The sequence below is a fragment of the Nelumbo nucifera genome, chromosome 6 (assembly GCF_055504915.1).
Source record: "Nelumbo nucifera cultivar China Antique chromosome 6, China Antique-T2T, whole genome shotgun sequence".
Classification (NCBI taxonomy): domain Eukaryota; kingdom Viridiplantae; phylum Streptophyta; class Magnoliopsida; order Proteales; family Nelumbonaceae; genus Nelumbo; species Nelumbo nucifera.
Window position 1 is genome coordinate 26,155,540 of NC_142654.1, and position 103,090 is coordinate 26,258,629.

General features: G+C 37.9%; 3 protein-coding genes, 1 long non-coding RNA gene, 2 other non-coding genes and 1 pseudogene across 17 annotated transcripts; 4 read left to right on the top strand and 3 right to left on the bottom strand.

Moving 5' to 3' along the window:
* The first annotated feature begins 19,387 nt into the window (after positions 1-19,387).
* Positions 19,388-30,403, top strand: LOC104598625 (F-box/kelch-repeat protein SKIP30). Of its 8 annotated transcripts, none has more exons than XM_010260785.3 (3): positions 19,388-19,526; positions 22,103-22,161; positions 29,075-30,403. In XM_010260785.3, exon 3 carries the CDS (start codon positions 29,146-29,148, stop codon positions 30,187-30,189), a length of 1,044 nt encoding a protein of 347 aa, XP_010259087.1. In that variant the 5' UTR covers positions 19,388-19,526; positions 22,103-22,161; positions 29,075-29,145; the 3' UTR covers positions 30,190-30,403. The 8 variants fall into 8 exon arrangements, with proteins under 8 accessions (XP_010259087.1, XP_088745392.1, XP_010259093.1 ...); XM_088889264.1 differs by lacking the exon at positions 19,388-19,526 and adding an exon at positions 20,741-21,108 and having other exon boundaries at positions 22,091-22,161; XM_010260787.3 differs by lacking the exon at positions 19,388-19,526 and adding an exon at positions 20,741-21,108.
* Positions 30,404-30,834: 431 nt separating this feature from the next.
* On the bottom strand, positions 30,835-36,908 carry LOC104598624 (nuclease). Its single transcript, XM_010260783.3, has 3 exons — positions 36,099-36,908; positions 34,960-35,104; positions 30,835-32,385 (listed from the first exon to the last, which is right to left on the bottom strand). Exons 2-3 carry the CDS (start codon positions 35,102-35,104, stop codon positions 31,352-31,354), a joined length of 1,179 nt encoding a protein of 392 aa, XP_010259085.2. The 5' UTR covers positions 36,099-36,908; the 3' UTR covers positions 30,835-31,351.
* A 143-nt stretch (positions 36,909-37,051) lies between these two features.
* LOC104598623 (uncharacterized) lies at positions 37,052-41,655 on the top strand. Of its 4 annotated transcripts, none has more exons than XR_016077119.1 (8): positions 37,052-38,113; positions 38,245-38,310; positions 38,423-38,489; positions 38,583-38,618; positions 38,699-38,973; positions 39,645-39,792; positions 39,899-40,030; positions 41,459-41,655. It is a non-coding gene; the product is annotated as an uncharacterized LOC104598623 (long non-coding RNA). The 4 variants fall into 4 exon arrangements; XR_016077118.1 differs by having other exon boundaries at positions 37,059-37,779; positions 37,925-38,113; positions 38,583-38,973; XR_016077116.1 differs by having other exon boundaries at positions 37,059-38,113; positions 38,583-38,973.
* Positions 41,656-50,267: 8,612 nt separating this feature from the next.
* On the bottom strand, positions 50,268-52,656 carry LOC104598622 (aspartyl protease family protein At5g10770-like). Of its 2 annotated transcripts, none has more exons than XM_088889234.1 (2): positions 52,350-52,656; positions 50,268-51,863 (listed from the first exon to the last, which is right to left on the bottom strand). In XM_088889234.1, exons 1-2 carry the CDS (start codon positions 52,495-52,497, stop codon positions 50,605-50,607), a joined length of 1,407 nt encoding a protein of 468 aa, XP_088745360.1. In that variant the 5' UTR covers positions 52,498-52,656; the 3' UTR covers positions 50,268-50,604. The 2 variants fall into 2 exon arrangements, with proteins under 2 accessions (XP_088745360.1, XP_010259084.1); XM_010260782.3 differs by having other exon boundaries at positions 50,268-51,869; positions 52,350-52,610.
* Positions 52,657-73,947: 21,291 nt separating this feature from the next.
* LOC104598619 (peptidyl-prolyl cis-trans isomerase CYP28, chloroplastic pseudogene) lies at positions 73,948-75,168 on the bottom strand (annotated as a pseudogene).
* Positions 75,169-98,449: 23,281 nt separating this feature from the next.
* On the top strand, positions 98,450-98,645 carry LOC148790692 (U2 spliceosomal RNA). The gene has a single exon (XR_016078018.1). It is a non-coding gene; the product is annotated as a U2 spliceosomal RNA (small nuclear RNA).
* Positions 98,646-99,602: 957 nt separating this feature from the next.
* On the top strand, positions 99,603-99,762 carry LOC148790693 (U1 spliceosomal RNA). The gene has a single exon (XR_016078009.1). It is a non-coding gene; the product is annotated as a U1 spliceosomal RNA (small nuclear RNA).
* Positions 99,763-103,090: the final 3,328 nt, after the last annotated feature.

Sequence of the window (103,090 nt, forward strand, 5' to 3'; positions counted from 1 at the left end):
GATTTTGAATAAAATAAAACACAAGCTATTGTAGGGTACAAAGTCCAAATAAGAAGTTCCAACAATTATTACAAGATACAAAGTCCCTTTTTTTTGGTAAAATAGAATACAAATAAGAAGTTACTCCCCCAATGACTGGACACCGAGGCGAGTATAGCTGCCAAACCTATCATGTGGGAACCAATTTGCAAGGAGGTGAAGGAAAACCTTTCACTCATGGCAATTTGGTTGGGCTGAGTGTAGCTGGACCTTTCTAAGTCAGTGGGAACAACCTTGGTGGATGGACGAGATCAGATTTAGTCCTCGCAAGTAGGGGTGCCAATTGGACTGGATTTGGTCCAATCCGATCCAGTCCAATGTGAGTTCATTATAAATGGACCAGGTCCAATCCAATTCAATGAATGTTTTTGACCAAATTAGACTGGTCCAATTCAATGTCTGGACTGTCTAATCTATTCAAATTCATTTTGATTTATATTAGTTTCAACCTAAACCTGGTCCATTGACACATATTCTTATCTTATATCAATGGACCAAATATTGGCTTAATCCAATATAAATTTATTACGGACGGACCAAATCCAATCCAATATAATAAATATTTTGGACTGAATTGATCCATCCAATCCATCCAAATTGATTTTGGACTGGATGGGGATTCAATTCAAAACCGATCCATTGACACCCTTACTCACAAGATCGTACTTACACCATACTCACAACCTCTTACAACCGTATATTAAGAATATATACTTTTTATTCGTAAGAAAATATTCCCAATATATATAGCTACAAGTGGGTATAAGGATGGTGTAAGCACGGTCATCCTGGACTGATTCTGAGTTTCATAAATATTAAAACACCCCTTCACCTTTATAAAAGGACATTGACCTCAATTGTTGATTACATGGATGGACAAAAACCACCCTTTCACCTCATTCCACCATTATTACTTGTTGTCGTTGTATACTATTACTTTTATCAAAGTTCTATTGAAATTTCATTACTACTGACTGCCTTGAGAAAGAAGCAAGCTCTACGCCTACCTTCTCGAGTCAAAAGAAACTGGTAGTGTTTTGTACGCACATTATCTTCTTTTTAGCTTGGCAGATTAATCACCAAATATCCATTGCCGATTAGATTAGTCCTGTTAGTCATCGTATATGTATCTTCCAATCACTTTCCATCCTTTGAAATTTTGTCAAAGTAGACATCAAACTTTTGTTTACATGTTAACCTTTCATTGGGTCCAAACTTTACGCGTGGCAATATTTAGAGGATGAGCTTCAATATCCGATCCATGATGTTGATCTATCAACAAAACCATTAATTTGGCCAGGCCAAGTGACTTACCCACAAGTAGCGATTTTTGGTTTTACTTTCAAACATCTAGAATCCCACAAGTAGGGGCACAACTGTCTACCTCCCCTAAGTTAGTGGCAAAATCATTGAATAGGGGAATGGGAATGTTTAAGGATTAGAATAAAACTCAGGGGAGGTTTTCATATTTATTAAAATCCCTTGGGGGAGGTTTATGGATTTTCTCTTATAATATGGAACACCAGTCTAATATGTAGTTCATCTCTCTCTCTTTTCCTGTTGTCAAAATTATAAAAGTAGCTTTACCAGCTCAATAGTAGCTTTCTAAAACCAAGACATTTTTCTTTTATTCTTAAGGATTTGTAAATCAACTTGTTCAATAAATTTAGGCAAAATGTACTATGCATCTGCTACACCGTGTCAAAAAACGGACATGATTGATTGAATATGATAGTAATTACACCATGTTAAATATAAAATTATATTTTGTGAATATAAACCAATTAAAAGCATACTTTAATGTAATTGGTTGAAATTTGAATTTAACTTGCAGTCAATATTATATGCACACTATAATTGAATTCATAAATTCATTATTATCAACCAAATTTCTTCTCCAAAATTAGATCACTTTTAAAATGCAGAAGTGGTCTGTTTTTAACACAACTGTGTTTTTTTCTTTAGACAAAACAAAGGAGAGTGAGACAAGAAAAGAAATTTTAAGACAAAAACAAGGGCATCCAATTATGAAATACTAACACCTACCCTTGAGGTTTCCTATTGGCATACTCACCCTTTATAGTTTGGGGCTGAATTACTTGTCCCCTCTGAGTCCCTCCATTAACATCAATTTTATTTAGTGGGGAAAAGTGTTCACATGACATTGAAACTTTTCAAAAGGCCATTCTGCCCATTTGTGACAACTTCTAGTTCTTATATGAACAAATACAAATATGTAGTGTAAAATCTTGTATTTTATATTATTTTTTATGTATTTGTATTTGTACTCTTTTTTAACTGAGCCTAAGAAACAGTTATTCTTATTTTTTTTTTTTGCCATAATGTCATAGTGGAAATGAATAAATTAAAAATCCATTCAAGAAAACTAAAATGAAATGAAATGAAAACGTGATCGAGATGGTTAAATTTGTATTTTTTATCTATGGATGAGGCTATTTTCATCAATTTGATTAAAATATACATTTTAGAATAGAGTAATATTTTATTATCAAGGGTATCTTGGTATAAGTACTTACTTCTGTCTTTAATTCCATCTCTTTGGGGAACAATCCTTCCAGTAGTTTCGTGATTAAGGGAGCATGGGTTAATAGGTAATCCTAAGGGGAGGTCTTAATATTTGACGGAAACCCTAGAAAAGTATAAGTAATTTACACTTCTTTTTAATATTGATTGGCAAAAGCAGTTTCCTGATAAACAGTATATGTGACATGACTCTCATACAGAAAAAATAGATAAAAAGAAGCATGTATTAAATAGGTAAACCTATGCTGCATTGTTGTTATAAAAACATGATATGGGAAGGGCTTTGACCAATCAATACCTCTAATCTTTTTAGAATGCTCTAAAGGTTAATCCATTCAATGTCCTCAATGAATTTTGATAAATACCACATGATTGATTAATACTTTGAAACTAGTTCATTGTTTGTAAGTTTTTTATGATATCATAGCCAAACCCAATAGACCTCGGCATAAAAAAAAGGTCAATAAACCTCACGTGCATCCCTTTAGATGATGATAATAATAATAATAGATGGCTTAAATTGGAAGCAAGACATATTTTACATGTGAAGGTTTTATTTATTTATTTTTGTGGCTATGCATTTCCCACGCCAGATGATGGGTTGGATTTTGGTGGATTAAGGTCTATATATCCATGTTCTCACTAAACCAACTGCAACGCCAGATGATGGGTTGGATTTCATTCCAGTACTGTACTAGCTGTTACCCACCTCTATCAGTGAAGTCTGTGAAAAAGACGCACCACAGGACGTAACGAGACTTATGCCTTTTATGGGTTCCATGTTTTTCTTTTCCTTTTGTAGTTTTTACCTGAAACTCCTCACTTTTGTTGGGATTCTCTTAAACTTAACCTGACTTTTAGATACCTCCATGGAGTCACAAACCTTTCCTAACACATTTTATGTTGAAAGTGAACGTGATCGGATCGGCTGCCCACAAAGCGTGCCCCACAGCCCATCCCCTCTGTGCACTGGGAACATCTCCCGTGCTTATGATGGGGAGATATTCCCAATCAACAGAGGGGATAGGCGATGGGGTGCCTGTGGGGCGGCAGCCGATCCCGTCTCAAGATAAGCAGCGTCCGTAAAATTACCATAACTCTCATCAGTCGATCTTTATCCTTTAAACCCAAACACCGTAGTCATTACTTGTTTTAAGGGCCAACACCAAAGCTTAAAACTTATTTTGTCTAAGAAACAAGTGGTATTCTGAAGAATTCCGATTTAGATTCCAGTTCTAAATTCACTTGCAAATCAAACTGAACTTAAAATTGGTGTTGCTGCCAAATATGAGGCCAAGGGTAACAAAGTGATTTCACTAGTATCTGAAATTGATAGGTCCGATTAGTAAATAGGAGAAGAGCTCATGATAGAGGCCCCGGGTGTTATCTTAGAGGCGGAGACTTTGACGGTCAAGTTAGCTAAGTAATTAAAGACGGATCGGATTAGGCAAGAAACGAGAACTTAAAACTTAGTCCTTAATAACCAACAATGGTTCTTTTTCTTTTTACCTTGAGGTGAGTGCCCCTTTTATAGCTAACCTTGCCTTAAGAGTGGTTGGAAGCAGTTGATGATGTGCTGACAGGATTTTATCTAGCTAGCGCCATATAATGCGATCTTAGGCCCATCAAGTATCCCTACATCAATTGGTATTCTTTACTTTGGGGATAGTGACAATGAAGCTAGGTTCTAAACTTTCAAATGTAACAATTTAGTACTCTAAACTTGGGGAAATATACACTCAAATCCAACCGTTAGCATATCGTATATTATCCTGAACACCTAATGTCATGTTCACCTTAAAACAATTCAAAAACCCATAAAGTACTCTTCTTCAACATCTCGTCTTAGAAAATGGTTCGTTCAGCTCTCTCTCTCTCTCTCTCCTTCATCTTCTCTTAAGAAACTTGGTCCACTAACCATGTCGAACATGGTGGCAATGCCTGTTCTATTTCTAGCACTTCTATCTTGCTCTTTTTTTTTCTATCCTTTTGTTGTGCCCTACAATGCGTTTGGTGAAGCAAACTGGTGGTGCCAAAAAAACTCCATAACCAAAGAGTAAAAAGATAGTAAAAGCCAAGCCAACATGAACCATGGCGATGTAGAGAACGAGAAACACACCGGAGGGATCATTAGACAAGAAACCCTGAGGAGATTCAACAGCATGTTCATTGAAAATTTGTGACAATGGAGGGGGCTACTTTTGAGGGATGGGGGGATTGAGTTTGTGGATGGAAGAAGATCAGAACATGTCTTTCCATGAGAGAGTGGAGGAAGAGTCAGTTTTGGACTGATCAGGGAAGAAATAGAGACGACCCTTCACTCCAACCTGTATGACTGTCATAGATACAAAGCCTTTAGTCTTGTATGAGCGGTGAATGATTTATTGAAGAATAAGGAATTATGGAACCATTGAATTAAATAACTACATGAGCAGCTTGACTGGACCAAGGGGGGTCATGAGGGCCTTTTGCCAAGAAAGCCAGCAGTGCCAATGGATGCTTCAATACTCCATTGTGAGAGAAATACAAGCCAATGCACCACCACCTCCCCATCTGTTCCTCCATTTTGCATGCTCTTTTCTTCACTACTAAGAATCTTTTGCTAGACCAATTTGCCCTGTTGTGTTGTGCCTTGAATTCTTGTTGTGGCCCGCTCTATGCCTCGAACCTTTATTTATGGAGAAAAAAATCAAAGAAAATGTTTTCTAGTGGTTTGTGGTGGAAGTGTAGGGGTTTATACCTGCAACATTATAGATCGGGTCCATATTCAGCTCATGGATCGGACCCAAATGCATTATATTATGTTATTTGGGGGTTTTCTCTTTTATGTATTGTAAGAACTAGATGTATTAGCCTATTTTTAAAGGTGTAAATGAACCGGTTTTGGATTGGACCCCGTTCAATTCAAAATCAATTTGGACGGATTGGATGGACCAACAAGACATGTTGGATTGAACTAATTCGGTCCAAAATATTTATTAGATTGAATTGGACCTGGTCCATCTGTAATAAATTTATATTGGATTGGGTTGGATTAAGCCAATATCTAGTCCATTGATTGAAATAAGATAAGAACATAGGTATCAATGGACCGTGTTTGAGTTGAAACCAATCTAAATAAAAACAAATTTGAAGAGATTGGATGATCCATACATTGAATTGGGTCGACTCAAAATAGTATAAAATATTCATTGGATTGAATTGAATCTGATCCATTTTATAATGGATTCACATTGGACTGGATCAGATTGGACCAAATCCAAACCAATTGACACCCCTACCCATTAGGGTCCATGGTTTCTGAGAAAGTGAAGAGTGCTTGTAGCGTTGCACAACTTGTATTTCTATTGCTGTTGTTTATGATGGATTTCATCGGTTTCCTTGCAGATGTAATAGCTACAAACCATTGATTTCGGTCTTGGGTTTGTTCTTCCATAATCCTTCTCAACAGAGCTTCAAAACAAGATTTTTGTATTGAACAATTTTGCTACTTTCAAATACCAGCCGATATGTTTTTCTTCCCCTCCTGTTTTGTCGCTATATCTCCTGTAACTTTGTAAGACCAAAAAACCCTATAACTGTGATTGCTCCAAAGTCCTAAGTCCAAACATGACAACTTTCCTTTAGATCAGGTTCCGGCTAACCTTTGTTGACCTTTCTCGCAATCGCATACATGTTGACTCATCCAAGTCCAATCCCGTGAAGCTGCAATTGCCTTTCTAATCAATTAACATCCAAGATTCTGATTGGATTGTGATGAGATGCGACACAAAAAGAGAAGAAGATGTGATTAGATTGGAGAATGATAGATTGCCTTCTAGTTTTAGATCAGTCCCATCCAAAATGAAAATGACTAGACTATATACTGATGATGAACATTACCCCGTGGACTCTGATTTGGAGGTAGCCTTCTTCTCTAGATCGGTTGGGTGATAGGTCCAGAACTCGCATATCTGCCCTCCCTATATCCTGTATCAAATATGTTGCTGCCAAATATATAGCCGAGGGTAACAACTTAATTTTTAGTGTTCGAAGTCGACGGGTCCAATCTATTGAGAGAAAGAATATATCAGAGGCTTCAAGAGTTATCCTAGGGATAAAAATTTCGATGGTCAAGTTAGCAAAAGGTTGCAAGGAGTTGAATCAAGCAAGAGAGACTTAAAGTTTAAGTTCTAGTGTGTCTATACCTCAATGTGGGAGCCCCTTTTATAGTCGAAATTGCCTTAGAGGAGGAGTACGTAGTTGGGAGTAGGTGGCAGCAGTTGATAGTGGTTGGTGATGGATAAGGGTGTCGGCGGTATTCAATAATCCAATTTCGAATTCGATATTTGATATAATCGAATCAAATTCGGATACGAGCTAATTTGATTCGATATATATCCGAATTCAACCAATTATTTAATTCTTATATATAATATATAAAATATTTTATATAATTTATATATAATAGTTAAGTTATATAAATAATTTATATATTTATACTCTATATCAATAAAATATTTATTTTACATATTTATTAATTATCTAAAATAATTAATTAATCGAATTCGAATTCAGATATTAATTTTCAATATCCGAATCGAATTCGGATTCGAATTTTCTAATCAGATTTGAATTCAGATATTGTCTGATCCAATTCAAATTCGATCCATTTACCCCTAGTGATGGATGGTCAAAGTGTGTTCGATTGATATCACATGTCATAGGATCCGCGGGATGGCCAAGATGCATCCAATTGAGCCAAGTGTCAAGATCTGCAGGTTGGCCAGATACCCCCTACATCACTTGCCCCCCCACTCTCAAGGCCACAGCAATCGAGGTCGGTTGGCGGGTTATGTTAAGGCCTCGGCTTCGGCTGAAGAGAGTATAGTACATTCGCGTGGAGGCATCGGCCTCGACTATGAAACTCTTCTCAATGGCTCTTTGTCACCTGCTCCTCCATTCATCCTTCGCGTCAATAAAGGATCGCTCCAGGCTGAGAGCATGTAACTGTGGTCTCTACGGGCATAGGCTATCCGCGTACATTGCTCGTGCCCCGTACCAGTACTAATGTCATCAACCTTAGGCCCGTACATAGGACGGGCGCCAGGGTCGACCGATTGAGGTCATGTACAAGACGACAAGGGGGGTCCGATTTGGCACATCCTTGAGCCAGAGGCAGCGGGCGAACTGGCCCTGTCTCTTGATGTCATTTCATCTCATGAGGTCAGTGCCACGTGGAGCCCATCAATTCGGGTTATCGGGTCAGCAGGTCCGCAGCCATTGGATCAATTGGATCTGAGCTATACATTTTTCTTTAAATAGGGAGGCTGGTTGAGCAACTCTTCACCATTTGCTCAATACCTTCTGCCTTAGAGCTATTGAGGACACCTCGGCTATCAACAACCAATCTCTTAGACCTTCTTTAACTAACATCTTTAGGTAAAGAATTCCCGTCTCCAACATGTTGGCCTCAGATTCTAGTTGTAAGGCTTATAAACTTCCTGACTGGAGTACTCCTTCCAACACTCCTACTAATGATGGGAGTGACAACAATGACTCTAAGAGCTCCTCTTGGACGTCTAGTGTCCAAGTGTTAAGGGAGAGGGTTGTGCCTCACGGAGCCGAGCGTGACCAGTAGAGTGTGGACTCTATTAATGATAGTACCCATTCCACGCGATCGAGGACCGACGCCCCAGGGAATGTTCTTGGGCACCTTGATGTGGTGGATGTGGAAGAGGCCAAGGTGTGACGTTGGGAAGTTATCCCCGCTCTAACTTAGACAACACTCTTGGAAAGGGGCAAGTTAACGTGTTGGCCGGTAAGTATTTCATTCTAAGGGACTATAGGATTAGAATCCCCTGTGTGGGTGATAGGTCATGGCTTACTCCTGAAGGGGAGGTGTGCGCCCACGAGCATTACCTTCACTTTGGGTTACGATTTCCCTTGCATCCCCTCATTCACAAGATCTTGAACCACTATAACCTCACCCTTAGCCAGCTCGCTCCCAATGCTATTAGGACGATAGTGGTCATATTGGTGATGGCCCATCTTCGAGAGGTGTCAGTGACGCTGAACATATTTTGGAGTTTGTTCGCACTAAGGAAGCATCCTAACAGGGACGACTTGTGACACTTCCAAGGCTGACGGGGATGGGTGGTGGACAACCCATCATCTACCCACATCAGAAAGAAGAATTTCTTCTTTGTTAGTTACCCCCAAGGCTAGTCCTTTCGATTCGGTTAGGAGAACCCTGATACGTTGGATGAGAGAATTAAACCATACAGCAACGATGAGGAGAAGACTATGATGAATCAGCTTCAACTAGATGGGACAATTCATGTCGTACTGTTGTTGAAGGAGGAGGTCTTGGTATGGATGCTCCCATTGTCTGCCAGTTGTGAAATTGCTTGAGTTTTGTTGGCGCTCTTCTGACCCATTTGTTTCTCTTGTTTGCAGAAATGGAGGGAAATAGAAAGACGAAGTTGATGGAAGCGGCATCTAAGAAAGCTGCCAGGAAAAGAGCTATTGGGAGCATGACTTGACGTCAGCCGAAGGAGAGGGCCACCAAATAATGGGCCGAGGTCGAGGCAACCTGTAAGAAGACATAGGCGCAGAAGCGCCCTATAGAAATGGCCCAAGATCCTTAGGCCAAAAGACTTTAGCTGTGCGAGCAGCACCGACCTGAGGGGATCTCGAGTGAGTCACATTAGGCGGTTCCTCGGTCATCTAATCCCTGAGAGGATGAGTCGCTCACCACTCGATGGACCTTCCAGCCTACGTAGAGTGTCTGAGAGGGGGATTCCCTGGCATCGACTGGTAGCTAGCAGTCAACATGGTCCTTCTTGGGAACCGACAGTGTCTTCTTGGCGGTATGTGATTGACGATTTTCCTTTCTCATCTGTAGATGGTCTCTTGCTCGGTCGACCTATGCGATAAGGTCAAGGTATTGATCTAGCAGCTTTGGCAGGCATAAGAGAAAATTGAGTGCTTAAAGTAGTAGACAGCTGAGGCATGCTCCAATCGGGAGGCGGCCGAGGGCCAAGTGCGTGACGAGCATGAGCATCGCAAGAAGGCCGAGGTCAAGGTGGCGAATAAGAGACCTTTTGTGTAAAGATACTTGAGTAAATGCAACTTAAGTTTCTTGCCAAAAGATGTCCTTCCTTTTTTTTTCTTTTCTCTTCTTTCTCTTCTTTTTTGTTTTGTGTAAGGAATCGATGCCTCCCCCCGAAGAGGCAACTTTGTAAAGAAATTTGCCATCCTTTAATAAAGTAATTCTTTATTGCGAAAGTGTTCTTTACTTAGTTTTTTATAAGGATGTTCCGCATTAAAGTCTTTGAGGTCGACGCCAACACCATGAGCCACTCGATGGCAGCTATCAAAATCTTGGAACTCCTTGCCTTAGTGAAAAAGAAGGAAGATGATTGTGGACAAGGCCAACATCCTGCTCAGTGTGTCACTATACAGGGACTTTGTGGCCGAGGTCACGAGTGGTTGCCTTAGTGGAGAAGTTTTGTTTACTTAATCTGTTGTTCATCATGTTTTTTATTAAGTAATTAGCCGATGTTGGTTCTTTGGCCTCTAAAGACTTGCTTCTTTAAGGGTCTTTAAAGCCGAGACTGGGATCGTGGCCTATCTTATCAACAATTGTCGAGGTCCCGGAAGCTCTTGCCTTAGTTACAGAAGGTCAAAAAGTCAAGTAGGTGTATGACTCGCAAAGCGTCGTATGCCTTGGGGCCAACATTTGGTTCGAGTGTATAACCTCAAGGAAGGTCATATTTTATAGTCGACCGACTGAGGGGGGCCGCCATCTAGTCCATGCATATAACATTAAGAAAGGTTATATGCTACAGTCAGTCAGTCGAGGGATCTTGGCAGCTAGAGGGGACAAGAACGTCTACACAAAGAAAGACTTGATGTGAGAAGAACTTGCACTTTTCATTTAGAATTTTCCACTAAGGTATTTATAACTCTATTGATAGTACATTCAGAGATTCTTAGAGTTCTAGGTGTGAGGCACCGGTCTTCCACCCATATACTCCAGGCAAAAGGTATCGAGTCCTACTACTTGCTTGATTCTGTAGGGCCCTTCCTAGTTCAGGCCAAGTTTTCTGACACTGGGCTCAAGAACCAAGACTTTTCTAAGGAAGTGACACTCTCTAACTCGGGAGTTATAGTATCTTGCAACTCTTTATTGGTATGTTGTGACCCTGATTTGGGTTTGCTCTCGGACATCTTCCAATAGGTCGAGGTTGTTCCTTAACTCTTCATTGTTCTCGGCTTTTCGGTATGCCTCGGTTCAAAGTGTCAGTTGGCCGATCTTTGTTGGAATGGCAGCTTCTGTCCCATATGTCAAGTTGAAGGGGGTTTCACCTATGGCAATCCGAGGTGTTGTTCGGTATGCCCAAAGAATATTGTATAGATTGTCCGACCAAAGCCCCTTGGCTCTGTCTAATCTTGCCTTCAGTCCGTCTAGGATCATCCTATTGGTGACCTCGACTAATACATTAGTTTGAGGGTAGCTGACCAAGGTGTACTACTATCTTATCCCTAAGCTTCCACACCATTCTTTGAACTTGGCATCGTCAAACGATCGGTCGTTGTTAGTGAAGATCATGTATGGGATGTCAAACCGACAAATAATATTCTTCCAAAAGAAGCTCTAAATTGTCTTAGTCGTAATGGTTGCCAAGGCCTCATCTTCAACCCACTTGGTGAAGTAGTTTACTACTATAATGAGTTGTCCCCGATTCCCCGTGGCCATGGGGAAAGGTCCATACCCCATTTTGCAAAGGGCCAGGGACTGCTGAAGGTCAAGAGGGTCGTTGTAGGCCAACAGAGGATGTTGGAGTGCCTTTGGCATCGGTTACACTTTTGTACCAACTTAATAGCGTCTTTTTGGATGGTCAACCAAAAGTATCGTTGCCTAAGTGTTTTCTATAATAGGATCTTACCCCCTATATGATTGCCGCAGATCCCTTTATGAATCTCTTTGAGCACATACTCACCTTCCTCTCAGCGGAGGCATCTAAGGTAAGGCATGGTGAAGAATCTTCTATACAACTTGCCCTCGAGTATGGTGTACCGTGTTGACTACCATCCAACTCTCCTTGACTTATTCTTATCAAATGGTAGTTGTTCATGTTGCAAGTAGGCAAGAATGAGATCCATCCAACAAGGCTCAATTTGGATGGAGCACACTTGCCTCTCTTCGATGTTGGGATGTGTGAAGTTCTCGATGTGCACAATGCGGCCGAGGGTTAACCCTGAATAGCTTACAAGTTTTGATAGGGCATCGGCTCGTGTGCTCTCGGCCTATGCAGAGAAAAATGTCGGAAGTGTCCCGTTATCTCTCAACTTTACTCAAATATTTGGCCATATTTGGCATTTTGGCCTCATACTCTCCATTCACCTAGTTCACAATCAATGAAGCTAAGTATAAGGTCTTGATTGTTGGAAGCAAGGAAACCAAATTGCAGTGCATACTCCATCTCGTTATCATCTAGGGTGAGAAGTATGAGGCTGGCTTTACTTCCCTTGGCATTGGAGGATCCATCTACGAACAAAGTCCAGGTCGGAAACTACTCTTCTTCATTCTCTAGGGCTTAGTTGTGGCCATGGCTAAAGGTGCATTCAACCAAGAAGTCTACCAATGCTTGCACCTTAATTGTAGGTCTCATCTGATAGTGTAAGTCAAACTTCAACAGCTCAATAGCCCATTTGGTTAGCCGACCCGAGGTATCAGGCTCTGAGAGCACCGACTTGAGGGGTTAATTGGTTAACATTAAGATGTTGTGGGCCTGAAAGTAAGGCCTCAACTTCTTGGTTGAGATCACTAGTACAAAGGCTACTTTCTCTACTTCTAGGTATCTGGTATCGGCTTCATGGAGCACCTTGCTAATGTAATATATTGACCTCTGAACTCCCTTGTCTTCCCGAACCAACACCAAGCTGATCGCCTTGTCCCCAACTAAGAAGTACAAGAATAAAGTTTCTCTAAGAAGGGGCCTCGTGAACAATAGTGGTGATGCGAGGTAGGACTTTAACTCATCGAAAGCTTTCTGGAAATCTTCTGTCCATTGAAAATCCTTCAACTTCTTGATGGCTCAGAAGAAGGGTATGCACTAATCGACCGATTTGGACATAAATTGGCTAAGGGCCGTGACTCGACCGATGAGCCTCTAGGTTTCTTTGATTGACCGAGGGGGCTCCATGTCCAGTATGGCTTGTATCTTCTTAGGGTTGGCCTCTATGCCTCGTTGGGTGACTACAAAACCCAAGAATTTCCCCGATGTGACCCCAAAGGCACATTTAGTGGGGTTCAGCTTCATGTTGTATTTTCTCAGTACCAAAATTGTCTCACCGAGGTCCGAGGTGTGCTAGGTAGCCTTAAGACTCTTCACAACCATGTTGTCAACATAGGCTTCAATGTTTCTCCCCATCTATTCTTTGAAAATCTTGTTCACCAACCTTTGGTAAGTGGCCCCAACATTCTTCAATCCAAAAGGCATCACCTTGTAACAGTAGGTGTCATGCTCGATGGTGAATGAGGTCTTCTCCTCATCAGTCGGATGCATCTTTATTTGGTTATAGCCAAAGAAGGCATCCATGAAGCTTAGTAGCTCATACCCTATGGTGGCATCAACAAGGTGATCAATCCTCGAAAATGGAAAGTTGTCTTTGGGGTAGGCCTTGTTGAGATATGTGAAGTCAATGCAAATGTGTCACTTCCCATTAGCTTTCTTAACTATGACCACATTAGATAGCCATTTGGGGTAGTGTACCTCTCTTATGAAGTCGGCACTGAGCAAATTGTTCACTTCCTCTCCGATGGCTTTCCAACGTTCCGGTGCAAAGTTCTTCTTTTGTTGAATTGGCCTACAGTTCGGGTCCATGCTCAGCCTGTGAATAATGATCAAGGGGTCAATTCCTGACATATCAGTGGCAAACCAACCAAACACATCGATATTGGCTTTAAGGAAGCTTACCAATTCGGAAAGTGTGTCCTGAGGGAGGTGAGACCCAATTCGTACCATTTTCTCAGGCTCAGCCTCGTCTAAGAGAACCGAGATGAGGTCCTCGACCGACTGGCCTTAGCTTGATGGTTCGTCCCTAAGGTTGAGCCCCTCGAGTGGTAGGGCTTCCTTGTTCTTGCCTTTTTATGGCAAGGTGGTAATAAGAGACTACCGCCTTGAGTGTGTGAAGAGTTAGCCTCCCTATGATGGCATTGTAAGGTGATTCTATCTTCACGACCAAGAACTTAGTCATTCGAGTGACATGACGAGATTCAGTCCCTACGGTGACCGGTAGAGTTATTTTTCCTTTGGGTCCGATAGCTACCCCGGAGAAGCCGACGAGTGGCACGTTAATGGGCTATAGTTGGTCCGATGTCAGCTGCATATTCTCAAACGTCTCATAGAATAGGATGTCAACCAAAGAGGTATTGTCTATGAGGATTCTTTTCACTATGTAGTTGGTGACGGTCAATGATACAACCAATGTGTTATTGTGGGGTATAGATATACCCCCCGTAGGTCGTCTCTTGGGAAGGAAATGAGGTCTTCCAACCTCGACCTCTTTGATGCTTGGTTCTGGATGTTGTACTATTGGGTGTCTGCTTTTCGAGACGAGGTGGATGCTCTCCTGAGGCCGAGCCTCCAGCTATGACTTCAATGACTTCGACTAGGGGGCGATGATTGTAGGGTTTGGCCTGTAGTTGTTGCGAGGACAACATTGGGGCATCACCTTCAACAAAATCTTCTAAGTGCCTACAACAAATGAGGGACTCGATCTTGTTCTTAAGCTCATAGCAGTACTTGATGCCATGGTCTACAACAAATGAGGGACTCGATCTTGTTCTTAAGCTCATAGCAGTACTTGATGCCGTGGTCGGTGTCGTAGTGGTACTTGTAGTACTTCTTGGGGTTCCCCCTTTTCGGGTTCCTCTTCAACTTAATCGACCACTTCATGAATTCTTCCTTCCCTACTTGCATTAGTTTGTGCATTCGGGAGAAGTTTAGTGGCATGTACTTTTTGAAGCAAGGGGTCAGCAACTTCTTCTCTCCACCTTTGTTGGTGGGACTGTTGCCGCGGTCGTCCCTTTCCTTCCTCTTCTTGTCACTAGACCCTCGACTAGCTTCGATTTCCATTTCTTAGAGGCGTTTGTTGGCTTTGGCCTCTTCGACAATGATGTACTTATGAACCTTCTTCAAGAACTTGACTTTAGTTTTGGGCAGAGTCTTGGAAATGGACCAACAGGGGTCCAGGCTAGAGGCCACTAATGGCTACATGCATGGAGACCGAGGGTTCAAGGTCCTTGACATCGAGTTCTTCCTAGTTGAACCTCTTCATATATGCCCGAAGGCTCTCTCCGCATTTCTTCTTGACGAACATCAATGAGATGACAGTTTTTTGACACCGTTGGCTGCTCATAAAGTGACCTAGGAAAAGGTCCACGAACTATTCCCAAGAGGTGATGGAGTGTGGAGGTAGTATGGAGAACCATCAGTGTGCTACTCCCTTGAAGGTGGCTTGGAAGACCCAACACATGAGGGTGTCGGGGTATCCATGTAGGAGCATGAAGGCTTAGAATCTTTCCAGGTGGTCCTCAGGGTTTGTACTCCCATCGTAGGTCTCCAACATCGAGGCCTTGAAATTTGGCAGAAAGGGCTCGAAGAGGATAGAATCTACGAACGCCTCCATTTGGCTAGATGAGGCACAACAACTGGTGGATGCATCACCTTGGCCTCCTTTACTTGTTGAAGCTAATCTTGAAGGACGCCAATCTATGCTTGAATACCTCCGAGGCGTTGGTCGGCACAAGGTATCGTCACTTCGGCCTGGTCCTAGTTCTCTCTCACACGGGACAAGTCAGCCCCATTCCTAGAGTGCTCGGACATTGGCACGTCCTGAGCCTTTTGGGCATAGCGATCGTTGAGAAGGTTACAAAGGTCGGAAACTAGTGGGAGAGAGGTGTGGCACCGATCTCCTACCCTTGGAGGAGAGTTGTAGTGGCTCGAGCGTCCACCATCATCTCGACTGGTCGCCGCACAATGGTGTTGACGACCGAGGTTCTTGTGCTCGGTGTGGGACCCCACGGGATCGTTCCCTCTGATAGGGAGCTAAGGGGTCTTGGAACGAGCTTTGCCAGCCTATCGATTGTTGTTGCCTGACTTCGAGGGGTCAACTCTCTCCGGGCCGCCCAAGTGCTGGCTTAGTGTGGTACGGGCAGATCGTATGTTGTGTTGTCCATGCTTTCCGACGGGGTGGCCACCCTATGGGTGGTTTCCTGTCAGATGCCCTATGTTGTCCAATCACTAGGCCAAGTTGTCCAATATGTTCAAGACCAGCTTGAACTAGTCAATTGTGACTAAGTTTCGGACATCAGGGATGGGGTCTTGCTTGTCAACCATTATAGGGGACACTAGTTGATTAAATTAGGTTTGTTTTTTTCTTAAGGGGGAGTTTTGAAGACGTTCCCACAAACAGCGCCAATTGTTGTTGCCAAATATGGAGCCAAGGGAAAAACATAATTTCTAGCGTCTGAGGCCGACGAGTCCAACTTGTTGAAAGAAAGAAGATGTCAAAGGCCCCAGGAGGTATCCCAAGGGCAAAGACTCTGACGGTCAAGTTAGCAAAGGGCTACGAGGGGTCAGACCAAGCAAGAAAGGAGACTTAGAGCTTAAGTTCCAATCTGTCTTTACCTCAATGTGGGAGCCCATTTTAGTAGTCAAAGTTAGGGGTGAGCAAAAAAAAAACTGAAAATTTGAACCAACCGAAAAATCGGTTAACTGAACTAGTCGATTCGTTTCAATTAACCAATATAGAAAACCGACGGTTAATCAAACTGATGGGTATACATATATTTCTATATATTTTAGATATATTTATGTATATTATATATATTTAATATTTTTTATATATTATAAATTAACAAACATGCATTGTATATATAAATAAATATATAATATGATATATTATCTATTATTTAAAATATAATATTTTATTATATATTTATATATACATTTATAATATATTATAAAAATCAAAAAATCGATGAACCAAATTGACGGTTAATCGATTGGTTTCGATTACCGGTTTTCCAAAAAGCAATAGTACCAGTTCAGTTACAAAAATGACCCAACCAAACCGTGAGCACTCCTAGTTGAAGTTGCCTTAAAAGAGGAGTAGTTGGGAGCAGGTGGTAGCGGTTGGAAGTGATTGGTTATGGATGGCCAGGGTGCATCCGACCAACACCACATATTAGGATCCACAGGATGGTTGGGATGCATCCAGCCAATGCCACATGTCAAGATCTACAGATCGGCCAAATACCCCTACATTAAAATGTATTTTTGGATTTTTTCCTTCTCTAAAATTTAATTTTAAAAAGCAAACAATGGTTAAAGATTTAAAATTTAAGGTACTAAAATGTTACACTTGAAAGTTTTGGCCTTTAAGTGTTACCAACCCCAAAATACAAGTACTGGTACCTACTATTTTTAGGGGAAAAAGAAAGGCATAAGCCATTCTGCTATTATTGTGGTAAAATGAATGAAGAACATAAAATATAAAAATGTATGAACCGGAAATATTTTATCATAAAAAAGTTATTTAACAAGGTTGAATAGTTGGTGAAGGTTTATTTTGTAGGTGTTAGGCATCGTGGATGTTTCTAGCGAGGTGTTTCCCGGAGGAAACGATAGTGCAACACCTCACTTGAAACGGTCACAAAACAGTTTTTTGTTTGTTTGGCACTGTTGCTGCCACATAGGATAGCATGCAAGTTTTCACCCATATTCTGTTTGGTTTAAATCGTTTTCTTTGAAACTGTTTTTTTTATACAATGTATTGTATAATGTACCAGTGTAGGTTGATGATCAATCTATGAACAATATTTACCTAGCTTCAACCAAGAATCAAAATTTTGTCATGTATCAGTCTATACGGGTCGATATGCCTATAGGGGGTGTTTTGGATTAGTGAGTGGTTTAGGGGATAAACTGTCCTTTAAGTTGGTTCTTCTGAACCAGTTTCGAAAAAAAAAATAAAAAACACATAAAAACAATACGGATACAGGGAGATTATTTTATTGCATATGAATTAATCGTTAATACACATTATGAAAATAAATTCCTATAAAATCTCTTGACACCTGCAAAAAAAATACAAAAAATATGATGATAATATTTAAAAATAGACAAATTTTCACAAAACAATGGAGAGAACCATTCACATGGCAGCAAACAATACTTGAAATTAAGAAAAAACACACCCATCACTAGACGAGAATGAACTCTACCTGCGGCTGCAGTGGAGTTTCTTATATTTTTCAAAAGTTCTCTCTTCGATACTGTCACTGCTACAAATACTAATCTTAAGATAAATGCAAACAAAAAAACAAGAAAAAAAATGGATCAAGAATGAGGAGGATGGAAGAAGGGAGAGCTCCAAGCTCCAAACCTGAAGCAACGAGCAGCGGCACTCTGTTTCTTCTCCTGTTAGGGCTCATTGTTTGCTCGGTTCCATAAAACATCCAAAGAAACAATAGTGCATCACGAATTCACGATGCACTGGATAATGTTCACTAACTGCCAACTCAGCACACACATCAGAGCCACGTCACCTTGGCGTTGGGAGAAATGTTGGTCTCCTGCTTAGACCTGTTCATGGGCCGGGTAGCCCGATGGCCCGGCCCGGCCCTGCCCGCACCCCGGTCGGGCTTGGTCATGTAATTAGGCCCGCGGGCCTGACCTCGGGCCTAACACAGTAAGCCCGACTGTGTTATGGGTCGGTCTCGGGATTTGTCAAAAAAGCCCGGCCCGACTCAGTATTATATATTTTATAAAATACATAATGTGTATTTTATATATTATATAAAATATATAAATAATATAACATTTTATTGAAATATATATATTTATAATTTAATATATACATTTTTTTATATTTTTCTTTATAATTTCTCTCTCACTCTCTCTTTCTCTATTCAGCCGCTTCAGCAGTAGTATCAACATGGGCTAAATTTCGGGCTCGGGCCCAAGTTGTAGGCTCGATGGTCAAGTCGGGCTCGGGCTCGGGCTCGGGCCTTAAAAAAATCTGTTAATACAGAGTGAAAGCCCGGCCCGACCCATGAATAGGTCTACTCCTGCTCAAAAACCTTTTTCGTTTCTTCACGTTTTTAACTAAAAACGGCCTAACCAAATATGATTTTTTACCATTGGAGCCTAAATGCCTATGTGGTGCATACGTGGATGGAAACGGGCATGCAACACCATGATGCCAAACAACACCTTTGTCGTTAGTTAAATATTAATGTTGAAATTAAGGGTGAGCAAAAAAAATCAAAAAACCGAACCGACCGAAACTGAACTGAAAAATCAATTAACCGAATCGGCTAATTCGATTTTGATTCGATGTTTTCAAAAAACCGGCAGTTTCGGTTCGGTTTCAATTAACCATTTAAAAAAACCGGTGATTAACCGAACCAACTGATATATATATATATATATTTATTTATATAAATATTATATATATATTATATATGACTTTTTTATTTTTTTGAAAATCTAATTCAGGCTTTCAGCCTTTTGAAGGTAGACTGACGACTGGCAAACAGGCGAACTCAGGCTTTTTCAACCTTTCCCTTCAAAAGGCCGACAGACTGGCGACTGGTGAACAGGCGAACTCAGGCTTTTTCAGCCTTTCTCTTCAAAAGGTTGGTAGACTAGCGACTGGTGAACAGGCAAATTTAGGCTTTTTTAGCCTTTCTCTTCAAAAGGCTGGCAGACTGGCGAACAAGTGAATTCATGCGAACTCACTGCCAGAGACTCTAAGTTTTCTTTGTCACTCTCGGTCTTAGTTCTCTTCTTCCCCAACGGAGCAATGGCCTCCAACGCTCCGCCCTCCGATCCAATCATCGACAATCTCCGATGATCGAGTCACCATCACTGACGTCCGACCAGGTGACCATCTGTCTCGGTCTCTGTTCTCTCTCTCAGATTCTTCTTCTTCCCCAACGCCCTCCTCTTCTCTATTAGTCTCAGTTACTCATCTCTCTCAATCTCTCATCCAATCTCAGTCTTAGTTTTGTTCACTTTTCTTTACTCTCAATCTGCTAAAGGAAAGTTTTTTCTTTTTCATTTTTTTTTTAATTTTCAGTGCATAAAAAACCAAAAAACCGAACTGCGGTTAACCGGTTGCATCGTTTGGATTTCAGTTCGGTTAGATTTAAAAACCGAACATGTCGGTTCAATCTAAAAAATTTTCCCACAGTTCGGCCGAACTGTAAGCACCTCTAGTTGAAACTAGTTGGCTCCATTCTCATTAAGCCTATTAAGCCTATCAATGATGTTTGGAAATTTGCAACCCAATCCGACATCTAATCTTATTATCTCGAATTTGTATAATGTATTTATGTAATCATATTGAATTTGGATTTAATTCCACCTGATTTGATTAAAATCCAAATCCAATTATATTATAATATTTATTATTTTAATATAATTATATTTAAAATTATAAAATTTTAAAATTTAAAATAAAATCGATAAAATCCAAATCCAATCCGATTACAATCCTAACCAAGGGAGCCCAGGCCAAGGCCAAGGGGAGCCTTGGAGTATAATGTATTTATATAATCATATTGAATTTGGATTTAACTCCACCTGATTTAATTAAAATCCAAATCCAATTATATTATAATATTTATTAATTTTAATATAATTATATTTAAAATTATAAAATTTAAAAAATTAAAATAAAAATCGATAAAATCCAAATCCAATCCGATTACTAACCAGAAGGGGAGCCTTGGTCCCGCAGCCCCATGCCCCCAAATTACCTACTTATATCACTACTATATATCAAAGCTCTTAGCCCCCATCCTCGCTCCTCCCCTAGTTGAGTATGGGGTCGAAGGTAATTTGGGCATGCTTCATTTTGACAAATGGGGGATAAAAGCTTTACACATTTTACTCAAAAAAAAAAAACATTCATTTTCAAAAGGACGAAAGTGCCCATTTTTATTATTATTAATTTTTGAAGACACCATTTTTTATTATTATAATGGGATATGCCCTACAATTTATCTAGATGGAGTGTACCCAAATAGGTTCATCACACGACTAAATGACGAAAATAACCCTCACACACGAATATTCTCTCTTGTTTTGGGTGTAAGCACGGGTTTAGCACCTCAACTCAGCGGCCCATTACCGTTACGTGAAAATTTGGAAATCCTCTCTCCGTTCCATATTTCCATTCCATTCCTCTCCGCCTCCCTATCTATCTATTCCCAGAAGTCCAGAACATGTAAAACGCTTATGCGCATATCTTCAAACGCAATCCAACGCTACTTCTTCCTTCTTCTTCTGCTTCACCTTTAGAATGCTCGCTCTCTTTTCTTCGACCAATCTAGAACAGAAGATCTGAATCACAGAGGAAAGGAAACGCCTTCTTTAAAATATTGTTTTCTTCGTCAGTCGGCGTTCGAGGTAGAAAACCTTTCCCTCTCCCTCATTGTGAGACAGAAGAGTAAAGATTCTAGTAGGTTGCCTGTCATTCTTTGCTCAAATTTCCTCCAAATTCTCTTTTGTTTCTTACGCTTTTCTAGAATCACTGGGTACCCATTAATTTTTGTAGCGAATCTCAAGTGGGTTTTATGCCCAAAGAGCATAATTTCTGAATAGCAGTTATTTCTGTCGGAGAGAAAGAGAGAGAGAGATGAAGAGTCTTTATGCATGTGTGTACTGCGTAGTGCTGGGTGTTAGGGTTCTGCAGTTAAACCTGTTAGGTTTATGTTTTGATCTCTTCTGGCTTATGCAAGAAGCCAGAAGGCGTCTATGAATTAAAGATGTGGATCTCCGGATGTGGTTGCAGATTCTAGGTCGAATTTTGATGTGTAACGAGTTGCTTCTTTTTTTTTTTTTGTTTTTTGGGTTTCATGTAGCTCTTCTTGTGATGACCCGTGCATCTCATTTGATTTTTTTGGGTTCCATATTTGGAAATTTTTGTTTGTTCACCATGAATTTGCTTTTACTAGGTGTTTCAACATTTTCTTGGTAAGAACTAGGTCTTTCAACATGGATCAGGAAATTTATGGCACGGCTGTGCATTATGCTGTTATTTGTGGTTGGAAATCCTGTTCCACAATAGAAATGTCTTGGTTATTCTGATTTTGATTTTATCTACATCCACTTTCTTTATATTCTTTTTTCCTTTCCTTACTTTTGAAAATACCTGTTTATACAGTGGATTCTGTTAATGATGCGAGATTGAATATTCCCTATAATGGAATTGCTTTAAGAACACGTTATTTTTTGGTAGAGTGTTAATGAAGCTGATTGTTGATGTGCATGTGTCATTGGATGATTCTGCTTTTATAATGACTTGAGCATTCAATAATTTCAAATGAAAATGCAGGAATTCGTGTTCCTTTATATGCTCTTTTCTGCATAAATTCATTGTTTGATGTGATGGATTTTAGGAAATATGTTTTAAATATCTCAATCCATAATTTTTATAAAAGTGCATTTTGCAGATTGATTGGCTTTGTAAAGAATATTTTGTAGAAAGAGGGGCACTTTCAAAATCAATAAGGTTGGTTTTACGAAGCCTGATTAATTTCTTTCTTGCCTTGCTAATCTGATATGATAGGTTAAAAATCCAGATAGTTAGTCCTGCTAAGTTTATGTTCAATATCACTCCCACTAATCTCTAGTAGTTTTCTTTTGTACTTTTTCCACCATTTATAATTTTGTATACTCTACTAGTGTGAGATTTGTGTTCGAGATTACATGCTTTAGACAGTAGCTTATTTTGCAAATATGAACTCTTCCTTCAAAACTGTCCATGTTGTACAAATTCTCTTCCTATAAATTTCAGTAGTAACATGCAATTGGCACTAATTCTTTGTCCATACTACAGTTTCTATCTGACCCCCTTTTTTTCTGTATTGTATCTGGCTTCTTAGAAATCCATACAAAATTGGCCCTTTATTTAGTTGCTTTCTTTTGTCTAAACAGCATGCACTGGACAAGCCACTGTTTATTGAACTCACATTTCGTGTATCTATTTCTTTTAATCATACAAGGTTCTTTAAAAGAAACCTATTATTAAACAACATTATTCTTTTCCTTTCTTCATTACTTCATAGCTCCTTTGGATTCCCATATAACATCAGATCAATTGACAGTATTAGTGATGATTAAACTTATAGTGCAATTACTGCAGTGGTTTGTTTGGATTCTACCTGTGTCAACAATACTGGTCACTTCTCAAGGTTTAAACATATATTAACTTTGGTAGTAATCTATATTGGTCAGAAACAGCTAGGTATGGTGTTGGACACAGAATTTACACTATAATTTCAAGTATCTGACATAATATGGCATCTTTGTATAGGTATCTTGTATCATAGGTCATAATTGGATGCTGGGGATTTTATTTCTTTTCCATTGGCCGATTGATTACTAATGTCACAAATAAGGATAGGTTAATAACAATGACAATACTCTTGTATTCCTTATTTATATTCCTAGTTTATTATTTATTGATTTCCCCTTTCTCTCTTTCTTTTCTTAACTATAAGTTCTTGCTAAATTTTAGATTTAGCATACTCTTATTTTTCGCATGCCCTAAATTTATTTATTTCTTACGAATCTCTACAAGCATTTCATATGCATTGCCCTCATGTTTTTTTCCACAAGTGTGGCTGATATCTGTAACTAAGCTAAACTTTCTGAACTTTTCTTTTTCCTGTACATTAACTGAAGTGTCAAACCTTAAATTTTCACCAATTCATATGGTATTTTTTCCCCTTTCTGCTGGTTAGAGTTTTACCTCTCCCCTATATTCTTGACTGAAGGTTTGGATTTCTTTTTTTTTTCATTTCTTTGAGTGATGTCAAGGCTTTTATTAGGTGAAAAGAAAACAGTATTAGAAAAGGCCAGATTTTGGTTAAGATGGTATTTTGTATTTTAAGTTTTTGATTACCGGATACTATATTACTAATGCCATATTTTATCCTGCTATTTAAAATGTTGATTTTCTTTGCCAATTCCAGGGGCCATTGCTTGTTACAATGGTAAAATCTTAGGCTGACAAGTGTGAAATTGAGTTCAAGTCTGAGAGCGGCCCCTTTGTGTAAAAATATGCCAAACATTAGTCTGAGTCCACTTCTGGGATCAATATCAGTGATGGCCCTTCTTATTTCCTTTGCTAATCTCCTCCCACCCCCAGTTCTGATATCAGATATTTTTAGTTCTCTCAGACTTGCAGTATCTTTTTGTTTGATGCTACCATTGCATTTTTCTTTTTCCTACTGTCCACCAACACATAACATTAAATAGCACCCTTTGTTTCCTTGCATTTTTTGTTATCTTTTACCTTCTTGATGTACTTTTTTTTTATAAATAAGATGAGCTTTTATTAGACTTTACAAGCATCCCTTAGAGAGGCACGAGATGCTATCTCTCTATAAAATGCAAAGAGCAAAGAAAATTACAATGGAGCCCAAAACAATACATCCCTATTCACCCCTTGCTTAGCCAAAGCATCAGCCATCTCATTTGCAGATCTCCTCACCCATTGTATCCTGAGATTCATATTCCTAGTAAGCCACTTAAACTTCTTCATTTCATTTCTGTAGCACCAGGTTATAGAGTCCAGGTCCTTTAGACAGCCCACCACCACTTTTGAATCCCCTTCTATCACCAAATTTGCTAACTGTAACTCATTGGCAATCTGCACCCCTTGTAATGCTTCCAGCAACTCTGCTTTGAGAGAGCCACCCAAGCCCACGGGGCTGGAAAACAAGGCTATAAGTTTACCTTCTAAATCTCTCAATACCCCTCCTATACCCGAGGGGCCTGGATTTCCTTGGCTGCTCCCATCGAAATTCAGTTTAACGAAGCCTTCCATTGGAGGTGACCATTGCATCTCCACACGTTCCTTTCTTGAAGAGATTTTTGCAATTACTTCCCAATTCCTCCAAACATCACCAATGGGGAGAATTGGGAGAACAACTCCAAAGTCCTCACCCAATGGACCACCCTGACCATTGCACAATCCCTAACAGCTTCTTTGTGTCTCTCTTTACCTGAGAAGATCCTAGCATTCCTTTCTTCCCATATAGTCCACACCATAGCTGCTCTAACACATCTACACATTATTCTTCCCCTTTCTTTGGGCCACGAAAACAAAGAAGGGTTGAATAGCATATTGACCTCTGATGGTGAAGTCCACCTGCACCCAAACAAAGAGAACAATGAAATCCAAATCTCTCCAATAAAAGGACAAGAGATCAATAGGTGATAGCAACTCTCTTTATTGGATTTACACAGTATGCACCAATTAGGAGAGAGACAAGAATTAGGCATTTTCTTTTGTAACATATCTAGAGTATTAATCTTCCCATGCACTACTTCCCAACAAAAAGCTCTTACTTTGTAAGGAATGGGTCTACACCAGAATTCTTTAAAGGGAAAGGATGGAGGGTCTGAAGAGATGCACACAGTCTTAAACAAAGAGGCATAATAGAACAAACCCTTAGAATGGGGCCCAAATAAGCTTATCAGGTTTGTCAGGGTCTAAATTGACATTTTGATGTATTTGTAAAATTTCTGAACAAGCTGAAACTTCACTGTCTCTTAGGCCTCTCCGAAAGCCAAAGTCCCAATTGGGGCCCACAGGGAGTAAAGGAGGAACAATACATTTAGACACATTCATTTTTATACAGGGATACCAAATATAAGGTAGAAAAGAGATCCTTCAGCAGACTACAGCCAACCCAAGTATCCTCCCAAAATTTAACAGAAGCCCCAAAGCAAACATCATACCTGACAAACCAAAGTAGAAAAGGCAAAGTGCGATGAATGGCTTTCCACTGAGAGACCAATGTGGCAGATACTCCTGCTTCTTGTTTCAGTCTAGGTAATAGAAATTAGTGCCTCATCACATAAAACTCTGGATATTTGAGATAATAGAGTTCAATTTCTTTGTAGAGAATATGGCATATGAATTTAATAAGGTGGTGTTTGAAAACCTAGATACTTGCCACCCATGTCTAAAAATAATTGCACAAGTGGTTATCCCTCTTTTAATGTGTTTGGTTATACCTCTAAAAGGTTTAGTTATATCTGAATTTTTCTCTGATCAACAAGTGATTGAATCACCACTTATCATATTTTAGTTGTGTATATTAGTGCTTCCTTTACTCCTAGCCTTCTAAAGATTTCATAATGACAAGAATACCCTTGTACATATGTTCAAAAAGAATAAATTGCAATTGTCACTCTGGTTGAAAGTTCCAGAGTTGTCATAGTTTATACTTTCAAATGCCACCTAACTGGGTTATTGTTTTCATACTTGTTCAGCTACTGATGATATTTATAGAGTATTAGGCTAAGGCTGCATTCGGCATTCCTTATTTTAAGGACTTAATCTCTTTTTTGCAATTAAAATGCCCTTATGAACACTGAATTTTTAACTGCAAAAAGGAGATAAATCCTTAAAATAAGGAATGCCAAATGCAGCCTAAATGAAGAAGTGGCTTTGAATACAAGATTAAAAGATGTTTAACTCTAGTAATCTCTTAAAGCAGAAATCTGTTAGGGAAATATGGATGTAGGCCTTGTCATATATTTTTCCTTCTTAATAAGGAGAATTTAAAAGGGGATGTGCAAGCTGGATATCTTTCCTACAGAGAAAAAACTTTCCCACACCTGTATTTGATCAATGACTTGGCTTTTCTCCTCATCATTTAATATCAGGTGAACATCCTTATCAAAATGTACCTGGGGTTTTTGGAATTATTATTCCTTTTCAATAAAAAAGCTGGAATTCTGTGTTTGCATGAGGTTGCTTTGCCACTACTCTGGGGGCTTTTAAGTCTCTTTCCATCTTCTCATATGTTGTGTTTGGATCAGTGTTGCATAGACTCTTCTAAATGGATGATGCATCTGCGACTGACATGCATCAAATTCTGACACTATGGATTCTTGACATGTGTAACATTGAAAAGCTAATTTTCAGGATGAACACTATTGTTCATATTAAATGTTACTTAGTAACAAAGGCAACATTTTAGACCCGTTTTTTTGTGGGTATACTATGTTAGATTAAAAAAAAGCGATTTGAATAGCCCTTAGTGCATGAGCAAAATAACCATCTTTGAGAGTGTGTGGAAAAACGAATAGTAGTGCACTACAACTAACAACGATTCAAAACTTAGGCTTTAACACTAGCATGCTCTAGCTTGAGAGTTCAGAAAGGATGCACTACTTCACGGCTCTTTAGCCAGCTGTTTGGCTGCACTACTGTGCAAAGGCTTTAACACTAGACAATTAATATGTTCCTTGTTTGATCTATTTTCTTGCAAGGTGTCAATACAGCCATTTTGAAGCATGGCATGCTAGCACTCAACTTAGGTTAGGAGCTTTTTTCACATTGTTATTTTTTAGCCTTTTTTTGCAGTCTTATCCTGTGGAATTTGAATTTTGATAAAACAAGGAATTTTCATGGGCATTTTGTCCATGTTTCTCCAAGTTATGTGAAGCCTGTCTATGTATCATTAGCTCTTCTCTGATTTCATTAGTAAAAGTTATTGGTTCTGACTAAAGAAAGAAATGTTTTCCAAAAGTTTTTGTAGGAAAAGTTTAATTCATTGCTAAGATGTCGCTTTATGTCATGCAAGTTATACAAGGAGAAAATATAGGGAAATCTAGAATTAGTACATGAAAAAAATTTATGGGAAAGAGGTTGCTAGCTTTGGCCAGGTCAAAACAGATCTAAGTCTGTCTTGGATCCCTCCCCCCATTGGTTTTATAAAGCTGAACTTTGATGGCAGTAGTAGAGGAAAGCCTGGGCAATTTGGCATTGGGGGAGTTTTCAGGTATGAGAATGGGATTGTCTCAGCCATTTCTCAGGTCCAATTGGTGTAGGTGACTCCCTCAGGGCTCTGAGGTCTTTGCGGTCCTTGGAAGGTGTTCAAAGGGCAAGAGAAATGAACATTAAGGAGGCTTGTAGTTGAGGGGATTTGGAGGTGGTGGTAGGGCGGCTGAAAGAAGATTAGACTTGGTTATGAAGCTACAGTAGTGAAGAGAAAAAATTCAAGTGGCTGGCTAAGGACATGTAAATAAAGTACAGTTGAGTGAAGATATCTGCTAACTCGTTTGCTGATGGGTTAGCCAAGGAAAAGGGGTGATTAGGGAATCTCTATTCTGGGCTCAGTTGTAATCCTGGTTCTTTTCTTTTTGGGGGCTCTAGATTCTATTGGGGGAGCTAAGATAGTTTATCTCCCCTACTTTGTAATTAATTATTCTATTTGCTTAGTGAAAGTTTTGTTATTGATCAAAAGAAAAATATAGAACACATTTTCTTTTTTGCCTATCCATGTACATAGAATGGAACCAGTCAAAGAGGTTGGATTTGGTTGGGTTCTTTTGAGATACTAAAGCAACAAGAATAATGTGATATAAACTTACTGATAAAAAGTGAGATACCATGTTTGATCAGGAATGCTTACCATAGGTCAAGTAGCATTTTTTAATGTCTGTTGTATTGCTTAGGAGAACACTTCCAAGGTAAACATCTTATTGACATCTGATTGTGTTTGCTGATAAGAGGAGAAAGAGCATTAAATATAGTAGCAGTTCCAATGCTTAAATAAAATGTGATGCTCTGTATTCTTCATCTTGAATCGATTTTCTAGAACAACAACAAAAGAATTCATAGCACTACTGTTATTGTAAAAGTGGTGGCATTGGCATAACCTAATTTGCATAAGAGAAGTGAAGGACATTAGAGTAGTGACAATGGTATGTTGTGCAAGGCATAAAAGCATCCAGGAATCACTAGTATTACAAGGCAGTCTCCAGAACAATAGAAAAAGGTTCCATAGAATATGCTCTAACGGCTCAAGGTTCCCTTTATTACATAGATGGCTTTGAGGAGCTTACCAACATGAATGTTCATGTTCATGATCTTCTATGGTTCCATGTATTTATATCAGAGGCAGAGTGTTGTTATATGCATATGGAAGTTTTATAGACATGGGTTTTGGATGGAAAGAAGTTGGTAAAATAAAGTGAAAAAAAGCACGAAATTGTTTGTGGATCTGGACCTTAGATTCTAAATATTAATTTGAGTGGAAGATCTTCGTTAAGATTTTAAGTTGCTCCATTTCTTCCTTTCCATCTTTCCTTTTCTTTGATAAGCCCCTTTGCCCTTTAATTGAAATTCAAACAACCACAATTTGATTTTCTACAAAAAATGGAAATGTTTATATCTTCCACTCCAATCAAAGCATCAATTTATCCACATGAGCTAAATAGATTATATTATAGAAGGTAAAATGTTACTAATTTAATAATGAAGTTATTTATTAGTTCTTTTGAGTTGAGAGCTAGAATCCTCTTATTTCCTATCCAGAATAATTTCCTTAACAATAAGTTGTTTTTCAATATTTATTCTTTCCTATATTCTAAACTGGCTGGCATATTTGATGTTTCAGATTGTATACTCCATCATACAAGCCATCATTCTCCAATGAGAATCAATTGATTCTGTTATAGGAACCTTGTCATGTCCGGATTAATTGAAGGTCTCCCTGATGCAGTTGTTCTCCAGTGCCTTGCTCGGGTGCCTTATTACCTCCATCCTAAGTTGAAGCTTGTCTGCCGTTCATGGAGAGCCGCTCTTAGCAGTCCTGAACTCTTGAAGGCCCGGCATGAGGTTGGGGCATTGGAGGAGCTTTTGTGTGTTTCTGCATTTGAGCCAGAAAATTTGTGGCAGCTATATGATCCCCTCCGAGACCTCTGGATGACCATTCCTGTATTACCCTCAGAAATAAGGCATCTTGCACACTTCGGCGTTGTCTCTGTTGGGGGAAAACTGTTTGTGCTTGGTGGGGGAAGTGATGCTGTTGACCCATTGACAGGTGATCAGGATGGCATCTTTGCAACCGATGAGGTTTGGTCTTATGACCCCATTCTCCACCACTGGACCCGGAGAGCTTCTATGCTGGTCCCCCGTGCCATGTTTGCATGTTGTGTGCTGGAAGGAAAGATTGTAGTTGCAGGTGGTTTCACCAATTTCCGTAAGTCGATCTCCAAGGCTGAAATCTATGACCCAGAGAAGGACACTTGGGTCCCTATGCCTGATCTCCGTCTTACTCACAATTCAGCCTGCACCGGGGTGGTGATCAGCGGTAAGGTGCACGTTTTACACAAGGGGCTATCAACAGTGCAGGTTTATGAGAATTCTGAGTGCAGGTGGGCAGTCGAGGATTATGGATGGCTCCAAGGTCCAATGGCTGTGGTCCGTGGGGAGCTGTATGTATTAAGTCACGGAGTTATTTTCAAGCAGTATAAGGAGCAAAGGTTGAGGAAGGTGGTGGCATCAGCAATGGACTTCCAAAGTAGATTTGGATTTGCAATGATTGGATTGAGGGATGAGCTCTACATCGTTGGTGGGGTGATTGGACCAGGCCGTTGGAATGTGGACATCAAGCCGCTATCTGATGTGGATGCTCTAATGGTTGGGACTGAGAGGGCAACTTGGCGCAGGGTGACGCCCATGACACAATGTCATGGTTCTATACTCGGCTGTACGGTGCTGAGGATTTAGGTCTAAACTTGTCATATTGACGTACTGCAACTAATGTGCTCTTCTGGTTCTGGGTTTTAATCCTTACGGTTGGAAGATGGAGATGTAGTGGACTTTGAAGTTTGAACGTCAGCTTCTATATTGTTTATAAACGGTTCTTTAGCTTTTCTTGGTGTTGAATGGTGTATAAGAATTGAGAGATTGATATTCAATGAAGCTACAGGCCTTCATCCTACAAGTTCACTAGATTGGAGTCACTTAACCTGGTAGATTTTTCATGTTCTTTTTTTCCTGTTGCATATTCCAAATTTTCGATCTCCCTACGAACTATATCAATTGTTATTTGTGGCTTTGTGCATTATTATATATATACATAGTTCTCTAGCCTCTCTGGCGCTTAGTTGAAGAAAATAATGGTAGCCAGCAGGTAGGGTCTATGCTTGTGTTTAACGTTTTGGTAGGGAGGTCTATCACCTGAGAGAGCGAATATGGGATTGTCTTGAGAACACGGAACTAGTTTACAAGGCTCATTGAATAATGAATACGGGTCAAAAATTCGGATGAACCCCACTATGAGCTCCTGAGATCAAAACTCTACTGAAATGTGAGAGTTACTGGTGATATATCAGCGCAGGAAGAATCCATCAAAACATTCAGATCACAGCATTTGGCAAATAGCCGTGCATCAACAGCCTTTTTCTGAGAGGCGTTTTATGAAAAAACGGTGCTGCATGAGTATGCTGCTGTCTTCTCAGAAAACTTTTGTTCAGTACTATTGCTGTTGCTGTCACATAGGCATTTTTCAATGGTCTGAGAACGTTTTACAGAAAAAATGGCTGACCAAACATCAGGTGTTTTACCAAAAAACGTATTTCAGATGTGATGCCATTTTTTGAAGAAACAGCCTTGATGCCAAACAAATCAACTACATTTGCCATTTCAGAGATCGCACCGATCAATTGAAATCTAGTCCACAATGCTTCTTAGAAGCCAACTGCAAGGACTGATGACTCGTTTCTATGTTATCTAGATGCGCAAACAAGCTGATCACAGTTAAAACTGTTGCTCTCAATTTCCTCAAATGTGACAAGGAAAGAAGTTTTTGCCTTCCGATGGTGCCCAATTCGAGACTCCATCCATAACTACGATGGACTAGCACATTGATCAACTTCACAGGAGTATCCTATTTACAATGTTGTAAATGTTTAGTAAGGTTTTCTCTCATGGTCTCCCCCTGGGGGTCAACCTGTTGACAGATTTCAGCTCCATAGCCTGGGTCGTGGTGATCAGATAAAAGAACATCTGGTAGTAGTGTATCTCGACTGTCTATAACAATATTGTGAAGTAGACAACAGACCAAGATGATACTGGGTAGCTTCTGCTTGTCAGGTCTCCACATAACCTTGTGAAGTATTCTCCAAGTACCCTTCAACTGTGAGAATGCCCTTTCTGCTAGCAACCTTGCAGCCTTGTGCTTTGCATTAAAATCAACCATGGAGCTTGACAGACCATTGCTTTCATATGGGGTGATGAGCCAAGGGAGAAGAGGATAGGCAGAACCTCCTACTATGAACTCTCTAATTTCAGCTCCATCAGATAACGTTCTTACATGTCCATTCAATCGGTACATACTCTCACAGAGCTTGAAGAACCCTGAGAACTTTAAGAGCCGTGAAAGGGGCATTCCACCAGGCCAACCAGTCATAATGTCAAGAAATCTCATCTCATCATCTACAATTCCCTGTATGAACATACTATAATTATTTGCTTGGTCGCACCAATCTTCTGAGGTTTCAACTGCTGGAAGTGTCATGACTATGTGGGTTGCATCAATAGCACCACAACAGTTAGGCAATCCAAATGCTGCTAAAAACTTGGACTTGATCTCCTCCATTCTGTTGGAATCTGGCCATTTGAGATGGTGCTTAGCTCGCTCCTCCATGGCCTCAATGAATCTCCAGGTCACTTGAGACACTGTGGACTGCCCAACCCCAAAGGCCCACCCTACTGAGACTTGAGAGTCTCCAGAGGCCAACCTCCTTAGGGCAATTGCAACTTGCTTTTCAACACTAAGAAGCCTTCCCTCAATGTTGATGAGACCTGATGGGGGCCTTGAGACAAGATCTTGTCGCACAAGGGAACAGATGTAACCAAATGTCTTCCTTGATACCCTGAAGAAATATTTGAATCCTTCTATTTCATCATTGGGTGCCGAACCTGCATTTATTGAGTGAAGGATCATAACAATTATGTACTTAGATATTTATCAAAAAAAAAAACAATAATGTACTTTGACAACTCAATACTCACTTGTTTCTCAGGTTGGTTTAGTGTTAAGTGTTCCTTGGTAGAAACCAACAAATCAGTATGACTTACTAAACAAGAGTACAAAACATTCTTATTTAGAGAAGTGAAATAGCTAGGATGGAAAATTAAAGTTTCTTCCGGGAGGAATTCAAAGGATGACTGCATTTTCTTTTAACTCCAATTTCATCCTACTAGAGATATGGGATACTCCTGGTCCATGAACTAGAAAGTAAGAGAAAAACCAAAATAATTAGAATTCTGTTCTTCCAACTAGGATGTAGTGGTCCATTCACTGTACCTCTCATTTCATGTTCCTTTACACTAAACAAGCTCTCCTTCTCTGTAAGCTTCTACTGCTGTAGAACAAACCCCAAACCAAAGAAATAAATGAAAAAGATAGGTCCTACAACTAATTTCATTCTGCACAACACACGCATGTATTATTGTGTAAATTTTTTGATAGGGTCAGGAAGTTTTACTGGATAAAGGATTAGCTAAACTTGATATCTGTTTTACAGGCTGTGAGACCAATCGTTTTGTTCCACATCACTCATAAATGCAAGTGAGGGATTGGTATTGTGGGCCATATGCACCTTATGGTTGGTGTGGAGCAAAATGATTGATCCCACAGCCTGCAAAACAGCTATCAAGTTCAGCTAATATGCTCTCATTTTACTAAGTTCAGACAAAGATATACATTTTATGTGGATGATTTCATTGAATAGGGAATAATCTCCTATACTCCACTTGGTGGGAAAATAAGAAGACAATTTTTTGCTTGCACTACAGTTTTAGTGTGGTTAAGCTACACAGAATGAGGGAATGCTTAAATCACAGCTCCTTGGACCCAATGGTGACTGATTCTCCTTTCTTAAAGTAAAAGAATAATTCTATTACTACAATAAGTGTTGAGAAGGGAAAAAGCTCCTCATGCAAAGATAGAATTGCCTATTGAATATGCCCCATATACATCATTTACAATATAAGGGTAAAAAATAATGTTCTTCTGGTCATTAAATAATAACATTATGTGGGTTCAAAAATAATTGGAACTGGTGCTCTTTATGCTCACTTCTTCTTTAATCTCTTCAGTTTCTTTTCTAGTGGCTCCCACCTCTACATGCATGTTACAGCAACTGACTAAAACATTCATACAAAAAAAAAATTTAAAAATAGCAGGAATAGCTTGAAGATAGGGAAAATTGGTAATCATTGTAGGTGTAACAGTTTATATATTCCCATCTAATGGTGATGGAAATGATTGTACAACTTGCCATGCCACTTACCTCCTGACATTCTCTGTAACATCTTATTTATGCATTATCCTTCAAGTTCAAGAGGAACTCTTCTGATGAGATCAAGTAAACTCTTTTTTTTTCTATTCAAGATCAAGTAAACTCCTTAGACCTAATATAAACATATCTTTGTGTTGTTCATCAACCAATCTTTCTCCAAGGGGGTATTTGCCAATATACCAGATATTTCATCCATTATATTCTAGGGAAACATTTTTATACAGATTAATAGGACAAAACAGCCTTTAAACAAAATCAAATAAGTAGGACTAAAACAGAATATATATGCAATATAAATTTAATAATAATAGGAATGGAAATCAGGGTACAATTAGGATTAGAGACCAAGTGACTTCTTCCGTTACCCTGGTTTGATAATTCACAAGGGAAAGATTGAGGAGGATCAGAGGATGTTGCCCATAGAATTATAACATGATGGGAAAAATGAAGGAAAACTTTATAAAATGGTTAGAGGTCGGCAGTGTTCTATAAAGTTTTTTTCTTTTTTTTTTTTTGATAAATAGTGTTGTATAAAGTATTGGATAGTCAAGAAACAACATGTCTAAAAAATGAGTGTGGCAAAAATGAAAATATTGAGATAGATGAATGAGAAAACTAGAAAGGAAATAATTGGTAATGAACTTTATTGTAAAGAACCTAGGAGTAGCTCCAACCTCCAATAGGTGACAAAATGAGGGAAAGTAGAATAAGATGGTTTGGGCACGTGCAAACAAACAAGTTCATATATAGCACCAGTAAGAAGTGATCTATTATAAGTTGAATGGGGCTGGAAGAACTAGGGGAAGACCAAAAAGTCATGGTTTGAAGTAGTAAGAAATGATTTAAAGACCCATAATGAGGAATTAAGGAATAAGGGTTAAATATTCTCAAGTTTAAAGATTACATGACTCTGTTTATGAAGTCTGATCACATTAGCAGTTTGCAATCATGGATTTTGCAAAAATTCCATTTCTCAATAACAGTGAAATTAAAATTTATCATTCAAGAGAACCCATACTGCATCCTGAAAAAATCCTGAATAAGAAGCAACAAAATTAAGGTAAAAACACAACTTTAATTTGAAAATAGAAAACCCGGTAACTGTTTTCCATGGCAAGGTCTACTTGCTTGATATTAACCAGAAAAAAAAAGAATGATAAAAATGGTGAAGGTTAAGTGAGAGATGAACCTGAAGTTGAATTCTTTTGCCAAAAACTATCCCACCAATCAAATTCGGTAGGCTTGGGTTCCAGAGGAACCAAACTTATGTTTATGCATTTCTTTGAATCCATTGATTTCTTTTTGTTCTTCTTTGACTTCCTTGGAGGAGCCATCTGTGGAACAAAAGAATTTAATCTGCTTGTCATCAATATTCTTTTGAAACACATCAACCAAGTCTTATAACGAATGATGATCAAAGGAGCAAAGTGAAAAATTAAAATAGTGGAAAACAACATTGTGGGGGGAGGAGAAAACTACTCTTACCCAATTTTTGTGATAGATTAGTTTCCCTTTCTTTCACTGCTAGGAGGGCAATGATGGAGCAAATTAGAATTATCAATTACCTGTAAGGGATGTCAATGGGTGGGTTAATTGCATAACCCACCCCAGCACTGCACCCCTATTGGAATGGATTTTTGTTTGTATGCCCCTAATCAGGTCAGTGTTGGGTTCAGGTTGTGAGATGCCAATTCATGAAAGCTTTGGGCCAGGTAATGATCTACACCATCCCCAGATCACCATTCCATGAAGATTTGAAATATTTTTATATGAATTGAAATATTAAGATGTCATCTGATAACAGCTGATGAGCTGAAGTGGCTGAACTGAATGATTTATTGTTTTGCCTTTGAGCGGGAAAAATAGTTATACCATCAAATATTTTGGGGGTACAGTAATCAACCCAATATGCCAATATGCCATAATGAAACTAAAGACCACTTATTTCTTCTTCCTTAGCAATTTCTTCCCTTCCATGTCTGCATCACATTCAAACAAAGGTGATCATAACCTCCTTAATGACTTATTCATTAACGCAATAAGTCATTCAGTTCAGTCACGAGGCCACTTCAGCGGTTCTCAAACAGCTATTCATTCCAAAATAATAACACATAAGAAAGGAGCAATTCTATTTTAACTTACAAAGATTCATGTGGCCTGTTATGAATTTATTATTTATGCTGATAAGAAACAAACTGAGGGATTTTTGTTTCGACCCATACTTTTGAGGTTAGAGGTTGTCATAGTTTGCAAATAATGGCAATATAGAGCCATAAGCATCAAAGCAACAAGCTAAAAGCCTAAAACTCAATGAAAATTTGCACTTACCAAGAACACAACTATCCCTTGCTAATTTTTGTGGATTTGTTGCCTAAGGATGGAGTTAAAAGCCTGAACTTGATAATCCCAATTTCAAAACAAATAATCAGCCAGAGATCTTTGCGCAGATGTTCAATCGATCTTACATTCTAAGTTTCTTAGTGGCGTTTTCTGAAATAAAAACATGGAAAGCCAACGGAGTGTGGGCATCAACGTCTGGATCCATGACATGGCATTGAACAGTCGGCTGACTTCATCAAGAACCACGGCGGGCTGTTGACTAACTTCAATTGATCTTGAGCAGAAGAGAAACGAAAGAGTCTAAAAAAGATGGGATTGACTTGAGATTGAGGATGAAAGTGTTGATAGTGCCTTCTGGCTAAGGGAAGAACGAAAAGAGACAGAAGAGATGAGGATAGAGGTGTTCGGTACTGGCTGCCGGCTGGGCTGAGGATAGAGAAAAAGATGAGAGATGGAAGAGATGAGAATGGAGTTGTTGGTAGTAATCAAAAGGGAGCATATCACTTAACCAACAAGATGTGAAGTAGAATGGAAGATGAGAGATTGTGAAATCGGGCCATTGAAGTCTTGAAGAAGAGTAGTTGCCTCTTTCAAGTCTTACTACCCTGAGAGAAAGATAGAGAGGAAGACCTATACCGAGTTATTGTGAAATCAAACCATTACTGCTGATATGCAGAGACCGAGGTTAGAGAAGAAATGGCGAGAGAGCGCAGGCGGATCGACTGGAAACCAGAGAGAGAGGGTTTTCATTCATTTTTGGAATATATAGGCTCAGGTTTGAAGGAGTACAAATACAAATATACGGAGTGCAAAACTTGCATTCTGTATTAAACCTTACGCCCCATTCGTTTCGGTAAATAAGAGAGGGAAAAGTTTAGTTAAAGTGATTCTTATCTTATCTTATCCATATATATATATATATATGTATATTAATCTGGAATAGGTGGTTTTCTGAAACGGAATCTACTCGTGCGAGTATCGTGCAAATATTTCACGCGTGTATCGCATCAATTGCATGCTTCTTCCCAAGTTCGAAGGGAGAGTTCCTCTTCGAGAGAGCTCCTTCGCCTTTCGATTTTCGCTGCCGTTCGAGATGCTTCTTCCTAAGTTCGAAGGAGAGCTCCTTCGGGCCTGTCTCCTCTTCGCGTAGATCTGATCGATGGCTGTTCCGAAGGAGAGCCTGTCAATGAAAATGCAAAGTAACATCTCTCTCAATGGTGGTGATCGGACATGCTAGCAGTTTCACCGGCAAGCTTCAACATTACCAGCGAGACCAAGTGTTGTAGTAGCATCACCGGCTCTGATCTCTCCATCATCTTTCTTTTTTTTCTTTTTGTCTTTTTGCTCTCCCCACATCACCTCTCTCGCACTTTCTCTCTCTCCCCCTCTCTCCCTATTTGGGTTTTTTAGGTTTTCCCTTCTCTTGCTTCCGGCAGTAGCAGTAACAGTGGCAGACCTTGCCTTCTCTCTCACGATTTTCTCTCTCCCTCTCTCTCTCTCTCCCCCCCTCTCTCTCAATGGCGGTGATCGGAAGAGCTTTCCGCCTGCAAATGTGGTATATTTTTTAACATGCAAGAACGGCGAGACACCGGCGAGACCAAGTGTTGTAGCAGCATCACCGGCTCCGATCTCTCAGTCATCTTCCAATGCTTCTGCTCGAAAGAAGATGGCTACTTTCTAATTTTTTACTCTTTATTTTGTTCATATCTTTTGCTTTTTTTTTAATCTCTCCTCTTTATTTTGTTCATATCTTTTGCTTTTTTTTTTCAATCTCTCTGGAGATTGTTCACTAAATGTTTCAAATTTTGTGCCAGAAACCTATTGGAAATAAGGAAAGGGTTCTTCTTGATCTACAGCTTGATTTAGAGAAGGTTGATAGGGAAGTTGCAGTATTGGTGGCACCGAACAGCAACATCCGCAACAAGTTCAACAGCAGCAGCCGCCTCCGCCGCCGCCAGCCCAACCAAAATCTGGAAGAAATGATTTGAAGGCGGAGAAACCCGGTAAACCTACTTGAAGTTCCAATTTTTGCAATGCAGGGTGTCTGTTTTATTGACCCCACGTTATCGCATTGAGTGGCTTCCTTTTTTCTCCTTATCTTTGCTTTTTCTCATAATTTTCTTCTCTGTTTAAGTTCAATTCACCTCTTTTCCGTTGCCGATGACTATGGCGGGCTGACCAGGCGGGCTTACTTCTCTGGGTGCGAATCCGATTACCTCGTTATATTTCCCTGGATGTTTTGGTTATTTATCATTGTAACCGTAACAATAAATATTTCATAGCTAAGAAATTACCCCCATCTTCATAAGCAGATACATGCCACCACTTCAAGCTGTTGTGTCCATGGATGGGAGTTCTGGATCTTCGACGCCTGGCCAGGTATGTGTCATTTTCTTTATGTAGTGTCCACTTGGGCGATGTACCAAAAGTTCTCTAATGATCTTGTGGTGATCTGGTGTTAAAAAAATTTAGGTACCACATTTGTTTCTCTCAACAGCGGCCAAAGAGGTGCGCAACTCATTACCACATTGCTCGGAGCATCTACTGTCATCAGTAGTTTACATGGATGAATCCTTTCTGGCATGCAGTTGCTGGTTCTGCATCTTTTTATGGGGCCAAGCCATACAATCTCAATGTTGTGCCCCCGACAGAAACCACTATTCTTGGAAACCCATTGCAGAGAAGCTTACCAAGTAGGAATTTGAACTCGATTTCAGACAAGGGCCAAGTTGCTAGCACATTTTCTGGTCATACTACAAAGGATAAGAACTCTGCAGTGGCTGCACCCAACTTTGTGGATGTCCAGAGAAAGCAGCATGTGCTCCAACAAGCTCTGCAGTCTGCTTCTTCTGGAAATCTGCTGGTATGGCCCTCTCCTCTTCACTGAATAATTTACTGGTGATGGTTTAAGAAATTTACTAATTTTATTTGCTCTATATGTTAGCATGGTCCTACTTTCATCTTCCCATTTACAGGTGTAAATCGGGCTGTGCCACCTGCCGCCTGACATGATGGTCCATGGGCCATGCCGGCATGGCACGACTGAGTGGGTCGTGCTGCCCGCGGTTATTTATATTATATATAATATATAATATATTATATAAATTATAATTATATAATTGTATAATCATATATAGTATAATATATTAATAAAATAAACAATTGTTTTCAATTTTATTATACTAATTTATTTAATTGTTGTATATATAAGCAATCGTATACATCAAAATTCATATAAAATTAAAATTTTAAGTTTTTTTTTCAATTTTTTAAATAAATAGCTTTGGCCAGGTCCACAGCCCGACCTGGCCCAAGGCTTGGCCCAAGGACCAGACACTCCCTTTCTTCTTTTACTGAATGTTATTCAATTTTCTTTTGGAATCCTATGCACAAATGCAATTACTTGTATAGATTTTTAATTCTTTTGGTCATTATTCAGTTGAATGTAAAGTTTATTGCACATGAAGTATCTTGGTTAAGTTAATCACAGTTGCAACCAATTTACTTAAAATTTTCAATTTCTCTCTGGTGCAGCTTGTTTATTCTAAACTCAGTTGTCATCCCAACGCTACAATGGATTTCGCCCGATGAATGCCAAAACTTTGGTTCAAAAGATCTTTGCCCCCTTGTTGGGATTGTAAAACTATATTCCTTTTTACGTAATGGTATCCAACTATTCTATGTAAGTATGCATTGTTTTTCAAAAAGCTACTTGAGTCATTTTATAATTTATCTCGTATTTCTTTTCACTATACATGGTATGTGCACATGGCAATTTGTGTTTGTAGGGCCTATTGGTTACAATCAGAATTTGTTTTAGAATTGCATTTCAACTAATCAGTCTACAGTTTAGTCAGATTTTTATAGCTCCCCGACTTTAACCAGCCAGTAGAAATTCTTGGCTGGTTCTGGATCACAAGGTATCTGAATAGTCCATTTGTTGCCTCAATTTCTTATTATTTTAATATATGAATTTCTTGTGATTATACAATTCTATAATAGAAAGAATATCATGTAATTGGTCCTAATAGCTCAAAATTAGCATTGCAGCTAATCAATGAAAAAAAAAAAAAACAAAACAGTTTCAAAAGATTGCATCTACATTAAAAGAAAATGGATATCAAATATTTACCTAGCTTCATTACAGGGAGGCTAACCATCACAAGTCAAGGGTATATTGCTTCATAGTTGTTAGATAAGCTTAAGAAAAGGAAGAATTGTCACATACATTGTATTAATTTAGAAAAAGAATATAATAGAGTGCGTAGAGATTAATTTTATGGGTATTGGTTAAAAAGTTAGCTCTTTAGCAGATACTTATCAATCTGTTAGGTATAAATTCCCATTAAAAGAAATGGTACATGTTGTTGCATTAGAGATAAACCACATATTAAGATTGAGATGATAGTATTTTCAATGATAAGACTTAAGAGTAGGACCCAAGCAGAAATCCTCGAGTTAGTTAAGCTGGAAGCTGCACATTGGGTGAAAACTTTGGATGATTTCAAAGTCTTTTCACTAAATGATAATTTAAGAACATGGAAAGAGGTGGCACTATCGGCTATAGACAAGGCAAGGGAAGTGATGGAATGGTGGGGGGTAGGGGGGTGTCTTCAAAGATAAAGAAGGTAGAGTGGTGGCTCAATATTCAGGACCCTTGGAGCATAGTGATGAATTGACAGCTGAACTGGTTAGTCTACTGTAGGGGTTAATACCCAGATTCCTTGGGTATTTAGGTATAAATTTAGGGAGATTGTAAGTCTAACAAGAGAACTAAATGTTTCCTTTAAGTGGGTAAGAAGAACAGCAAATGGAATGGTAGATTCTCTGGCCTAACAACGGGCTGTGAGACGGCATATGTTTTTTGGAAAATCTATAATCCTTGCTGATTTGGAATGGAACTTACACCCCAGATCATGTAATTCCTAATCTTTCATTAATAAAATTCCTTTTCTACTGATAAAAAAAAAGGGATTGCATTTGCATCTACATCTCTCTATATATAGTATGGTGGGACTCATCATCATCATCATCATCTAAGCCCAACTATATGGGGTTGGCTACACGAGTCCTGTTTCACCATTCCATTCTGTATGGTGCAATATAGTATATTGGGGTCAAATAAGATTATTTGGTTTTTACCACTAACTAATTCTTTTCACTACGTTTAAATTGTTGTAGTAATGAATTTTCCATGTAAGGTAGGTAGTGATTTTTGTGGTATTTCTAAGGTGTCCTTTTTCTTTCTTTATTGTATTTGTTTAGTTATATTTTTGTATTTGCATTCTCTTCCAATCTATTTTGATTTTTTAGCATTCTGATTCTGTATGATTGGCCTTCCCTTGCAGATCTTTTGGTTTTACCCACTATACGTTTTCAGCTATGTGTTGAGCAGCATCTGGTATTGATTGTTTCTTTTATCCACTGTTTCATGCCATGTAGCAAATTTTTTGCAATTAATGTTTCTGTAATATTATCATATCACTATTTTGATATCAATCCTCACTTGTAAATATAATGCCTTTGTTCTTGATGTATTGTTTAATTGGAATATTGCTATGTTGTTGCAAGTTGTAACTCAGCTGATACATGAACCTCTTTCCAACTTGCAACCAAACTTTTAGCTACCACAGAATTGGTTATGCGCATTGGCTTATTTCTTAGCCAATGGCTAACCCGGCAAAGTTGCTCTGATATTTAAGTTGGTATTGTATTCTAGTTGCGAGCTGAAATGTTGAATGTAAATAAGCTATTGAGCAAGTAACCGCACGTACCTAAGTCTTGGGGGTTGATGCCCTTATAGGGGAGGATATAGCCCGCCCTACCCATAGCCCAAGCTTACATAGCTCTTCTTTCTTAAGAAATAAGACGAATAGGATACCCAAGTAGTAGAGAAATTCCTAGGAACATGAGAACTTTCTTCAAAAATAGTGAGATTCTCTTCAACAATACCCGTATCAGGCCAATAGATCCTTCTCTCAAAATATGTAAAAATTTAATCTGCATACTAAAAATAAGGTTGATAATTTTTCACATAATAGAAATGGATCGATTGCCGTGGGAGTGAAGAAATACTCTCATGGCCAATAGATCCTTCTCTCAAGTTTGGAATTGGACACATTCAAAATATAACAATTTCTCAACCCAATCAGACCAAGTTGCATCCTTAAACAGAACCCTGTTGTACTACATGGGGTTGGCTACATCTACATGAATCTTGTTCTGCCATGATAAAAGAAAAAATAGACTAAAAAAAAAAGAAAACAAAGAAGCTGAACTATATATTATAGGTCTTGAGTGACCACAACAGAGCACATAGGGCTTGCAAATTGATAGCAAATTATTCTGAAATAGTAACAATATACAGCATTCATGAGGGGTGGTCGAATCGTTCAACAGTTTGACCGTTTTTTATTTTTTGTCAGAATGGATTATCTAGGTTCAAACGATCAGACCGTTTAACCCAAAAACCAGACCCTAACCGGTTTGTTGTCTGGTTCGATTCTAAAAATCTAACTAAAAGCAAGAGTCATTATTTTTGTACGTAAATTAGAAAGTTATTTAAGATAGTGCTATGCAACTCGGGTTGGCCCGAATTAGCATTTTACACTATTTCAGGTTTTGGGATTGACAAAAGGCCAACCTGAGTTCACCCGAGTTGTAAGTTGCACCCCTAAGTGTTATATGATTTGACAGGATCAGATGATTGGGCCATCAAAATTGGGAACCAGCAGTTTTATCTGATTCTTAGAAATGTTGATTCATTGTTTTATAATCAATAAACCATATTATTTATTGTTCTATAGGTTAATCATCTAACAATTTGATTTTAAAAAATAATTTGAAATTGTTTATTTTTTTCTTTTTTATATTTTTAGGGGGGTTTCTACAATACAAATGTTTTTATTTTCATTTGCTTGAAATTGTAATATCAGCAAGAAAAAAAAAGGTTCTCAAAATGTATTTTTTGTTTTGAAAGACGAAAAACAACTTGTTTTTGTTCCAACAAATAATGCATGTATGTTTTGAAATCATCAAAATAATGGTTTTTTTAAAACAAAAAACAAATTTGTAGTACAAATATATGATTTATGAACATGATATAAATAACTAGATGAAAACATGTTCTTCAACCAGAAATTCAAGAACATGTTTATAGTTTTTTTTTTTTAAATACAACTAAGAATATGTTTATGGTTTTAAGAATCAAGTTTTTTTCAAACCAAATGGGTTTGATTTGTTTTTACATCTCATAATAAAAACAATTCATGTTGGAGAACACCCCCTTATTTGATCGAATTGAACTATTCTGACCATTATGGTTTTCAAAACCGGACCGGATCAGACGGTCGGACCGGTCAAGTGATCGGTTCCGTTTTACCTCAGAACCATTATTTCACCAAAAATTGTTGATTTGATCAGCAAACCGCTGACTCGGGCAATCAAACCGTTTGAACCATCCAACGGTTTGACCGCTTTTTATTTTTTTTGTCAGAACAGGCCGTCTATTCGGTTTGAACGGTCAGACTGTTCAACACAGGAACCGGACCCCTGACCAGTTCGTTGTCCAATTCGATTTTAAAAACCTTGTGTGGCATACTGTATCCTATAAAGCAGGTGTACTGGGTTGATCCATGATTAGTTCCCGCATTCTTGAATTGAAGCTTTTTGACCCCTTGAATTCTGATCTGGTTAGTTGCAGTTATTGTTGTTGTGGGTGTCCTCCTATTGGTTTATTCTTCTTCGTGTTCTTCATCTTCAAGTGGTGGATGATTTATGGTGATGATCTCTGCGTATCCTCCTTTTAATATCGAGATTTAAAGTAACGGTTTTCAATGGATATGTTCTACTCAGTTGTGTTTGAGCGGGCGAACCAGCGGTCGTAACCTCCCTCCATTGAATCGCTCTTTTCTCTCTCTGGTTAAAGCTCAATCAAAGACTATCATAAACCCTCATTGAATCTCCATTCGCCTTTTGGTTTCCGGCAAAATTCACACTCAGACCACACTACCTTTACCGTCTGTGGACGGAAAGGTTTTAGGGATGGTAATTTAAAAATAGATGTGATATTTTTAGGAATGGAGGTGGGAAGGGTATTTTTATAATTTTTGATAAATATATTAGTCACATGATATCATATATAACGGAAAGTTAACGGATGTTAATAGTAAATTAGCTAAACCATAGTAAATTAGCGTTAGTCAATTTTAAAATAGTAAGGATATACTTAATAAACTAGCTAAACCATAATGATAATTTAAGAATTTACCTTTATTTTTATTAAGATTTAAACGCCTACCCAGTATTTTTTAATTAATCGATGCACTCCTCTCCACCCTCCACTTTCTTTCTCTCGTCTGCCCTCTCGCTTCTCTCCCCTGTTCTACACTGACCATCGGCGACGGTTGCGCCATCGGAACACACACCCCATACCGGAACTCTCTCTTTCTCTCTCATTTTTCTTGTTTCATCTTCTTCCCTCTTCCTTCGAATCAGCAACCCAGCATTCCAATCGAGCCACTGCTTGCTCAAAGGAAGCCGTATCAGGCATTGGACACAACACCACAGAAGGCCGGAAATATTGCCGCAGAAGGTCGTAATTAAGTTTTGATGTGTTCTTTGGTCTTGAAGGAGTGGAAAAGCCAGACCCTAAAATCTATGAGAATGTGCCACAGAAGAGCGGAAATATTGTATTGGGAAAAGCTTTGCATATTAATTGGAGATAGCTTGCGAGAGGATTACATGCAAGCAAAGAGCATAGGAATGCATGCATTGCTGCTTCCTATACCTGATATGTGTTTTTTCTGTTATTTTTCTTTATTTCTTTGGATTACTTTTCATGAAGGTTAAACCAGTTCATTGTTGATAATCATTGTTCCTGCCAACTTTACATTTTGCGCTGAAATTGCTTATTGGGTGATGCTACCCACTTGGACAACTGTGTTTGTTTTGATAATTCAAACTACAAACGTTTGAGAGGAATGTTTTTGGTGCAGCTAGCATGTCCAATGGATTTGAGGCACATATTTTTCTGTGACAATACTAAAAGAAATAAGACCGACCACATTCCTCTTTTCGGAATGAAAATCGATTCTAGTCTATTCCAATTCTGGTTTGAACCAAATAGACAGGAGGAATAGACTTATTTCAATAGTGGTTCTGGTTCCAATGTAAACTTTAACTTCTTCCCAGCTAAAACTGATCAGAGAAATCTGAAGGGCCTTGCTTATGGCTGTTATAATGAATCTTCTTCCTAGCTTTCACCACTTATCTTGGGCTACTCTTGCCAACAATATCATTAGAATGAGATTGTAGATAAGTATCCTTTGCATTGAAAAGTTGGAGTTCTCGAGTCCATAGGATTGCAAGGAGGATATCTACATTCCAATGCATTAGCACTGAAGACAAGGAATTCTCTACTCTCAAACATTGAATCACAAGGACTAAGGAACTTTAAATATAAAATAGCTTATTCTCCCTAAGTTTATTCTACTAGAAAGCATTTCATTTTACCCTGAATAACGCCACTTTGGAGAAGATATAAGATTTAAGCACCTATATAACATACTAAAATAGCTTCTCTACCAACCGTTGCCGATTTGGAGCAAACGGTTGGAGTGCTGGATTGCCCATTCAGAGGAAGAGGGAAGAAGAGGAAATAAGAAAAATGAGAGAGAGAGAGTTCTAGTATAGAGTGTGTGTTCCGGTGGTGCAACCGTTGCCAGTGGTTGGTGTGGAATAGGGGAGAGGAATGCATCGATTCGATTAATTGTAAAAAGACTGGGCGTGTGTTCAAATCTTAGGCACCGTTTGGCGTGTCTTTTTGGATGGTCTTTTGGTTGTTTATAAGTCGGGAAGACCGAAAATCGGTCTACTCCCGCTTTGGACATGGAATAACTAGCTGCCAAAAGACGTAGCACCGAAAAGGCATGCAAAGCCCATTTTGGGCTGATTTCGGAAAGCTCTAAATGAAGCTTCCTGTGCCTTTTATTTAATCTCGCGCGAAAAGACCAAAAACAACACACAAAAAGATGCCCATCTATCAAACGATCTTCGGGCTGCCCAGATCTTAATCATAATCAATCTGTTATGATTAAGTGACGTGGTGGATTTGTATTGATTCCGTTTACGTTTAGTCAATAAACGCCACTACCTCAGCACCAGTTCAGTTTTTGGATTATTAAACGTTTATTGGATTCGAAAAGGTTGTTTGGTGAAACTGTTTATTGAAAAAACACTAAAAAACGTTTATTTATTGGTTTTCGTGAAAAGAGCCGTTGGGGGAAGCAATGGCTGGCCATTTCACGAAACGCACGATGAGGTGGATATGACGTGTAATTTGACTTGGCACACAAGGTTTTTGATCCCAGAAGAAAAACCACAGTTGAAGACACGACATTGACGCTAGCCATTGGACGCCGGTAAAAGTTCGCCGTTGATACCCCCTTATTCCCCTGTCTTTCTGCCGGCAAGTGGTTTTCCTCTGACAAATCGCGACATTTTATTCTTTGTTTTTGCAGGCTTGTAACCCGTCGGCAAGCTTCTTCATACGCCGTTAATCCATTCCCATCGCTGCTTCTTTTGCCCATTGATTGGTATGTCCGCCGTTAATCTCTTTCATTTGATAAACTGCCATTTGTATGCTACAAAGTTCAGATCTGATAGCACATTTCTTTTGCCGTTTGTTCTGTTGTTAAACAAAAATGATCCAGATCATTTGTTCTGATAACACATACAACACTTTTCTTTTGCCGTTTGTTCTCTGTTCATCGCTGCTTCTGCCGTTTGTATGCTACCCTACATTTTCTTGGAAGCAGTTTTTACTTGGGTTTGAAAATTCTTCTAAAGACAGCAAAAGGGTGTTTTTATTTCTCAAAGGTGAAGAATTTATAATTTCTGCATTTAAGGACTTGGAAGACAGAGAACTTAGTTATAGGGCACATATGTGGCAGAGTCAAATGTGAGAAAACAAAAGCTAACTTAGGTACTTCTGCATGAGTATCCAAGGAAATACAGCAGCTTCTTGACTGGGAAATGATGGACCCTAGTCTCTTCCAGAGGGAAGGGTCCTAAAGAATGATAAGCAGGGGAATCTATGGTGCTGCTTGCTTCTAAGGCATTGTAGGGTTGTTCTTTACTTATGTTGTAGCTCGGTGAATGGAGTATTAGGCAGTATAATGGTCTGCTAAACCTGGGTGCTTCCCGGATCGGCTTAACAGGGTAGTTTCTTTGCCTAGCTGATCTTTCTCTATGTTTGATCCTGAAAATCGGCCTTTAAATACAAGCACATGTAATATGGACCATTGGATTGATTAATGGATCGTATATACCAAAGTGAAGTGCCACACTGAAAACATTCATATGGCTGTTTTTTGAAATGCGCTACCAAACAGGAAAAGTGAGGAAACGTTTATTGTGTTGAGTTGTAAAGGGGCGTTTCTTGAAACACCCAAACCAAACAAAAAAAAAAACATTTAAAGTGGGCATTTATCATATAAGTGTTTTTCTGATAAACGCCCCATCCAATAAACATAAACGGAACCAAACACATATCGGTGATGTTTGGTACCGTTTACATTTATTCAGTAAACGTTTATTGATGGTGCCACATAGGCACCATCTCAGCATTTTCTCTCTCTTGCTCTTCTGCATACATCGAAAATGTAAAAAGTGAACATTGGTTTATGTGCATGCCAACCGTTTGTAGAAGTTATTTTTTGAAGCTTCCACAAACGGTCAAGCGTTTATTCATTGTTACGCTGAAGTGACGCGTGCCTAATGGCGCCCAGTTGTCACAAACGATTGCAATTATTGCATTTCTCGATTTTACCAGCATATAAAGTACAAACATTTATTCAATAAACATAAACGGTACCAAACACATACATCATGTGAACTCCCGTATTACCATATTTGATGGACGATCACAGTATTAAATCTTATTAGATGGTCAGATGAATTTCTAATCAGCTGGTTGATAACCTCCTGCTGGTCATAGCAAAGACTTGGGATCGAATCCCACCTTTACCTTGGGTGGGGGTGGTTATGGGGGAACGGGATCTTCTCCTCACACATGGGCGTCTCACGGGCACATCCACCGTGCATTAAAGACATCTCCCATGAATAATAATTTATAAGTACGAAAAATATTCCCAATGCATAGTAAAATGTACATGTGAGATCGGTGTGAGGCGCCTTGTGTGAGGAGCAGATCCGGTCTCGATTATGGGTTGGGGGATGGACTACACTGTTGTATAGCCCTTCATATATATATATATATATATAAGTCATCACTTGGGCCCGGCCCACAAAAGAGAGATTTTGAATAGGCAAGATTCTACCACACTCTACTCACAATACACTATAGCTGCCCATCGTGTATTTTGTATGTCAACTTATAAGTGAAGTGATAATGGGTGAGATGTGCCGATGCAGTTTATTGTGGGTAGAGTGTGGATAGAGTCCCATCGGCAAACAATCTGGACTGTCAATTGCAACCTAGACACATCTACTGCAGCCACGATCACAACACTCCCTTGGGGATAAGACTTTGCCTATTTGGGCTGTTTGGGATCTTTCTCTAGGAGTGCAATTTAGATGAGGCCAACCCAAGCCGAGATCAACTTAGTCTGGATTGGGCTTGCATTTTCGGTCCTCAGGATGGATCTGGGCCTAAAAGTTTGAACCTTTTTATTTTTTAGGATGGGTTCAAGCATTATCCTTTAAGTAGCCCAAGTCTGACTTTGATCTTATCTCAATCCGAGCTTAGCCCAACTATATACATGTATACTTAATTATTTATTTAATTATTAACATTAATTAATATTTTAAATTTTTATTAGTTTATATTTTATTTTGAAAAATAATTAATTATTAAATTATTTATTTATTAATTGTTTTAGTTAAACTATTTTATTAATATGTTATTAAATAATTAATAATTTATTTATGGGTCATGGATCCAATATTAAATCTTAAAAATACTATAAGGAGGGTGCTTTTTTTCTGTCAAATAAGTTTCCACTTGTTTCCCATAAAAATGGTGGGACTCTACATCTCAAGAATTTGGATCTATTATTCCACCTTTTTCCCATCCCTTCTCATGACATCCCACAAACCAAATGGAGCCTCAATTGAATCTTGGGAAGACTTGTATTTTACAAGTCACTATGCTTGTGATGTCTGACTGACTGCTCAAATTGGCATTAACCCAAAAAACATTCTCAATAAATTATTAAATTCAAATAGTAGAAAAATGGGTTAAATCAAAACTGAACTGGCCCATTTTGTTTGCAGGAATAAGTGTCTGGAATTGGAATGGGCCATTCCAGTTTCAATTATTTGGTTGGCAGAATCCTATTCCCATTCTTAGTAGAATGTCATTCCTCCATTTGAGAGAATGGTCATATTTCAACTGATTTCAATTGCTTGTCTGAACCAAACAGACTATGAGAAATTCCAATTCGGAGAGATTTTGATTCTGATTCCGGCCATAAGCCAAATTGACCCTAGTCCCTAAAACAGAGCAGGAAATTCTATTGGCAAAATTCCTCATTATATTCCATCTCATTTGGGATATCAGAAATGCCATAGCTTACAACCAGACAGCTCTAAATCCATAGCTGGTTGGCCAAGAAAGCATATACAAGTATTTATCTACACCTGAAAATAGTTCTACCGCAACTTATTGTCATTCTCACATCATTGCTTCCGCAAAATATCATCTTTTTGTTGATGGCTCCTTTCAGTCTACATCAAGACTAGAAAGAATTGGTTATACAATTAATTCGAATGATAATCGCCCAATATGTGCTGGCAGGCGGAGAGTGGATGCAGTAAACAGCAATCAAGCTGAGTGCTGTGCCTTCTTTTTTGGTCTGAAGCAGGCGGCATCATTGCAAATTATATCTTTATTTATTTTCACCCACTCAAGTAATATTGTAAATAGTTGCTATAACCAGATGAAGAGGATGAAGCATACTGATGTTGAACTCTCTTAATTTAGTGTCTGTTAATTGTATTAGTAGATATATGAATATGGCTGCTCATAAACTTGCCTATTTACTGATTGTAATTCTCCTATATTGTAATGCAAGTTTCTCTTTTCTGTCAAAAAAAAAAAAAAAACTCATCCTAATGAAACAAAGCACCACTACATACCTACTTAATTTCTTACTTTCCTTTCCAATTTTCAAATCCATTACAGTTTCAGTGTTTATGTGGCCGAACATGGCCTCTGTGGATTTGCCCACTTTCTTTTTCTTCTGGCAAGAGATTTGATATCTCCCTGTAATTCATGGATTACAAACTGGTTATTAGGCTTTTATTTTCTCCCCCAGATTCTTTACCCATCTCCCCATTTCTTTTTCTTCCTTTCTTCTTTTTTTTCTTTTCTTCTGTTTTCTTTCTTTGCATTTATTCTACTTCCTCTTCCATGCCACTTCTTTCATATTATTTTCACTTGATTAATTAATCAAATCTTCAGCTTCACTTATTAGCTGCATCCTCCAGCGCCAAATCCTAACTTTCCTCCTGTTACATCATAAACCACCTCGAACGTCTGTTGTTGCTTATTCCCAAGGATGGCCACATCGCTGGGATCGCTATTTCCAGCAAAGGCCAAGCAAACCTGAGACAAGCTTGCCACAACAAGAATCCCGGACGAGTCCACGGCGAGGCCAGTGCCGCCTCCAAAATGCAACGTGATCGTAGGTATCGTCACCGTGTTGTATCCGCTCAAGTCATAGCATGTGTCCAAGATTGAAAGCGATGAAGTAGATGGGTACTTGGACATTGCTTGCCGGAACGCTGACCGGAGTGCCGCATAGGCCGCCGGAGGCAGGCGAGTGATGACGGTGCCGGAATCTATGATGGTTCCGGAGGAAGTGAAAGCCGTTGGTGGGATTGCCAATCTCTGTCCCTTAACGCTTATGCCCAACAGTGGGACGAAATAGAAGGAGTTGCCCCGAGAATCTGTCAATAGAGATGTATACTTCACGCTGGAAGAGGAGGTGCCCACTTGGTTCCCAAATGCCAAGAACCCAGTTCCGCTGCTTGTCGACGGGAGACAGTAAGAGAACTTTTTCCCGAACTTTGTAGCAGTCTGAGACACCAGAGAAATCTGGTTCCGTCCAAGGCCGAGCAACCCGGCAGCACTGCCGAAGAGCCCACGATTGTTTTGGCCACAGCCGAATTCAAAGTTGGGGAACACATCAGAAGCGCTCAAGGTTAGTGTTTCTCGACCGTAGAATCCAACGGAGTAGGAGTTGTCTCCGTATAGGACACCATAGATGCAAGTAGAGCTGCATCTCGGGGAGTTGCCGGTGGCCAACCCGACTTGGGTGCACTCCGCCGAGCCACAGGAGATGTTGGAGTAGGTGGATGACTGGGAAGGGTCGAAGGTTGGCTCGTTTTGCTGGTAGCAGTTGACGGCACATGGCTTGCATTGAATCCAAGTGAGGTCGCTGCCGGTGTCGAAGATGAGCGTGAGATCTCGCTTTGGTGTGCCGAGCCCGACATTGACGACGAAGTTTCCGGTTCCAAGGGAGCGGCCAGACTTGGCTGGGATTTTAGCCTTAGAATCTGCTAAGGGGGACTGTTTGGAGTTGGAGATTCTGGAGTGGATGGAGCGGACTCGGAGTTCATCTTGGAGGAGGATTTGGCCAAGATTAAGATTTGTTTTCTTCCCCTGGCCTAATGGTGAACAAGGCCCATTTATGTGAACCACTTGTAACTTCCTCAGCTGATTGGAACCTGAAACTGAAATCATGGAATTGTTAACCTGAAATTATGGCCGTTCCAGGGGGTTCACTGGCAATTAGCCACATCAGCTCTTCACATGGCTCAATAATTTATTCATTTAGAAACCTGTTTGATGTGTGTATGCATGTTGGTTTATCCAGAGCCCAGAGAATTGGGGCTTCAGGTCATCATCATCTGATTTGGTCCAGGTAGGTCCTATGACTTCTCAGAACTAATTAAGGCTGTGTTTGGATTGTGGGGCAGAAGTGGTAGAGCTTCTGGAGTGCTGGGTTCTCCCCATTTTACTTGGCACATCCTGTCTTGGCTTCTGCTCCAAATTAAGCCCAATCCAAACACGTACAGCCTAATTGAATGAGCTGCCCCAGAGCCAGAGCAGCACAAAATAAAAACACTTGAAGAGGATGGCCAAGGTCTGTGGATACATTTCCACATAAAGAGCAAGAGAGAAAAACTACAAATCTTATACAAGATACTCACCTTTGGGGGATTGAGTGCAAGTTTTTGCAGGAATGAGAGAATTGGTCACAATTACATGATGATGGCTATCTGCTATCTCTCCTCCATGGGCCAAGAGAAGAGAACATGACAGGAGGAAACAGAGGAAGGAAGAAGTAGCAATGGCCATGGATGCTGCTGCACTAGTTGTTGTTGATGAAGTATGTATATAAAGAGAAAGGAATCTTCATATGTTCTATCTTTAGACAATAACAATGGAAGCAGCCCTACTTCATTTTTGCCCTCCAGATTATTTTACTCCCCATTTTGCAATATATGGGCCCCCCCAAACGAGGTATTCCACTACAGAGGAAATAAACTATAGACTTAGTTCCCTTCTTCGGTTCCAGGAGTGAACAGTATTAAGCCAACAGCACATGAGTAATGAGTTTGGTCCCCTACCACTCTGCAATTCCCCACCTCAAGAAACTCCCCATAATTTGAGTCGGGTCAATTTCCACCGCTGGAGGGGGCCACCCACGAGCACGAGTGGATACATCATGCATAGAAAGTCTCGTGAGTGAGGGAAACTATTTGTCCAATCCAATTGCCTACCCAAAATGAGGTGTGAAAGCTTTTGGCGGATTGGCTCAATATTGCATGTATTTGTTTGTGTAGCGTTGCACCTAGCAACGCCACACACTGGTGCAGCGACATTATTTCATTTAGAGTGGCTGCATTCTGCAAGCTACGTCATCTTGGGGCTGGCTTACATCAACACGATTCAGGACATGGATGATTGTTGTTAGCTCACGGGTCACGGGTCACGGGTCAGTCTCTATGTTCACTAATTTCTTAGGTTAATAATTAATTCCTTAGCGAAACTTTAATTATTATTTAATATAGGTAGTTGGTGACTTGGTGTAGGTCATTTTATCAATAATGCGTTATCTAGAATCTAGATAAGATAACCAAATGGACGATTCTTTTTATCAGAAATATCATTCTAAAGTGGGGAAATCTTATTGTTTCTCCATCATCCAAATTCACTGTATTTAATTATCACCTGCAATAATCATCCAGTGAGATTGAATTTGGCTAAAATAATCTAATCTATTAGGCAGAAGAACCCATGTATTGATTATGAATTGAAATCCCACATCCGTAAGGGTTTGAGCTAAACTTCTCCAATTTTAGCTCGAACCCATTTGTTAGGGTGAAAATTTAGGTGATTGTACCTTTCGTGTTTCAAGTTTTTCTCTTTTTTTTTTGTTTTTATAAGACTAATAATGTTGCTTATGTCTATTGCATTATTTATTTTCATATTTAACCTACTCAATACATAGAAATTCTTTAAAATATTAACAGATGTAAGAGATTGTTGTTTAGAGATAAAAGAGTTGGATACTCAAAATATCAGGGTCTATTTTTTATTAAATATTAGGTATAGGGATCAACTACCATATAAAAGATCACAAGTAGTGATTGATACCGTATTGAGTTGATTCATGTTTTGCCAACGGTCTCTAAGTTAATGCTTACACTAAAAGCCAACATTTATGTATGTTTTATATATCTTAAATTTTCTTATGGGTTTTCATTTTCTTTTTAATTTTTCTAAGACATTGATACTTGTGCTAGTCAAAAGCTGCTAGGTGGCCTACGTTGGACGGTAAAATAGTAACTTTATTGAGGAGTCAACAATGACGTGCCAAGTCAATAAAGCCGAGTCACCAATACATTGATATAGGCCGATGACCAAGCAACAACTGAGCAATAAGAGACTCAAGGGTCTATTCGTTTCCTCAGAACTCTTATTTCTTATAAGAATCTTTTAACTTTAAGAGAAAAATGATTGTTCATTTCCTCTTATCTCTTATCTCTTAAAGTGCAAAGAGTGCATACAACTTTTTGTTTTTCAGTGATACCCCCAAAAAGACTAACAAAAACTTTCATATATGGGGTCAAAATGGATATTTGATCATTTTCAGAATTTAAAACAACATTTTCTATATTTAGAGTTCAAAAGAAAAAAAAAAAGTTCACCAATACCAATATACCTCTTAATGTACATAATTATTGCACTTTCAAATGTTAGACTTGAGAATATACAATCAGACCCTTAATGTGACAACTATGATCGAAGGGCCTACGTCAATGAGAATAGCCATTATTTCTATAATCAAGGGCTCCTCATCTATAAATAGGCATGCATCCCAAATCAAGGTTGCAATTAAATTGAACTCTAATCGAATAGTTTGGGCTCAAGTTCAAATCAAATTCGAGTTTCAAGGCAAGTTCAATTAATTATTCGAATTCAAGTTTGAATAATAAAATGTTTAGCTTGAAAGCTTATGAACCTGGCTTGATTAATGTATACATACATATATACATAAATAATAGAATATAAAAATAAATTCTATAATAAATATTATAAAAATATATTTTTATATTCTATATAATATAAGAATATATTGTATATTATAATATATAAATATACATACTATATATAAAAATATATTCATTTTTGAGCTTTTGAGCTGAACTCGAGCTCATCAAATATTTACATGGTGTTTGGTTCTGGTAGTTTATTTGAAAAATGGTGTTAATTCATTGCCACATAGACGTTTATTCAAAAATACTATTTGATAAGACTATTAAATAAACATTTTCTTGATTTGTATGAGAGCCAACCATTGGTGGAAACACACCATTTTTAATGGTGCATAACTGCCAAATAAATGCTTATCAACCACTTTCTCATTTTCAAGATAAATCCAATACAAAGTGTTTATTACAGTACCAAACCAATACAAAGCGTTAACACTGTTTTAGTCAAACCGAACCAAGACATACATAAGTTGGGTTTGGCTTGGCTTAATTTCACCCCATTCTCGAATGTACTTTCTCTACACACCTACACTCACTTGTGATTCTGAGTTCATGAGTTCCTTTCTACCTCCATCACCTCAACTTACTTTTAGCGCTAAAGATTCTGCTCCCAAGGAAGAACTCCAAGGCCTCTAACCAGTTCTATGATTGTAAGCTCTATGATCTCTAGGTCATCTTTTAATATTCTCTTCCCGTTGCTGGAAGGAGTACAAATACAGATTTATATAGTTGGAATACATATAAAATAATACAAAATACATGATTTTGCATTCTATATATTTGTATTTGTACTCTCAATCTGAGCCTAAATTCAGTTTGAAAAGAATATAAATACAAATATATACAAAATAATACAAAGTATATGGTTTTACCCTATATATTAGCATATATACTCCTTCCAAACTGAGCCTTAACAGCAATTAAGTACATAGATATGAGGTGATCTATTGGAGAAAAGATTTCCTGAAATGTGAACACTCTAGTGTAGAGTGTTTACTTTAAAATAAACACCAGTTGATGTGATATTTTGTTTTATCTTCCAAACACTGGCGTGTTCACATTTTATTGGTTGTTGTTAGAAGAATGAGCACCTACAAAAAGCATTTGGACCATAAAGTCTCTACTATAGAATTTAAAAAAAAAAAAAAAGAAGAAATTGTTCAAAACTCATGATAACTTTTTATCATTTCTCTTAAATTCATCATTAACTTTTTGAAACGTTCAAAACCATGTAAGTAATTTGGCATTAAACAAAACCATGTAAGTAATTTTACCCTTTCTTATATTCGACCCAAAATCGTATTGATGGATAGTAATGTACGGATAGTCAATCCATGGGAAGCTGTTTCTTCTTCATTAGGGTTTACATGTCGTGTAACTTCATTACAGTTAATGGGTTCCTGTCAATCAGTCATACACGGTTTCTTCTAGCTTCAGCGGTGCAGCTCAGAGTCTTCTGAAATGCTGTTCTTGAATCGAAGCGGTGGGTCCGATCACGTTTTCGTCGCTTCACACGATTACGGAGTTTGTTTTCACGCCATGGTGAGTCAAAGGTTCTTTATTTTTTCGTATTTTTTCTCTGCAACGGTTTTAGTGTTTTAATCCTTGGTCTTGTTTGGATATTTTTTAGGAGGACGTAGCAATCGCAAACGGGATTCCTACATTGTTGAAGCAATCAATTATATTGCAAACTTCTGGTGTTAATTCCCGCCATCCGTACCAAGACGTCGAAAATGTGTTAATATCACCTTATATCTTGTCGAAAAGCGGGTTGACACTAGAAACGGCACCGATTAACGACGAGGGGGGGGGGACATATGGGAATTTTTCAGAGGCAAAATGGAAGTTCATCCCAAGAACATTAGAGGACGATTTTACAGCAAGTAATTACTTAATTCATCTTTCTCTAATCCAAAAACATAAAACCGACAGTCAAACACACAGGGGAATTTCAGTCAACTTTCGATCTCAGATTGCTTGTTCTTCAAATAGCGATGGTTTCTGTGGATTGCGATTTGAAGATTAGTGGAAGTTCAAACAACAAAAGCTGGTACGAGTTTCGTAGGCTGGTTAAGGACGAAAGTCGAACGACGGCTGCTACAATAGATTCTGCTCCAGGGAAGCTGATGGATGATTGGAGAAGCCTGAAGCGGTAAAGGAGTGAAGGGAGAAAATGAGGGAAGAAAATGGTTGGATTAATTTATGTTGGTGATGAGTGAGAATGGGAGAGAAGTTTTACTGCTGCAACTTGTTCGAGTTCAAAATTGAAGACGAAGAATAGTTCTTTCCATGGACATTTCAGCTCGATGGAGGTGAGGAAGAGAAGGAGAGAAACTGAGAAAAAATGAGGAATGATGATGGGGAGAGGAGAAGGGAAAGGGGAAGATGCTGATCACCGCCGCTGTTAGGGACGATGAACAGTTGGATAATTTCTATCAATGAACATTAACGGTACTCTGATGGATGGTGAGTGATGTAACCGTTTTTTGTCACGTACCATTTTTTTGTGATGTATAAATTTTTTTAGCTAAGTACCTCGTTATTTGACCCAGTGGTGACGTTCCCTGGTGATGTGCTACTTGGTGGCGAACTCCCTGGTGGAGAACTACTTGGTGGCGAGCTCCCTGGTGGAGAGCTACTTGGTGACAAACTGCTTGGTGGTGAGCTCCCTAGTGGCGAACTGCCTGATGGCAAGCTCCCTGGTGGAGAGCTACTTGATGGCGAACTGTCTGGTGGCGAGCTCCCTGGGGGCGAACTGCTTGGTGGTGAGCTCCTTGGTGGCGAACTGCCTAGTGGCGAGCTCCCTGGTGGCGAGCTACCTGATGGCGAACTGCCTGGTGGCGAATTGCCTGGTGGACTTGTCATTTGACCTACTCCTAAGCGGCCTGCAACTCAGAGGATGGTGGAGCTCTTTGGTGCAGCGCAACCCGACTACCCTCTGCATGAGATGATTTCCTCTCCTTTGTAGGCGGCGGGAGCTGAGGGACCTGCGAGAACTGAATCAGAGGACCCGGGGGTATTTTCCTGGCGGGGACTCTCCGATGCCTAAGTTAGCATTCTGATTACAGAGATCTTGGAGAGAAATGAGAGAGCTAGAGAGCAGGGGTTACCATCCTTTTTTCCCTCCCCTTGGCTTTGGAGGTCAGAGTCCTTATATAGTAGTGTCCTCGCGGGTTAGGTGGGTGAAAAGCCTTCAAACGGTAAGACTCATCATAGCCCGTCAGAACCGGGGTACGATGGTGAACTCCTCGAGGTTATCAGGCTAGCGCTTGTGTCAGGCGGCCAGGTCGGCGCCTAGGCCAGGTTGTCAGGTCGGCGCATGTGTCAGTCGGCGGGTCGGTGTCTGGGCCAGGTTGTCAGGCAGGAGTGCGATACGCCAAACTACTCTTCTGTACCGAGCTGCCCTACAAGTGGCGAGCTGCCTGGGTGAGCTATGCCGAGCTCCTTGGGCTATGCCGAGCTGCCTGGCTCCTTGGTGGTGAGCTCCTTGGAGAGCTGCGTAGCTCCTTGGCGAGCTCCTTGGTGAGCTACCGAGCTCGCGGGGTATGCCGTTATGGTTCATCGGTGGGCGTCTTATGGGTTGCTAGGTCGGCCAGGTCGGATCATGTGTCGGGCTTATCCAAGTCGGCCAGGTCGCGCAGGCCGCTTGTAGGTTGCGCGCCAGGCAGCGCGCAGGCCGCGCCAGGCCGGCCAGTTCGGTGCCCCGGCGGGACACCGACTTGGTAAGTTGTTGCATGGGTGTCACCTAGTTGTCACGAGGTGCCACGTGTCGCAATTTCACTGGAGGGCCAAATCTGCCCTCATCATTTGCCCCCCACTCCCGAGCTGAGAGTAACTCAGCGAAGGGAGTAGATTTCTTTTGGCCCGTAAGTCGACGAGCTAATAAGTGTTAATCCAATTCCTTAGGCTTTGGGAGCTGCTTGTATGTGGCGAACTGCCAGTAAGGCGAGGGGGTCTCCGCCAGTTCAGTAGTGTAGCCCTTAGGCCCTAGGGCAACTTATAGTTCACTTTTGCTGATTTTGCTCCTGTTGAAGAAGCAACTGGATATTTAGCAATAGTGTGGCTCGTAGGCTTTGGGAGTGACTCGTAGTCTACTCTTCTTTGACTTTTGCCCGTGCCGGAGAGGCGACTGGGTCTTAAGCAGTAGTGTGGCCCGTAGGCTTTGAGAGTGACTCGTAGTCTACTCTTTTTTTATTTTGCCCGTGCCGGAGAGGCGACCGGGTCTTAAGCAGTAATGTGGCCCGTAGGCTTTGGGAGTGACTTGTAGTCTACTCTTTTTTTACTTTGCCCTTGCCGGAGAGGCGACCGGGTCTTAAGCAGTAATGTGGCCCGTAGGCTTTGCCTGTGAGGTGCCGAGCTATGATTGTGCTGCATCAGATTCGTAATGCCGGTCACCCACTCCTGGTGGAGAACTGCCTGGTGGCGAACTCCCTGGGGGAGAGCTACTTGGTGACGAACTGCTTGGTGGTGAGCTCCCTGGTGGCGAACTGCCTGGTGACGAGCTCCCTAGTGGAGAGCTATTTGGTGGCGAGCTCCCTAGTGGTGAACTGCTTGGTGGTGAGCTCCCTGGTGGCGAACTGCCTGGTGGCGAGCTCCCTGGTGGACTCGTCATTTGACCTGCTCCTAGGCGGCCTGCAATTCAGAGGATGGTGGAGCTCCCTGGTGCAGCGCAACCCGACTACCCTCTGCATGTGGTGATTTCCTCACCTTTGTAGGCGGCGGGAGCTGAGGGACCTGCGAGAACTGAATCAGAGGACCCGAGGGTATTTTCCCGATGGGGACTCTTCGATGCCTAAATTAGCATTCTGATTACAGAGAGCTTGGAGAGAAATGAGAGAGCTAGAGAGCAGGGGTTACCATCCTTTTTTCCCTCCCCTTGGCTTTGGGGGTCGGAGTCCTTATATAGTAGTGTCCTCGCGGGTTAGGTGGGTGAAAAGCCTTCAAACGGTAAGACTCGTCATATCCCGTCAGAACCGGGGTACGGTGGTGAACTCCTCGAGGTTGTCAAGCTGGCGCTTGTGTCAGGCGGCCAGGTTGACGCCTGGGCCAGGTTGTCAGGTCGGCGCCTGTGTCAGTCGGCGGGTCGGTGTCTGGGCCAGGTTGTCAGGTCGGCGCCTGTGTCAGTCGGCGGGTCGGTGTCTGGGCCAGGTTGTCAGGCAGGAGATCTTCCAAAGATACGCCAAACTACTCTTCTGTACCGAGCTACCCTACAAGTGGTGAGCTGCCCGGGTGAGCTATGCCGAGCTGCTTGTGGCGAGCTTTGCCAAGCTGCCTGGCTCCTTGGTGGCGAGCTCCTTGGAGAGCTGCATAGCTCCTTGGCGAGCTCTTTGGTGAGCTACCGAGCTCCTTGGTGAGCTACCGAGCTCGCGGGGTATGCCGTTATGGTTCATCGGTGGGCGTCTTATGGGTCGCCAGGTCAGCCAGATCGGATCATGTGCCGGGCTGATCTAGGTTGGCCAGGTCACGCGCCAGGCAGCGCGCAGGCCGCGTGTAGGCCGCGTGCCAGGCCAGCCAGGTCGGCCAAGTCAGTGCCCCAGCGGGACACCGACTTAGTAAGTTGTTGCCTGGGTATCACCTAATTGTCACGAGGTGCCACGTGTCGCAATTTCACTGGAGGGCCAAATCTGCCCTCATCACTGAGTTTTGAAAAATTGTAAGTTTTAGACAATTTCTCAAAAAATAAGGAGAAAAAATGCTAATAAACAATGTGTTCATGCAACTCCCGTATGTTTTTGCCCTAAAGACAAGATGAAAGTATGAAACCCGTGAAGATACATGCATATCTAACTTTCTCTTTCTAGAATGAAAAGTAAGTATTCCACCTTATTCAGGAAGCAAAGTTTCCAAGAATTGCAATAGCATTTCTCACGAAAAAAAGAAAGCTGTAGGAACCAACCCTAGATTATATCTTTATCTGTAGCAAAGCATTTTTAGCAAAATCTTTTTCCATCAATAGAGGATTGAGAACTACCAGTAAATAGCTTCTAAAATTAAACATCCTAGAAACAATGCTGCATGGGCACAGACACCAACTTTTGAAATCTAACACATGTGGAAGAGTCTGACTTGGGAAGATAGAACAAAGAATATGTTGCAGGAAAAATGGTATCATCGTATGTATTATCTGTTCATTCTTGTCTAGTGAGTAGAGAAAACAAAAGTATTGAATACAGTTAGAATTCAAAGATTTGTAAAATGTCGGGAATCTCATGTGTGTACACAGGAACAATTTGTCCAGTTTGGAGAGTACATCTAACATTGGCTAAAAACCAAAAGAAAAAGGAAAGGAAAAGAAATCTCATGTATATTCTCTGTTTTTAGCTATGCTAGAAAATAAATGAAGTTAATGTAATCACATGATCTCAATTGGGTGCACCTACATTTCTTTTTAACTTAACAGTGAAATTTACCTAATTCCCATTTCAAGATTAAATTTTATATTATTTTTATTTATACTGTTGATTTTATATGATGCCATCATACTAGTGTTTAATGTGAATTCACACATTTTCACATTCACATTATGTGAAAGTTCACATTTTCAAGGTGTTAAATGTGAAAAATTATCAAAAAAAAAAAGTGTTTAATGTGAATGAGTGGCCTTCTGATTCAAAACGGGAGATTTCTTTTTCTTTTCTTGTTTTTTTTTTTTTTTTTGAGGGAAGGGAGAATTTTTTAAATTATCGCCTTATGAAAATTCTAAAAAACAAAACCATAGAGATTGGCAGATTGCCAGACTCCAGAGGCGTTTGTCACTACTCACTAGGCATCCTTTCATTCATTTTAGGAATTCAAATCAGCCCCCCACAATGTCCCACGGTACATCCCTGCCGTGTATTGAGAATATCTCCCGATGCTGTGGGATGTTGTGGGGGCTGATTTGGTCTCTTACTTTAAAAAGTGTGGGTTCAAATCCGTGGTAGGACAGGCTCTGTGTAGTGAATGCTAGTGGGGGGCTGCATACCAATCTTATAATATGTTCCCAGCCACAAATCGGTAATATCTCCTGTACTTACATGTTATTCACCACAATACAGGCTCTGCATAATGCACATTCATCCCCTTTCTAATGAGAGTCCAATCTCCTGCCAAAAGATAATTAAGTTCCAACACCCTTCAACACATTGATCTGACACCATACATCTCACCGTGAGATTGGGGCCCATATCCCTATTTGGGGGTCTCGTGTTTTATTGGCAGGAGATTCTATAAAATTTCTTAAACTATCCTTAAGCTTTAGGAAATTGACTAACTCTACCCCTATTATTTCACTATTATTTTAAAGTATCCCTATTGTACAATTATCTAAAACCTCCTTTATCGTTAACTTTCCATCACACTCGATCACATATGTCATCACGTGACTGATTTTTTTCAAAAATTTCAAAAATACCCTTTAGAATCTTTCTCTCATCCTCACCTCCTCCACACACGGTGGACTGTCAATGAAACCATCGGCATCGCTACAACCTTAGGCAGTGGTTCTCGCTCATCTCTAGCTCTGGTTCTCCCCCGATCTCTCTCTCTTTCCTGCTAGAAACAAAGCACTCTCTCTATCTCTCCAATTGGGGCTTGGCGCAACTATAGCTGAAGATACAACCTCGGTTTTGGCAGGTAAAATGCAAAGTATTGACATAATAACTCACCTCACCCATCTCTCCATCCAAGTATTGACACAACACCCTTCCCTGTCGATCTGTTCATGAGATGGAACCGACAAGACACAACAGGAACATACAACGCAACAGCAGCCCAATGCCTTCACAAATCTAGATGGTGTTTGGAAGTGTGGGCATTTTTGGGGGCCGATTTTCAAAAAAACGCCCATACTTGCTAGACCCGTTTTTCACAAAAAAAAAAAACCTTGATATGTTTGAGAGTGTTTCTGCCAATAGACAGTGAACAACACTATGCTATTTGGTAAAGTGATTTTTATCACCATTTTTCACGTATATGCTGATAGGTAAATGTCACATAAGATACACTGATCACCAATTAGTCAACTGTTGGGAGAAATGGTTCACCAATACATGAAATGCCAAATTTGACATTTCATGAATCGGTGAGTCCCGATTTACGAGACATGCCCATTTTTCAGCGCTTTTTCAAAAAACACCTAAACCAAACAATCATATACGGGGGCATTTGTTGAAATGCCTATATTGGATTCGACGTGACACCGTTCTTCAGAAAAATGGCTAAGCTTACAAACATCCCCCTAATTTTTGGGGGTTTCATAGCGACCCAACGGATAAAAAAAAGGGGCTTCGACTCTTTTGAATCGTTCCAATCACTCTTATAAATAGGGTCTCCTCTTTCTATTTGCAACCGACAACAACCTGATTTACAGCAGACAATAAGAAAAGATGAAGAGTCCTGGTGGCAAACAAGAAGATAAACAGGGGATCTTCTCTCTCTATGCTCCGATTTCTGGCATCAATCTCCCTCTACTAATCAGAGAGAATCAAAGAAAAAAAAACGTCAAAGAAGTTTAAGAACCTGCTCACTTTGTTGATTTGGGCGCCAAATAGCGAGGGGAGATGAATCTCTCAGCCTTCTCTCTCTCTCTCCCTCGCCCTCTCTCTCTCGCCCTCCTAGCTGAATCGGGGTGTGCCACTCCTAATTCCGTGTCTTCTAATGATAATGCAACTGTGATTGAAATCAAAAGCTTGAAGAGAAGGACACAACCGTGTGCGTGCTCATTTTGCTTGGGATCGAGAAAGAACAGATATGAAGTGACGGGATCTGTTCTTCACAAATGGGCGCCTCACAGGCATTTGAGCGGCAGTTGTTATTAGCGATAATAGTATATAAGGGCAACTTTTGGGTCTAATATAATATTTAAAAAATAAAATAAAAAAATAGATGAATTTTTTAAAAATAATATAAGATAAAATCACTGTTTATCTTTTTCTTCTTGCAATCTTGCAATCTGTTCACCAGCGCCGCCGCCTCCGACAGCGCCTCCGGCAACGTTGCCGGAGGTGGGCGGAGGCAGATGAAACGAACAACGGGAATCGGGAGTATCACACCAACAATCGCCTCCGAGATCATAATTCAGTGACATCCAACAACGGGAATCGGGACTTCATGCTTCTCATCTCAGTCTCAAAAGATCCAACCAGACGACCATTAAATCTAACTTACAGAACAGGGAATATAACTCCTGAAATCAGAGTAAATTCCATGCCAGTATCAATTTTAAGTAAAGCAAACCTAACGAATAACAGATCGATAGAACTACTGATTGAAAGGGAATGATACATCAGGATTTGAAACTTCACAGACTTCTTATTCTGAACAGGGTTTAAGCCTTGAACAGAAGAAAAAAAAAAAGAAAACTAACGCACCATGGGCAAGCAAAAGCATCATCGGAAGAGAAAACAAAAACAGATAAAAAAAGGTTGCAGAGAACTGATTGATTCTTTCTAAGAAACTTCTAACAAATATATTAATTCAGAATCGCAAATGATAAGCACAACTAAAAGAAGATAAATAACTAGTTAACTATAGATTAAGTATGTGAAATACGGTAGAGGTGGGTGTGTTAGAAACTTGACTGAAGCTGGTTCGGCAAAGAGCTTCTTCACTGGCTCCGAGAGCCAGCCCAGTGCCTATAACTCCATGGCAAGAAATTAGGAGAAGAAACGGAAATATATATAAAAAAAATGATGCAAGCAGGACTTATCTGGGCAAATTTTGGCCTGACTGAGGACGATGTACACGGGAGATTTCAGTTAGCTCAACTCCGAACTGTTTTCTCAATCAACGGTGGCGAAACGGTTTGCGATCGAAAGTTAGATGGGAAAGGACGATCCCCTTAACTGTAAATCTCCTTCGAAATGGAAAGGGAGGATGGAAAGGTCAGATTTCCGTCATTGCTAATGTTTCTGGTTAACCGGTGATGAGGACCGAGAACAGAGCTTTCGGGTTAACCAGTGATGAGGACCGGGCACAAAGCTTTCGTGGATTGTTTACAAAAAGCCTTGAACGGTGGGGTGAAGAGGAGAAATGATACAGGAAGAAAATGAAACCGAGCGATGGTTGAGATATCAGATATACGCCGGAGTTGTTTGAGAATGCTGGAATAGTACTGCCGTTGGAAGTTTGGTGTTGTCGAAGAAGGTGGTGAACAGGGCTGGTCGAAGGTAGGTGAGGAAGGAGGAGAAAAAATGGGTAGAGAGAGAAGTGGCTTTCTTGATCGTTGGAGAGATACGAATTCGTTCGCCTGGGACAAAGCATAGAGCTTGCCGGGCTGAGCCCCCGCCCCTTTTCCCTCTAAAACTCCTCACCTGAGGGTCCCTTCGCTCCACTAGCCTGGATTGGCGGATGGAAGTACCAAGGTGCGTCTGGTGGTATCGTATATAAGATCACGGCTGCATTTAGGAGTGATGTTTCCCTCTTCTTAAAGCCGGCGGTGATCTCACTTTCGAAAGATAGTCTCGACGTGGCGGTGTACACGTAGCTCCATAGCGCGGAGCTAGTCACTGGCTACAGGGCGACCGACCTACCGGACCGGAGGCGGCCGAGAATGTTATGTCAAAAAGACCAACGACGATCTTGGAGGAGAAGGAGGAGGAGGAGGAGCTAATTCGGACGGAATCGAATGATTACGAGATACACTATGAGACAAAGCCTACAGGGGAGAGCACTTAGACAATTAACTTTGAGTACAGGGAAGTCTGCTGGGAGGAATTCCTCCGGGCGTATTACGGTTTTTCACCGAGGGGGTGGATCGAAGCGATTGCAGCGAAGAATTGATCTGAAACGAAGCACTTCGTCTATGGGCATTGTAGAAAGGATAGAATATGACCCTAATCGTTCTTCTCGGATCGCTCCAGTACGATGGATCGAGGGGGTGCAGCTACGCCGCCAGAGGAAATGCAACACGATAGAAGAGTTCGCTCCGCCGCGTAAGATCCTCGAACCTACCACGACCACCATCCGCGGCCTATTTTCGTTCTCTTCCCTGCCCGGGAAGGTGGATCAAAGAAAGGTAGCTTGCTTCTCTCCTGGACTGATGGCGGCTTATGTAGTGGTCGGCAATTTCAAACCCCAATTGCGATTGTGGGACCTGTAAGTCTGTAACTGGCACCGGTGTTCAGCCTATAATCAGTCGACTCCCCCTTCGGTGTGGCCTGATTCAGCTCCCCCTCGCTATTTGGCATCATTTCTTAACGTAAGGGCAAAAATGACTGTTTGTATGTCTCTATTACGATTTAACAATGGCGATAATTTTCAGAAATAATAGGGATACTTTAGGACAATACTGAAATACTAGGGGTAGGGGTAGACATGAATTGAGTGTAAACTCTAATACTTCATAAAACAGTTAATTTGTAATCTGTTCATGTCTTCCAATACTAGTAGAGTGTGAAACTTTGAGGCAATTCATCCTCATTTTGGTCCCTAATTCACACAAAAAAGACATCCAAGGCTGTGTTTAGTTGCAATGCAAATAAATTTGTTCTGATGCAAAACTATGGCAATGCAAATGATTTGAGTGTAAATTATAACCCATTTTTGTTTCAAATTTTAGTTTATATTGTTTGATTGCATTACAATAAAGTAAATTAAGACATGAAGCAAAATAAAGTAAAACCCAAAACAAAATTAAATAAAAAATTACATTTTTTTTTTCAATTGCACTCCCATATATTTGTACTAATACAAATAAAATTGCACTCCAACCAAACACAGCCTAACAGACAATCCCAACGTCAAACTTTGTTGTCGTTCTTGAGAGGATACCTGAGGTTGCCCAGCTAAGACTACAAATGTTGGATTGCAATTTTCATCAGTCAAGGACATTGAGACAATTGGATTTCACACTCAAGACAAGCTCCAGAAGCAACCACCATGGAATTCCAATCTTCCATCTCTATTTCTTAATTTGGAACTACAACTTCACATCAAGATTGAAAGTCCTAATCCAACACTTTCATCTGGAGGACAACTTGCATTGCTATCTTTGCGTCGATGCCACCGCTATACTACCTTGAAATCCAAATAGTAAATTACACATACCTTAAAGTTCTACCTGGGGTTTCTAATAATAGACCATCTGAATTTTTAAAATTGCCAATAACCCCCAGCTGAGATGGTTAATCAGTGTCCCCTTGAATTAACAAATCAGATTTCCTGCTCACTACTCTCTTGTATTGTGAGATGTGCGGCTGTAATGTGAATTACCAGCCTTGAATTGCAGCCATACACCATCATCTTGTAGTGTGAGATGTGCGGCTGTAATGCACCGTAGGTAGGGTGAGGATAGAGAAAGTGAGTAGGAAATCTTGATTCCTGAATTAAGGGTACAAATGAGTATGTGATTTGAAGAATTTAGGGAAAATTCCTGATAAGTACTCTGTACTTTGGGCCTAATGCCACTTTGGTCTCGGAACATGCCAATTCAGTACCTGCTATTAATCAGCTATTAAGTAGTATACAAAAAGACATAAATGCCCTTTAGGTGTTATCTAATTTTCTTTATCAATCCTCCAAATGCCCAAGTTCTCTGTCAGAAACCCTTATGGGATTCAAAACTCTAAACGTTTGTAGCTCATTCGAGAAGAAAATTTTTAACTGAACAAGCTTAGTTTTGAGCTCTGTTTCATCTTTTTTAGGAAGAAGATGATGAATATTGTTTTATTTTGAAGGATAATTTTGACATTTTCAAAAGTCTTAAACCGCACATAATATACGTAATTGATGGTATGTTAACGGCAGGTATTGGATTTGTATGTTTTAAAAGTTCAGGTATTGAATTATCACATTTTAAAGTTTGGGGATCAAAGCGGCACTAAGCCCAAAGTACAGAGTACTAATTGGGAATTTTCCCAAGAATTTATACTGTTTTGGCCTTTTTGGGTCCAAGCCCAATTCAAGTTTTAAAAATTTCTCAAACATAAAGCCCACCCCTCCCTACCCTGAGATAGTCAGTGTCCCCCTGAATCAAAGGTACAAATCGAGTACTTTATTTGAAGAATTTATACTGTTTTTGGCCCAAGCCCAATACAAATTTTGAGAAATTCTCAAACATAAGCCCACCCAAGTTACACCCTCCTTACCCTACCCTAAACATGGAAACACTGGATTAAATCCTCGCAAGTGTAGGAAACCCAGATCTACCCACTTAACAATAAAAGCTCGACTTATTGGATATTGTCTATTGGCAATGCTATGTCTTTAGTTTCGACTTATTTGTTCCATATTTAATTCAAGCTGAATCGTGACCCATGTTTAGTATATTTGACTTGTTTTTTGTTTTAAGCTTGTTTATATCTATTGTATTCTCTTTGAGGAGTCAGGTCATATTCCCCCTCCCAATAATTATTGATAAATTTTCTTTCTTTAGGCTCTGTTTGGAAACAGTGCAAATACATATATCTTCTTTGCAATCAAACGTTTTTAAAGTACAAATCTGAGCTGTATACAAGTTTTGTACTGAACATATTTATATTTGCACTTTTCCCAAATCGAGCCTCAGGCTTAGTTTAGAATAATTACAAACACAAATGTGTATTACGCTTAGTTTCAACTTGCAAAGGAGTATAAATATAAATATATAGAGTGCAAATTTTGTAGTTTGTATTATTTCTATGTATTTGTAAGCCTATAGATGACCAAGTGGCTTTTTATTTATTTATTTATAATTGGGAGAGATACACTTACAATCAGTTTTTCAAAGTCGGACCGGACTGAACGGTCAGACTGGAATGACCAGTTCCTGTTTTTTCCTAAAATCGCAATTTTTGCCAAAAAATATTGATTTTGTCAGCAAACCGTTGACTCAGGCAGTTAGACCATTTGAACTGTATGAACTGTTCAAATCGTTCAATGGTTTTTACCATTTTTTTAATTTTTTTATTTTTTATTAGAATGATCAGACTGTTCGACTTAAAAACTAAACTCCTAACCAGTTTATTGTCCAATTCAATTTTAAAAACCTTGCTTACAACTCTAAAAAACAAGCCTTGGGCCATATGGAGGATATTGTTCTTCCTCGTCCATGTTCTAGATAAATCATGACCATTTTTTATCATTAGATATTACATCAGCGTAATAATGTATGAATGCTTAACCGTTGAAGAAAGCTACCTCTAATAGTTGTTGACATACACATAAATCATGACCAATTTTTATCAATGCCTATGCATATGAATTAATATGACGAAATAAATGCGGATTTGATGATGATATAATACTGTTTATCAAATAAATGAAAGCCATATCAACCACTACTTTAGTTGCTTGTTTTTGTCACTCAAATTTTCTTGTCAAACAAGACAACTTGCATTATTTTTTCCTTAGGCTTCGTTTGGAAGGAGTGTAAATGCAAAAATACACTCTGCAAAATCTCACATCTCCGGTTCAGGTGCATGCAATTGTGAACCCAATTTTACCTTTAAATTACACTCTTTTTGTTTGGCAACTGTTGGCGCAAAACAAGGTATTAATTTGGGATTGTTTGGATATTTTATAAAAACGCAAATTAATGACTCATTTTTCTACAAAAAATTACCATTTCCTTCAAAAGTATTGATCTGTCGGAACACTTATCGTACACTCAAAAGTGTTGGTGACGTCTAGGGCTGTTCATAAGAAAGCCCAACCCAACCAAACCGACCAATTCAGACCGACCCAACCCGAGTCAGCCGGGTTTTCATCAGCACCGGTCGGTTTCGGGTTGTACAAATTCATAAACCGATGGTTCGGGTCAGTTTCGGTTTTCTTGTATAAAAACCGAAACCAACCCGAACCGAATAGACTTAGTTCCTACTTAACTAAAAACTGAAATATCTGAAAATATATATCCCAATATCTATATCTAAAATATATATAGATATTTCTAAAATACATATTTCAGTTTTAAATATATTTCCAGAAAACTAAGTGGCCATGGGGGGCATGGATGAACTTAGAGCCAAAACCGACTCAATCTGAGTCAAACCGACCAGGTCGGTTTTGCTTAACACTGGGTCAGTTTCGATTTCCATCTCAGGTAACCCGATCAGGTCAAGTCGATTGAAAAAACCTCGCTAAACTGACCCAACCTGACCCGTGAACAGCCCTGTCGTCTCTCAAAAATCCAGAAAGGGAGGCAGGGAGATGGGTTTTGTTATTCTAAAAAGATGCTGACAGTAGTGGAGATGGGTTTTATGCTTTTGTAATCGTGTAGAAGAGGAGAAAGGGAGGGCAGGGAGCGCACGTAGTTGGATGCGAACAGCGAAGAATCGTCACCACTGGAGGTCGACTACAAACATCGAACTGCGAATTGTGAACAGCAAAGTTGTTTTTCACCTATTTCCCTCGATGGTCGACTGGTGGTGGTGGAAGCAAACAGCGATAGGTGGTGGATGCGAACAACAAAGAATCGTCGCCACCAGAGGTCGACTGCGAACTACGAACAGCAAAGTTGTTTTTCACCTATTTCCATCGATAGTCGACTGGTGGTGGTGGATGCGAACAGCGAGAAACAAAAGCCCTGAGCACGATGGTCGACTGTATCGTGCTGGTGGTGTATGAGGTAAACTCCTCACTTATTTCCCTCGATGAAGGAAGGGCGTAAAGTTTTACTTTGAAAAACTCAAAGTTGTTTTTCACTGCAAGATCGATGTAAATCCTGACATATTTGCAATTTTACATCGATCTTAAGGGTATTTTTACGACGTCTCCAAACGCATGCAAGTGTGAACCGGGATGCAATAATGCATTGAACCGGTATTTATACTCCTTCCAAACGCAGCCTTATAAACTGATACAAACTCGTAGACTTTGATTTATACTCCTTCTCGGCCCTTAAGTCATCCTCCAATGTTTGTCAGAGCAGCTTCTCCTCCTTCAGCAATGCGAGGGTCTCATCTCGGCAGCTCTTCGTCGAAGCCACCCGCACCTGAAGCTGTTTATTCTTCTTCTCGAGCCGAGCTGCATGCTCGAGAAGGAGGCAAATGCGGTCATTGAGGTCGACATAGTGATGCTAGACCTGCACCAAGCACACCATTAATAAAGCCAGTAGAATCTAGCAAGCAGCAAGTCAAAAAGAGATGGAAATCACCTCGGCCAAGAAGTCCATCCCCACGTCGACGATGGCAACAGGGTTCGTCTGCATCATGTCTAAGCAGTCCTCCGGAGGGACCATCCCCTTGACGAGGCCCTACCGACGCCCTCGGTATCAATGGAGTCCCCCTTGCGAATGCCCCACTTTGGGTAGTAGAGACGGTTCAGGCGCTCCTCCCCCCTTGGGGGCTCGAAAGCGAAGAGAGGAGCATATGAGGGCCTGGTGGTGGGCCCCTTCGCAGGCGGTCTCCTTGGAGTAATAGGAGCCCCCTTCCTCGGCACACCACCCTCGGCAGGCAGTCTCCTCGGAGCAGCAGGAGCCCCCTTCCTCGACATACCGTCCACAGCTAGGATGTTCTTGTGCACAGGTCTCTGCCCCCCCCCCCCCCCCCCCCCGAGGTGCCCTTTGCCTGGCCCTTCTTCTTGGCCAAGGCGCCCTCCAGTAGCAGTCTCTTGGCGTCCACAGGCATCTCTACAAGAAATTGTACCAAACAAGACGAAGAAGACGAGGACAATGAAGATGAAGGTGAGCAACTGAAACCGAGGGCTCTAGCGAAGCAAGAAACTCTTGGAAGCGAAAGCACTAGTGAACAAGTGATGGCCAAAGTCGAGGCCCCTATTTAAAGAAAATTTGACGGCCTAGATCGCGTGGGATCCAATGACTGACAAACAACTACCTTTGCTACCCGTCTGTTGACAGACACGCGTGGCCTGCCTCGGGTAGACGAAACGACGCTTGGCAAACTAAAACACCTCACCGCGACTCACTGGTTAGCCCAACCATGCTGACTCCACAAAAGCGTTGCCCGGTTTACCCACCTCTCGTCCTCCTTACAGTGATAACTCAACCACCCATCAAGGGCTCGGCCCCCAACTCACCAATTTGGGGACTCACAACCAGCGTGACCTGTATCCGGCTTCGGGAACTGTTTCCTTCATGACCCACGACACCGCATAAGGAGATCCCTCACAAAGCGACCAAGGCACCAGCTCGGGTACCCTTGCACTTCCTCCTCGGCATCCTCAACCGAAAAAGAGGCCTCGCGAGACGCACCCAGCATTCACAAGACTGGGGGGGCAACCTCCCTTTCGCCCACCTCGCACCACGGCAAACTCAGAGCCAAAGCCAAGGCCCCCCTCTACAGGTGCAGCCGAGCCAAGGCCCTGCATGAGCCTCGACCATCCTCGCAGTTCAAAGGAAAGGCATACCGACGCCACTGCAGGCCACGATGCACACAGGTCCATCGACGCCTCCTGGTACGAGACAATGCACTCCCTTCGGCTGAAGCTGAGGCCCCTCCTATCTTGAACCCCCACCCTGGCCTCAGGAGTGGGGGGCAAATGATGTAGGCGCATCCAGCTGGGCCAATGGCGAGCCTACATGCGTGAAGCGGCAAAGAATAGAGCAGAACCAATCAGGTTGCGGGTAGAGCCGATGCCAGCACCTCGCGTTGGACCAGTTAGGGCACACACTAGGCTGGGCTTGGCAGACCTCGCGGAGCCAATCGAGCCCTCGGTACGGACTGCATCCAGAACGTCCAAGGTCACCTACCCCTTAGCGACCTCAAGTATAAATAGGGAGCAACCCCCTCTAGGTAAAGGGGGAATACTCCAGCTCTCTAGCACACTCTTGAGATTACTTGCTCTCTTGTGACCTCATCTGGATGTTCGCACCTCAAACCTTGTCCACCTCGTACCCTCTTACCAATTTGACCATCGTCGAAGTCCTCACCTCGGGTCTTCACTCGAAGCCTCTAACATTCTCGTTCCCTGCAAAACCAATACCGAGATCCTCATCCACCTCGTGTACCGGACACAACGAATATCAGACCATGGACCAAGGATCTCCCTCGTCATGGACTCTACTCCTCGGCCATGCCTGTACTCGGACTTTCAATACCTTGGGTCTACTTAGACTTGGGAGTGAATTGACAATGTTGACCTCGGCCAATACGAGCATCAACAGTATCTATTTAACCTCCAAACTGCAATCTAAGGCTTATCAACTCAGCCGGGGGCATTCCATGGTTAAACTCAAACCAGTGAACTTAGAATGGAGTACTGGAGGAGGAAGAGAGAATAGATTCGAGAATATCTATGGGCGATTCTTCCCTTGGTCGTTTTTTCTATTGCAAAAAAAGAAAAATTAAAAAAAAAAAAAACGAGATAAACATATTCTAGAATATCTGAGATGAGAACGATAGGGAGTACATACCTTCGTGTATTTGTCGGAACGATCGTTGGCATCGCATTTCTCGGCAAGATCTGACAAGGGAGGAGATGGGGCAGTGTGAGTTTCGGAGGGCAGGTCGATAGAAAGAGTGAGAGACTGAGATTTGAACTCGAAAGAAGGAAATTATTTTTTTGGATGAAATAAGAAGTAACAGGACAAGCTAACGGCTATCCCATTAACTTGGCACAAGGAGCGCAAGCCGGTGAGGAGACAGATTAGAACTCGTAGGGAAGATGTTCCCAATGCACACACAATATGTGGGGAGGGTGTGGTGCATCAATATAAATTCCCTCAGAGGCGGCAACCATCAGGACTTGTGGCTCCACCAACTCATTCTAATGCAGCAATAGGGGGTGGGTGTCTCACCATCTCCATTAGGTGTGGTCAATATAAAATGTAGCGTTAGAAACTTAGTATTGGAGCCACTACATTGGGCCGCTTTTGGAATCGGATTATATTTCATCATTTTGAAATCTAGGACTGCATCTTCCACATCTTTTGGATGATAGCTTAGAGGCTTAGAGTTAAAAAACATTTTGATGCTTCTAAATCTTGGAGGGTTATAAGCGCTAATTATCACCCTCTGTATTATGACCGTGAGATAAAAATCTTTTTTCGTTACAATATTTTTTAATTCCCATATATTACATTTATAATAATTATTCCCGACCTCACGATACACGAATAATAGCGACGACAGACTTCCGAAGTCCTCCCTCTCTTCTTCCCCTCCCCCTTTCTTCTTTTATGTTCCTTGCTGCCAACAAAAATGAAACCGTCCCACTACCGCTTTGCCCTTCTCTGGAAATTCTGCTTCAAGATTGCCTGTACTTGTAATTTTGACATGAATATTTCACAAGAAGCTTCTTCGCTCATAATCATAACTAAAAAGTATGAATTACTGTTGCTGATAAAAAAGGGGGAAAACAAACTGAAGGCTAGTGCACCACACACAAGATGGTCAATATCAAATCTCCAAAATCAAATAGCCCAAGCTTCAAAACAGGACAAAGTATATGAACCATAAGCTTACAGAGTACAGAACTACAGATTAAAAAAGCCAAAGAATCCCATCCCCTGTTCAAACCAATTTTGGTAGAATAAACTTGATGACAGGGAAAGTATAACCTTTGGTTCTCAAAATGGAATGGGTCAATTGACAATGCTGTTGAGCTAAAATCCTATACATGGATTGGCTTGATGATGAATTAATTCAAAATAGCACTCATAGATAGGAAAAATGATAACAGAAGATAGCTCAGCAACTCTAAGGAAATGCACTTCAAACAAAACCAACCTTCGAGCACTGCTCCGAAGACGATGTTTGTATTATCAAGCTGCGGAGACGGCCCCGGTCCCGTTGTGATCAGAAACTCAACATTCCTGTAGTTGGGGTTAAGCTTGATCTCCTCATCGTCGTCATTTTCAGACAAACACAACGAGAGAACACCGGGTCTCAAGTGGCTGAGAAGGAAAGACTTGGAATCCACAGTCTTCGTATTCCTGACTAGACCAGACGGTGGCCTCACCTCTCCCTTGTCCCTCCGCCCCTGCCGACCGGCCATGAGAAACTGCCCCGGGAAGATTTTCTCTTTATAAGACGAACCGGAGGAGCCAGTGCACATGGCTTTAAAGTTGGAGACGGTTAAAGGGACAAGCTTGCCGTAGAGGCCGAACACGACGCGGCCCAAAGGCTCCGCTTCTTGGCAAGCGGCGAACTCATCTCCAAGGCTGAAGTCCATGTAGACCCGGTCTGTAATGGTGGTGTCAGGGACCGGGGGAAGTGGCGGTGGTGGGACGGTTTCATTTTCGTCGGCAGCAAGGGCTAGTACAGGCAATCTTGAAACCGTCCCACCACCGCTTCCACTGTCTGAAGAAGCTTCTTGTGAAACATTCAAGTCAAAACTACAAGTACAGGCAAAGCGGTGGTGGGACGGTTTCATTTTTGTCGGCAACAACGAACGGAAAACAGAGGAAATTGGGAAGAAGAAAGGGGAAGAGAGAAAGGCAAAAGGGGAAGAAGAGAGAACGGGGGAGAGAGAGGGAGTACTTCGGAAGTCCGCCGCCGCTGCAACAGCTACCGCCTGTGTTGTTCGGGTATCGCATATAAATATGGAGTAATGCCCCCTCTAATATAAGAATATTAATATATTACTTTGCTCATTGAAACCAAAGCTAAAAGGCGCAAAAGAAGAAATGGAAGGAGTTTCTTTCAAACCGGAAGGAGGAGAAGAGAAGGAGGAACTGTCTGACATCACCCTCCGGCCATTAGTTATTGCAGACGTGGATGATCTCATTGTGTGGGTTACAGACGATCGAGTGGCTCGTTTCTGCATATGCAGATGGGACACTTACACATCTAGAGAAGACGCCTTGAATTATATTGGGGATCCGCTATTCCGCATCCTTGGTTAAGAACAATTTGTTTGAAAAACCGGTCGATTGGTTCTATTTCAGTCACGTTGGGCTTCGGCAATGAAAGATGTCGTGGTGAACTTGGATATCATCTGGCCTCCGAGCATTGGGACCGAGGTATCGCTACTCAAGCTGTCAAAGATGGTTGTCTCCTCTGTGTTCCATGATTTTCCAGATTTAGAGAGACTCGAAGCTCTAGTGGATTCGGAGAATTTGAGGTCACAGAGGGTCCTAGAGAAGGTCGGATTCACCGGGGAGGGCTTTCTGAGAAAGTATCTGATTGTAAAGGGGAGCAGTCGAGATATAGTGATGTATAGTCTTCTCTCTGCTGATCTCAAAAGCTGATCATTTGTTTGATTTACAGAAGTAAATTGAAATTTGGGGTTTTCACTTTTTCTATTTCAAAGTGTATATCAGAATTATGTTTGTTTTTTAAGTGGTGGTTATTTCATTTTATATTTACTACTCTCTTTCAACATTTGTACTTTGTAGAGTGTTATTTGAAATAAGACAATTGGGCTTTTATAGTTTGTATTATTTTCAGAAAAATAAAAAATAGAAGAGCCAGTGTTTTTAAAACTAACACAGAAATAGAAACCACTTTTTCATCTAAGTAGCTGGTCTGTGGTTTATTTATTTGGGTCAAGATATCAACAATTAAATAATAAATGCTTAAATAAAATATGCACAAAAATGGAAATATATGATATTATACATTTAAGTAAAAATAAATGTGATAAATAACAATTTTTTTTATTAATTATAGAACAATATATATATATATATAAATATATATAATTAAATTCTGACCGCCGACCCACTAACCATGTCAAACTGTTCAGCGGTTATACAACTCGGTTTGTCAGGTCATTGGCTAAATCAACAGATTTTGCAACCAAACATTTTTAATCTAGTGAAATGGACATGGAACTAATGGGCCAGCTCAACCACAAAACTGAAAATACTTAAAAGAGCATGAGTGTGATTTTAGATAATTAATTTTGGTACAAATTTATCCATCTTTCTATCTATCTATCTATCTATCTATCTATCTATCTATCTATCTATCTATCTATCTATATATATATATAAAGTTGTATACTATTAGAAAGAGACCATTGGGTTTTTCAAGGCCTCTTATTTTAATGCATGTAATTATTATATTTAAAAGAGAATGAGAGAGAGAAATGTATTTATCTATTTTCTCCATTTTTTGCATTTTTTCTTAGTTTCTTTTGTTTTAAAAATATAAAACAGTAATCATTGTATATCTTCATTAGATCAATAAAGTTGCATACTATTAAAGAGAGACATTTGGATTTTCCAAGGCCTCTTATTTTAATGCATGTTATTATTGCACTTAAAATAAAGAGAGAGAGAGAGAGAGAGAGAGAGAGAGAATAGTATAATATAAATCAAGGTTTTAAAACTGAACCAGACAACGAACCAGTTAGAGGTCCGGTTCCCGGGTCGAACGGTTTGATCGTTCGAATTGAACGAATGGCTCGTTCTGACAAAAGAATTAAAAGAAAATAAAAAACGGCCAAAACCATTGGAAGGTTCAAACGGTTTGACCTCCCGGGTTAGTGGTTTGCTGACCAAATCAACGATTTTTGGCAAAATAATGATTCTTAGGTAAAACGGAACCAATCACCTGAGCAGTTCCCTATTTTTCTAGTCCAGTGCGGTTTTAAAAACAACAATATAAATCAAATAATATAAATAGATTGAGGTTAAACAATCAAAAAATTATTAATTTAGAAACCACTAAACTTTCACTAAAAATAAATATTAATAAAACTTAGTAATTATTAAAAATGAGTTTCAATTACACTTAAAAATCCAAATGCAAATAAAAATAAGAAATTTAAATATAAAAATATTAATTGATAGTTTAAATAATATTATTAGATAACTTATGAGTTGAGACCTTAATAAACGCTAATAAAAAATATTAATTAAAAGTTTTAAAATACCAACAATTAATTAAAACTCCAAAAAATTCTAAAAAACTTAAACAAAATTAAAATACTAAAAATAATTAAAAATATTGAAAATCAACAATATTTTATATCAATAAGGGTATTTACTAAAAATAATTCAAAATACAATTAATAGTATTTTATTATTAAAAAATACCATAAATTATTAAAAAATACCCGAGGCATAAATTATTGAAAATATTAAAATTTAGTTGTATTTTTATTAACTATGGCAATCACTGAGTTATTTAATTTATTTTTATGAAATAAAATGAAAATTAATTTTGTAGTAACTAATATGCAAAAATAAATTATGAAAATAAGGAAAATTGTTGAAAAATACTCGTATGCAAAACTTATTGAATAATAACAAAAAAAAATACCAAACGTTAATTAAAAATCCAAAAATTTTGAGAAACCTAAAGCTTAACTAAAATACTAAAAAATTAAAATATTAAAATATTAAATTAATTGTATTTTATTGCAAAAAAATACTGAATAATAATGAAAAATAATGTATTTTAATTAGTAATAGTAATATAATTAACAATAGTTAATTTTAAACTGTAATTAACAATAATTATAATTTCATCTATAAAAAGAAGAAAATTACATTTAATTAGTTTTAGCCAAGAAATTAGCAATATTTTTGAAAATATGATAATTTCCTGAAATTACTACATTTTAAATAAATACGGTAATTTAATAATTATAATATTTTAATAGCTAACAATATTTTAATAATTAATAATAATAAGTAGCAAATCATTTATAACTTAACTTAACCCGATTAGATCTATAAATTTGCAATTCAAGCAACTATTTTATCTTTTGAGTTAGGTCTAACTGAGATATGCACCATGCCCACACATTATTACAGGTAATCATATTCGGTGTCTAATGGATATCAAACTTTTGGAGTCCAATGATGGCTTTAGCGGATAGGGCCAAAGCTAAACAACCCATAATAAGCTCAACTAGAAGGTTATGTGCATATATGGTAGATATTATTATATAATATTTAAATAACTAGATTTATATTAATATGTATAGAAATATATGTATTTTTTTATACTAAGCTAGAATTATATAAAAATTTTAATTTGTAAAAAATCATAGTTTTATAATTAACATGGGCCTCTTTATCAATAGAAAATGTGCAAGCTCGAGCCCGAGCCCAACCAAACCATAGGGCCTAGATCTTGAGCTCGAGCCCAAAGCCTAACATGTACACAAAATGTCTAACTTTTAATACACTTATAAAAAATATAATATTAATTTTGTAATAAATTAATAAATTAATAAGCTGATTTATATTTCCTAATAGTATGTATGTATGTATGTATGTATGTATGTATGTATGTATGTATGTATGTATGTATGTATGTATGTATGTATGTATGTATGTATGTATGTATAACATAAGTACTTTTATATATATATATATATATATATATATATATAATAGTATCGGGCCGGGCTTATTTGAGAATGCCCGAACTTGAGCCTATGAGCCTAAAATTTTGTCCAAGCCTGAAAAAAAGTAAGTCAAGCCGGGCGAGGTCATTGGGCTACTTGGCCCCTGAATAGGTCTAATTGTATATATAAACAATTGTATACATCAAAAATCATATGAAATAAAAATTTAAACATATTTTTCCTTTTTTTTTTTAAATGGACCTCTCATATCTGGGCCCGGTAGTGGAGATGGGTTTTGTACTTTTGTTATCATGGAGAAGAGCCTAAGTATGATAGATACATTTGTACCAAAATTAATTAGTATATTAAACTAATCTCAAGGATATATATATGGAGTAATGCCCCCTCCAATATAAGAAGAATATTAGTATATTACTTTGCTCATTGAAACCAAAGCTAAAAGGAGCAAAAGAAGAAATGGAAGGAGCTTCTTTCAAACCGGAAGGAGGAGAAGGGAAGGAGGAACTGTCTGACATCTCCCTCCGGCCATTAGTTCTTGCAGACGTGGATGATCTCATGGTGTGGGTTACAGACGATCAAGTGGCTCGTTTCTGCAGATGGGACACTTACACATCTAGAGAAGACGCCTTGAATTATATGAGGGATGTCGCTATTCTGCATCCTTGGCTAAGAGCAATTTGCTTGAAAAACAGGCCGATTGGTTCTATTTCAGTCACGTCGGGCTTCGGCAATGAAAAATGCCGTGGTGAGCTTTCATATGCTCTGGCCTCCGAGCACTGGGGCCGAGGTCTCGCTACTCAAGCTGTCAAGATGGTTGTCTCCTCTGTGTTCCATGATTTCCCATATTTAGAGAGACTCGAAGCTCTAGTGGATTCGGAGAATTTGAGGTCACAGAGGGTCCTAGAGAAGGTCGGATTCACCAGGGAGGGTTTTCTGAGAAAGTATCTGATTGTAAAGGGGAGCAGTCGAGATATAGTGATGTATAGTCTTCTCTCTGCTGATCTCAAAAGCTGATCATTTGTTTGATTTACAGAAGTAAATTGAAATTTGGGGTTTTCACTTTTTCTATTTCAAAGTGTATATCAAAATTATGTTTGTTTTTTAAGTGGTGGTTATTTCATTTTATATTTACTACTCTCCTTCAACATTTGTACTTTGTAGAGTGTTATTTGAAATAAGACAGTTGGGCTTTTATAGTTTGTATTATTTTCAGAAAAATAAAAAATAGAAGAGCCAGTGTTTTTAAAACCAACACAGAAATAGAAATCACTTTTTCATCTAAGCAGCTGATCTGTGGTTTATTTATTTGGGTCAAGATATCAACAATTAAATAATAAATGCTTAAATAAAATATGCACAAAAATGGAAATATATGATATTATACATTTAAGTAAAAATAAATGTGATAAATAACAATTTTTTTATTAATTATAGAACAATATATATATATATATATATATAAAATTAAATTCTGACCGCTGACCCACTAACCATGTCAAACTGTTCAGCGGTTATACAACTCGGGTTGTGAGGTCATTGGCTAAATCAACGGATTTTGCAACCAAACATTTTTAATCTAGTGAAATGGACATGGAACTAATGGGCCAGCTCAACCACAAAATTGAAAATACTTAAAAGAGCATGAGTGTGATTTTAGATTATTAATTTTGGTACAAATTTATCTATCTTTCTATCTATCTACCTACCTATATATATATATATATATATATATATATATATATATATATATATATATATGTATATATATATATATATGTATAAATTAGTATGTTCACGTGAGATTAATAAAGTTGTATACTATTAGAAAGAGACCATTGGGTTTTTCAAGGCCTCTTATTTTAATGCATGTAATTATTATATTTAAAAGAGAATGAGAGAGATAAAAGCTATTTATCTATTTTCTCCATTTTTTGCATTTTTTCTTAGTTTCTTTTGTTTTAAAAATATAAAACAGTAATCATTGTATATCTTCGTTAGATCAATAAAGTTGCATACTATTAAAGAGAGACATTTGGATTTTCCAAGGCCTCTTATTTTAATGCTTGTTATTATTGCATTTAAAAGAAAGAGAGAGAGAGAAAGAGAGAGAGAGAGAGAGAGAATAGTATAATACAAATCAAGGTTTTTAAAACTGAACCAGACAACGAACCAGTTAGAGGTCCGGTTCCCAGGTCGAACGGTCCGATCGTTCGAATTGAGCCAATGGCTCATTCTGACAAAAGAATTAAAAGAAAATAATAAACGGCCAAAACCATTGGAAGGTTCAAACGGTTTGACCTCCCGGGTGAGTGGTTTGCTGACCAAATCAACGATTTTTGGCGAAATAATGATTCTTGGGTAAAACAGAACCAATCACCTGAGCAATTCCCTATTTTTCTAGTCCAGTGCGGTTTTAAAAACAACAATATAAATAGATTGAGGTAAAACAATCAAAAAATTATTAATTTAAAAACCAATAAACTTTCACTAAAAATAAATATTAACAAAACTTAGTAATTATTAAAAATGAGTTTCAATTCCACTTAAAAATCCAACTTAGAAAACGCTAATAAAAATAAGAAATTTAAATATAAAAATATTAATTAATAGTTTTAATAATATTATTAGATAACTTATGAGTTGAGACCTTAATAAACGCTAATAAAAAATATTAATTAATTGTTTTAAAATACCAACAATTAATTAAAAAACCAAAAAATTCTAAAAAACATAAACATAATTAAAATACTAAGAATAATTAAAAATATTGAAAATCAACAATATTTTATATCAATAAGGGTATTTACTAAAAATAATTCAAAATACAATTAATAGTATTTCATTATTAAAAAATACCATAAATTATTAAAAAAATACTGAGCCATAAATTATTAAAAGATATTAAAATTTAGTTGTATTTTTATTAATTATGGTATTTATTTAGTTATTTAATTTATTTTTACAGAAAAAAAATGAAAATTAATTTTGTAGTAACTAATATGCAAAAATAAAATATGAAAATAAGGAAAATTGTTGAAAAATACTCATATGCAAAAATTATTGAACAATAACAAAAAAATACCAAAAATTAATAAAATATCCAAAAATTATGAAAAACCTAAAGCTTAATTAAAATACTTAAAAATTAAAATATTAAATTAATTGTATTTTATTGCAAAAAATACTGAATAATAATGAAAAAATGTATTTTAATTAGTAATAGTTATATAATTAACAATAGTTATTTTTAAACTGCAATTAACAATAATTATAATTTAATCTATAAAAAGTAGAAACTTACATTTATTTACCAAAAAGTTATATTTAATTACCAAAAAATTACATTTAAATAGTTTTAGCCAAGAAATTAGAAATATTTCTGAAAATATGATAATTTCCTAAAATTACTACATTTTAAATAAATAGAGTAATTTAATAATTAAAATATTTTAATAACTAACAATGTTTTAATAATTAATAATAAAAACTACCAAATCGTTTATAACTTAACCTAACCCGATTAGATCTATAAATTTGCAGGCTCAAGCAACTATTTTCTTTTGAGTTAGGTCTATCTGAGATATGCACCATTGCCCACACATTATTAAAGGTAATCATATTCGGAGTCTAATTGGATATCAAACTTTTGGAGTCCAATGATGGTTTTAACGGATATGGCCCAAGCTAAACAATCCCTAATAAGCTCAACTTGGAGGTTATATGCATATATGGTAGATATTATTATATAATATTTAAATAACAAGTTTTATATTAATATGTATAGAAATGTATATCTTTTTTTATACTAGGCTAGAATTATATAAAAATTTTAATTTGTAAAAAATAATAGTTTTATAATTAACTTGGGCCTCTTTATCAATAGAAAATGTGCAAGCCCGAGCCCGAGCCCAACCCAACCATCGGGCCTAGATCTTGAGCCCGAGCATGAAGCCTAATATGTACACAAAATGACTTACTTCTACTACACTTTTATAAACAATTATAAGATTAATTTATAGTAATAATTTAATAAATTAATAAACCGATTTATATTTCCTAATAGTATCGGGCCGGGCTTATTTGAGAAAGCCCAAGCTTGAGCTTATGAGCCTAAAATTTTGTCCAAGCCTGAAAAAAAATAAGTCAAGCCGAGCGAGATTGTTCGGCTACTTGGCCCATGAATAGGTCTAATTGTATATATAAACAATTGTATACATCAAAAATCATACGAAATAAGAATTTAAACATATTTTTCATATTTTTTTAAATGGACCTCTCATATCTTGACCCGGTAGTAGAGATGGGTTTTGTACTTTTGTTATCGTGGAGATGAGCCTAAGTGTAATAGATACATTTGTATCAAAATTAATTAGTATATTAAACTAATCTCATGGATATAAATAATATATATATATATGGAGTAATGCCCCCTCCAATATAAGAAGAATATTAGTATATTACTTTGCTCATTGAAACCAAAGCTAAAAGGAGCAAAAGAAGAAATGAAAGGAGCTTCTTTGAAACCAGAAGGGGGAGAAGGGAAGGAGGAACTGTCCAACATCTCCCTCCGGCCATTAGTTCTTGCAGACGTGGATGAACTCATGGCATGGGTTACAGACGATCAAGTGGCTCGTTTCTGCAAATGGGTCACTTACACATCTAGAGAAGACGCCTTGAATTATATTAGGGATGCCGCTATTCTGCATCCTTGGCTAAGTTTAATTTGCTTGAAAAACCGGTTGATTGGTTCTATTTTAGTCACGCCGGGCTCCGACAATGATAAATGTCGTGGTGAGCTTTCATATGCTTTGGCTCCGAGCACTGGGGCCGAGGTCTCGCTACTCAAGCTGTCAAGATGGTTGTCTCCTCTGTGTTCCATGATTTCCTAGATTTAGAGAGACTCGAAGCTCTAGTTGACTCGGAGAATTTGAGGTCTCAGAGGGTCCTGGAGAAGGTCGGATTCACCAGGGAGGGTATTCTGAGAAAGTATCAAATTGTAAAGGGGAGCGGTCGAGATTTAGTGACGTATAGTCTTCACTCTGCTGATCTCAAAAGCTGTTTACTTGTTTGATTTACAGAAGTTGTAAATTGAAATTTGGGGTTTTCACTTTTTCTATTTCAAAGTGTATATCAGAATTATGTTTGTTTTTCAAGTGGTGGTCATTTCATTTCGTATTTACTACTCTCCTTCAAAATTTGTACTTTGTAGAGTGTTATTTGAAATATGACAGTTGGGCTTCTATAGTTTGTATTATTTTCAGAAAAAAAAATAGAAGAGCCAGTGTTTTTAAAACCAACACAGAAATAGAAATCACTTTTTCATCTAAGTATCTGGTTTGTGGTTTATTTGATTGGGTCAAGATATCAACAATTAAATAATAAATGCTCAAATAAAATATGCACAAAAATGAACATATATGATATTATACATTTTATCATATTAAGTAAAAATAAATGTGATAAATAACAATTACTTTTATTAATTATAGAACAATATATATATAATTAAACTCTAACCGCTGACCCACTAACCATGTCAAACTGTTCCGTGGTTAAACAATTCGGGTTGTCAGGTAATTGGCTAAATCAACGGATTTTGCAACCAAACATTTTTAATCTAGTGAAATGGACATGGAACTAATGGGCCGGCTCGACCCCAAAATTGAAAATACTTAAAAGAGCCTAAGTGTGATTTTAGATAATTAATTTTGGTACAAATTTATCTATCACACTTAGGCTCTTTTAATTAATTTGTACCAAAATTAATAAATTTGTACATTATTAGAAAGAGACATTTGGGTTTTTAAGGTCTCTTATTTTAATGCATGTAATTATTATATTTAAAAGAGAATGAGAGAGAGAAAAGCTATTTATCTATTTTCTCCATTTTTTGCATTTTTTCTTAGTTTCTTTTGTTTTAAAAATATAAAACAGTAATCATTTCTTATCTTGATTAGATTAATAAAGTTGCATACTTTTAAAGAGAGACCTTTGGATTTTCCAAGGCCTCCTATTTCAATGCATGCTATTATTACATTTAAAAAAGACATTTAAAAAAGAGACCTTTGGGTTTTCTAAGGCCTCTTATTTTAATGCATGTTATTATTGCATTTAAGAGAGAGAGAGAGAGAGAGAGAGAGAATAGTATAATATAAATCAAGGTTTTTAAAACTGAACCAGACAACAAACCAGTTAGAGGACCGGTTCCCGGGTCGAACGGTCCGACCATTCGAATTGAACGAATGGCTCGTTCTGACAAAAGAATTAATAGAAAATAAAAAATGGCCAAAACCGTTGGAAGATTCAAACGGTTTGACTTCCCGGGTTAGTGGTTTGCTGACCAAATCAACTGTTTTTGGCGAAATAACAATTCTTGGGTAAAACGGAACCAGTCACCTGAGCAGTTCCCTATTTTTCCAGCCCAATCCGGTTTTGAAAACAACAATATAAATCAAATAATATAAATAGATTGAGGTTAAACAATCAAAAAATTATTAATTTAGAAACCACAAAACTTTCACTAAAACTAATATTATTAAAACTTAGTAATTTTTAAAAATGAGTTTCAATTCCACGTAAAAATCCAAACGCTAATAAAAATAAGAAATTTAAATATTAAAATATTAATTGATAGTTTAAATAATATTATTAGATAACTTATGAGTTGAGACCTTAATAAACGCTAATAAAAAATATTAATTAATAGTTTTAAAATACCAACAATTAATTAAAACTCCAAAAAATTCTAAAAAACTTAAACAAAATTAAAATACTAAAAATAATTAAAAATATTGAAAATCAACAATATTTTATATCAATAAGGGTATTTACTAAAAATAATTCAAAATACAATTAATAGTATTTTATTATTAAAAAATACCATAAATTATTAAAAAATACCCGAGGCATAAATTATTAAAAATATTAAAATTTAGTTGTATTTTTATTAACTATGGCATTTACTTAGTTATTTAATTTATTTTTAGGAAATAAAATGAAAATTAATTTTGTAGTAACTAATATGCAAAAATAAATTATGAAAATAAGGAAAATTGTTGAAAAATACTCATATGCAAAACTTATTGAATAATAACAAAAAAAAGTACCAAAAGTTAATTAAAAATCCAAAAATTTTGAGAAACCTAAAGCTTAACTAAAATATTAAATTAATTGTATTTTATTGCAAAAAAATACTGAATAATAATGAAAAATAATGTATTTTAATTAGTAATAGTAATATAATTAACAATAGTTAATTTTAAACTGTAATTAAGCATAATTATAATTTGATCTATAAAAAGAAGAAAATTACATTTAATTACCAAAAAATTACATTTAATTAGTTTTAGCCAAGAAATTAGCAATATTTTTGAAAATATGATAATTTTCTGAAATTATTACATTTTAAATAAATACGGTAATATAATAATTATAATATTTTAATAGCTAACAATATTTTAATAATTAATAATAATAAGTAGCAAATCATTTATAACTTAACTTAACCCGATTAGATCTATAAATTCGCAATTCAAGCAACTATTTTATCTTTTGAGTTAGGTCTAACTGAGATATGCACCATGCCCACACATTATTACAGGTAATCATATTCGGTGTCTAATTGGATATCAAACTTTTGGAGTCCAATGATGGCTTTAGCAGATAGGGCCAAAGCTAAACAACCCATAATAAGCTCAACTTGGAGGTTATATGCATATATGCTAGATATTATTATATAATATTTAAATAACTAGATTTATATTAATATGTAAAGAAATATATGTATTTTTTTATACTAGGATAGAATTATATAAAAATTTTAATTTGTAAAAAATCATAGTTTTATAATTAACATGGGCCTCTTTATCAATAGAAAATGTGCAAGCTCGAGCCCGAGCCCAACCCAACCATCGGGCCTAGATCTTGAGCTCGAGCCCAAAGCCTAACATGTACACAAAATGTCTAACTTTTAATACACTTATAAAAAAATATAATATTAATTTTGTAATAATTTAATCAATTAATAAGCCGATTTTTATTTCCGAATAGTATGTATGTATGTATGTATGTATGTATGTATGTATGTATGTATGTATGTATGTATGTATGTATGTATGTATATAACATAGGTACTTTTTTATATATATAATAGTATCGGGCCGGGCTTATTTGAGAATGCCCAAACTTGAGCTTATGAGCCTAAAATTTTGTCCAAGCCTGAAAAAAAGTAAGTCAAGCCGGGCGAGGTCGTTGGGCTACTTGGCCCCTGAATAGGTCTAATTGTATATATAAACAATTGTATACATCAAAAATCATATGAAATAAAAATTTAAACATATTTTTCATTTTTTTTTTAAATGGACCTCTCATATCTGGGCCCGGTAGTGGAGATGGGTTTTGGACTTTTGTTATCGTGGAGAAGAGCCTAAGTATGATAGATACATTTGTACCAAAATTAATTAGTATATTAAACTAATCTCAAGGATATATATATATATATATATGGAGTAATGCCCCCTCCATTATAAGAAGAATATTAATATATTACTTTGCTCGTTGAAACCAAAGCTGAAAGGAGCAAAAGAAGAAATGGAAGGAGCTTCTTTCAAACTGGAGGGAGGAGAAGGGAAGGAGGAACTGTCTGACATCTCCCTCCGGCCATTAGTTCTTGCAGACATGGATGATCTCATGGTGTGGGTTACAGACGATCAAGTGGCTCATTTCTGCAGATGGGACACTTACAAATCTAGAGAAGACGCCTTGAATTATATTAGGGATGTCGCTATTCCGCATCCTTGGCTAAGAGCAATTTGCTTGAAAAACAGGCCGATTGGTTCTATTTCAGTCACGCCGGGTTCTGGCAATGAAAAATGCCGTGGTGAGCTTTCATATGCTCTGGCCTCCGAGCACTGGGGCCAAGGTCTCGCTACTCAAGCTGTCAAGATGGTTGTCTCCTCTCTGTTCCATGATTTCCCAGATTTAGAGAGACTCGAAGCTCTAGTTGACTCGAGGAATTTGAGGTCTCAGAGGGTCCTAGAGAAGGTCGGATTCACCAGGGAAGGTATTCTGAGAAAGTATCGGATTGTAAAGGGGAGCAGTCGAGATTTAGTGATGTATAGTATTCTCTCTGTTGATCTCAAAAGCTTATCATTTGTTTGATTTACAGAAGTAAATTGAAATTTGGGGTTTTCACTTTTTCTATTTCAAAGTGTATATCAGAATTATGTTTGTTTTTTAAGTGGTGGTTATTTCATTTTATATTTACTACTCTCCCTCAACATTTGTACTTTGTAGAGTGTTGTTTGAAATAAGACAGTTGGGCTTTTATAGTTTGTATTATTTTCAGAAAAAAAAATAGAAGAGCCAATGCTTCTAAAACCAACACAGAAATAGAAATCACTTTTTCATCTAAGTAGCTGGTTTGTGGTTTATTTATTTGGGTCAAGATATCAACAATTAAGTAATAAATGCTTAAATAAAATATGCACAAAAATGGAAATATATGATATTATACATTTAAGTAAAAATAAATGTGATAAATAACAAATTTTTTTATTAATTATAGAACAATATATATATATATATATAAATATATATAATTAAATTTTGACCGCTTACCCACTAACCATGTCAAACTGTTCAGCGGTTAAACAATTCGGTTTGTCAGGTCATTGGCTAAATCAACGGATTTTGCAACCAAACATTTTTAATCTAGTGAAATGGACATGGAACTAATGGGCCAGCTCAACCACAAAATTGAAAATAATTAAAAGAGCATGAGTGTGATTTTAGATAATTAATTTTGGTACAAATTTATCTATCTTTCTATCTATCTACCTATATATATATATAAATTGGTTTGTTCACATGAGATTAATAAAGTTGTATACTATTAGAAAGAGACCATTGAGTTTTTCAAGGCCTCTTATTTTAATGCATGTAATTATTATATTTAAAAGAGAATGAGAGAGAGAAATGTATTTATCTATTTTCTCTATTTTTTGCACTTTTTCTTAGTTTCTTTTGTTTTAAAAATATAAAACAGTAATCATTATATATCTTGATTAGATCAATAAAGTTGCATACTATTAAAGAGAGACATTTGGATTTTCCAAGGCCTCTTATTTTAATGCATGTTATTATTGCATTTAAAAGAAAGAGAGAGAGAGAAAGAGAGAGAGAAAGAGAGCGAGAAAGAGAGAGAGAGAGAGAGAGAGAGAGAATAGTATAATACAAATCAAGGTTTTTAAAACTGAACCAGACAACGAACCAGTTAGAGGTCCGGTTCCCGGGTCGAACGGTCCGATCGTTCGAATTGAACCAATGGCTCGTTCTGACAAAAGAATTAAAAGAAAATAAAAAACGGCCAAAACCATTGGAAGGTTCAAACGGTTTGACCTCCCAGGTTAGTGGTTTGCTGACCAAATCAACGATTTTTGGCGAAATAATGATTCTTGGGAAAAATGGAACCAATCACCGGAGCAGTTCCCTATTTTTCTAGTCCAGTGCGGTTGTGAAAACAACAATATAAATAGATTGAGGTAAAACAATCAAAAAATTATTAATTTAAAAACCACTAAACTTTCACTAAAAATAAATATTAACAAAACTTAGTAATTATTAAAAATGAGTTTCAGTTCCACTTAAAAATCCAACTTAAAAAACGCTAATAAAAATAAGAAATTTAAATATAAAAATATTAATTAATAGTTTTAATAATATTATTAGATAACTTATGAGTTGAGACCCTAATAAACGCTAATAAAAAATATTAATTAATAGTTTTAAAATACCAACAATTAATTAAAAAACCAAAAAATTCTAAAAAACATAAACATAATTAAAATACTAAAAATATTAAAAATATTGAAAATCAACAATACTTTATATCAATAAGGGTATTTACTAAAAATAATTCAAAATACAATTAATAGTTTTTTATTATTAAAAAATACCATAAATTATTAAAACAATACCCAAGCCATAAATTATTAAAAGATATTAAAATTTAGTTGTATTTTTCTTAACTATGGTATTTATTTAGTTATTTAATTTATTTTTACAGAAAAAAATGAAAATTTTGTAGTAACTATGGTATTAAAAAATACCATTAATTTTGTAGTAACTAATATGCAAAAATAAAATATGAAAATAAGGAAAATTGTTGAAAAATACTCATATGCAAAAATTATTGAATAATAACAAAAAAATACCAAAAATTAATAAAAAATCCAAAAATTATGAAAAACCTAAAGCTTAATTAAAACACTTAAAAATTAAAATACTTAAAAATTAAAATATTAAATTAATTGTATTTTATTGCAAAAAATACTGAATAATAATGAAAAATAATGTATTTTAATTAGTAATAGTTATATAATTAACAATAGTTATTTTTAAACTGCAATTAACAATAATTATAATTTAATCTATAAAAAGTAGAAACTTACATTTAATTACCAAAAAATTATTTTTAATTTCCAAAAAATTACATTTAAATAGTTTTAGCCAAGAAATTAGAAATATTTCTGAAAATATGATATTTTCTAAAATTACTACATTTTAAATAAATAGAGTAATTTATTAATTATAATATTTTAATATCTAACAATGTTTTAATAATTAATAATAAAAAGCACCAATTCGTTTATAACTTAACCTGACCCGATTAGATCTATAAATTTGCAGGTTCAAGCAACTATTTTCTTTTGAGTTAGTTCTATCTGAGATATGCACCATGCCCACTCATTATTAAAGGTAATCATATTCGGAGTCTAATTGGATATCAAACTTTTGGAGTCCAATGATGGCTTTAGCGGATAAGGCCCAAGCTAAACAATCCCTAATAAGCTCAACTTGGAGGTTATATGCATATATGCTAGATATTATTATATAATATTTAAATAACAAGTTTTATATTAATATGTATAGAAATGTATATTTTTTTTTATACTAGGCTAGAATTATATAAAAATTTTAATTTGTAAAAAATAATAGTCTTATAATTAACATGGGCCTCTTTATCAATAGAAAATGTGCAAGCCCGAGCCCGAGCTCAGCCCAACCATCGGGCCTAGATCTTGAGCCCGAGCCCAAAGCCTAATATGTACACAAAATGACTTGCTTCTAGTACACTTTTATAAACAAATATAAGATTAATTTAGTAATAATTTAATAAATTAATAAACTGATTTATATTTCCTAATAGTATGTATGCATGTATATATAACATAAGTACTTTTTTGTATATATAATAGTATCGGGTCGGGCTTATTTGAGAAAGCCCAAGCTTGAGCTTATGAGCCTAAAATTTTGTCCAAGTCTGAAAAAAAATAAGTCAAGCCGAGCAAGGTCGTTCGACTACTTGGCCCATGAATAGGTCTAATTGTATATATAAACAATTGTATACATAAAAAATCATACGAAATAAGAATTTAAACATATTTTTCATATTTTTTTAAATGGACCTCCCATATCTTGGCCCGGTAGTAGAGATGGGTTTTGTACTTTTGTTATCGTGGAGAAGAGCCTAAGTGTGATAGATAAATTTGTACCAAAATTAATTAGTATATTAAACTAATCTCAAGGATATAAATAATATATATATATATATATATATATATATATATTGGAGTAATGCCCCCTCCAATATAAGAAGAATATTAGTATATTACTTTGCTCATTGAAACCAAAGCTAAAAGGAGCAAAAGAAGAAATGGAAGGAGCTTCTTTGAAACCGGAAGGAGGAGAAGGGTCCTAGAGAGACTCGAAGCTCTAGTTGACTCGGAGAATTTGAGGTCTCAGAGGGTCCTAGAGAAGGTCGGATTCACCAGGGAGGGTATTCTGAGAAAGTATCGGATTGTAAAGGGGAGCAGTCGAGATTTAGTGACGTATAGTCTTCTCTCTGCTGATCTCAAAAGCTGTTTATTTGTTTGATTTACAGAAGTTGTAAATTGAAATTTGGGGTTTTCACTTTTTCTATTTCAAAGTGTATATCAGAATTATGTTTGTTTTTTAAGTGGTGGTCATTTCATTTTGTATTTACTACTCTCCTCCAAAATTTGTACTTTGTAGAGTGTTATTTGAAATATGACAGTTGGGCTTCTATAGTTTGTATTATTTTCAGAAAAAAAAAATAGAAGAGCCAGTGTTTTTAAAACCAACACAGAAATAGAAATCACTTTTTCATCTAAGTATCTGGTCCGTGGTTTATTTATTTGGGTCAAGATATCAACAATTAAATAATAAATGCTTAAATAAAATATGCACAAAAATGGACATATATGATATTATACATTTTATCATATTAAGTAAAAATAAATGTGATAAATAACAATTATTTTTATTAATTATATAACAATATATATATAATTAAATTCTGACCGCTGACCCACTAACCATGTCAAACTGTTCCGTGGTTAAACAATTCGGGTTGTCAGGTAATTGGCTAAATCAACGGATTTTGCAACCAAACATTTTTAATCTAGTGAAATGGACATGGAAGTAATGGGCCGGCTCGACCCCAAAATTGAAAATACTTAAAAGAGCCTAAGTGTGATTTTAGATAATTAATTTTGATACAAATTTATCTATAACACTTAGGCTCTTTTAATTAATCTGTACCAAATATAATAAAGTTGTACATTATTAGAAAGAGACATTTGGGTTTTTCAAGGCCTCTTATTTTAATGCATGTAATTATTATATTTAAAAGAGAATGAGAGAGAGAGAGAAGTTATTTATCTATTTTCTCCATTTTTTGCATTTTTTCTTAGTTTTTTTGTTTTAAAAATATAAAACAGTAATCATTTCTTATCTTGATTAGATTAATAAAGTTGCATACTTTTAAAGAGAGACCTTTGGATTTTCCAAGGCCTCCTATTTCAATGCATGCTATTATTACATTTAAAACCTTTGGGTTTTCTAAGGCCTCTTATTTTAATGCATGTTATTATTGCATTTAAGAGAGAGAGAGAGATAGAGAGAGAGAGAGAGAGAGAGAATAGTATAATATAAATCAAGGTTTTTAAAACTGAACCAGACAACAAACCAGTTAGAGGACCGGTTCCCGGGTCGAACGGTCCGACCATTTGAATTGAACGAATGGCTCGTTTTGACAAAAGAATTAATAGAAAATAAAAAAAGGCCAAAACCGTTGGAAGGTTCAAACGGTTTGACTTCCCGGGTTAGTGGTTTGCTGACCAAATCAACGATTTTTGGCAAAATAACGATTCTTGGGTAAAACGGAACCAGTCACCTGAGCAGTTCCCTATTTTTCTAGTCCAATCCGGTTTTGAAAACAACAATATAAATCAAATAATATAAATAGATTGAGGTTAAACAATCAAAAAATTATTAGTTTAGAAACCACTAAACTTTCACTAAAAATAAATATTAATAAAACTTAGTAATTATTAAAAATGAGTTTCAATTTCACTTAAAAGTCAAAACGCTAATAACAATAAATTTAAATATAAAAATATTAATTGATAGTTTAAATAATATTATTAGATAACTTATGAGTTGAGACCTTAATAAACGCTAATAAAAAATATTAATTAATAGTTTTAAAATACCAACAATTAATTAAAACTCCAAAAAATTCTAAAAAACTTAAACAAAATTAAAATACTAACAATAATTAAAAATATTGAAAATCAACAATATTTTATATCAATAAGGGTATTTACTAAAAATAATTCAAAATACAATTAATAGTATTTTATTATTAAAAAATACCCAAGGCAAAAATTATTAAAATTTAGTTGTATTTTTATTAACTATGGCATTTACTTAGTTATTTAATTTATTTTTATGAAATAAAATGAAAATTAATTTTGTAGTAACTAATATGAAAAAATAAATTATGAAAATAAAGAAAATTGTTGAAAAATACTCATATGCAAAACTTATTGAATAATAACAAAAAAAAGTACCAAAAGTTAATTAAAAATCCAAAAATTTTGAGAAACCTAAAGCTTAACTAAAATACTAAAAAATTAAAATATTAAATTAATTGTATTTTATTGCAAAAAAATACTGAATAATAATGAAAAATAATGTATTTTAATTAGTAATAGTAATATAATTAACAATAGTTAATTTTAAACTGTAATTAACAATAATTATAATTTGATCTATAAAAAAAAGAAAATTACATTTAATTACCAAAAAGTTATATTTAATTACCAAAAAATTACATTTAATTAGTTTTAGCCCAGAAATTAGCAATATCTTTGAAAATATGATAATTTCCTGAAATCACTACATTTTAAATAAATACGGTAATTTAATAATTATAATATTTTAATAGCTAACAACATTTTAATAATTAATAATAATAAGTAGCAAATCATTTATCACTTAACTTAACCCGATTAGATCTATAAATTTGCAGTTCAAGCAACTATTTTATCTTTTGAGTTAGGTCTAGCTGAGATATGCACCATGCCAACACATTATTACAGGTAATCATATTTGGTGTCTAATTGGATATCAAACTTTTGGAGTCCAATGATGGTTTTAGCGGATAGAGCCAAAGCTAAACAACCCATAATAAGCTCAACTTGGAGGTTATATGCATATAGGCTAGATATTATTATATAATATTTAAATAACTAGATTTATATTAATATGTATAGAAATATATGTATTTTTTTATACTAGGCTAGAATTATACAAAAATTTTAATTTATAAAAAATCATAGTTTTATAATTAACATGGGCCTCTTTATCAATAAAAAATGTGCAAGCTCGAGCCCGAGCCCAACCCAACCATCGGGCCTAGATCTTGTGCTCGAGCCCAAAGCCTAACATGTACACAAAATGTCTAACTTTTAATACACTTATAAAAAAGATTAATTAATAGTTTAAATAATCTTATTAGATAACTTATGAGTTGAGACCTTAATAAACGCTAATAAAAAATATTAATTAATAGTTTTAAAATACCAACAATTAATTAAAACTCCAAAAAATTCTAAAAAACTTAAACAAAATTAAAATACTAAAAATAATCAAAAATATTGAAAATCAACAATATTTTATATCAATATGGTTATTTAGTAAAAATAATTCAAAATACAATTAATAGTATTTTATTATTAAAAAATACCATAAATTATTAAAAAATACCCAAGGCATAAATTATTAAAAAATATTAAAATTTAGCTGTATTTTTTTTATCTATGGCATTTACTTAGTTATTTAATTTATTTTTACAGAAAAAAATGAAAATTAATTTTGTAGTAACTAATTTGCAAAAATAAAATATGAAAATAAGGAAAATTGTTGAAAAATACTCATATGCAAAAATTATTGAATTATAACAAAAAAATACCAAAAATTAATAAAAAATCAAAAAATGGTACAAATTTATCTATCACACTTAGGCTCTTTTGATTAATTATCTAAAATCACACTTAGGCTCTTTTAAGTATTTTCAATTTTGTGGTTGAGTCGGCCCGTTAGTTCCATGTCCATTTCACTAGATTAAAAATGTTTGGTTGCAAAATCTGTTGGTTTAGCCAATTACCTGACAACCCGAATTGTTTAACTACGGAACAGTTTGACATGGTTAGTGGGTCAGCGGTCATAATTTAATTATATATATATTGTTCTATAATTAATAAAAATAATTGTTATTTATCACATTTGTTTTTACTTAATATGATAAAATGTATAATATCATATATGTCCATTTTTGTGCATATTTTATTTAAGCATTTATTATTTAATTGTTGATATCTTGACCCAAATAAATAAACCACAGACCAGCTACTTAGATGAAAAAGATTTATATTTCTGTGTTTGTTTTAAAAACACTGGCTCTTCTATTTTTTTTTCTGAAAATAATACAAACTATAGAAGCCCAACTGTCTTATTTCAAATAACACTCTACAAAGTACAAATGTTGAAGGAGAGTAGTAAATATAAAATGAAATAACCACCACTTAAAAAACAAACATAATTCTGATATACACTTTGAAATAGAAAAAGTGAAAACCCCAAATTTCAATTTACAACTTCTGTAAATCAAACAAGTGAACAGCTTTTGAGATCAGCAAAGAGAAGACTATACATCACTAAATCTCGACTGCTCCCCTTTACAATCTGATACTTTCTCAGAATACCCTCCCCTTCCTAGCTGAACCTATCTTGGCGTCCTAGAGGGTGATTTGTCCAAAAGATCACCGAACTCTCCTTTTACTCTCTTTTTTTGATTGAAAATTAGATATCTTTATTCAATAATTTCAGCTCCTTAAATAGGAGATTACAAGAGGTAAGAGTCATCCTTGTCGGAAGACTCCTTGATAACTAAAATGCTTACAGATAAGATAGATAAGACTCCTAGATAAGACTAACTAAACTGCTTACAGATAAGATAGATAAGACTCCTAGATAAGACTCCCTACTCAAGAAGGATAAAAACTCCCTAAGATAAATCAGACTCTATACTAATCCTTATTGGAACAGATAAGATAAGAGTAAGAAAGTAGATAAGATAAGGATAAGGTAAAATGAACTGTGACTAGCTAGATAATTTGATGAGGGTCCCACATTACTGCTGCTGCCGGCAGCGGTACTTTTTCCCCACGAATGCGTTCATAACATTACTCCCCTCCTGGACTACGAGCTTGTCCTCAAGCTCGAAATCTGGATATGTGTCTTGGAGTTCAGTCAAGGGAATTCAGGATAGGTGGAATGATTTAGCCCTCCTGGATCGGGTTCCAATGAAGGGGGTTCATCCTCATCGTCCTCTTGTTCCACCAGGAGGCAGAAAAGTCTCTTGCACTTGTGCCCTGTTGAGTAGAGTTCATCACAATTAAAACACTGTCCCCTCGCCCTGCGTTCCGCCATCTCAGCCCTGGACAAGTGCTTAATAGGGGTGCAACAACGTTGCTCCCCTCATTGGATGCTGATCTGGAATTGTGGCTCGTCTGTGGTTTCCGTTCTTGGCTAGCTGCTAAAGATGGAGCCATTCCGAGTGGTTCCGGGGATGCCCATGCGGATGGAGGCTGCCCCATATTGAAGGTTCCGCGACTGAGCTGCATCTTTCGTTCGAAGGCGTGAGCTAGATTCATGGCTGTAACCAGGTTGGGGGGGTGTTGCATCTCCACATCCACCCTCAAGGGTTCTGCTAACCCTGCGGTGAACATGTCTACCTGCTGGTCCGGTTGTACCGAAGCTGCTCTGGCAAGGAGGGTCTGGAATTGGCGCTGGTATTCAGCCACCATTCCCGTCTGTTTGAGGTTGATCAGTTCACCTAACGGGTTGCTCGTCAATGGGGGTCCAAACCTGAGGAGGCAGTAGGATTTGAATTGGGTCCAACTGAGCTTGGGTTCCTCCTGCTCCAATTTATAAAATCAGAGCTGTGCCTCCTCCGTCATGTGGAATGCGGCCAAGCTTACCTTGTCGCTATCCCCTATCCGTTGGTTGCGGAAGAACTGCTCGCATCTGTACAGCCATCCCAAAGGATCTCCGGCGCCGTTGTATGAAGGGAACTCCAGCCTGCTGTACTTGGGAACGACCGCGGCTACTAGGGCGACGATCTGCTATTGGCCGGACGACTCCGTCAAGTCTTGTTGGCGGCTGTTTGTGGTTACAGCCCCTTCTAGATTCCTCTCCTTGTTAGAGAAATACGATTCCAGCAAGCCTCGCAGCTCCCGGACATCGTCTTTGACCTCACGAACCTCCGCGTTGGTTTCCACGAGCCTATGCTCCAGTTCGTAGACCCTGGATGATAGCTGGTCCAGATCTCCCATGACAGTTGGCTCTGATACCAAGTTGTTATGGGCCCGGGCGTAGGATCTCATCACGGGTCGGTCCACGGGGAAAAGCTCATGTTTTCCCTTGTTCCTCCCCTTCCTAGCCGAACCTATCTTGGCGTCCTAGAGGGTGATTTGTCCAAGAGATCACCGAACTCTCATTTTACTCTTTTTTTGACTGGAAATTTGATATCTTTATTCAATAATTTCAGCTCCTTAAATAGGAGATTACAAGAGGTAAGAGTCATCCTTGTAGGAAGACTCCTTGATAACTAAACTGCTTACAGATAAGATAGATAAGACTCCTAGATAAGACTCCCTACTCAAGAAGGATAAAAACTCCCTAAGATAAATCAGACTCTATACTAATCCTTATTGGAACAGATAAGATAAGAGTAAGAAAGTAGATAAGATAAGGATAAGGTAAGATGAACTGTGACTAGCTAGATAATCTGATGAGGGTCCCACATTACTGCTGCCGCCGGCGGCGGTACTTCTTCCCCACGAATGCGTCCATAACAGCGTGAACATAGGTTGTTTAAAGCATAACCATGGAAGCTGAACTGGCTGCGCCGAACAGTGAATACTCGGGAGTCGGGACAGACTCCCTGAAAAGATGAGGCCAAGTCTTTTCAACAGGCAAGAGAGAGTGCCGACTGCCTAGCTACTCAGGAAAAAAAACACAATAGGAAAGAGGGTGGTCGATCAGGCCTCCGGGCGGTTTATTAACAAATGAGTTAAGTGTTGATTGATCAAGCTCAGGCCATATTGTCTCGGCTTTAGTCCCACATTGGCTAGTGAAAAGAGTCGAAGAGGTAGCATGGACTATAAAAAATGATCGAAGAACCTGAGCCAATCATACCTTTCTCGGCCTTTTGGCTAAGATCAAGTGTAGTATCTGTTCTTATCAGTTTAATATCTGATACGTGGGCCATCTTCTCACATGATATTAAATTAATATTTTTAGGGGGAGAACCCATCACAATAGCTTTCTACTGGGGTCCTCGCGCGTCGCCTATGCGTTGCACTACTGCACGCGCCTGGCGCACCCCACCAAATCATTAACTAATAATTGCTTGCCTTTAGTAGCAGAAGTTTTTGTCGTCATCTTCAACTATGGTCTGTAATGTATCGCAGACTCAACCATAATCAACGTTTTAGGATAGATTGGGTCATGCATCTGGGGTTGTAATGGGTGGCTAGTTTCATTTCCTCTGTTTCACTTCTATAGCTTTACAGAAAGATTTCAGCAGGAATTCTGTTCTGAGCTGAAGTAGAACCCTTTTTCTATTGTGCAGCTTAGTTTGGTTCTTTCATATGTGATTCTGACCATGTTGCTGCTCTTTCTCATGCTTTCCGGGAGGACCTACAAGGAAACGGATATTCTCTGCACAGAGGACCTTGGGGTCCAACTAATCAATGCTTTGACGTCAGATCTTTGGCACCGGCAGTGACTCAACACAGGTTTCCTGAAAATTCATACCAATGATCCATCCCTTCATACATAATCAGTATGCTGGACATGGTGTTTTTGTAGAGGATAGTAATGGTGTTCTTTTTGGGAGCCTTAACAATCTCCCCTATTTTCAGAGGTGTATCTTGGTTTGCTGCTGGCTGTTATGCTTCAACAAGTGATACGTGCATCCAAACGGATTCTAGTGTTGTGGTGGATCAAGGGATTAGTAAAAATTTCCTCATGCTATCTGGTTTCTTGATTCTTGTTTCGATGATACTAGAGCAGAGCTGCTTTAAGTTTAAAATATAGTCAAGTGGCTCACTTTCTTGCGTTTCGAACTTGTTCTGAAGTTGGGGAAGGCAGGGAACGGTGTTTCTCCCGCCATTTATCACAACATCACCATCTGCAGCCTGCAATATACAGCCTTGGTGCTTTACATGCTCTGCCATATAAAGACTCTGAGTTGCTACGGAATCAATAATCCCACATCGCCTAAACAAGAAAAAGAGAAGCAAATAGAGGAATATAAATAGAGTGAAAGAGGAAGGATAAAACATACTTACCTGGACGGGGTCGATGGGTGAACAAGAAGGCCCATGGCCTAGGTTGGCGACCTCCATTGCACAAGGGAGGGGTGCCCGCCTAACATCTCCCCAAGTGGGAGAGTGTACGTCATAATTTGTGGTAGCGGGGGTACGCGTTCGCGCGGCCCCTACCCAATTCCTCATGACCAAGTGTTTGTCTTTTCTCTGTCAAAAAATTGCATCCTGTATTTATATGGCATTTGACTGTGACTCACTCGGACAACTTGGCAAAATTGAGGTTCTTTGTTTTCTATCATTATCCCTCTGTAGATTGCATTTGGATTTAGTCTTCATTCTTTGTGATGGGTGATAATGTTAAAGGGCAAAAGAGAGCCGTGATTTGCCATGGCCTCTCACCGTTATGGGCTTTGATGGTGATCATATCATAAAAATCGATCAAAGAGAATACTTTACATTTCAGCACGTAAAAGTGGTTTTCTGAAAGAAGGTATAGATTAGCCTGTTTAGAGGCCTGTATTACAGATTAGTGTAAACCTCTCTAAAGACAAACTTTCCCTTTCTTTTCAAAAGTCTCTTTTGCCCCCGTTAGTTCTTCAAATTTTCAGAATAAGAGACAGAAGAAACTAGAAACCGTATTCAGAAGAAACAAAAACTTGATATGTATCAAATCCCAAAGTATGTTCAAGAACAATATCAGAAACCAAAAACCCAGTATTCATGGAGTTCATTGAACAGCATTTTCGCCGCTAATTAAAAACCGTATGATTCAAAATCGATTATAGAAGAGGGGAAATGAAATGTTAAATAAAAGGAAACAGTACCCTTGTCCTCCTGCCCATTGGTTCTATGGGCGGGCCTCTGTCTTTCTAATATATTACCGCCATGGATCAATGCCCTCGTCCTCAAATCTTGGAAATCCATCCCTGTGAATAAATACATACAAAGAAAGAAACTATTACATGTACAAACAGAACTGAGCACTAAAATGAGAAAAGTAGCAGACCCACTACGAGAGACCGAGAACTCGCATTGAAAAAAAAAAACCATGCAAAACACAGGAAAAATAAAAGACTCCCCCCATTTGGAGAGAATGCAAGATTTTTGTAACTGCAAAACATTTTTTTTTTTTTTTGTAACTTCTTCATTTTATCTATTTTTACATTTTTAATATTTTTATTAGATAATTAATGACATCAATGATTGGCCTTGATGGCTGAACCACTGGCCCACCACCCAAATAGAAAAGTAGTCCCATTTTTGGATTGATTTTCGAAACACTAGTTAAACTTGGACCAAATAGAAAACTATTTTGGTAACTTGTTCATAGGTCGATTGATTTAACCATTTGCTTCAACTGTTGAACTCATTTAAAAGAATGTGAAAAATAAAAATTAAAAACCCGAGAGTCATTTAAGACTAACTTTTAAAGCTATCTCAAATCAAAATAAGTTCATGAAAATAAATATTAAAATGTGTTAAGGGTGTCAATAGCATCCAGAAATCTGAATTCGAATTTGAGATCGGGCATAATAGAATTGAATTCATATAATTTGAATATGATAACAGATATCCTATTCATACTATTTAACTAATTGAATCAAATCGATCTAGATATGACCTGATTCGATTTAATAAACATTTAAATTTAGCTGATTATATAATTCATATATATAATATAAAAAGTTAAATGTTTTAGGTAATTCATATATAATATTTACATTCTATAAATAATTTATATAAATAAAAATATTTATATTATGTACATTAAAAATTTATAATAATTAGTATGCCAAATTTGAAATTTTAATTTTTAATATCCATTGAATATCAAATCGAGTTTTTTAATTGAATTTAAATTTGGATATTGCTTGGTTCGACTCAAAATCACTTTTTTACACCCCTAGAAGGTAAACTATCTTTTAAGACATGGAAATTAGATGAATTTGACCAAATCGATTGATATTTCTAAGAACAGGACAAACAAATATTGTTTTGGCTGTTAATTCTTGGTTTTTGGCAGTTCTGCAATATGTTTCGGTTTAACCAAGACAATACCAAGTGAATAAGAAGATCTCTTTTGATGAGTTGGAATTTTGAAAAGTCAACAATGCCCATTAACATTAATATGGAATCAGTCATGATTATGATTCTTTAATAAGGCTAAATGGGTAACTTTGATAAACATTAAAAACTTTGGAAGATAAAAGTTGTCTTTATCCCAAATATAGCCATACGCGTGGGAAGGGACAGAGCAGAGGTACTGGTGCAAGCAACCTGGTGACTGGTGAGAGACCTCTTCTCTCTCTTCCTTCTTCTATCTATTATTGATATAGATTCAAATAGGGGAAGATGAAGCAATTTTCCCTTGTATTAACTTTGTTACTATATTTAAAACTTTGGGCCAAATAAATGGCCAAAATCTTGAAAATTTGAAAAAGACTTTCCAAGATTTTACACATGAAAATTCTCATATTTAGGTTTCCAGCAGATAAGGGCAACCTTTTGCCCTCAATATCAATAAAAGGTAATCTTTTTATAAAATAATTAATAAGAGAACTTTTTTAGAAAAATATTAAAAAAGGGCAATGGCACTGTTTATCGTCTTCCTCTGCCTTCCTTTGTATTTTTCAACGGGTCAACAGGTCCCGATAGTCCATCCCGCGTGCTAGAGGTTCCAAAAGTCGGAAATACGATGGGCTCTATGCAGACTGGTTCTTCCAGCAGAAAAAGTAGAGCAGCTCCTTAGAAGGGCTGGCAAAAGGATCCTCGGTGAAGTCAAGTTCGTCGGTGGAGTTTTGTTGCAGGGAATGAAGCCAGCGCGGGCTGCTCTACTTCTAGCTCTCGGGGCCCCAACGTTAGTCACCGTTCTATTGTATGTCAGCGTAATGTTCTGGGCACCATTGTCAAAAAGCAGAGCGAATGACGGATAGTTCAAGTCACCTGGCTAAAGAACTTGATTAGTAGGAGGACAAGTGAAACTCCGCCGAGCTACGACAGCCATTTGAGATGAAGTGTAGTTCAGACTGCACAGGTAGTTCAGGTAGTTCTCAGTGCCGATATCATATTTTAGCCCAGGATCGGATGCTCTGTCGGGGTTGACATGTCCTGATCCAAATGCAAAAGGTGTTGCTAAATCTGAAGAGGAAGAAGAACCAGCAGCAGCATCTCTGATTGGAGTAAATTTGTTGTTAAGCATATAAGCTGTTGTCATTAGAGCTGATTTGATTGTTGAGGGAGACTGGTCTCTGTATATAGATTTAAGGAGGGCAGCCAGGCCACTCACATGTGGACATGACATGGATGTCCCTGAGATTATGTTGAACTCAACACTTCTTTTATCACTCTTCAGCCGAGTCGGGCTCACTGTAGGAGGCCAGACAGCCAATATATTTATCCCTGGTGCCGTAACGTCTGGCTTGATCACATCAGGTGCGATTGGGTTGGGTCCTTTTGTCAACCCTTCTCTACTTCTTCTGCTAGAAGAACCGGTCTCCCATA

Excerpts from the sequence above, each read along its gene's own strand:
- LOC104598622 (XM_010260782.3), bottom strand. The coding sequence starts at position 52,497 with ATGGCCATTGCTACTTCTTCCTTCCTCTGTTTCCTCCTGTCATGTTCT. Across the intron at positions 51,870-52,349 it reads TTGCACTCAATCCCCCAAAG|TTTCAGGTTCCAATCAGCTG; the intron begins GTGAGTATCTTG and ends CCATGATTTCAG.
- LOC104598624 (XM_010260783.3), bottom strand. The coding sequence starts at position 35,104 with ATGGCTCCTCCAAGGAAGTCAAAGAAGAACAAAAAGAAATCAATGGAT. Across the intron at positions 32,386-34,959 it reads GCAAAAGAATTCAACTTCAG|GTTCGGCACCCAATGATGAA; the intron begins GTTCATCTCTCA and ends CAATAAATGCAG.
- LOC104598625 (XM_010260785.3), top strand. The coding sequence starts at position 29,146 with ATGTCCGGATTAATTGAAGGTCTCCCTGATGCAGTTGTTCTCCAGTGC.